This window comes from Dreissena polymorpha, chromosome 5, assembly GCF_020536995.1.
Source record: "Dreissena polymorpha isolate Duluth1 chromosome 5, UMN_Dpol_1.0, whole genome shotgun sequence".
NCBI classification, from domain to species: Eukaryota; Metazoa; Mollusca; class Bivalvia; order Myida; family Dreissenidae; genus Dreissena; species Dreissena polymorpha.
This window is the reverse complement of record NC_068359.1, coordinates 92,127,850-92,272,028: the sequence shown is the minus strand read 5'-3', so window position 1 is coordinate 92,272,028 and position 144,179 is coordinate 92,127,850. Positions and strand designations below refer to the sequence as shown.

The 144,179-nt window shown below is 36.6% G+C and overlaps 5 protein-coding genes across 16 annotated transcripts in view; 3 read left to right on the top strand and 2 right to left on the bottom strand.

Moving 5' to 3' along the window:
• Positions 1 to 4,318, top strand: part of LOC127881959 (ubiquitin carboxyl-terminal hydrolase 2-like) — a 14,875-nt gene extending 10,557 nt beyond the window's left edge. For all 3 annotated transcript variants that reach the window (XM_052430235.1, XM_052430236.1, XM_052430234.1), the window contains exons 11-13: positions 1,142 to 1,243; positions 2,751 to 2,874; positions 3,990 to 4,318. In XM_052430235.1, coding sequence (XP_052286195.1) covers positions 1,142 to 1,243; positions 2,751 to 2,874; positions 3,990 to 4,080 — 317 coding nt within the window. In that variant the 3' untranslated portion in view covers positions 4,081 to 4,318. The remainder of the gene's footprint in view (positions 1 to 1,141; positions 1,244 to 2,750; positions 2,875 to 3,989) is intronic.
• Positions 4,319 to 13,105: 8,787 nt separating this feature from the next.
• On the bottom strand, positions 13,106 to 43,830 carry LOC127881954 (uncharacterized). 3 transcript variants are annotated; one of them, XR_008050351.1, is made up of 10 exons: positions 43,688 to 43,830; positions 42,193 to 42,250; positions 38,471 to 38,597; positions 37,737 to 37,809; positions 34,176 to 34,256; positions 31,813 to 33,192; positions 30,524 to 30,660; positions 25,847 to 25,963; positions 15,041 to 24,099; positions 13,106 to 14,884 (listed from the first exon to the last, which is right to left on the bottom strand). XR_008050351.1 is itself a non-coding variant. In XM_052430219.1 (9 exons), the coding sequence occupies exons 1-9, from the start codon at positions 43,722 to 43,724 to the stop codon at positions 19,369 to 19,371; spliced, it is 6,741 nt and encodes a 2,246-aa protein (XP_052286179.1). In that variant the 5' UTR covers positions 43,725 to 43,830; the 3' UTR covers positions 13,106 to 19,368. The 3 variants fall into 3 exon arrangements, 1 of the variants encoding a protein (XP_052286179.1); XR_008050350.1 differs by having other exon boundaries at positions 13,106 to 18,944; positions 19,104 to 24,099; XM_052430219.1 differs by having other exon boundaries at positions 13,106 to 24,099.
• Positions 43,831 to 53,716: 9,886 nt separating this feature from the next.
• On the top strand, positions 53,717 to 83,336 carry LOC127881960 (POU domain protein 2-like). Of its 7 annotated transcripts, none has more exons than XM_052430241.1 (8): positions 53,717 to 53,849; positions 70,965 to 71,057; positions 71,812 to 71,952; positions 73,094 to 73,264; positions 76,323 to 76,517; positions 76,798 to 77,046; positions 78,150 to 78,219; positions 79,366 to 83,336. In XM_052430241.1, exons 2-8 carry the CDS (start codon positions 70,998 to 71,000, stop codon positions 80,121 to 80,123), a joined length of 1,644 nt encoding a protein of 547 aa, XP_052286201.1. In that variant the 5' UTR covers positions 53,717 to 53,849; positions 70,965 to 70,997; the 3' UTR covers positions 80,124 to 83,336. The 7 variants fall into 7 exon arrangements, with proteins under 7 accessions (XP_052286201.1, XP_052286204.1, XP_052286203.1 ...); XM_052430244.1 differs by having other exon boundaries at positions 73,091 to 73,264; positions 76,344 to 76,517; XM_052430243.1 differs by having other exon boundaries at positions 73,091 to 73,264; positions 76,323 to 76,511.
• A 1,879-nt stretch (positions 83,337 to 85,215) lies between these two features.
• On the bottom strand, positions 85,216 to 125,079 carry LOC127881958 (mitochondrial import receptor subunit TOM70-like). 2 transcript variants are annotated; one of them, XM_052430233.1, is made up of 13 exons: positions 124,763 to 125,079; positions 114,546 to 114,722; positions 112,333 to 112,459; positions 109,089 to 109,198; positions 108,531 to 108,663; positions 97,901 to 98,039; positions 96,998 to 97,208; positions 96,012 to 96,146; positions 95,355 to 95,460; positions 94,399 to 94,517; positions 90,734 to 90,831; positions 89,619 to 89,744; positions 85,216 to 88,597 (listed from the first exon to the last, which is right to left on the bottom strand). In XM_052430233.1, the coding sequence occupies exons 1-13, from the start codon at positions 125,030 to 125,032 to the stop codon at positions 88,432 to 88,434; spliced, it is 1,917 nt and encodes a 638-aa protein (XP_052286193.1). In that variant the 5' UTR covers positions 125,033 to 125,079; the 3' UTR covers positions 85,216 to 88,431. The 2 variants fall into 2 exon arrangements, with proteins under 2 accessions (XP_052286193.1, XP_052286191.1); XM_052430231.1 differs by having other exon boundaries at positions 96,998 to 97,211; positions 124,763 to 125,078.
• A 15,771-nt stretch (positions 125,080 to 140,850) lies between these two features.
• Positions 140,851 to 143,037, top strand: LOC127881965 (short-chain collagen C4-like). Its single transcript, XM_052430248.1, has 2 exons — positions 140,851 to 141,041; positions 141,510 to 143,037. Exons 1-2 carry the CDS (start codon positions 140,858 to 140,860, stop codon positions 142,079 to 142,081), a joined length of 756 nt encoding a protein of 251 aa, XP_052286208.1. The 5' UTR covers positions 140,851 to 140,857; the 3' UTR covers positions 142,082 to 143,037.
• Positions 143,038 to 144,179: the final 1,142 nt, after the last annotated feature.

The following is a 144,179-nucleotide window of genomic DNA, read 5'->3' as shown; positions in this document are numbered from 1 at the left end:
CTAATCTGGGACGACACTACGCACAAGCTTTAAACCCCTTTTTTACATAGCACGGCTCATATGAACCTCTTTCTGGGAAAACTGGGTTAATTATGTGGAAAGTGTCATACCATATCTGTGCAGTCCACACAGGCTTATCAGGGACAACATCTGTGCAGTCCACACAGGCTTATCAGGGACAACATCTGTGCAGTCCACACAGGCTTATCAGGGACAACATCTGTGCAGTCCACACAGGCTTATCAGGGACAACATCTGTGCAGTCCACACAGGCTTATCAGGGACAATATCTGTGCAGTCCACACAGGCTTATCAGGGACAACATCTGTGCAGTCCACACAGGCTTATCAGGGACTACATCTGTGCAGTCCACACAGGCTTATCAGGGACAACATCTGTGCAGTCCACACAGGCTTATCAGGGACAACATCTGTGCAGTCCACACAGGCTTATCAGGGACAACATCTGTGCAGTCCACACAGGCTTATCAGGGACAACATCTGTGCAGTCCACACAGGCTTATCAGGGACAACATCTGTGCAGTCCACACAGGCTTATCAGGGACAACATCTGTGCAGTCCACACAGGCTTATCAGGGACAACACTTTCAGCCTACACTGGATTTTAAGTCAGAAGAGATCTCCTTTAAACGAAAAATTTAATAAAAGCGGTCAGTGTCTTCCCTGATTAGCATGTGCGGACTGCACAGGATAATCTGGGATAACACTTCATTCACATGCATTGAGCCCAGTTTCCCCAGAGCAAGATCATATAGGAATGGATTACTTGACTTATACTATAGATACTTTAAAAGAAAATTTGTAATTCCTTAAAAAAAAAAGGAGAATATTGAAAGTGTATCGCCAAAAGGATGATGCGCTTGGTGGAACTGCATTAGATCAGGTTTGTAACAAAAGAAGGCTTCAAAATAAAAACAAGTCTATACCCAGTTGTCAATGGTATAGCCAAGTAAATAGCATATGTATCATGTATATTGTATACAAATTATAAGATGGTGATCATTAGATTATGCACCACCTTAGTAATGCCGAGTTGCAATCAAGTCTTAATATACATGTACAACATAATGTATAATTTATGGAAATGTTATTATGTAATTTGTCTTGACTGCCATGTGTAGATTTGAAAAGGTTCAGTCAGGAGCGGTACAGCAGGAAAATAACCACGCTGGTCAACTTTCCTATTAAGAATCTCGACCTCACAGAGTTTGCTGCAGAGAAAGGTACATGTGGATTGTAACAAATTCAATTAGTATTATGCCAGTCACATTAAAGTTGGAATATCAATAAGGTCAATAAACTTACTGTCAAAAAGTAGCATCCTTCTTATGTCAATGTGCCAAATTGTTCCTTCATATTGCAAGTAACTGCACTGCTGCAAACATATATAATTATGTACTTAAACATCTAGGTAAGCTCCTCAGTAAATTGATTTTATGTAATCTGTGTGAAGTGCTTGTGAAGAAAAATGGATTTTGGCATGTGCTATCTATAGATTTTTTTCAAAGTTGAAATGGGGGTAAGACAGAGTACATTAGAATAGTTAATTTCAAAATCTCAGTTCAATCTTTTTGTCACTTTATTAGAGTTAGGTCATTGATATTCCAAAGATAAATTATTTAATCTTGTAATAAAAAAATGTAGTTTGGAGGAAATTATTCAACAAATCCACTTTTGAGTATGTCATTGTTTGCTACTTTTTCCTTGAGACAATATTGCTTGGTAGGTACAATTACAGATGAGCACTTACATTATTTATGACAATTTTATATCAGATATCAGAATTAAATGTAAATTATTTTTATTTCATCTTATATTTGATTAAAATATAACTTGATATTACTTGACTCAAACATGACTTCTCGCTATCCTGTAGAATTGTCTTTGTTGTTTTATATGTTATCGTTATAACATTGTTAAATAGATTCTAAATGCTGTAATCCAATTGTCCTAGACCTTTTCATGTATTGATACTTTGCTTAACAATTTATGAAATTAAATACTGATCACATTTTTGTGCTTTCATATATGTTACTCTGTTTTGAACATGTACACTCATGGACTGTATGTCTATTGTATATTGAATGAACCAAACCATCATTGATATAAATGAAGTGACTCACCACTATTGTATGTTTGTCACCAGCAAAATGTTTAATTGAGCCGTGTTCTGAGAAAATTGGGCTTAATGCATGTGCGTAAAGTGTCAACGCAGATTAGCATGTGCAGGCCACACAGGCTAATCAGGGATGACACTTTCTGCTTTTATGGTATTTTTAGTTTCAAGGAACTCACTCCTTAATGAAAATCCCGCTTAGGCGGAAAGTGTTGTCCCTAATAAGCCTGTGCAGACTGCACAGGCTAATCTGGGATGACACTTTACGCACATATATTAGGATCAGTTTTCTCAGAACAAGGCTCAATTTGTGCCTTGCTCTAAAAAAATGGGGTTTAATGCATATGCTTAAAGTGCAGCCCCATATTAGCCTGTGCAGTCTCAAAGGCTGATAAGGGCAGACTCTTTCTGCCTTAACTGTTTTGTTTTGCTAAGAGATACTGTCTTGTAACAAAAAATGTGATAACAGGGGAAAGTGTTGTTTTTTATCAGCCTGTGTCAACTGCACAGGCTAATCTGGGAAAACACTTCACACATGCATTAAGCCCCATTTTCCCAGAGCCCTGCTCATTTCTTCTGTACTATATCAACTGAAGGTTGTGGTATTTCTACAGGCCAGCAGCCAGTGTACAATCTGTATGCTGTCAGTGAGCACTCTGGGACTACCTACGGTGGACATTATACTGCGAAATGCAAACATCCCTACTCAGGAGAGTGGAATAGCTTTAATGATACTCAGTAAGTGAAAATACAATAATTGGTGCTGTTGTTGCCATTGACTAAGCAACTTTGTTGGTTTATATACCATGCATTCAATTTTAGAATTAGATATCAAGAATAGGATTGGCCTCTATGTCTCTATATATTGATATTTAATTGAACGTTGCTTGCCAATTAGTAGGTAAGAATAATAAATCTTTGTTTGTAGAAGGAGTATTGTAAAAATATCTTTATTTTATACAGCGATTATTTACGAAATTCTTATACAGATGAACAAAAAAAAATTGTCAATCAAAAGTGTTTATGTTACATTTACTAATTGTTTATACTTTAATATAATGGTTTCTTGAAATTGTGAAGTTTTCTAAAATTGTGTATGTGAATATATGCCCATTTGAAGAGATGAGCATGAAACTGACATATGATATCACTTTTGTTAAGTTATGTGGATACATAATCAACCCTTTATTTATGTCTTGCCCAATAATTTGCTTATGGTTAGTGCTGAAGTGAAAATTATGTATGCTTAGCAATCAGGCAGTCCTAGTTAAAATTGCCGAGATCATTACCAATAATATGTTTTCCCCCAATAGTTCTGGTTCTGCGAGGGGAACATGCTCATAAAAATGTTTCAATAAGCCATCAGCTTAGTATTCAATCAAGTACACTTAAATAGATTACAACCTGGGTTGGTGATAAGAAAACTTAATTTGCAGCCTAAATACATTTCAATAAGAAATGGCAACCTCAGATAGTTTGAAAATCTGTTTTATTGGATTGCAAATTATGTAACTTAAGTGGCAAATAAGACATTTTAGTAGCCAATTAGAGATTTTAGTACCCATTGGCTGTTTTTAATATTGGTTGCGCTAATGTGTTTAACCTTAATAACTCATATACGCACTTTGAAGAGTTTGTAGTCCCTTAAGAAAGTAAAATTAAATTAAAAATATGTTTTCTACATTTAAGTTTTAAAGCCTTCACATCTAATGAGCAGCAAACAGCATAAAACCTGAACAGTCTGTGAGTTACTTCCAGGCTGTTCAGGTTTAATGCTGGTTGCATATAGCCATTTTCACTAAGCTTCTGAGTTTGAAAGGGTTAAGCTACATTATGGTGTTGCTGTGTTTCAGTGTGAGCTCCTGTGGAGCCAATCAGGCTATTTCCTCCGAGGCATACGTATTGTTCTACGAGTTGGTTAGCAGTGCATCCTCCCGGCTGTAGATCCCATGAGGACGAGTCTAGCTAGTCACTTTGCCATGTGTCACCTCTGTGATTACTTTGCACAGCTGTTTTAGTGGTACTTTCTTAAGGAGATTTTGATCCAATTCTGAACTGATTCCCCAGTTGATATATCAAAATTGATATACACAAAATTGTGTTGGTGATACATGTTCTTTTGTGAACACCAGTAATTGATGTACATGTATACATAATTGGACAATAAAAATGCAAAATTTTATTGGACCCTATCTCTTACTTCTAAAAAACAACTGAAACTACGAGATTGTTTACTAATAACATGAAGAGGAACAACATTTATTTCATTTGTTAGTTAGACATTTGGCCAGTTATAAATAGAATGTTATACTTTAAGTCAGTTTTTATAGTCAAACAGCATTCTGTATTTATTATTTTACTTGTTGTATGCATTGATATTAGTTTTGCATGTTGAAAAAACATAAGTTAAAAATATAATTAAAATAAGGATTATGGTTGTGTTTTCTTATTCAAGTTTTGTTATGACTTTATGACAGTAAAATTATAATGAAAATTGGATTGTTACATTTTGCATACATTTGTGTTTATGTATTTTATTCAGTTAAATTTTGCAATAGTATTATTTTGGTAATTAACATTTTGTCAAATAATGATTGATATATAATAAACAAATCAAATTGTGTTTCCTTGTATCACCTTACATGATTTTAAATTATCTGATTTATGTTGGCAACAACACATGAATTGTTTGTATACTTTCAAAATGTTTTTACACTTCTCATTTTTGACAGAATTTATTATTAATTTGTGATGTATGACCATTTAATTATAAACTATATCTATTAAATATGTTTTTAATGTTTTAATATTTAGAAGTTTCCATACTGTAATTAGTTTATGAGTGAAGATGGTAATCTATCTAGATGATAAAACAGTGAGCATCTGAAAACTTGAAATAAACTTTCATTAACTCATTTTCACTTGAATTTAGTAGCAGTAGCACATGTAGGTAGTGCTGGCGTTTAATCACAACACAAAATTAGCCAGAGTTTAAATTAGTTGTTGATTGGCAAATAATCACAATCATTTTGATTCGTACATAAGCTGAGTTATATATGAGTCGCGTTCTGAGAAAACTGGGCATAATGCATGTGCGTAAAGTGTCGTCACAGATTTGCCTGTGCAGTTCGTACAGGCTAATCAGGGACGACACTTTCCGTCTAAATTGGATTTTTGCTAAAAAAAGACTTCATTTAAACAAAAAATGTCATAAAGCAGACAGTGTCGTCCCTGATTATCCTGTGTGGATTGCACAGGCTAATATCAGACAACAATTTACGCCCATGCATTATGCCCAGTTTTCTCAGAACAAGACTCATATATTTGCAAAGATTCCGCGAAACATCAGAAGCGCCTGTCAGACATTAATGGAATTAGAATATTGTCAGACATCTGCGTTATCTGTCAAACATGCTGGCTGGGTACATTGGGCACTTTTGGAATTTCTTGTCAGACATGGAATCTGACAGCGCCCAAATGTCAGACATTGTGTTTTTAGCTCAGCTGTTTTCGGAGAAAACCTGAGTTATTGTCATAGCCAGCTTGTTGTCCGCCATCAGCCGTCTACCTTAGGCGCCATGCTAAAACCTTAACATTGCTCTAAAATCAAAGTGCTTCCACCTTCAACTTTGAAACTTCATATGTAGATGCACCTTGATGAGTTCTACACGCCCCACCCAGTTTTGGGTCACTAGGTCAAAATTCAAGGTCACTGTGACCTCTAAAAAAAAAAGAAAAAAATCTGACAAGCTTTCGCAGTCGAGCGTTTGCACCTGTTATGCGGTGCTCTTGTTTTAAATTGTCTTACTGACTTATTTCATGCAGTTTGAACATAATTTTGCTGTTCTATGCATGGATAAGGACCTCATTTACATTGTTTGAGCTGTGCTCTGGGAAAACTGGGCTTAATGCATGTGCAGTCTGCAAAGGCTAATCAGGGACAACACTATTTGCTTTCATGGAGTTTTTCATTCAAAAGATGGCTTTTCTAAGGCTGTTTTTTCCTGAGACCAGCACATTTGTAGTTGTTTTGTACGGTAATCCTTTGAATGGTCAAGTGTATATTTTTCGATGAATTATGTACTTAATTTTTTGTATGCTATTTAATTCATAATTGAAAGCCACAGGGTGATAAGGCTGTCTGTGAAAATTAAGTATTAAACCCATTATATGCCACACTATTTTGACAACGAATATGTGTTTTTTGTTGGCTGGTCATTTTATTTAATAAGATCATGATCTTTTCGATATTACTATTTCCAAATATTGATATGCATAGCTTTAAACAAAAGTCTTGTCATGTGCTTTTCTGGGCTCAATATTTTGCATGTTCTTGTAAATTAAGCTTGACATAGAACAGTGGGTTGCATGCCGAATGCTGGATGTGAGTTCACTGTCCAGCCTGACCACGTAACTTTGGTGGGGTTCGGTGTAGAAAAATTTACACAGCCATTCTCCATCAATAACTCTGGTTCATGCAGGTCAGTTGTGTATCACAGCTATGAATATGCACTTTTATATACTCTTAGATAAGTGCACATTTCCTTGGAAATTTCCTTGGAAAAGGAAAAACTTACCACAGTGATATAGCGGAAATGCTATTCAAAATGGAAAACATTAGAAAATGAGAATGCTTAGTTACTGCATCATCATTACACTGAAAGCTGCTATTTTTATTCTGCTTTTAACACTAAACAACTGTCTGTTTAGCACAGTTGTTGGTACATGCAATTCTCACTTTTACATTTTGGAGGCATGTGAGCTTGTATGATGGTCACCATACCGTACAGTTGGGGTTCTTGCGGGTACTTCGAGTACACACAATACAAGCCCTTGCCAGAAATTGAATATCTTTCAATAAAAACTAAATACAAACATGTAGCTGGAAATTGCAGCTATAATTTGAAATTGGTCCCAACTTTTGAGAGTCTAGTATGTTAATAAGGTAGGATGGCTTGGGCACACTCGGGATCTTCTCAACATGCAGCCTCGGATGCGGATGGACCTAATAAACTTCAAAATACACACACTTATACACACACTAGCACAAAAACACTCTGAAAATATGAACATATAGATTTATTTTCTTTGTAAAAGCAAAGTTGTCTCTAAGTTTAAGTTATAAGTTTATGTCACCCTCATGTTGAACATATTCATACATTATTTATTGTTGATTTGTTAAACATCATTTTTATGGTTGAACTTGTTGCTTGTACATATGAGTGTTGTTTGATGTGTATATTCGGTACTTACGCCATGCTTTTTGCACGGAGAGTTAATTGTTATGTTTGAGCTAAAAAAGAGCTAGTTGTGATATTGAAATTCATATTTGCATGTGTTATTTAAATTAACATTTGTATTTATGAGCATTTTATTATATATACACATTTTCAATGTTAATGCTATTGTTTACACTTGTACTCCTGCTGGTACACATGTTAAGTCTAGAAAATAGAAGTTAACACACATTGTTATGTAAAATATATATTTATAGAACTTTTAATTTAATTTTTACCTTCCCCCCCCCCCTTCAAATAAGAGGGTTTTTTTTTTTTTGCTGGATGTCGGTCAGTCAGTCTGTTGGTAGACTAGTTCGTTTCCGATCAATAAACTGTGACGGAATGACCAATTGACTTGATACTTCCCATGTGCATTGGCCTTTGCCAGTAGATGACCCCTATTAAAATTGGGGTCACTATGTCAAAGGTCAAGGTCACTGTCACACTAAGACTGAAAATAGCTTGATACTTCCCATGTGCATTGGGCAGAAGATGGCCCCTATTGAAATTGAGGTCACTAGGTATAAGTCACTGTCACTCTAAATGTTAAATTGTTTCATGCATAGACCTTGAACAGTAGATAATCCCTATTGAAGTTTAGGTCAATGATGAAAGTCACTGTGACATTGAATGTGAAAATCTTGTCCGATTGATAACTCGTGAGCGGAGCGACCGATTAGTCACACTTATATGATAAGATTAACTTTTATGGTCAGTTTTGTTGCAACAAATCTTGTGTCAAGGCCCTGTTTTGTGGGGTATCTGTCTCTTGTACACACTGTGTCTTTTTGTATCAAAATAGAAGTGAATGCACATAAGTGGATAATTTCATTTTGGAATTTCATCAACGTTATATTTTGACTATATTATTCTCTGATGGTTCCTATATTTCGGTTCGATAGAGGGGATCGGAAACTATGACCTTGAATTTATTCAATAACGAAATTGGTATAAAAAATGACTGATCACAATGTATGATGCGCACCTTTGAAGAGGCCATCGCTTAAAAGTTAAAAAGACTTGTTTCACATCTTTGCTAGTGTAATGCCCCCCTTCAAAGAATGATGGGTATTGCATGATTTGTATGTTTGTGTGCCCATCAGATTTTTGTATGTCCAAAAGAAAATTACCTACCCAGCCATAACATATTTTGATGGATTTTTAAATAAATTGGCACACAGATTAACTATCATATTATGACGTTAAGAGTATTACACCCATGTCCTCAAAGGTCAAGGTAACACTTCCAGGTCAAAGATCAAAACTTGCCATAAAACAGCTGAAAGTTCCTGGCTCAGCCAAAACTTAGCAATAAATTGTTGGATTAATTAAGAAATAACTTGGCACAAATGTACTTGATTAAAAGAAGGCATGTTGCATCTAACGCCCATTTCCCTACATCAAAGGTCAAGATCACACTTAGAGGTCAAAGGTCAATTTTTGCCATACAAAAGCGTAAATAAAGCGTGTGAACTGCTCTCTGCCATAAATTTGCTGTATATTGATAGTTTCAAGTAACTTTACACAAATGTAAACCATCATTAGACATGTTTTGCTTTGTTACATCTGTCTCTCAACCTCAAAGGTCAAGGTTACACTAAGCGGTCAAAGGTCCAAATTGACCATAAGTTTCTAAGCAATAACTAACCTGTCATATTTTTGTTGGATTTTAAAATAATATTGCATAATTGACAACCATAAGACAATGGGTCATGTGAAACAGGTATCTCCCTACCTCAAAGGTCAAGGTCATACTTTATAAGGTCAGAAGTCAAATTTGAAAAAAGGGAATATTGAGGCATCTGTGTCCTATAATGACATCTCTTGTTTTGAATAACAGCATTTAATATCTTTGACAGATTTAAATATCTGAACTAAAGAGCTAAATATTGTGTTGTATAAAAGGTCCCCTAAACAAATTGTTAAGAAAGAAAAAAAGGGTTTGAGTCAGGGTGGCCCCTCTATGTTTGAAGACAAACACCTTAGACACCTAGCCATTAAGTTGGTATTGGAATTCCAGCATTTGTTACTAAATCTAAATGTCAGACATGTTGTCATCTGCTAAAGCACTCCCCCCCCCCCCCCCAAATTATCCCATAGTTAACCATTGTGAACACTTCATGTTTTGTTCAATGTCAACTTACACTTTATATCCACATCCTTTATGTCTGGAATCTGTGAAAAAATTGAAAATTGTAAAAAAGTTAATAATACCTGTAAATAATTCTTTACCAAAACTATGACATGTTGAGTGTAAGGGGCTACTGATCCCAATGCCTCAGGGTGTCATAAAATGCTATATTTAATATTTTCAAAGCATGTAGACTGTAACCCCTCTTTCTTTAACTCTTTTGTAATTCCAAGGGTCAATCACCTGACTTATCTGAATATGCATGTTTTTGATCTCTTAATTAAGGTTTTCCATAAAGTATCTGCACAATTATATTAAGTATAACATTGATATAACGAATTTATGCAGAAAACTTCAAAGTTTTTTAATATGTAGTTGCTTTTCTTGGAATTTGAACATTTGATCTGATTTTCAATCCTCTTCAATCTGACATGGATATTTTTATTAATCTTTATGCAAGCAATAATTCTATTTACACTGTTTTTTTTAGTGTAGCTTTGCTTGTATGCATGTTTAAGTGCATGTTTAGTATAGCTTGAATTACAAGTACTGGTATTCAATAAACTACTAGGTATTGGTTTTGTTTATAAGTCAACAAAAAGTGCAAACATTTCTTGGTTAACTTATTGAATCTTCTGGTTGTATATTTATTGTTGGTATGTGTCATTCCTGGTGTTTACTATTTGAACAGAATTGTACTTAATTCTACATCTTGTACATATATAATTGATTTGATTACTTCAATAAGAACAGAAATGACTGTATTCTATCTGATTTGCTATTGTACCTAGTTTAGGCCACCATGCTAGCTGTTATTATTTACATTCATGATCAACTGATTACTCAATGAACATGTATGACCTGTTATGTTACCCATTGTCTTCGCTGGAAACTCATATTCCTATGATTTTTTGTAACATTTTGATTTCTACTTGAGCGCTGTTAAAAAAGGTTTCAACTATGAAATTCTCTTATTTAAAAAACAACAGCAATAATATAAAATACATTTACTGACAAAAAATATTAAGCAGTTTTTTTCTTAAAGCTAATAAGCAAGGGCCTGTTGTTTATTGATCATACATATGCACAATACTGTATTATAAAAAGGTAATATATAATTGCTCACGTAATCACACCTACAGTAGATAATGGTCTTCATATGAACAAATGTGACTGATGTTTTTTTTAAGTAATTTACAACATAGTATATGTGGAAATCCTGCATCAACTGTTAGTGTGTATTTTTAATGTACTGTTACCTTTAAAAATATAATCATGAATAAAAAAAGATAGCATGATTTATAAATTGTTTTCTTTGTTTACATTAATAATGTTTATTGTGTTTTGAGGAGATCATCAAATGAATTAACTAGTTCAACAAGACATATTACCCTCCTGCCCCTGCCATGCCATGCATTACTTCATGACGTCTCTCCTCAATAGTTAAATATCAGCTAGCAATTACAATAAATATATTGTTTAACAGATAATGTATAACTCCCCTCACCCTTTCTACGAGGATGAAATGAGTAGTGTTCTGAGAAAACTGGGCTTAATGCATGAGCTTAAAGTGTCGTCCCAGATTAGCCTGTGCAGTCCGCACAGGCTAATCAGGGACAACACTTTCCGCTTTTATTGTATTTTTAGTTTCAAGGAAGTCCCTCCTTATCAAAAATCAAGTTTAGGATGAAAGTGTCGTCCCTGATTAGCCTGTGCAGACTGCCACTACGGGGATGACACTTAACGCACATTCATTAAGCCCAGTTTTCTCAGAACGTGACTCATATTTTTATTGGTGAATAAAGCATTTTATGAAGGCAGTATCAATATGTATATAAGGGATTGCCATTATGAGTATTATTGGAACGGGTACCCACATCGACTTGAATGAAAAATTTCATGTAAATTGTCCTGTGACCTTTACCTTTGACCTCATAATAGATTGGGAATTCCTCTCCTCTCACGAAACCATCATAATATTTTGCATTGTTGTAGGTCAAAGTGTTCTTTATATTTCGTGTGGAAAAAACAGCTCTTTTTACTAACCTACTAACTGACAAACATGTGCAAAGCTATGTAGCTCAGCTTCTTCAAATGGAACAAAGTAAATTCATATTTTCAAAATTCTCAGAAGTCAGCAACCAACAAGCTGTTTTAGGCCGCTTTTGACCTGTGACCTCTATGTGTGACCTTGACCTGTGAGGTAGTGAGATGGGTCATAAATGCAACACTCCATCTTCTTATGGTGGTAATTTGTGGTTATTTATTTTAACATTGCTTGATGAATTACAAAGTTTCATTCTGGAGAGGCTGTTTATGCCAAATTGTACCTTTGTGCTCTATGACCTTAAACTGTGAGGGAGACAGTTGTTACTTGACATCTTACAATGGTTTGCATTTGTGCCAGCTTATTTTAAAACACTGCGATCCAAGGTTAACAAATGAGGAGTGATAACTTTAAATACATGTATGTAAACTTTGAGGTAAGATGACTAAACCATAGACCCTTAAATATTCTAGGCATATTTACTTATAGAATGAAAATATTTCATGAATGTATTTGTTAAAAGTGTGAACAGAAATTACATAATACAGTAAAAATCTGAAATATCTGACCCTATATAAATGCATTATTTAGACCATCTGGTCAAAATGTGTTTAAGGTGAACATTCAGGATTGCGGTCTGTCTGTTGTGGGTCACCCATAGTGTGTCAATAAATATTGTGTGAACAATAGAACCTAAATTTGGTCCAAGCTTCATGTAACTTAGTCAAAACATTTGTATATATTTGTCAAGCCTAAATGATATATTTGCCCAGACTTAAACTTGATCATGTAGTGTAAAAAACTACACAAAGTGTATCAAATTAAGAAAGGGAATCTTTTTTTGCCAAATCTAAATGAAACTTGCTCTGAACATTTGTTCTAATGATACCACGGGCACAATTGGTTTTGTCTCTTTAAAAAGACTTCTTGTAGTGGAAAATGTCCTTGCTCTCCTATTGTGAAGCAGTATCTGCTCAGAACAGTTTAGTTCCTTCAGGTCACAGGTGAGTGAATTATGACCATTGGAGCCGCGTGCTGAGAAAACTGGGCTTAATGCATGTGCGTAAAGTATCGTCCCAGATTAGCCTGTGCAGTTGCACAGGCTAATCAGGGATGACACTTTCCGCTTTAAGGGTATTTTTAATTTCAAGGAAGTCCTTACCGAAAATAATGCTTAGGCGGAATGTGTCGCCCCTGATTAGCCTGTGCGGACTGCACAGGCTAATCTGGGATGACACTTTACGCACATGCATTAAGCCCAGTTTTCTCAGAACAAGGCCCATTGTATTTTGTTCAGTTCTTGTGACCATGCATACATGACTATGTCCCTCCTATACACATAACCAACCAGTGTCGCCTAACGCATTTGTTTTGACACTATATTATTTTAAACAATCCCGAAACAACTGTTCAAACGAATATCCTAGCATTATTGGGATCAATTTATACAATTTAAACGTCCCGCTTACAGACTGCAGATGCACATAACGTTATACAACAAGACATCAAGAGTATATTCTGATCTATATTTACTGGAAGCATTATGCTTATGGGACAAAACACAGCTGAGCAGAAATTACTAACAAATAATGGATACTACATGTAACAGTCACATGGAAAAATATATCAAATGTACTACAGCCATATGCAAGTGCTGTAAAGAGTAAATATCTCCTATAAAAAGCTATGTACAGATTACACATAAAACATCTTCGATGATATTGCCAGCATAAATCAAAACACACATTGAATGCATATACAAAACAGTTAGAATAACATACACATGTGTAGCAAATAACTACAAGTAAGAAATAATACGGGTAAAATATATTACCTTAAATACATTTATATTTTAGTTCTAAAAATACATAGAAACAATTGTTCCAGAAGACTTTGCCAGTGAATGAAAAACAAAAACAATAGTGGCATTGTTAGAAGAATTGGTATCATCAGTACAGTATTTATTTTACATTTTACCAAGAGTAAAGACATATTTTTAAATGTTTAATACAATAAATACCCATCAAAAGTGCAATAACTGTATTAAAATAGTCAATACGAAAAAAAAACATGACAATAACCACAATTATTTATGTCTTACAAAATACATGAACATTTCAACCCAAAAAGAAATAACTGTGAAAATAAAGACTTTGTATCAGCCAAAAGCAACAAAAGACAATCTATACATGATATGGTTAATATAAATTATCCGAATACAAATAAGCTAAGAAACAAATGAATACCTTGTGTTGGATAAACACAGATAAGCCTAGTTGGTGCTTGACAGTCCAGTGTAATCATTTCCAATTAAAGAAAGGACAATGACAGGGTGGATGATTTAGGTGGATGAGAAGTGATAAAGCAGAGTTTTCAGGTGTTGCAGTAAGCAGTACTGATGCAAAATTTGAATTCACTGCAAGTCCAAATTAGTGAAGAACAACACGAATTTGAATAGAAATGGTTTTAAGTGAATACACTTACCACATTTATGGTATTTTTCATTTGAAGGAAGTCTTTTCTGTGAGAAAATCCACTTAAGGCTTAAGACAGAATGTGGGGTCTCATCAGGATCCAAACTAACGTGGCGTCTCATCTGGATCCAAACTGTTTGCTATTCTGATAGTATTCTTTGAAAAAAATCGAAGAAAATGCTTATTTTAGAAATTCTGCAGATGACTTTTTAGCAGACGACAAATTTCCCAGCATTCAAAGGGTTAACAACCAATGTTTACCAGCAACAAGGCAAACTACATTATCACTATTTGTAAACAAACAAACACAAATCACCATGGTGATTATCGCAGATCACTCTTCTACTGGCCTTAGAATTAACTTACATTGCCAACTCATAAACAATATTGATAGATAGCTTCAGCGCATTATGAAATGAGAAAATAAGACAAATACAAAGCCCATCTTTTTTGGTACTTCCACTACAGTGAAAAATATACACTGAACTTTGTCTGTCCAAAATCAAACTCTTTTTTCACTTAAATAAAGCGAACAAGAGCGCCGCATGACGGAGCAATATACGCCCGATTCGTGTGCCATTGGAGATGATACACTGATGATTGATGTATTTGTTTTGGAAATAAGCAAAAATAAGATTTATACAATTTGAAGAGTCCGGACAAAGTAAAATGCACTAATTGACCCTTTGACCTAGTTTATCTAGATATCAACTAGATGCAACTGCTGACCAAGTTTGGTGAAGATCGGATGAATACAATTTGAATTAGAGTCCGGACAAAGTGGCGCCGTTGAAAATGCACTAATTGACCCTATGACCTAGTTTTTGACCCGGCATGACCCATATTCGAACTTGGCCTATATATCAACTAGATGCAACTGCTGACCAAGTTTGGTGAAGATCGGATGAATACAATTTGAAATAGAGTCCGGACAAAGTGGCCCCTTTGAAAATGCACTTATTGACCCTATGACCTAGTTTTTGACCCGGCATGACCAATATTCGAACTTGGCCTAGATATCAACTAGATGCAACTGCTGACCAAGTTTGGTGAAGATCGGATGAATACAATTTGAATTAGAGTCCGGACAAAGTGATGCCTTCCGCCTGCCGCCCGCCCGCCGCCCGCCCGCCTGCCAAGGGGTTTCACATAATACGTCCCGTATTTTATACGGGCGTATAAAAAGTAATAGTTTAATATGGAATTATTTAAAAGAATTACAAGATAAATATAAAAAAGTAATTATGGAACAGTACCTTTTGAAATGTAAACTCAATATGACCGATCAATCTTTAACAATGCAACAAAGAACAAAATAGAGGTAGACATGAGAAAAACAAAGAAAAACTATAGGGCAATACATGGAAAGTTGAATTGCTTTAGATATGTTTAGAAAAGAAACCTTCACAGTAAAATAGACACAAACAGTAACAGTAAAAACTAAATCACAGAAAATGTTTAACTAATTTAAGTCAGTAAAAACTAGCTAATTAAAAAAAAAAAAATCACAAAAATAATTGCAATGGTCTTACTATACTTGAATATCACAATTTCCAAATACACTAACATTTCAATATTTGCAGTGGCATGATCAAATTTTAGATGTACTTTGCCTGATATTATCATATACACATTGCCGGTTTTACACAGATTAAAATAAAATAATTAAGCCAATTAATTCTTCTAAAAAAATATCCCTTTAGCCAATGCATTTTATTTTTAGCTCAATGATAAATTATTCCTCCATCATATCCCTACCTATTTTAAGTATTAAGCCAAATCAGATATCATTCTTAATACAGCGTTTTCTTGTAAGCCAAATAATTATATCTTAAGCAATCTCATTCTTTGTGTAGATGAACTCCTACTAAGAAAATCATTGCTAGAAAGTGCTTCACCTAAATTGTACATATAACAGAAAGTTCTTTTGGACTAAAATGAAATGTGTCATGCAAAGGTGGGTCTAATGCCATATGTAACCAGGGGAGCTCTAGACCAGCCTGTGCAGTCTTGTCACGAGCTAGCCTGTCTGCTAATGACTTCATGAAACCTTGCATGATTCTACAGCGGACGAGTTAGCTCCTGACCAAACTATAATATATATATCATGTGAAATATAAGCACTTGGTAAGTGAAAATAAAAAACAAGAGATGTGTTTGTCAGAAACACAATGCCCCCTAATGCGCCGCGTTGAAGCCATATCTTTGACCTTGAAGGATGACCTTAACCTTTTCCCACACAAAATGTGCAGCTCCATGAGATACACATGCATGCCAAATATCAAGTTGCTATCTTCATTATTACAAAAGTTATGACCAAGGTTAAAGTTTTGTGACACATACAATAATAGACAGACAGGTAAAAAACAATATACCCCCGATCATTCGATACGGGGGCATACAAACTGAAAACATTCAACCTTTCATCCACAGCTACAAGTAATTGTGCAGCACTGAATGCAGGAACTGAGGTAAGTGTAGCAAAAAAATCAATGTCATGGAAATTACACTATTTGTATATATTGAAGAATACTCAGGCTAACATCTTCAATCAAGTACCCCCCACCTTGTAATATGTGTGTTGTTTCATGTGAAATGATCTTATTTTATGTAAACTGTTTTAACAGTGATAATGAACTACATTAAGATTTCACAGAGAAACTCAAGTATCTCACATCATTGAAAATAAATTAATTAATTCTTGATTATTTTTACATATAATCAATATGAACTTCTGTTTATCAATCAAAAATAAAAGTCTTGTTTGTCATTGTTCAAAAAAAAATTTCACAAGAAATAAAATTATAAAATTTTATGTTTTTGTTTGAATGATCTATTTACAAACCCTAAATCTTACAATTACTATTTACAGCATTCTACTCACAAAACACATATAATTACATTAGCACCATCAAAAGTTTTTAATATAACACAATTAAGTACAGCTTGAATATTGCTACACAACAAATATCTGTGCAAATATACAATCTTCAATTGAACGTTTGGCTACTCTATGGGAACTGCAAATGCAAAACACAAGTGTTTTGCATTGTCATATACAAACATACAAACTGAATTTTTGCAAAGCTGTACAATAAGATATAGTACTTATTTTAAAGTACTTACTCATACAATTAATGGCAAAATTACCAGGAATGTATAAAAGCATGGCACACTGAGCTGGAGACTCAACAAACATGTGAGCTTAACTTTACAGAAAATGTGAGCTTAACTTTACAGAAATGGCTGGGGCACACGTCTCTCATTTCAGGTACATGTTTGGCAATAAGTGAAAAGCTATTTGAAAATAAACATACATATTACAATAAATTTGTGTCAAATATGTAATGTTTATAAAAAAGCCAGAATTATGTTTCCTTTCCGTTCCATATGCACATTAGTAAGTGTTCAACTGAGAATCCAGATAAAAACACTTTTTTCTTGTGTACACTCATCAATATTACATCATCAGTGTTTTGAATACATACAGTCAATACACATACTGGGTAACAAACAACAACATCTTATTTGTTCAATAAAAATATGTACAGTCTATACAAAGAAAAGGCACTAGAAAAATCATAAACAGTAAAAAATTATAGCACGAGACAACATGTGAATGTACAAATTCATGGTAAGTTTATATTGTCCACAACATCCTACTTTATTGTAAGTTAAAATAAAACCCACATTATCAGTAACCTTACAAAAAATATATACTATTTGATGCCATAATATAAACAAGGGACAAAATTGTCACAAAACCAGGTTTTCATTGTGAAAAAAAAAATCTGATAAAGGGATAAAACTCAAAATGAACTTTTGAAATGAACAAACAAAATTAACCCCCTTTGTAAGTTTGTTTAAAAAAAAAAAATCTATTTTTAGTCGTGGCGACCTTGACATTGGAGATATTGACGTGATTCTTTCGTGCGACACACCGTACCATGATGGTGAACAAATGTGCCAAATGATTTTAAAATCTCACAATGAATGACATAGTTATGGCCAGGACAAGCTCATTTATGGCCATTTTTGACCTTTGAACTCAAAGTGTGACCTTGACCTTGGAGATATCGACGTAATTATTTCGCGCGACACACCGTCCAATGATGGTGAACAAATGTGCCAAATGATTTTAAAAGATGACAATGAACGACATAGTTATGGCCCGGACAAGCTTGTTCCGCCAGCCCGCCAGCCAGCCCGCCCGCCCGCATTCGCCAATCTAATAACCAGTTTTTTCCTTCGGAAAACCTGGTTAAAAATCTCACTCTTATAAAAACTTAAACTTTAACAAGAGCTGTCACCATAGGATGACTTATGCCCCCTAAAACGCTTGATAGAAGTTATGAGTTTTTTCGAAACCTAAACACAGATTTCGAAACCTAAACGCGGACCCCAAGTTCAAGGTCAAGGTCACAGGGATCAAAATTTGTGTGCATATGGAAAGGCCTTGTCCGTATACACATGCATACCAAATATGAAGGTTATATCTCAAGGGACATAGAAGTTATGAGCATTTTTCAAAACCGAATCGCAGATTTCGAAACCTTAACGCGGACCCTAACTTCAAGGTCAAGGTCACAGGGGTAATTTTTTTTATGCATATGGAAAGGCCTTGTCCATATACACATGCATACCAAATATGAAGGTTATATCTCAAGGGACATAGAAGTTATGAGCATTTTTCGAAACCTAAACGCAGATTTCGAAACCTAAACGCGGACCCTAAGTTCAAGGTCACAGGGGTAAAAATGTTTGTGCGTATGGAAAGGCCTTGTCCATATACACATGCATACCAAATATGAAGGTTATATCTCAAGGGACATAGAAGTTATGAGCATTTTTCGAAACCTAAACGCAGATTTCGAAACCTAAACGTGGACCCCAAGTTCAAGGTCACAGGGGTAAAAATGTTTGCGCGTATGGAAAGGCCTTGTCCATATACACATGCATACCAAATATGAAGGTTATATCTCAAGGGACATAGAAGTTATGAGCATTTTTCGAAACCTGAACACAGATTTCGAAACCTTAACGCGGACCCTAAGTTCAAGGTCAAGGTCACAGGGGTAATTTTTTGTGTGCGTGTGGAAAGGCCTTGCCCATATACACATGCATACCAAATATGAAGGTTATATCTCAAGGGACATAGAAGTTATGAGCATTTTTCGAAACCTAAACGCAAAGTGTGACAGAAAGACAGAATAGGGGGCATAAAAAACACTTGCTGACTTTTGAAAAAGGTCAAAAGTTGTATAATTCTTGATGTTTTTTTTACAATTAGGTTAAATGAACTTAATGATCATGCATAGAAAAGTTCAGTGGAGGAATAAATGATGGGTGCCCATGGCTATGGAAAGGACCAGCCATTGAGGTGTTCATCCTGCCATCAAAGCCATGGTGATTGGCTCCCAGAATGCTATTTATAGACATCATGCCTGGATGACCTCTGTTGTACTGGTGATGATGTGACATAGAATTATGGTCCATACCCTGATGCTGCAGCATGGAATTTGTGTGACCAAACTTAATCGGGGAAATCGGCAGCGACGACTCATTCTGGGATGGGCCTTCAGACAAGAAGTTATTCAAATTAAAGTTTGCCATATGCGATGAGTGGGTTGTAAACTGCGGAGTATTGCCATGGTTACCATGCAGTGGATTCATGTTCATACCAAAGCCTGTCTGGAAATTGAGCCCTAGACCATTCTGTGCTCCCCTGGGTGGGAACAATGGGTTCGCAAACGGACCACCGATTTCGGAATTTTTTGGCATAGGAGTATTTGAGTTGGGAAAGCGTGAGCCAAGTCCGAAGAAATTGCCTGGTTGAAATGGCCCACTTTCGTGTTGCATAGCACGGGACTGAGGAGACAAGGTCTGCATAGACTGAAAGAAAGGAGTCATACTTCTGTTGGGTTCAAAAATAGAATTGGACAAGTTGCTATCCACCTCCATAAATGGCATCGTTTTTGACTTTTTCGATGAAGGGTGCTTAGCACTTCTTGAGGGCTGCTTAGATGGTCTTGACTGATTCACTTGTGAATGACTGGAAGCAGACTGTGAGGGGTTGTTGCTATGCGGAGTGGTGGCCCTGTGAGACTGGGGAGGGGTGGAGTGAAGTGGGGCCTGCGAGGGAGTCTGCTGAGGTCCTCCCATGGGGACCAGGGCTGGTGCAGACTGCTTCTGGGGAGGTTTGACTACGCTTGTCTGCACAGGCTGGTTGGTATTGGCCGACTTCCTACCGCTGGTATTGACAGGAGTATGGCTGAGAGGCTGCGTGCCCGAGTTATCACGACTGAAACTCGACAGGCCACTATCAAAACGATTTGGAAAGCCAGGGCCCATTGAGTTAAAGCCTTGGGATACAGGTGGAAGTGGGAATGGAGGCTCATAGGGTGACCTGGTGGTGAGGTTTCTACTGCGGTCCTCAGTTCCCATCATTCCCAGAGGGTGATGCAATGGAGGTGTAATCAGGGACTTGGAAGGCTGGTATGTGGAAGGATAGTAGGACTGGGGGTTGTTCATCATCTGAGGTGACCTGTCCATCGTACTGGCCCTCTTGTCCTGGGAGCCAGATCTGGAGGACTGTGATGAAATGTCGATTGATTTGTCCTGTGAGAGTTTACGCATTTGTTCATTGGGACTTTTGCCGACATTTGATTTCATCTGGTTATCTCGGAAGAAATTTGTGTCATGAGCTGAGCTGGAACTATTGAAAGGGAAGGATTCCTGAATAGTGGCAGGACCAGAGGCTTTGGGCAGCTTCTGCTTGCTACATGAAGGCTTGTCATTCTGACTGCTGGATGAGTTGTCTGATATACTAGAGGGTGCCTTGTCGACGTGTGGGTGGCTTTCCCTGCTCATGTGAGAGTTATCACTACCAGGCATGGCGTTCACAGGGGGATGCCTATTCCTCTGCAGGGCATCGGAGGCTCTGTTATCGAACATGTCCTGCATAGATGTTGAGATGCCAGTCTGCGATGATGGGGGATTGGAAGCTGTGGAAAGGACTGGGGGGAAAAATGGCGGAAATTGATGCTGACCAAGACCCCCTGAGCTGGAGGACACTGTGCTTGAGCTGCCAGAAAGTGAGAACGAAAACGAAGAAGGGTTGTTATTTGATGTGTTATCCATGTAATTTCCAGCTGTGCTGGTGATGGGTGGAAGATTTAGGCCTATGTTCGTAAAATGGAAGCCATCTGGAGAACTCTCATTCTGCAGTCTAGCAAGGTCAGTGGTAGGGTTAGGATAATCTGCTGCAGACATGAGCCCTGCATGTGCTGTCAGTGAATCAGGTCTCTCACGGCTAGACTGAACAAAACTGTCTACAGAGTAGGCATTGTTCCTCACTTTCGACATTGGGTTGTCTGGCTTCGGTTGGTTAAGCGTAGAGATATTGACGTTGGGTGGGGATTTTATTATCTTGTCAGGCTGCGAGTTAAACAGTGACTCAGCAGAGTAAGGAGCTGAGTAATTATTGAGTCCAACACCGGTGTCTTTTGACATGGAGCGATTCATGCCAGGCATTTGGCCATAATTGGTCTCACTCCCGAAGGAAGGACCATACCTACTACTCTGGGATGAGTTAACCGAGGAGTTAGGCCTGGTCTGATTCATGTTCATGTTTGGGTTGAACGTCTGGTCCATGTTAGTGGGTGTAGTTCTCATCGTCTGGTGAGAGTTGATTAAAGGCATGGCACTCGAAGTGTTCATGTTGTGAGTTACAGAGCTTGAGGAATTGCTCTGTTTAATATCAGCAAGATTTTTATCGTTCATACTACCATAATTAGATTGAAGAGAACTCTTGTTTATGTCACTACTTGTCGAGTTTTTGACAGATGTGATCACCCCCATAGAATGACTCTGAACAGATGCATTTGGCATCTGTCTATTAATATCATCATGTTTGCTTGATAAAGGCAAATGGTTGACAGAGTCCATAACAGGTGACATATTTACAGCACTAACTGAACTAACTTTAGCATAACTAGTTTTATCTGCAGGCGAACTTTTCTTCAATGGTGAAGTGTCCTTGAGCGTTTGTTTTGGAGAGGCTGTTATGCTCTCACCGTCGGACATTATCCCTTGACTTGGAGATACAATACTGAGTTTTGGGGAAACCAGTTCTGGTGAGAAAGGTCCAGAGGGATTTGGCGAAACAACACTATAAGCTGTTTTGGGTGAGACCAAATTCTGTTTTGGTGAGGCCATGGGAACACTGGTTTGCGGGCTTGGTTTAGGAGATACCTGGGCTGTCATCTTGTTTTGTCGACCTGCCATGTCAGCTTTCTGAATCTTCTTCGGGACAGGATACCCAAAGAGACTGGTTGTTGTATCGATGTCAGGCATGTTATGAAATGTCTCCGATATCTTGACACTAGGCGGAGAAGTCTTGACTGTTCCTTCAATCTTTGGATCTTTCTCCAGTTTCTTCTCAGAATCTTTATCTTGCATGTTCATTGGCTGAGAATTTGGCTCGTCTTTAGAACTTGAAACTTTACCACCCTTCAAAGCAGTAGAATTTTTCTGAGCACTGTTCTTACTTTTGGATGATGCATTTGTTTTGGTTTTTGCCTCCTGCTTTTGCAGGTCTGGTTTTGTTGGTGTGCCAGGACCACTGGACATAAAGTCCTTGTGGTTAAGAGGCAGCAGCGATGGTACAATGTCTACTGAGTCCTCAAAGTCATACACATTAGACAGATTGGTTGGCATACTCAGCAATTCCCTTTGTGGAGCTTGAAACGCAGGTTTAACCTCCTTGGCCACATCTTTCCCACTTTTCCTCTTCTTTGAATTTGGCTCAAATTCAGCCTCCGGAGGTTTGCTTCTTTTTGTTTTTGATTTCTTGGACAGTCTTGTACTTGGACTGTCAACACTGCTATTTCCATACTGCTCTACTTGATCTAACACATCTGATAGATCGTTTTCACTGAATGTCATATTTTCTGGGATATGTATTAAAGTACTTTCGATATCCATCTGTGAATCATTTCCTGATTTTTCAGCATCCATTAATGAGTTTTTTTCACCACTACTCTTCTTTGTTTTTGATTTTGAGTTTGAACTTTTGCATGATTTTGTATCACTTTCTCTCTTATTGTCATTGTTTTTTGAGCTTTTTGACTTCTTATTGTCATTTTTATCAATTGCATTAGCAGATGAATCATTTTGAGATTTACTTGTAATTGATTGACCAAAGTTATCACTAATATCATCAATGTTGAAACCAGCAATCTCTTCCAGTGTATTTGATAGAGAAGTCACATTGTCCGTGTGTGCCATACCTGTATTACTAACAACTTGTGACGTCACCACAACCTTTGAGCCATTTGATGATTTAACGTCACCTGATGCTGAAATAGCAACACTTTCAGTCACTGAATTTGAGCTACACACAACCTTTTTGAACTGTTTCGACCCAGTCCCTTCCTCCTCAAGTTCTGTCACACCAGTGTCAATGTGTAAAGGATTATCTTCATTAGCTGGATTGTAGAAACCACCCACAGACGCTACCTCTCCATTGGGAGAGGAGAAGATAGATTCTGCAGCCTTTGCCAAAATATCAGTCGATTCTGATGAGATTGCCGAAGAATTCTCTGGGTCAGTAGTGGATTCAGGTATCTGTATCTGTAATGTATCAGACAGAGAATCTGCTTGCGCCATTTCTTTTGTCTTTGAACCGCCCTTGGAAGGCTTCTTTTTCTTCGCTGGAGTGTTTGGCAATGGGTGCCCATCTGGGCCAAGGGGCTTGGGGCATATTGCTCTCTGATTTTGGTTGTTTTTACTGTTTTTCTTGACCCCGACAGCAGTCTGTAAATTCGGACCACCTGATACTGATGGCTGACTGGTTACTGCAGTGGTTACCATGGCAGCGTGACTGGTTGCCATTTGATGGTTTGTTTGCTGGGCATTAACGGTTCCCAGCACCTGCATGGTGATTGGGTCCAGCAGGACTGTGGTGGGCTGGCCGTTGATTGGCAGGCTGATCAGGATCGGCGCCTGCTTGCCACCTGGGTTAACGCCAATCTGAAATTTGAAAGCACAAGTAGTTCATATAAGCTGCGTTCTAGGAAAATGGGATTCAATGCATGTGCTTAAAGTTTCATTCCAGATTGACAAAGTCCACTTTTATGGTATTTTCCTTTTTTTGTTCCTACAGGCTAATCAAAGACAACACTTTACGCACTTTCATTCGCACCGGTTTTCTCAGAGATATAACAATTCAAAATTATATCAAGACTAGAGTAAATATTATTCATAGCTCAAGAGAGTTAAAAAAAAGGGAGGCATTTTTAATTAAGCTAAGTTTTTAACAAGAGGGCCTGAAAGGCCCAAAGTCACTCACCTGAGATAACAAGATATTATTGGGACAAATCTTCTGTTCAAGTTTCATGAAGATCGCAAAATAAATGTGGCCTCTACAGTGTTTTACTATGGCCATTAAGAGGAAAAATGCCCCGCCCCCCCTGGCAGCCATGTTTTTCAACAAACCGGCATCATTTTTGAACTCTTCCAAGATATTATCGGGATGGATCTTCTGACCAAGTTTCATGAAGATCGGACAGTAAATGTGGCCTCTAGTATTAACAAGATTTTACTATAGCCATATAAGGAAAAATGCACCGCCCCTTGGAAGCCATGTTTTTCAAGCAAACATAATTATTTTCGAACACATCCAAGATATCATTGAGACCAATCTTCTGACCAAATTTCATGAAGATTGGACAATAAATGTGGCCTCTAGAGTGTTAACAAGGTTTTACTAAAGCCATATTTAGCCATATAAGGAAAAATGCCCCGACCCTGGTGGCCATGTTTTTAAAGCAACTAAAACCATTTTCGTACTCATCCAAGAAAGCATTGGGACGAATCTTCTGACCAAGTTTCATGATGATCGGAAAATAAATGTGACCTCTAGAGTGTTAACAAAGTTTTACTATAGCCATATAAGGAAAAATGCCCCACCCCAAAGATGGCCATGTTTTTCAACCAATCGGCGTCATTTTTAAACTCGTCCAAGATATTATTGGGATGAATCTTCTGACAAAGTTTCATGAAGATCGGACTATAAATGTGGCCTTTGGAGTGTTAACAAGATTTTACTATAGCCATATATGGAAAAATGCCCCGGTCCTTGGCAGCCATGTTTTTCAAGCAAAGGTTACCATTTTCAAACTCATCAAAGATATCATTGGGACAAATCTTCTGACCAAGTTTCATGAAGATCAGAAAATAAATGTGGCCTCTAGAGTGTTAACAAGGTTTTACTATAACCATATAAGGACAAATGCCCTTCCCCTGGCAGCCATGTTTTTCAAACAACCAGCATCATTTTCGAACTCGTCCAAGATATTATTGGGATGAATTTTCTGACCAAGTTTCATGAAGATTGGACAATAAATGTGGCCTCTAGAGTGATAACAAGATTTTACTATAGCCATATATAGCCATATAAGAAAAAATGCCCCCCCCCCCCCCCCCCTCCTTGGCAGCCATGTTTTTCAAGCAAACGTAACCATTTTGGAACTCATCCAATATATCATTGAGACCAATCTTCTGACCAAATTTCATGAAGATTGGACAATAAATTTGACCTCTAGAGAGTTAACAAGGCAAAAGTTGATGGCGCACGACGGATGACGCACGACGGACAAAAAGCGATCACAAAAGCACACCATGAGCACGTTGTTCTCAGGTGAGCTAAAAATGTGTTTCAAACATATATCAACATGTACTTTAGCACCATCAGCTAACATGTGAAATAATAACTTACCAAATTTGCACCTAGTGCATGCATTCCAGCCACAAGTTTGGGCTGCCCAGCAATATTGGCCAGACTTGGCATGGAGCCCACATTGGAGGTTGTCTTCTGGGATGCAACACTAGAACCCTGTAAACAAGCGCCAGGAATATTGTTATGTCAAACTGATGACAAAGGACGGACCAGTAGTTTGTTTACAAATACTAATGATATCAGGGCCCTTGCTACACTTTAGGGGATTGGGGCCCTTAGAGGGGGGAATTTCACGTCGTTTTAGGCAAAAAGGGGAAGTTAAGAATATCTTTTCACCAACCATTCAACACTTAAAATTGCTATATTTTAATGTTATTAACATTTATATACATTTAATCAAAGGTTAATAGCACAATACCAGCTGGCAACATAGGTATAAAAGTAAAAAAAAACAAGAGGGCCTGAAAGGCCCAAAGTTGCTCACCTGAGATAACAAGATATTATTGGGACAAATTTTCTGACCAAGTTTCATGAAGATCGGAAAATAAATGTGGCCTCTAGAGTGTTAACAAGGTTTCACTATAGCCATATAAGGAAAAATGCCCCGCCCCCCCTGGCAGCCATGGTTTTCAACCAACCGGCATCATTTTTGAACTCATCCAAGATATTATTGAGATGAATCTTCTTACCAAGTTTCATGAAGATCCGACAGTAAATGTAGCCTCTAGAGTGTTAACACGTTTTTACTAAAGCCATATAAGGAAAAATGCCCCGCCCCTTGGAAGCCATGTTTATCAAGCAAACATAATTATTTTTGAATTCATCCAAGATACAGTACACTCCACTCGTTTTCCCCAATTTCCCTCGCTACTCCGCAGGGATTGACCTGGAGGGAGATTAAGAAAATCCCGCGATACGTGGCGTTTGCATGATTTTGGACGCGGCAGTTAATGATCGGCAAAACTGATAAGCCGACGCGGCGGCCCTCGGCGTTGGCAACGCGGGGGAAACTCCGCGTTTTACGAGATTACGATCAATTTAATTTTGTTTGACTTCCTGATTTTCAAATAAAATTACATTTATTACAAGTACATACATGTACATGTAGTATAATATTTACAATTTAAAAAAACCAACCAAGATAGATCGATCCCGACATGGTTGTAGAAGTAGTTGTTGTTGTATAGAAAACTCGTTGATTTACGACAAACAAAACGTCGTCTTGTAACTTATACTTACCAATTAATATAAACACAGTTTGCAACATTGTTTTTATTTTGATAATTTAATCCAAAGTTTTCATGTTAGCAGGTGATTTATTATACTGAACATGTAAACAAATGACCAAGGACCCTAAAAATCTCGCAAATCTGTGTGAATTGACAGTTTGACGTAATCAAAGAAAAGCCACTCTCTGTCTAAAGCATAACTTACTCAAGTAAACACGTTCAACGAATGCATAAGGAATGGTTTTAATTGTCGGAACAAAGTAAATTCTCTGCTTGCTAATGCATTTATTTTCTCTTTGTAGGTAGGTTATTCCATTGATTGCTAAAAGAAGGTGGTAACTATTGAGTTGAAAGTTGCATTTAATATTCACAGTTGTATTCTTGTTGCGTCGACATTCAAAACAATGTTTACCAGTAATTATGGATCAAATCGGCAGAGTGACATTCACACATGTTAATCCCTTTTGTCAAAACACCGCAGACAGCAGTCTACACAATAGGTCAGTAGACAAGCTTTGCCTGTTTTCATAACGTCGAACACTTAAAATCCAGTTCCGCCCAGATGTCTTCTTTAATCAGTTTACAGTACAATTACTGTTAAAATAATTACTCTACAAAAATACCATAACGATAAAGATTCGGCGTGTTCGATTTGAAATTATTTTGGAGGAAATATCAACTTATTCGCGATATAATTTTGTTAAAAAATACCAAAGAAACTTTTAACCGAAATCAACAAAATTCAATGTTCTCTGCGCTACAAAGTTTGTATAAAAAAATCAATACACGCATGCTTTGCAGGAGTATACCTTGACCTTGTACATTGCAGCATAATTTTTGCGCGCTTTTGTAGGGAAATATACATGATGACTGTATATTGGAAGCATTTGTAAACATTGTGTTAACATTAAAAATCGTAGTGTGTTTCGGATTACTAATTATTATTCTCATTTGGAAATTTTACGGAACATTTATTCTTGTGTTATATTTGTTATGATTTAAATATTAATTTGTCAAACGCTTATATTCATTCATATTGTAGACGTACCTGTGAATTAAAAAATGTAATTTTTATACGTATTAATTTTCTACACAATTATCTTTTGTATACATGTACTACAGTATTTAAACAATTTATTATAACAATGTTTTTATTTTTTGGCATGCCCAGTAGCACACTGCTAACGCGGCGTTGCGCGGCGGTCACTGATAAGAACGGAAATTGTCTGCATTTACAGACTAGACTAAAGTAATACACGCCGTGGGAATTAGCAAACGCGGCGTAACGCCGAGTGTTTTATCGAGTTCACCTCGCTCTTCCAACGCCGCGTGAACACTAGCTAGCAGAAAAAAACCCGCGGAGGGAGCGCGTTTTTTAGGGAAAACGGGTGGAGTGTACTGTATCATTAAGACCAATCTTCTGACCAAATTTCATGAAGATTGGACAATAAATGTGGCCTCTAGAGTGTTAACAAGGTTTTACTATAGCCATATATAGCCATATAAGGAAAAATGCCCTGCCCCTGGTGGCCATGTTTTTAAAGCAACCAAAACCATTTTTGAACTCATCCAAGATATCATTGGGACAAATCTTCTGACCAAGTTTCATGATGATCGGAAAATAAAAGTGACCTCTAGAGTGTTAACAAGGTTTTACTATAGCCATATAAAGAAAAATGCCCCGCCCCCGTGGTGGCCATGCTGTTCAACCAACCGGCATCATTTTTGAACTCGTCCAAGATATTATTGGAATAAATCTTCTGACCAAGTTGACGAACTTTAAGACTAAAAATTCTTGAAAAAATTAAATATTTAATAAATTCAAATTTAAAATTCAAGGTCGAAATGAAGTGGGTATGTTGAGACTGTTCATAGCTTATGTCCATTTACATTTAAGGAGGGATGCAAGAGGTTACAAAAAAATCAACTGATTAACCTTAACCGAAAAACATTTAGTAGTAAACATGTTTAAGTATACATTTACGTTAAACATGTCATATCGCTCGTTCATGAACTAAATAGAAACATAAGTCATTTTAGATAGCTTGCTTTGATAACGTATCAGTTTCTTAATAAAAATGTATTATAACGTTTTATTTTAATAATTTTGTAAATGAAAGCATTATTTTATATTTGTTATTATTTTTCCTGCTTAAAAGCATATAAGTTAAAAGTTATAAGAACTACACAAAGTTCATTTTCACATGTCCTTAATATATTATTAAAACTTATAATACGCTTATAATACGTTCGCGTGGTTTCGCTCACAATAATGTTGTGTTTTTTTGTTAATTCTGTTTAATTTTTTTAACTAAAATTAACTGGATATAAATTTTAAATTATTGTTAAATAGTGCAACACGATCCCACAGTTCAAACAAATCAGCAAACATACAAGCAGAACATGCATACAACAACTGTGTTCTATTGGTAGAAAATGACTTTGTCCATTAGCTTGTGGCTGATGCGGTAGCAAGGCTTGGTAACAAGACGACCTGCTTTCGAGAACGCGCTCCCATGGCTAGGCAAAAAGATTCTTTGGCCACATGCTTAGAAACATGTTGGGAAACGTTTATTTTAACACCACCATTTCAACATTGGTTTGGCAATTCACTCACATGTTTGTTAATGTACCGTACAGCGCAACTTAATTAAAAAAAACACTAAATTTAATTATTGTATTTTGTTAAATAACATTTTAATGCATAATAATTTAGGTAAATAAGTTTATTAAATCGCTTTCTTAAATAAAACTTGCCTCAGCAGTAGTGGTGACATGGTTTGTGACATAAATTAGTAATAATAATATTAATTTCTGATAAAACAAATACGAAGTTAACTCAAACAGTTTTTAACTACGAATGCAATTCTTGAAAAATATTACTTGTAAGTACTATAATTTTGCAAGCAATCGATGTTTGGTAGTGGTAAACAAAACACTAAAAGTAAGCTGTCCAATGTCTAAACTGATTTTTATCGCGAGTTAAATACATGTGTAAATAACATCGTCGCTAATAGCACCTACTCCCTGCAGTTTTCTAGTAAAATTTCTGCGATAAAAGAAAACAAAAGCGCCTATTATCAAAGCGTTCCCGATGTTTGTAACCACTAAGGTTCTGATTAATTGCTGGGTTACTTTGTTTGTTGAGACATTATTTATTATCACGTCAATATGCGGCATGTTGTTCTCACTGACAATATGTCAAATGTCAAACGTATTATCGAATGCATTGTTCCATGAAAAAAAGCATAATGAATACTTTTCCAGGTTAAACTTTCCGGAAAAATGTAACTGGATAATTGGTTGCTTCTGTAGGTAAACTGGTAAACCTTTTGCATCCCTACATAAAACGGCAATATTGCATGCAGTGTTTATGTTAGATTAAACACATTATATGCAGGAGGGATAACAATGAATTGGAAAATGCTGGCCCACAAATTGTCGTCATTTGATACACACAATCACTGGCAAGATAACCGTGTAGTACCTGTATCTGTGTAGTCATGACGCTCTGAAGGGCGGAAGTTGGCATCACGCTGGTACTAAGAGAGGCTGCAGTGCTCACAGTGGCCGGCATCAGGAGGCCCTGACTGCTGGGACCTGACATCAGCTGACCATCAGGACCTGAACAAGCAAATCAAGCAGTAGAGCCAAAGTGGCATTTAAAGTTGAATTACAAGCACTCAACAGTTTTTAAGTAGGGATTTAGCTGAAGCAGAGTGGTTGGTGAGGCCCCAATTCCATTTGAATGCCCTGCTCTTTAAAATATGTGGCACCTCTTCCAACTTTATGCCCCAACTGTTTAATATGTGGCACCTCTTCCATTGTTTTGCCCACCCATTTAAATATGCAGCACCTCTTCCATTTTTATGCCCCAACAATTAACATTTTTAATATGTGGCATCTGTTTCATGTTTATGCTACACCCTTTAAAATGTGGCAATATTCCATGTTTATGCCACACACTTTTAAATATGTGACACCTCTTCCATTTTTATGCCCAACCCTTTTAAATAATTGGCACCTCTTCCATTTTTATGCCCCACCCTTTAAAAATATGTCCCATCCTTTTTTATCCCTCTTTCATTTGTAAATGTTTCCTTAAATGCAGACACACACAATAGGTTTTTACTGGCTATTGACAGTTTTAAAGAGTAACATACACAATTACTTGGTATAATCATCAAATTATTTTTCACAAGGAAAACACATAATTAAATATATGCTGATAAGATTGAATGCTTGAATATAAGTACTTAAATGAAAACAGTCACTTTCAATCTTAAAGTTAACAATAAGATGCTTTTAATGAAAAGGAGCTCTTTTTAAGGCCCTCGCCACATTTTTTATGTATTTGTTTGTAGTTTGGTGTACCATTATATTTTTTTTATGTATAATTATAATTTTGTTGTACACAAAATTCATATGTGACAAAATAGCCCCTAATTGAGTAAGACCCCTTATCATTAAATCCAGGTATTTTAAGGTCAGGGTCACTAAAATAATCACATGACATACCACTGTTATCTGTACATTTGTCTTGTTAGTAAATGTATAATATTTTGTCTAGAACCGTGTATACGTAACCTTCTACGATAAACAAAGATCTAAACACATTTTAATCAGTTGAACTTGGGTGTTTTGCAAGTTGAGTTCAATTGCATCACAGTGATCACTACAACTAACTATGAATCTCCATGATAACGTGGGACATAGCAAGAATGCAAAATTTCGCTAAAATATATTTGACCAATAATACTGTGAACTGTGTCTAACCTGTCTGCACATGTGGTCCGGAAATCCTTGGCATCTGACCCTGCATTTCGCCATGGGATCCTGGATTGGTAACCACAGGAACAATCTGACCATTGGGCAGAATTAAGGCAGATGGCAGCTGGTTTGGTTGACCCATCATTGCATTCAAGGTCATGGGGCCTTGCTGCCCAGCTACCATTATACTCTGACCTTGACCGCTCATAGCAATAAACTGCCCTTGACCTGACATATGTGGTCCGATCTGTTGCAAAATTTGGCCGCTGGGCGTTTGAATGAAATTTCCTTGTATTAAGCCCTGCTGCATCATGCTTTGAAAGTTTGCACCGTTGTTTTGACTCAGCATCTGGCTTTGCAGAACTGCCTGCTGTTGCGCCATTGCAAGTGCATTCTGGTCAATACCTGATTGAGGATCTTTCTGACCGTGGAGAATACCCTGCTTTTGTGTCATGTTTGGATTGTTCGGATCAAAGCCTACAGGCACTTGGGCTATCATCGGAATGCCCTGCTCATTGATGAACATAATCTGCTGCATTTGCTGCGGGCCTGGTCCCTGGTTCCCCATTCCTTGCATACCAAGCATTGATTGGTTCCCAGTCTGAACCATGCTTTGCATCATGTTTCCACTTGCAGACAGGGAAATAGTCTGATTATTAGATGACATTTGTGCCATAGAACAAGACTGGTTGTTTTGTGAATCACCAGAAGACATGCCATCTGTCAGCATCTCATGATTGCTTGTAGCAACGTGTGCCAGCGTTTGCAACGGGTTATTCTGAGTCAAGCTGGAGGATTCAGCCTCCTGCGTGTCTGCGATAGAAGGAGTCAATGAAGCTGTGGAGTTCTGCTGGCTGCCATTGCCGGGGGTGATGCCTGCATCCTGCATGGCCAACTGGAGGAGACCTGCATCATTCTCCTCCATTGAACGATTCATGTTCCCGTCCTGAGATCCCATGCTGTTTGGGGTATGGGTTGTAATGCTGCCATTGCTGTTGGGCTGCTGCATCCCAGGGAGGCCTACGCAGGGCCCAATCATGCCCATGCCTGGCATCATCTGGTTCCCACCTCCCAGCATGCCTGGCATTATGAACTGGTTTCCTGCCTGCATCATCATGGGGTTGAACATGGGACCATTCATGAAACCAGGACCAGACACCATGTTCATCATGGCACCCATGTTTCCCAACCCGTCCTCTGATGCAGACACCGAGGATGAGATCATTTCCTGTTGCTGCTGCTTATCCCGTCTGTCCTGCAGCTGTTGAAGCTGAGAGCTGACAGAGTTTTTCTTCTTGGATTTCAACTTCACTGGTTTGGGGCTTTCCACCTTGACATCTGTAGTAGAACTGACCCCATTGGTTGGCAGAGACTCTGTAGATAGTCCTACAATAAGACGCTTTGTTCATTATTACAATAGAAAAATTCACATCTATTTATCTGAAGCATGTGAACTTTTGGAAAGAGTAAAAGCAATAAAGTTTGATTTGAAAAAATAATATTGGAAGAGGTGAATTGATGTATAACATTTGAGTCACGTTATGGGGAAATCAGGATTAATGACTGTGCCTTAAGTACATGTATAGTCCAAGAATTGCTTGTGCAGTCCTCACACACGAATCAGGAACAACACTTTCTGCCTTGACTGGATTTTCATTTAAAAGAGACTTACTTTAAACAAGAGCACCGCATAACGGCTGCAAAAGCTTGTCAGATGTTTTTTTTAATTTAGAGGTGACCTTGACTTTTGACCTAGTTACCCAAAATTGGTGTGGCGTGTAGAACTCATCAATGTGCATCTACATATGAAGTTTCAAAGTTGTAGGTGGAAGCACTTTGATTTTATAGGCAATGTTAAGGTTTTTGTTAAAGTTTTATATTAGAGGTCAGTGACCTTGACCTTTGACCTAGTGACCCAAAAATGGGTGTGGCATGTAGAACTCATCAAGGTGCTACTACATGTGAAGTTTCAAAGTTGTAGGTGGAAGCACTTTGATTTTAGAGCCTATGTTAAAGTTTGATATAAGAGGTCACAGTGACCTTGACCTTTGACCTAGTGACCCAAAAATGGGTGTGGCATGTAGAACTCATCAAGGTGCATCTACATATGAAGTTTCAAAGTTGTAGGTGGAAGCACTTTGATTTTAGAGCCAATGTTAAGGTTTTAGCACGACGCCTACGGCGAATGAGCTGGCTATGACAATAGCTCGGGTTTTCTCCGAAAACAGCCTCGCTAAAAATTAATTCCATACAAGAAGAAAGCGCCCCTAATTAGCCTGTATGGACAGCACAGGCTAATATGGGACTAAACTTAATGCACATGCATTAGGCCTGACTCATTTGTATTTTTTAAATAAAAACTAGGTTACCAGCTGCTTTAATGATATCCAGGTATTTATCTCTCTCAGACCTCAGCTGACCAAGCTCCTCTTGCAATGCTTCCTCTGTTGCTGAAAATGAAGAAAATGCTTAACTAGAGGCTTTTTATACTTTTTTTATAAAGGACACCATAAAATTTAGGGTTAGATTCTAGCTAGCCATCATTTTTGGTTGCTTATGCATGTTTTTTATCCAGACACAGAACGCCTATTTCACTTTTAAACACACTCTCAGTTTTTAACTCTGTTTTAAATATCGATAAAGTCTAGAAGCAGGAGGAGTCGGTTTTAAAATAGTTGACCATTTAGCCAATGAGAACACTTAAGCAAATTAGTGCCATACATTTAAAGTTTGTCAAGTCCTTATCTCTCTATGTCTATAATCAAACAGATTTTGAAAAACACTTTTCAGAAGACAACTGTTATTTAATGCGCATGTTTAACACCTGTGTTTAACTGTGTTAAAATAAATTGCCTCAGATTAAAAAAGGAAATATCATTTTACTATTAAATTGGGTACTCATTCTATAATTATTTAATACAAATTATCAATTAAACTTGCCAAAATGATACATTGAATTGATACGATCTCGTCACATAAAAATCAGTATTTGTTAATTAAAAACAGTGTTTACTTATAAAGGATAACAAAAGTAATGCACATACAGAGTATTGTAGAAATTCTGACTCAGCAACATTTCAATTATTGAAAGCAAATGTACTCAAAATTAACCTTATCAAAGTATAAACAAGAGGGCCAAAGGCTCTTAGTTGCTGAGACCCAAAGGAACTGAATTGTTTTGAGCAATTTGCGTGATGTTTGTGTAATAAATGTGACTTCTGACCTTGCATTTTACCCAGAACCATGTAGGTACTTTGCTAGGAAGTCATTAGAACAAATGTTCTTCTCAAGGTTTATGCTGATTGCCAATTATTGAGCAAATGGTGTGACTTTTACAGCGTTTACAAGTTTTCAGTAAAGACATGTAAGAACAAGAGCACCGCCTTGCGGGTGCAGACCGCTCATCTATTTTCTTTTTAAAGGTGAAGGGACTCTCATTTTCAATCACAAAGGAGGGAGGAGTGGAGTGAAGAGGGGTGTATAGTGTGGGGTTGTGGACATTTATTACATTATCTTCCAAAAAAGCGAAAAAAAAAAAAAAAAAAAAAAAAAATCGGGGGGGGGGGGTATAGTGTGAGGGTGTGGTGATAATTTGTGAGATGATCTTAAAAAAAAAAAAAAAAAAAAAAAAAAAAAATCAAAAAAAAAATTTGGGGGGGGGGGGGGTGGGGGGGGGGTGGGGTGGGGGTATAGTGTGAGGGTGTGGTGGTCATTTGTGAGATGATCTTATAAAAAAAAAAAAAAAAAAAAAAATTAGGGGGGGGGGGGGGAGGGGGGGGAGGGGGGGGGAGGGCACGGGGGATGGTTTGGGTGAAGTCTATTGTGGTATGTCAGGTAAGAGTAGTTTCATCAAAGTATCAATCAAATCTAATCATAAATAAAGAAGTTATGGCAATTTTAGCAAAATTTAATAATTTGACCTTGAGAGTCAAGGTCATTCTAAGGTCAAAGTAAAATTCAAGTTGCCAGGTACAGTAACCTCATGATAGCATGTAAGTATTTGAAGTTTGAAAGCAATAGCCTTGATACTTCGAGTGGATCGAAACACAAAATTTAACCATATATTAAAAGTTACTAAGTCAAAAAAGGGCCATAATTCCGTAACAATGACAACCAGAGTTATGCAACTTGTCCTTTTACTGTACCCTTATGATAGTTTGTGAGTGTTCCAAGTATGAAAGCAATATCTATGATACTTTAGGGGTAAAGTGACCAAAACATAAATCTTAACCAAATTTTCAATTTTCTAAGTATAAAGGGCCCATAATTCCGTCCAAATGCCAGTCAGAGTTACATAACTTTGCCTGCACCGTCCCCTTATGATAGTTCATAAATCTTGCAAGTATGAAAGCAATAGCTTTGATACTGTAGGAATAAAGTGGACCTAAACACAAAACTTAATCAAATTTTCAATTTTCTAAGTATAAAAAGGGCACATAATTCTGTCAAAATGCCAGTCAGAGTTACATTACTTTGCCTGCACAGTCCCCTTATGATAGTTAGTAAGTGTTGCAAGTATGAAAGCAATAGCTTTGATGCTTAAGGAATAAAATGGACCTAAACACAAAACTTAACCAAAATTGTCAATTTTCTAAGTATAAAAAGGGCACATAATTCTGTCAAAATGCATGCCAGAGTTATCTAACTTTGCCTGCCCAGTCCCCTCATGATAGTAAGTAAGTGTACCAAGTTTGAATGCAATAGCATTGATACTTACTGAGAAAAGTGGAACTAAACGCAAAACTTAACCAAAATTTGCAATTTTTTAAGTACAAAAAGGGCACATAATTCTGTCAAAATGCACGCCAGAGTTATCTAACTTTGCCTGCCTAGTCCCCTCATGATAGTAAGTAAGTGTACCAAGTTTGAATGCAATAGCATTGATACTTTCTGAGAAAAGTGGACCTAAACGCAAAACTTAACCGGACGCCGACGCCAACGCCAACGCCAACGCCAACGCCAACGCCAACGCCGACGCCAAGGTGATGACAATAGCTCATAATTTTTTTTCAAAAAATAGATGAGCTAAAAATTGCCCAACTCCCTGGTGGCCCAGTGTTTCAATCAACCAAAACCATTTTCAAACACGGCCCTGATCTAACTCAAAATAAATGTTTAGAGCAAAGTTTATGAAAATTTGACAAAAATTTGAACGCTAGAGTGTTCATGAGGTTTCACTTTTTTAGACATATATGGAAGACCTCCAAGCAACCCTCCTAGTCCCCATGGCTGCCATGTTTGTAAGTGGACATAGCATACATTTACAATTCATGTAAATACTGGCTTCCTACACTTTTTGTTAAACTGGTAAATGAGTCATCATTATAATTTCATCATCTGTCAATAAGTCAGTCTCAAGAACTACATTGTGATCCATTTGAATTTGAAAACCGCGGACTTAACACATCTTTTAAGGGAGATAAATTAGCATAGAAAAATCAGTTCAGTTTCGTTATATTGCAGTTTGCAGTTTCGACTGGCGATCAGGCGATGGGTTAATTTTGCAGACTGTGGTAGCATTATATTTTTACTCAACTGTACCATTTAACAAGAACCAGTTTTGTACACATCAGCCATTTTGACTACAGAAAGTTCCATATTTTTTCTTCAAAAACAACAGCACTATACTATAAGACAAGCACAGCAAAAAAAAATTCAACAAAGTAAGTTGCATCTGGTTAAAAGAACATTTCGATGGTAAAAATAAATGTTTTCAAGTACATGTATATCAACATAATAAACTTTAAGAAATAATTGAAATAACATAATTTTACAAAGAACTTGACCAGAATCTTTGCTTTGTAAGTAATCATGAATTCCTCACATTGCCATGTTAAAAAGGAGCCAATTGCATTACAATTAAATATAAATAATGAAAGATTTTTTTTTTCCAAAACAAAATGTTTTACAAATCAGAATCAAATAGTCACCTCCAAATTTTGTACGAGCTTCTTTTAGTTCTCTCATGTAAGCCAAAGATTTCTCCACTATTTCCAGAGTGCTCTGAAATAATCAAAACATTTCTCGTTAAATTTTGCATACAAAATGACCTGCAAGTGGAAAAATATGCATGAACAGATATAATTCTAGTATCAACAGTATATTTATTTATCTTTGGATAGTGCCATATACCCGGTAAATAAACAGACACAAAGGGTTTCGATGATGTACTATGAATGGATACATAGAATCTTATGAGTGAATGACAGTTATATTTAGTATACTTGTTTCTTTCTATGTATCTCAATAAAACACATTATCAACATGTTTAGTTTTTCTGCAATGTTGTAAAATTAAGAATAACAAATTCTACTTAAATACTTTTAAAGTTAAAGCAAAACTTTTAAAGTTTAACATTTTGACATATCTCAATAAAATTCAAGATTGTATTTCTCATTATCATATCACAATTTTTGAATTCTCTTTTTGACCCTATAAAAAATCAGCATTTCATAATTATTCTTGTTGACTTGTTATTGTAACTATTTAGGTTGACTTGTTATTGTAACTATTTAGGAGAAAAAAAAATCAACAATGAAGAAGAAAATACAACAATGTGACCTATTCTCAGAGACAATAGCATACATCTTACTTTTGACTTTTTTAGTCAAATGAAAGCTCTGTTTCTAGGTATAATGTTATTTATCCAGAAAGATATACGAACATGGCGCTCATTTGTAATATATGATGGTGGTAGCAGCTCCCCCATTTTGCAAATGCAGGCTTTGATTTGTTCTTTTCTCTTCTTTTCGCCTTCATTATGTTCCCTTCGACGTCTGCAAACTGGCACACTTCAACAAAGATTTATTAATAAAAACTTGTATCACATAAAATTATATCTTATTATTGTATATTTACTTGAAAGATTTAATAATTAATGTCCAATTATATTGGAGGGTTTTTGCAACCACAGATTCCTTTTTTTATTTACGACAAGTGCAATTAATACTTTTTTGAAATAACAAATTATCTCCCCATCCTTGCTCATAAAAAATAAAGTGAACATAAAAATTTTGCCACTTTTTTATGATGCAAGGGCCATAATTCATAAGTGCTTAGTGCAATCTGGCTCAGGGATTTCAATAGATTTTAAAAACCAGGAGTCAATGACCCCTGGACTGAAATTTTGAGGAGTCAAATTGAAAAATGCTGGGGTCAATTTTGAAGCGCGTTTATTGTGTTTTCGTCTGTATTATTCAATTTTTCAGATCAAAATATTCAGGGCCCTCAATCCATTTTAGGGGAAGCGGGTCGCTACCCATAGCAGGGGGAATTTTCACGGCGTTTCCCTTTTTTGGGGGATTTTTTTACTTACTCTCTAATTATAACATTTGTACATGTTTGCACTATATTCATTGCTTTTTTCATAATTTAGTATGTTTGACAATATTAAATAAAAATAGAATTGAGATATATTATTTTATGCTTTCCAGTGGTTTATAGAGAAATATCAGTGAATTAAAACTGATAATTTCACTGTTTCAAACAATGAAAATTATCAGTGAAAATTATCGATAATTTTCACTGTTTATGTTAAATGACGTCATTTTTTTGACGAAATGACGTCATTTTCCCAGCGAAATTCTTTAGTTAAACTCTTTAACAATGTATATAAACTGTGAAAAAAGCTTAAAATAAAAAGAAAATTTGTTGGGTTCGGTGTATTATCGATTTTAATTCACTCGTGATCATATAAAATATATATTTTCACTCGTGGCTCCGCCACTCGTGAAAATATTATTTTCTATGATCACTCGTGAATTAAAAGTGATAATCCACCGAATCCAACAAATATCCTCTATATAATCATGAGACACATCTATCTCAAAACAAAAAAAACAAAAAAAAATTATTTTTTTTTTTTTAGGGGAATTTTTCCCCCCAAAAGGGGAAAAAAGTATACTTTTCAGGGGGGGGGGGATGCGGCCGAATTTCGGCCGTGGATTTGACAGATTGAGGGCCCTGAATATGCTCTAAGAGTAACACAATATCTTAAAAATTTATACTGCTTTATTAAATAACAATACCATAATACATAACACAACATATTTTAATGAATTGGTACATTAAAATCTACTTCCTTATAACACATTTAAGTCTTTTTAACACATTTAAGTAATTTAAGATATGTACTGGTAGCACCTTTTCATCACATATTTATCATCATTATATTATCATCATCCCTATGATAGCTTTTCTAACAAAACACAATCTAAATGCATGGAACATCAAGAATATCTATTACTGTTTATCCGAATACTATACATGTCCGAAGTCCGAAATATGTACACCTAAGAATGCCTTACCAGTAGTAGTTTAACTTCAATAATCCAAATTTTTCTTGTTGTTATTTGGTTTAACAAACCTTATCAAATGTTTGTTAAATCCAGTTATTGCTTCCTCCATTTTTAAATCACCATTATCTAATTGCTACATGAAATTTGAATCGCGAGCTTAGAATTGAACGCGGGTTGAATGTTAATTTACCTTTTACAATATCGAAGGTCATGACGTAGCAAATTAATTATACTCGGATAGTTTATATCTAATCGAGAAAATGTGTTTTCTCAATGTTTATGTGTAGTACAAGCTTGATACATAAAAAGATCTTTGTGTATGTTTAATGTTTCAGTATGTATACGAAAAGTACATTAAAAAATCCTGACGATTTATTTACATGCTAACACAGTGTAATTGTTAACAGAGATTCACTTAAATTTTTGCCCGTTATCAGAAAGTCCACCGAAAGCAAGTTTTTACATGCTGCGTATGACGCATTTAAACATTACTTTGTACATGTATCGTAATGCATTCAATCTAAATTTAAATTCGCTCGTCCAATGAAAGCTGTGTCCCATAATGCACTGTCTTATTTTTCTGAAAAATGGCGTATGCATATGAATTTGTTTACGAAATTTGTAAACATATTTCTTGTAATAAATGTTTAACATTATTTTTTCGTAAGTGATGTTGTAATTATATTGGATTATCGGACAAATGTGCACATTAGAAAAGCGGTATATATACTGTTATCGTTCGATTCGATTTATATGCATGTATTTGCGGATGACAACACAGCATGACAATATAAATAAATAAGCTCAAAACTTATAACGCTGTCCGTTTATAACGCTGTTGCGCGGCTTGAACCCCGTCATCCGCGTTATATTGGAGTTACAGTGTATTATGACTTGTTAGTATAAAAAAATGAACTGTGATTCCAGTTTATATCAGATGGGTGTTACTCGTAATTATAGGTGGATAAACAAACTGACAAAACTTGCTGGACTTACTAGTGGATCTACGTAATTAATAGACCTTTGATCAATTTTGTTTTTTTCTTTAAATACTTTTGCCGACTTTCTTTAACTGTGCTGTCTGCAAAAAACCCTGCATTTATCGGATGGTCAATCAATTATCAAGTAATCACTGCTGCTAATTACCCAGTTAATGCGCACGCACTATTTAGACGGTGACATGTGTATTGGAAGAGATGAGATAAGATAAACAACGCCCGGGGTATTCCCTCGATTATAGACCGAATTTCAAATCCTGAAACATTAATTTCAATTAGGAGCACAGCTGGATTTATCACCATGGAACTCGAGATGTTAACTGACTGACTCACGGGTCAAATTTTCAATGCGTCAAAATGACGCACCGCAGAAAAAAGGGTTGCGTCAAAAACGAGTAATTTTTAATTAGCTTGCATCAAAACGCAGGATTCTGCGTCTATTGAAATCCCTGTGGCTGGTTAACAAAATATTACATATCCACAAAAATTATTACAACATTTTATGATGAACTGAGTTTCACAGTTTGAATTACAAGGCTTACAATATTAGTTTTGCCTTTTTTTATTCAAGGGCTTCAACTCATAAGTCCTTCAAGTGATCTGGCTGATTTTAAAACTTGGCTGAAATTTCGTGCATACGAACACAAACACTGATTTCTACCATTTTAGTTAGCAGAAATGGTTAACTTAATTTCGCCATTTTTTTCATTCAAGAGAGATAATTCACAAAAGCTTTCAGAAATATTGCTACTTATTAAACTTGGTCGATGTCTACAAACATCATCATACAGTTTCATTATGATCAAATGGAAAGTTATTGAGTTTACAGAAGACAGACGTTCTGACTGTTTTTCAAACCTTGCAAAGCAATTATCATTAAGCTAATAAAAATTATCAACATGTATCATAATGATCTAATAAAACTGTTATAGAGTTTTTGAGTGGCCATTTTCTCCTACCGCTGCACTCCGTGAGCGGCCATTTTTCTCCTACCACTGCACTCCGCCAGCTTCAGGTGTTCCCATATGCCTATTTACATTTTAAACAGGTGTATAAATAATAATTGAGACAAATCTTTTAAATAATCATACCCAGTTGTGCTGTCATGTTTTATTACTGTTGTGTCAACTGACAGGGATGTTTCAGATCCTATTAAAAAAGAAAAAAACAACATTCAACGATGAGCATAAAACATACATTTACTTAGTCTATTATAACACATGTACACATAATAAAGGGTGTATAAAAGGCTTCATGCACCAAGAAGTACTGTAACTTTACAGACGTACTCATAACACCAGCATGATGGTCTTTTACCCTTGCAGGTTTTTTTTAATTATTTTGGAAAAAGGAGTCTGACCAAATTGGGAATTTTTTATCGACAAAATTGTCCATTTTGGGAATTTTTGCTTCGATGAAACGGATCATTTTGGGAAAACATTGGGAATTTAACGTGCTTAAATAAGTCAGAAGTTTTACAAATAAATTTGTTTTTATTTGTTAGTTTGACCTTAAATGCATGTAAGCATCAGATGAGTAAGTTTGGTTTGTGTGAATGTGCTGGTAAATGGGAAGCACAGCAGGTTCATGGTGCTGAATCCTCGCTCTACCACATTAGTGCTTGTTGGTATGATACACATCAGCTTGACGAGTTGGAACATTAATAATCTTATAATCATAAGTCATAAGACACTTCTTTCTAAAAAAATTGGAAATCGGAAATGGCAATTGGGAATTTTTGTTATAATTTCGGTTTGGGATCAGGTCCGTTTGCATTGGGAATGCCTCCGTTTTCCGGAGGCGCAGACAGTGCTGAAAAACCCCTGCCTTGTGCTCGACATTAATTTATTACATTTGGTTACAATATTTTTTTACTGTAAAAAAGGGAGTATTTGAAAATGAAGCAATCAATATAGTTAAATGTCAGGCTTCAGCATTTTAACCATGTCAAAATAACATAGAAACCAATGTCTGCATGAAACAAAATTAGCGAAGGAGCAATTGTCATAGGACTCAATAAAATTATGCATTAATCTTTGTAAACATCATTTGGTGGAAAATGGAGTTTAGAAACTGACACTTATATATAGCATAAGAAAAACCTAAGTGCCTGTGGCATAGTGGATATCAGGTGTCCGCCTAGCGACCGGGAGGGCACGGGTTCAATCCCCACTGAGAGCATTCTTAAGATCTTCCCCAAAGACATCAAGTTTTGGTTCTACCCAGGGAATAGACTTGAAGCTGTCCACCGTCGAGTAAAAGCCATATCGATCCAGATCCAGATATTAACACACAGAGATAAGCAAAATAATCGGTAAAATAATTATTAAAATTATCTTAACTTTTAAATTATAAGAATGTTCATTGATTAATGTCATAATAACATTTGATTTTAAACTGTATTGATTATCTTTGATACAAATTACTCTATATCTTAAACTAGAACAAATGTCAACTAATTAATTAACTGTCACTCTCTTTAAAGCTTTCACTTTTTTAATGTTTTTGTTACAAAACATAAAAGGGTGAAAAGGGAATGGCACAAGTTCTAGTTTTGTTTGTTATTTCACTGCAAAAGTTAATTACCATTTTTATCCGAGGCAGTCGTCGATGAGTTGTCCATTGTTTATGTCCTTTTCAGTTAATAAAAACATATAAATATCAGTACAAATGACGGTTTTTCGATCAAAGCATTCATTTCTTTAGTGGCCGCCATTTTGTGACGTCACGTAAATATAATCTCATTGACCTTCTTTTCGATCAATAGCAAGATATCGAAAAGTGCCGTAAATAACAGAAAAGACACCACACTGCGCGTTTAAAATATCGAAAAGGTTTCATTGTTTGAATTAAATTGCGACATTTCGTCTACAGTTTTGAAATTAAACATATTTTACGTACCAATATCATTGAAATTTTATTTCTTGTGTATGACACAATAAATGTTATTATACCATGCTGAAAATTCTTCCTTTTACTTTGAATTTGAACTTGATTGAACTCTACCTGAGAAGCTTGGGAGTTATGTGTAACACAATATATGACACTGACGAATAATATTCTAAACAAGGCTATTGTCAAGCAATACGGTCCCCTACTGGCTCCACCATTGTCAGAAATTCCACCATTTTCAGATTATTATTTTTTTGGGTTGCCATAGCAACCACAATTTTTGACGTAGGAACAAAATGAAATGATGTCCATATTGCCATCTATCCATGTTGCAAGTTTCATGACAAAATATTAAGAACTTTTTAAGTTATCGCAGGATCCAGAAAAGTGTGACGGACAGACAAGACTGACAGACTGACAGACAGACAGACTGACAGACAGAGCGCAAACCATAAGTCCCCCCCCCCCCCCGGTGAAACCGGTAGGGGACAATAAATATTAAATGCCAGGAAATTATAATCGTTGTATTAAACCTTCGTTGTTTAGCTTAACAATTGACCAACGAAAATGAGACTTGTTCATGTCATGTCATCTGGTGTGGGGTGATTTTGAATCGTAATTCCTGCAACAGTTTTAACATTCCATGCACTTAGAAGTTATATCGGAAACAAAAATCATTGACCGTTGATCTTAAACTGTGATTGTCCGATTAACAAAACGGGTAGGATACTTGACACATCCTGTGGTTATATGGATTTATTATTTAATGCTGCGCCTATGTCATGATTTACTAATTTATTTTAATGTTATACTGTAAGGCAGAAATCTGAACGGTCATTCGTCGATAAAAACTATCGTTCAAAGAATGTTATTTGACACTTCAATAAGAATGCCGTTAATGCCAATTACATTTGAGTGATATTGCGATCTTTTACATTCAATCGCACGTTTAACGCAGCTCTGAAAGGTTTAATTATTTCTTTGATGCCCATCAACGCTGGTTTGTGTGTTTCAAAATTTGATTAGATGAATGATCATTAGATGGACACTATCGTTCTTACAAAAACGCCACAAATGATGAATCCATAAATGTTTACTGGCAGTGAAAATTGTCTACAGGTTAATCGAAATCGAACTAGCAATAAATATGTATCCGGACCTGGTTACTCGAGCAGTTGTATCACGCATGTCAACCCCAGTGCTCTGAATATAGTTTGACACATTTATCTCATCGAGAATCCATTAGATTTCATGATTGTCGGTGGAACGTTTATCCATCATCAGTTTTCGAATACGGGTCGTTCAAAATTCATAGTCTTCACAGTGTTGCAGGTTGTGTGTGTCACAGGGTGAGAAAATTGTGCGGCCAGAGAAAATTGTGCGGCCAGTCCGGGACTCAATCCCGGGACACCTCATTACCACGGCGAGTGCTCTCCCGACTGAGCTTACACACAATTTCTCCCCTAACGTGACTTAGTTCAGACTGCGACATACACCCCCACTCGAATAAGTATTCGTCCTCGAATAGAGGGATTCGAGGTGTTATATAATAAACCATTGACCTCCGTAAAGTCACGGCCCCACGATGGGCGCCAAATGCCACAGGGTGAAACAATTTTGTGGCCAGTCCGGGACTCGAACGCGGGGCACCTCGCTTACAAGACGAGTGCTTTCCCGAATGAGCTAATCGGGCCGCCACAAAACTTTCCCCTAACGTGACTTAGTTCAGGCCGCGCCATACTGGAATATGTATTCATCCTCGAATACAGATATTCGGGGTGATATCTACCCGGTATGTTGATTTTGAATTTCAATAAATGTCTTTTGGGACGTGCACGACGTGCCCTTGGCAGGACCTAAGTTTTCCGTGCCATTGGTAAGGGCCACTAATTACCTTTGGAGTCAGATACTTGAGCTTCTGTTGGTGGCTGCGATAACATTAGCATTTAAGTATCGTATTCCCTTGATTCGGAATCTTCGCACGCATTTTTACTAGCTTAATTCAGATCAATCGTAAAAACATTTATCCTTCGGGTAATAGCATTGGCGAAATTCTTGGCGAAGGAAGGTGTGGGCAGCGGAGGGCTACTGGACGAACCAATGCAGCAATCCACTCTGGGTCATCGACGGGCGGGTAGAGTTATTAGAATTTTCTGACACGTTAAAATAGGAGTACCCCACGGCAGCGTAGCCTTTCTCGGCTTGATTTTCGAGTAAAATTTACAAGATATACATGATTGTTTTATAAAGACACATTTGGGTCTTTTATTATAAAGAAATCTATGTTATATAAACATGGGCTCTGTTTGCAACACAGGGCTCGAAGCGATCAGTTCGGTTTTATGTTAACTTCTATACAATTAGTTACCGTAGTAATCGATCTTTGAACTTAAAACTGGTATTTTTAAGTCGAGATCCGCATGGACATGTGGCAACATAATCAGTAAACAAAATGAAACAGAACACTGGGAGTTACAAGGGACAAAAGGATAATTACAAAAAATTCACCTAAATATGAATTCTTCTAAAAACATGACATACAATAATCAAGCAGACAAAATAACCAGTATTACTTGAGAATGAGCAGATATTTGTTAAAACATTAAATATCTTCTTATAAATAGAGCTATATATAATTAAATTGTCATTTTATTCATGTTCATACGTTTTGAAAAGTGTACAACATAATTATCGGCATGAACAACTTGAAATGTACTTATTATCGTCTGCATTAAAAAGTACTTTGCAATGATTGTGAATATTACTTTGTCCTTATGATGATGCTGCTGTCTGGGGGCTGTATCCGTTCGCTTCGGATCAATCCTCTAAGTAGAATTCTCCTTGAGGATAGCTTGCATCAGTGTTATTCACAAGGCACATATGTACAATTCCAGAACACAACTTAGTATACAGTTTTCATGCACATCAATTAGTTTGCCATTTTATCATAATTTAGTGTCAGTTCATGTAATTTTTGGCTTACTTGGTCATGCAAAAAAAAGAAAAGTATAATGAGGACCATTTATGAGGGAGTTACATAATTTAGATACCCACTATATTGCTACAGAAAGTTGGCCTGTTCGAGATGAGATGATTCGCTCGCAGTAGATCTGTGACCATCTCTCGACATCATTCTTCTGCTTTTTCGATAGGTTGATGTGTTGCTCTAGTGATACATAAGTGCAGTCTAATATGGTCTGTATGAGTAGGTCCCCATTGCAATGAATGGCAGCAAACTCCTGTCTCCCAATAATATGTTGCAGCATGTTAATTCCCTCGCTTCGTACCTCTGTATGAGCCTTGCACTTCAGTAGAAGATTCTCCCTGGTTTCGTCACCCATGTTGCACAGCTTGCAGGTAGCAGATACCTCTTTCCGATTGAACCCGGCTGTATTACTTTGCAGGATATAGGTTCCTGTAAGAAGACGCGCTTTGAGTTTAGCTCTCCGGACCTCATGTTGTTTTGGATCGGTCGATGCCCAAAGATTGTGTGGATGTCCAATAGGTGCAGATTGTACCTGTATGTACTTTGCAGTAGATTGTGTTGATAGTTCCTCCTTACAGGTGATCTCCAAGTAGTCTGTTGTTGCATTTCTGAACGTGGCCTTCCATTGATATTTTGTCGGGGATTATGTATTAAGTCTTCCGGTGGAGGGGGATTGTATTTGTGCAGGATCTAACGTATGCTTGTTGAACATGAGAAACTATCTGGATTTGACATTGCCAGTTGGCGGTGCAAGACTTGATGTTCATGTGATCCTGGTAAACGTGCAATGTTCAAGAAAAGTGCCGTGCGATTTCTCTCAATGATCAGCTCAATGGGTTCGGCCCCTACCAGGATATAGACAGCTGCGTTCGAGGATCACTCTGGCAAACCCTGTAGATGTCGAAGTATCTTTCTTTGAAAGTCCTCTAGTTTCCTGAGATTTGTGGATGAAAGCACCTGTACTTCAATACCATATAGGAACTGCGGGATGACGTACATTTTCAAGACATGAAAAGATACATTTGGTGATTGTCCTCTTCTGGCATGTAGTCCTGGCCCTAATGCAGCATATACTGTTCGCTGTGCTATCTTAAGTCTTACATCCGGGTCAACTGTGTTCTTGGCAGCGCGGTCTATTCCGAGGTGTTTGACAGATGTAACTGTAGTTATAGGTGCACCATCTAGAGTTACTTCTATTGGTTGCTTGCATTCCATTGTGAGAAGCTCTGACTTATCCGGGTTTATCTTAACAAGTTCTCGCTTGGTGTTGTTCTCAACAATATCTAGCATGGTCTGGAGTTCTTCCTGTGTGTTTGCAAGGAGAGCCGTATCGTCAGCACATGTTGGTGTCGCTACGCGTATATCACCTATGAAGGCCCCCAAGCCACTGTCTCCAATAGTGGTCAGTAGATGATGGTACACCTTGTAGAGAGTTGTAGACAGTTGTGCCCCTTGTTTGGTACATCGTTTCAGAATGAAGGCATCTGACAAATCACCATCCCAACTGACTCTTACCGTTGATTCTCGGTATAGGTTACGTAAAAGTATCCACAGTGGACCGATTACCTCCAAGTGGTATAGCTTGTTGAAAAAAAAAATCTATGGTTCACACGATCGAAGGCCCTTTGTGCGTCTAGCGTCGCTAAGATAAGTGGTTTGTGTGTCTCATTGTTGTGTTCCATTGCCTCAAGAACTATAATTAAAGGCCGCATTCATCGAAGAACTTTTTGCCGTGAATCCCCGCTGCATTTGGTTTTGCTGAGGGCCAAAGATGTTGTCTACCCTTATGTTAAAAATGATTTGAAGGATTTTTGCATAAATGCCCGAGACTACGATCCCTCTATAGTTACCAGGCAGAAGTTTGTCCTTACCCTTTTTTGCGTATAGGGGTCAATGCTCCACATTTAAGAGAAGGCGGTACGTCTAGCTCCTTAAATATTGAATCAATAATGTCGGTTATAGTCGCAGAAATTTCTTCTTTTGCATACTTAAAGTGTTCGGCTGAGATTCCATTTACGTCGGCAGCTTTTCCTGTGTTTAGAAGGTTTATTGCTTTTTTGACAGCATTTGCAGTTACTGGGTCTATGTTTTCCACGCTTTCCTTGATGATCTCTTCAATGATGTTGTCCTGTTCTTCAGCTAAAGATACCTTGTCATTTTCCCCATAATTGTCTTCATCCGGAGTCGCCAGTTCCTCAAAGTGACATTTCCATGCATTCATGATGTATTCTGACCCTGGTATATCTTCGCCGTGCACCTAAAGAAGTTGTATTCGGTCGTTCAAGGATTGCCTTTGACTTTTAACCAGTTAATGAAAGTGTTTGGTGTTAGTCTCCCAGGTTTCCATAATGTCAGTAACATTTGTGTCTTCTTCTGACGAGCATGTGCATGGCGCTGTTGTTGTATTAGTAGTTTTCTTATACGTTTGAGTTCTTCCTCTGTTGTCGTGCAGGTCTTATTTGTGTCTTACCATTTCTTGAATAAATCCTTTGCTTCTTTCCATGTATGTGCGATTTGCTTATTCCAAATACTTTGTCCTGATCGTTTCAAACTTTTGAGCTTCCTTACTTGGTATGTTTTCCCCGCTGCAATATGGAGTGTATCAGTGAGAGATTTAAGTTTTGATGTCACAGAGTTGTTGTCTACTTCACTTCCTTTTTGCTGTGATTCACAAGCCATTGCTATCTCCGATTTATATGCGTCCTTATCACATTTGGACCAGTTTGCTCTGCATACGACCTTGTTCTGTTTGGCTTTCACCTTGTATTTCACTTCCGTAGTGTTCAGTGTTAACGACATTGGAACATGATCCGAACAGTAAGTTGGTTTCATTTCTTGTGTTTCTATTTTGTTAATGTCTGGGAGACGGTGTTCATCAAACAGGAAATAATCTATCTGTGATTTGCCGTTATGATGGAAGAAGGCGTTTCTTGAACTTTGTTTCTGTGTTGGAGTTAGACCTGCGTCCTGTATGAATTTTTGGAAAAGCAAGTCCCTGGTTGCGTTCTTCTTAAGGGAGCATTCATGTCTCCACATATAATCGTGTCGTGTGTGTGTCTGTATATTTCCAGAATTTCAGAAATTTCATTAGTCATGCACATATATTCTTCATTTGCCTTCTTTGAATCTTTATCCCTTTCACTGTGTGCTTTCTTCAGCTTCTTTGTATTTGTAGAGGTAGCAGGCTCTTTCGGCCCCAAGCTCTTTCGGCCCAGTCCGAAATTTCAGGCTTTTTCGGTCCCAAGCTCATTCGGCCCCAAATCGACCAGGCTCATTCAGCCCCATATTTTATTACACCTATTAACTAGGGTGTATGATTGAATAAAGGTGTTCAAAATGATGTATATTGTGTTGTCGGTTTGTTCCTTTGTATTGCTTTCGATTATTTATGATAAAATGAAATTAATCGAAAACCATTATTGTTTTACAAACTGTTACCAATGTATGTAATTGTTTTAATTGTTAAATTGTGCTGGCTTTTAATTGCATCGATTGTCGGTTTGTTTGTTAAATATTGCGTTTGATTAAAGGTGTAAATGATGAGTATTTGTTTGGTATGTTCCATTGTTGTTTTTTTGTCGGTTATTTAGCAATTCTTAACGAAATTATTGCAAAAACGTATAAAAGTGCTATTATTGTGTTAATTGGTATCATAAGTCATTTTACTGTCTTTGTTATACTTTGGTTACTAGTTCTATAATTGTGCTGTGAAATTTGGTATGATATTGGATGTTACTTGTGTTAATCGTAAATAAATTTGTAAGTGTTAGTGTTTGTGATTGTGAATTTGTGATGGAGGAGGACAAGTGTTTAGTGTATAAGAATGCCGTTCGCTCGCTGCAGCATGGCATCACATGTGACGTTTGCGACAAATGGCAGCATCGCACCTGCAATACAGCTTAGTGTTTATTCGAATACTAACAATAAAAGTTAAAATTCTCTCGCGAAACATTGTAAAAAAACTCTTTCAAATGAGAACTGAGACATTAATGCAAACGTGAATTAATCTAATTGCCTTATTACAATTTGTTAATCTGGTTAGACACATGTATTTTACAACCTGATAAAGGTCATAAAACCGGGCATAGGTGCGGGTGCTATTCAATGGCTTCACTCGATAATGAAAGACGGGGTCGCATTAATTAATGAATTATGATATGGATTTTATTATTAAAGTCTCATCCATATTTATATTTTTCATAATTTTGATTATATAAAACATTAAGATGATGATGCAATACAGGTAAGTGTCAATGCCAACTGACTAGCTAAGATTATCGACAAATAAATTATTTTCCTAAGTTAGACTGAACATGGGTCTAATTTGCAAAATTTTAAATTTATTTTATTGTCATGGTTATAATTTGCATTTTTTTTAAATTTATTATATTGTCAGTTCATTGTCAGTTCAAAGTTTACTGATTTATTAACTTAAATCTACATTGTTTGTTACCTGTCAACCCGAATACACACCACACATGTATTTAACAACCTGATAAAGATCATAAAACCGGGCATAGGTGCGAGTGTGCTAGACAATGGCTTCATTCGATAATGATTGACGGGGTGGGAGTAATTAAAGAAAACAACATCTGTTTAATGCATTAACGATGTGTGAACATCGTCAAGTTAGTTATTAATCAATTCGGTTATGTTGTAAATTTATGACGAATTTTGCAAACACTTTGTAGGCTTATCCGCGACAGAATATTTTAGTGCAAAGAGGGGGGATATTGTTCTTACCTGCATCTGCAATGTCTGCCGCAACCGCTCTACAACGCCTGACATCAGCCTAAACATCAGCCTAAACTTTAAAAATGTCGCGCAGTCGACTATGCTTGAGGTACTAGTTACTTCTCAGATATTATTGTTATAAATATGAAGTATTTTCAGGTTTTTACAGTTTCACAAGCATAAACAAGTTCAAAGATAGTTTTCATTAGTATTATTTATCATTTTGATATCATCTATTAAACGGACTAGCTCTTTATCATGCTGTGCTAAATGATTTTTCTTTGTGTTAATCGTCAATCGTAAGTAAAGTAATATAAAACAGTGACATTATTTTTGACATTAATACATTTAAGTTGTTTATTCGTTGTATGCTCAGGCATCCGAGGATCCTGCTTTGTTTTCACGGTTCTCGACATTTCGCACGATTTCGGATTGTCCGACGTGTCAACGTCAGAAGACATAGCGCTCACCCGAACGTCCGAGTTCGAGCCAAAGAAAGAGGCAAACCAAAGCTAGTATCCTCCGATGGATATTCATTCACGTTTAAGGTAATTACGTTTTTACATAAGCCGTAAACACCCATACGTATTATTAAATTTAAACAATGTTAAAAACTACATTATTTGTGTATCTGTGTATGCGTAAATAGTGACTTTAAATAAACTGCTTTAATATGCAAAACTACTATATCTATACATTTTAGTCGCGCTCTGTAAAAATGGGGTTTAATGCATGTGCGAAAAGTATTTATATTTTTTAAAAAACTATTTTACGTAATGAATTTAGTATTTGTATATCAGTTACCGTTATATTTTCCCGTTTACAGAAACAGACAAAGAAGCAAGCTGTGTGGCAATGCAGCGTGCGACGGAAAGCGTTCATGTGTACCGCGTCGGTCATGCAAGAGGGTGACATATTTCAAGCGAAAGGGACGCACACTCACGCTGCTGACCCTTCGATGCGGAAGAAAGTGGAATTGAAACGTAATGTAAGTTAGAATGGCGTGTTTATATATGTATGAAGTTTTGATAAAATAGAGAAAATGAAAAGTAATATAAATTATTGATATATTGATGTAAAAAGTTAGTTTATCATATCTTAATAAGTTGTATATATAAAATAAACGATGTTTTGAGAAAATAGAGAATATATTATTAGAGTGATTCTTTTGATGCTGAAGATTATTATGCTGCTGCAGACTATGGTGTATTTATGCTGATAATTATAATTATGATGATTTAAATGCTGATGTTTCTTATGCTGATGATAATTTTGATGATCATTATTATTATGCTGATGATTGTGACTCTTATGATGAATAATGATGATTAATATTTATATGATGATTATTATGATGATGTTATTGCATTATTAATAAAATAAACAACTTGTGTGCAGTAAATTATGTAGTATGTTATTAGGTTAAATTAATGTATTGTGTTGTTAAGACGTATGTATTCCTTATTGTTATAACTTTAAAATTATCCAAATAAATGTAATATAAATTATTTTATAGTTTGTTTTATTTTCAAAGCCGTCTCATATTCTTGTATCTATTCTTCTCATTTCGACGACGATATACCTGAAGCAAAAGACAAAGAGAATCTTTTCTTCCAATGCATTAATCCTCAATAAAGATAATATATTACTGTAATAAACAATATTCCATAGTTTTAAAGAGTTTCGACTAACATATTTGCAACGATTAATTCAAATAAAAAATGGGGCCGAAAAAGCCTGGTACCTGGGCCGAAAGAGCCTGAAATTGGGGCCGAAAGAGCCTGAAAAAACCGGGGCCGAAAGAGCCGACAACCTTTGTAGATGGCATATAAACATTCACGAGACATATTGGATTTCCTTTTGTTTCTATTTCAATTAAAATAGTTCTGTCGCTCCCTTTATTACATTCACGCACGAGTTGATCTCCTTTCTCCGGAAGACACTCCCCCCCCCCGTATCCTCCTATAAGGTTGTAATCCTTAGCCTGTCGACACTATGGTGTAGTCTTTTGCAAAATGAATAATGCATATTCGCAAATCTCCGGCTGTTTCCGTAAAAGGCTATTTGCATTCGTAAACTTCTGACAAAGTAAGAGCGATATTTTCTTTTACGTTATCTCAACTGTTTCCTACTTTGGTAAGCAGTGTCATTTGTTAAAAACTATTGAAAATATTTGTTGTTTGTATTATAGCTCTGTAATAATAAGAGTTTGTTATGTTTTGTACGTATATGTGATGATTTACGGAAGATAATTATCCGCAAAATTATTATTCAAAATGGCGTGCATTCTTTTCATTCCCGAATAAGATTCTTTGCCATTAATAAATCGTGCATATTCATGTCATGATATAAACAATAACAATGACACAAGTGCAGGTGGTTCTCTGTCAAATTATTATTTTGAATAAATAATAATATAAAGAGTATAACAGTTGTTGTACTTAAATTAATATGGAATGTTGATAAATTGAAGTGTTCCTGTATAATATAATTCTATCTAGGTTACAAAACACATGGAAAACACTGTTTAAAGTGTTGCACTTCAGACATAATAAATTTAAACTATTAAGTCATGTTGACAGTAGCCTCCAACACGCCGTTACACGGTATTCTCGCGGTACTAAAATGTAATCATACTGATCTGTATGATTGATACGTTGAAGAAACCAAACTAAGTTTCTATTCAACATGTGCAAACACCATGCATGGCATACATGATGTAAAGGCAACTCACGGAACTGTACTTAGCAAAATGTCATGACATTGGTCCATATTTTCATTTGCACATATGTCTGATATTGGGTATTATATATGTTTGAGATTTGTTGTACATCGTGACTCTGTGTAGATCTGAAACTGTCATGAGGTCACAAATCGAGCACATCACAGATGTTTCACTAAAATAAATAGTGGAGTGAATCAAAGATTGAAAATAATTGAAGTGTAGTGATTTAAGGTCACTTCCAACAGCCTTGCTGTTGAGCTAGCTTTTCAGCGACGTGGGTAGAGTGTCTGACTACCACTCTGGAGAACGTAGGTTCAATCCCTGGCTTGTGCTCAGTATTTTTACAATAATGGCGACGAGGCAAACACGGACTGTGATTCAGAACGTGGGTGTGAGCTGTCTAATGATTTCAAGGAGCCACTTGTGAAGCGGTCGACACTATAGGAAAGTGTCAATGTGACATGCTGTAACGGGCATGTCTGGCCTTGAAACATTAAGCGGGGGTGGAGTGTAGTGATTTAAGGTCACTTCTTACAGCCTTGCTGTTGAGCTAGCTTTTTAGCGACATGGTTAGAGTTTGTTACTACCACCCCGGAGGTCCTGGGTTCGATCCCCCATTTGAGCTCAGTATTTTTACAATAAAACGATGGCATACATCAGAGGGGGTTATATTCTTTATGCGGAGTCTAAATGCCTATGCACATAATTTTTTTATGTTATATATGAAATACTTCTGAGTATTATTCACCATGGTGTAATAGATATGATGTCCGCCTAGCGACCAGGAGGTCACTGGTTCAATCCCCGCTGTGGGAGCTTTTTTATGATCTCCAACAAATACACCAAGTACTGGTTCTAGGCCCAGGAAACAAACTCTTTAGAGTGTTTCAATAAGCCTTAGGCTTTCAATGCAATCAAGCTAAAATAAATAGTTTTAGACTAAATACTCTTTAGTGGTGACATCACATTGGCAGTAAATTTCAAAGCCACACGAATGTAAAAATATTTGTTGAAAATATTTATCATGGCAGGTTTTTTTTTTCATTAAAACTTGCACCAAGTAGGCCTAATTAATAAATACTGGAATAACAATATTTTTTAAAGAAATTGCATCTTAATTGCTTTAACGTTGGTTTAAAGATTGGTCTAATTTGTCTAAATGATATGAATCAGAATAATAATGAATTCAAATGTATTGCTGAATTTATTAATGTTTTTGTTGAAAAAAAAAAATCTATCATTCCCAGGTATTTTTCAATTTAAGTGTATACAATGACATGGGGATTTATTAGTAAACTTTTATATACACTGATTGTTGGCAGCAAAAATCTTGTGCCATATAACAACAAACGACGAACCATTGAAGGACAGGCTTGAATTGTGGATGCCCAACAATATGAAAGTAATGTCTAATCCCATATTTCCTACAAAAGTCATACACTTATAAACTTTTCTAACGCAACACTTTTCAAACTTGAAGGTAGGTGTTGTTTCATCTTTTTGCACGTGAAAATGGTGAAACACAATATGATTCTAATTTTATTTCAATGTCTTCATTTTAGGTGGGTTGATACACCTGGAAAACATCAAATTAATTAAAAAATCAATGTCTTGTATAAAATTTCAGGAGCGCAATAGCGCAATCGGCATGTTGCAGGCTACCTAACCCAATTGCTGAAGCATCCCATCATCACGGATGAATGATTTTATCGTTTTCTTGCACATACTGTAGTCCAGGGTTTTACGGGACGCGATATTCTACGTAAAATACGCATAAAATGCCAGTCAGGACCCGTCATATTTGTTAATTTGCGTCCCATGGGAAGCACCATCATTTTGACGTATTGGCTCTTGTAATATCAACAAGAAACTCTGAAAGACAACTGCAGTACGTAATTTTCTAGACGGATGTACGAGTTGTCTCGCTTGGTGATTTATCGACGAATCGTGTTATCGCGCACCTGTTGTTGCTAGGTGCAAAGTCCCGAATGTAGATTACATTGCGTTAATATGAGCTATTTATGTCGCTATGAAAGAAAAACTTATTGAGGTTACGATAGCTTATTATCTGGCAAGCAATATTAAACTAAAAAAATAAAAACAATCTTTAATTGTATAGGTGTGTGTTAAATCTCAACTATTTGTTTACGTAAATAATCAATTACTATACTTTTAACTAATTGACATTGACACAGCCAGCATATTTAGCATACATTCCCTGCTTGTATTTCAAATGGCATGCATTTAAATATTCCCTTTTTCGTCTGCAAAAATGTCAAAACAAGGTGACCTAAGAGCAGTCTTTAAAACGAGTTCAAAAGATGCAGAATCAGCCAAACAAGTGCAAGGTTCCCGTGGGACTGAAACAATCCCCCCTGCCACTAAAAAGGCTTGAAAGGTTTTGCCAGAATGGCACGTGTGAATGACAGGAGTGCTATACTACTAATATTAGTAATATAACACCAAGTATTATTGGGACCCCCATTTTTATTGACAGGACCCCTGAAAATTATTAACTAGAGTCCTAGGGACCCCTAAAATTTGACATGAATGTAAAACCCTGATGTAGTCAAATGATCACATGTACAATTTGAAATCAAAATATATACTCATAACTGACATATTTAAGTTTGAAAAAATGCTGCTTTCGGAAAGTTAACAAGTGTTGTACAACGCTATATAGATTGTAATACCAATTTAATTTCGATTTCATCATTTTCGGTGTGTTTTTACACCAGGAAAATATAACATAAAAAGCAATATGGCTTGTATGAATATCCATTAGCGCAATGTTGCAAGCCGGTGGGTCATTAAAACGTGTAAGTTTATGCGTTTTACTTTTCACATTATTATTTTACAATGTACAATTCTGAGAATTTTACCTTTTCTGTGATTTTTAGCTCGGCGTTTTCGAAGAAAATCCGAGTTATTGTCATTGCCAGCTCGTTGTGTCGTCTGCCATCCTCTGGTGTCGTGCTAAAACTTGCACATTTTGCTCTAAAATCAAAGTGCTTCCACCTACAACTTTGAAACTTCATAATGTAGATGCACCTTGATGAGTTCTACATGCCACACCCATTTTTTGGTCACTAGGTCAAAGGTCAAGGTCACTGTGACATCTAAAAAAATAAAATCAGGCAAGCTTTCATTTATTAAAAAACTGCACCCGCAGCCAAGCATTGGCACCCATTATGCGGTGCTCTTGTTTTAATTTGTTTTGCTTGGTATTTTAATGTTGATCAATTTCAATTAAATTTACATTAAGTATAAGATATGAGTTTAATTAGTCTGAGTCCATATTTCAACAAAATCTGTTCACAAATAAGGGAGCTATATTGATTTTAATACGTGTTGCATAGGAAAAGTCTCCAAGTGTATATTATCAGTTCTCCAGCTAGGCCTTATAAATGGAAGGTGTAGTATCATGCTGCCTGAATGTCACACTAAAGTAAAGATATAGTTTAGGCCTTGTCTGTTCACAACACTTAAGTGTCAGGAGCCAAATCTCGGAACTGCTTGGGCTGATTTAATTTAAACATGGAATGAGTGTATACATGGATGAAAGTATGATGCAAGTCAAATTGCGACTCTTAATATTTGTCAATAACTTAGTTATTGCCCTTTTTGACGTGCAAAGATCCTTTTTATGTAGGATTTTCCTAATTTGATCTTTATATGCAATAACATATGAGACATCTCCACGAAACTAATACCACAGCCGTTAACAATTATCTGGGGCTGAGTAATATGCAAGATCCTTAAACCCTAGAGGCAAGGTCAATGTCACACAAAATTACGTTGCCTTTTAATAGCAGAGTTATGACCATTTCTTTCTTAAAAATATCTTTTTATTTATGAGTTTTTTTGGTACCGGTAGATTGAATTAAAACTTGGTGGCAAGTATAAACACGGATAGCTGAATGAGACACAACGGTTGTCCTTACACACTGATTTTCCTGGCCACGAAACAAGTTTTATGAAAATCAAAATTATACTGAGCATAAATGAAAGTGAGCTATATTTTTATATAAAAACTAATAAATACTAAAAGATTTTTATCCCCACGCTTTTTAAAAAGCGTAGGGATATTGTGGTTATCTCCGCCGTCCGTCTGTCTGTCCTGGCCACTATCTCCTCCTACACTATTAGCACTACAACCTTGAAACTTACACACATGGTAGCTATGAGCATGTGTGCGACCCTGCACTATTTGGAATTTTGATCTGCCCCTGGGTCAAAAGTTATGGGGGTTGGGGTGGGGCCGGATCAGAGATTTTCACTCATTTTTTTAGGTTATTTTACATTAATTTCTTAATTTCTACAGGGATTCACTTAAAATTGATACTGAACCTCTCTTATGACAATACGGTCAATCTCAACTATGCGTGGCCCCATTACCAACCCTGGGGCGCCCCGCCCACATAGACCACACCCATCCAAAATTGCCTTTTACTATAATTTCTTCATTTCTACACCGATTCACTTCAGATTGATACTGAACTTCTCTTATGACAATACGGTCAATCTCAACTATGCATGGCCTCATTACCAACCCTGGGGTGCCCCGCCCACATAGGCCACACTCACCCAAAATTGCCTTTTACTATAACTTCTTCTTTTTTACACCGATTCACTTCTTATCGATACTGAACTTCTCTTATGACAATACGGTCAATCTCAACTATGCATGGCCACATTACCAACCCTGGGGCGCTCCTGGGTCAAACATGCGGCGTGGGGATACGCGTCGGCCTCTGTCGCGCCATTTCTAGTTTATTATAATAAGGCACTGGATTTTGATATGCCACTTAAATTTCATACAATAACACATGGTTACCATTATAAAGGATATGCTTTCTTTTTTTGACCATTTGTATTATTGATAACTTGGACATATCAACCTGACATTGATGTATTATGATGCATTTATTCACCTTGATAATAACCACTGAAAATTATTCAATGTGTATTGAATTAGGATCTTTATAGGTCTTATTAAAAAAAAATACACATGATTAAGAAAAACATAAAACATTATTAACAAGAGCTGTCTCCATCGGATGACATATGCCCCAAAAAAAGCTTTGATAGAAGTTATGAGCATTTTTCGAAACCTAAACTCAGATTTCGAAACCTAAATGCGGACCCTAAGTTCAAGGTCAAGATCGAAGGGGTCAAAATTTGTGTGCGTATGGAAAGGCCTTGTCCATATACACATGCATACCAAATTTGAAGGTTGCACCTGAAGCGACATAGAAGTTATGAGCATTTTTCAAAACCTAAACGCATATTTCGAAACCTAAATGTGGACCCTAAGTTCAAGGTGAAGGTCATAGGGGTCAAAATTTGTGTGCGTATGGAAAGGCCTTGTCCATATACACATGCATACCAAATACGAAGGTTACATCTGAAGCGACATAGAAGTTATGAGTATTTTTCGAAACCTAAACGCAAAGTATGACGGACAGACAGATGGACGGACGGACAGACAGACGGACAGTGCGATCACTATATGCCCTCCTTCAGGGGCATATAAATTGTTTTCGTTTATGGAATGGATCATTTTACAAGTCATCAAATTGCTACACATTTGTCCAATGTCAACTGTGTTTCGGGCTATAGCTTTTTATTAATAAAGCAGCATATTATAAGAAAAGTTTCTTAATTCTTCCATAAATTTATCTGAAGACATTTTTTAGCTATAGTATGACCTGCTCTTAACAATTTTAAAACTAAAATGTTTCTTTCCTCAAATTTGAGTGAGTCATTGAATTAAATGTTGATGGAAAGGTTACAAAAGCTAATTTTAATAAAGTATCAATGGAATAAATTAGTTCACAATATACTTCTCAATCCTGAATAAATTAGTGTGCAAATGTATTTTTAAAGTTTTCAGAACATTTTATGCATATTTTACGTGTCAGTCATTTGAAACATGAGGCCTGCTACTTCATTGTGAATAGTGCTTTCACTGCTTCATTAATATTAATGATTTTCTCTTCTTTAGCTCACCTGATCAGAATGTGCTAGTAGTAGTAAGCTTTTGTAAATTTCTGCCTCAAGAAGCAGCATTTATTGCCTAATCTTCATGAAACATAGTCAGAACATTTGTCAGTATGCTATATCAGCCAAGTATAATCAAAGTACTGACAGTACTAGTGTGACGATGCTTTTGAGGAGGATGGATACCGGGTATATAAAAGCATCAATTCAAGTTGATCTTCATCATAACAATTGTGTATGTGGGTACACAAAAAAATTTGGTACACAAATTTTGGAAACGAAAAAATTATGCCAAAAAAAAATTTGGTTACGAAAAAAAATGAGAGTACCACAAATAATTGGGTGCAAAAAAAAATAGGGAACGAAATTTTTTTGTGTATGAACAAAAATTTGGAATGAAAAAAAAATGGGTACAAAAAAAAATGGGTACGAAAAATTTTTGGTACGGAAAAAAAAATGGGCGTACGGGGACGTAGTACCCCTGGGGAACCTGACCAACAATCGCACATTCTTGGCCCTTTCCTTCAAACATCGGATAAGTACCTCGAAGGCAATAGTATGAATACACATTTATGGCTTACCATTTGGGTCGAAAGTCAACAAGACCTAGTAGGTAAAAAGAGAAATGTACTTTGACGTACAATATGTACGTTGAAGTACATTTTTTGTACTTCAATGTACAAAATTGTAATTCGATGTTCAGTCTTTACTGACCCTTGAGTGTTAGCCAATCAGAAGACGCCTTACATCTGTTGCTTTTTAAGATATTTGACATTGAACATTACTATTATTATTATTTATACCAAATTATGCGACTATCGACCGCTAACTCATAGATATTGTGCGTATTTATTGACCTGGCGTGGCGGAATTAACCTCTGACTTATGCAAATAATGGTAAACAGCTTTAATGCAAACAGCTTTCAAGCGACTGCAGGCTGATCTGGATCAAAACTGGCCACAATCGCCTTAATGTCTCTTTTACTGTGACACAGTTCATTTGACTTAAAAATGATATTTAATACAGTCGATTGGTGTATAACGGATAGCTAAGGACTTCGAGTCTCATTTCAACGTAAACACCATGCATTCAGTAATTAAACCTTTAAACCTCGAAAGACAAATGTCTTTCCTATTGAAACATGCCAGCGGTTTTAAAATTACGACATTTTTTTTTTGTTTACAGCGTAAATTTCAGAGTAAACAGATTCAGCAATTACAAGATCGCTTAAGTCTTTATCGGATTACATGTGTATCGTGTTTATTTCTTGAAATTTTACCCAGCATTTGTAAAACATATTGCAAGATATGTACATTTCCAGAAAAGGAACTTCATGTCTGCGTTTAATAAGACCGAGTTCATGAAAATCGCTGCACAATTGATGAAGTAATGGCTGTTCAAAGCGATGCACCCTATATTCGGGTCGTTTTGAGTTGAATACCTTGTTATATATATTTGATAGTGAAAACTATGTTTTCAGAGAAATGATGTTTTTACTAATACATATCATAGCCACGCGCTACCCACATGTGTATTTGACAACTTCAATTGAGTTTTCATTTAGTTTGAGACAATCCCCACATTCCCGAATATGTGTCGCCACATGTCCGTTATTCACTAAATCACGAGTTGCAGCTCTCATGCTTATTTTATGTGGTACGCATTAATTTGGTTTCTGAGAATTCTTACTTTTAGAAAGGACACATTATACTACAATATTACATCAATGAACTTAATGTTTACCAAACAAAATCTGCAAAATTCAGGAAACCATACGTCTTCACTATTCCTTTTGTCACAAAAACAGTGCGTACATAACGTGACCTTGTTTTGCTTTCAGAAAAGAAACAATTGTAAGTTAAACATTGACACAAGTCAACTAAAACATTAATCGACTGAACAATGATAGGCATTTTGTATTAATTCATAGAACACTATAAATCTTTACATAAATAAAAGTATTTTGCAAAAAACTTTAACCTATCCGTTACTCACTAAAATCCTCTATACACCAATCGACTGTACTAAAATAGAAAGAAGAAATAATACAAACCCGTAATATGAGTAAAGAATTTGTAATCAATGCTTTTAGGACAGCTTGGTGATCTGCAAATCCCATGTGATATGTTGATATCGGGTATCATAGTCATTCAATAAGTCGCAAAATGCTCGAACACAATTTACAAAGCAAAGTGTGACTTAAATTGATAACTAAAAATACCAGTTTTGCCGAATTGATAACTAAAAATACCAGTTTTGCCGTGTCAAGCTGTCAAGATCCAGAAAGTCTTGCATTCACATCAAATGTATCCTTCTAATTCAATCCATTGTTGACATTAGTGGAATTTTAGTTAATAAATAACTCATATATCCTAAATGACAGTTTTTAAATAGCCAAACAAGCCGATGTATGCTGTAAGAAAGTTTTGACACGAGTGTGAACATTATCTCATGGGCGCAGCCATTATTGTATGACCTTGAGCGGTCCGTCTAAAATGTGTATATGACTCATATCTGCCGATATGAACGAAAAGTGTGAATATGAACCAATATAGGCAATATTTATGCGTTTTTTTGCAGTTTTGTTATGAACAAATCACTGTTTAATTAAAAATTCACAATATGTGATAAATATGTTAAGACTGCCTCAAAACAGAGCAATTTCATAAAAGCGGTGGTCTGACTGGTCGTTCATATTCGCGGATATTAATTTGGAGTTACTGAAATTAAAATGCCAATGAAAAACGCTTTTAAATTCATTCGATCATAACATTACACATTAGCGACATGTATTTTTGTCACAGAACGATTTTCATATAACAAAAATAAAGGAAAATACATTTAAAAAGCCATTATCTGTTCATATGCGAAATTTTCAGTCATATCTGCTGATATGAGTCATGTACGCATTTTAGTCGTACCCTTTGTTGAGGCATGAACGACATCTCTGCTAGAGAATGTTACCAATGCTAATCAGCGAGATATGCCAATTAGAAAATCGACTTTATCTCAATCGGACGTGCTTGGTCTTTTACATAGCTACATTACATGTATTGCACATATCTTAATAAATCTTATACAGAACATTTGTCCTAATGACGACTCGACTGATTTTGAAACTGGGACATGGGGTGAAAAGCTAGGTCACTTGGTCATATTTAAAAAATAGCTTGTGGATAATCTAGATGTAGAAGTGAGGGCAATCTTAATGAATGATGCTCAGAATATTTTTTTTCCGCAGAGTGATACATGTACGTGGTTCCAATCTATTTAAAACTAAGGCTGTCATGAGGCAGGGCAGTATTCCGTATGTTACTGTAGTAAAGCCATTTGAACACTTTAAAAGTCACATTTTAGACCCAATCTTATAAACTTGCTCAGAACGAAAATGTGTTATACATTGTAATATCTTGGATGAGTTTTTAGTATGGTTTAAAAAACAACAAAAACCTTGATGCCTGCTGTTGGGGAAGTTTTCTTTATAAGTCTATTGTGAAACCTTGTGAAAACTACGTTTTGGGACCATTAGTTCCTGAGGATCTCAAGTGTGCAGCTTAGAGCCTTTGGTCCTCAAGCAGGAAAAAAACAACACATAATCATGTATGCTATAAATAAAATTGTTTAAATCACAAGACTGATTTGTGTCCCCTACCGGTTTCACCAGAGGGGACTTATGGTTTGCGCTCTGTGTGTCTGTCTGTCTGTGAGTCTGTCTGTCACACTTTTCTGGATCCTGCAATAACTTTAAAAGTTCTTAATATTTTTCGGCGTGCTGTATTAAGCCAGCTTTTCACCTGACCTGACCTTTGTAAGTGTCCAATAATATTCAAATAAAATTTCCCGCGGCTAGGTACGAATGAATACACTTCATTTATTCCATTGGCTGATTTGAGTATAACGCCAAAACATTGGAAACATATCCGCGTCTTTGTAACACTGTGATACTGCATGAAACAATTTTATCTCTAATGAAAAGGCTCAATAGATAGAACAGTTTTACAATCAATTCTCGACATAAATACAGTTTGTGCGTTCACCTTTTATTTTCAGAGAATTACCAGCGCAAAAGCGTTTATACTAAAGGCTATGTTCTCATATTTAGTACTTACTTCCATATTCATGTCAACATGTTAACATGTAAAAGTATAAAGAGCAGTGGAAGCGAGGCCTCACTTTAATGCATTGCATTTCAACCCGCGAGGTTTCGGGTAAATTCGCGGCCAGTGTGTGAAAGTCAGAGTTTATATACAGTTCATCACCGGAGTTCGCAGCCAGTAAAATAATCGTTATATAATAAAGACTCTATCAGTGAACTAGGTGACCTGGAGTTTTCTTCAGAATAGAAATATGTTAAATGAAGATATTCAGCAATATAATTAAGATATGTCAATAATAGATTATTAATGTGTTTTCTACAATACAATGATAAATATTATTTTAGATTAATTTAACAATAATTATTCCACCATATTGACTATTGTATAAAGCATGAGCGCGATGATTCTCGAAATTGTTAATAATCGAAACATATAGCAATGTCCGACAAACCACTAAAACAGGTTTGTTCGAAGAACGCGCCTATAAATACGGATACTTCTCGCGTGGCCGGTTGACTCATATGTTTTAATTTCACTTCCATTCTTCTTTTGGTTTTCTGTTTTGTATCTAAAGGTTTATGACCAGCAATATGTAATAATGTAAAATAAGCCGCGAAAACTCCGCGTAACATCCCTTACTGCGTGTGATGCAGCTAAGAACTGCACAGAAAAAGACATTCGCTATCATTGATCTCATTCATTGAACTATCAACGCCGTTTATCTTTTTTAAAGATATTTCTTGTTTCATGAAACTTGAAACATGGATAGATGGCAATATGGACATTATGCACGTCATTTAATTTTGTTCCTACGTCAAAAATTCTGGTTGCTATGGCAACAAATAGACTAGAAATACTGCTGAAAATGGTGGTTTTCTGGATCCTGCGATATCTTTAAAAGTTCTTAATATTTTTTCATGAAACTTGCAACATGAATAGATGGCAATATGGACATTATGCACGTCATTTCATTTTGTTGCTACGTCAAAAATTGTGGTTGCTATGGCAACCAAAAAAAATATTCTGAAAATGGTGGAATTTCTGACAATGGTGGAGCCGGTAGGGGACCATATTGCTTGACAATAGCCTTGTTTATTTTGATTTGCTTTAGTTTATTATTTATTAACTTCATTAATTATATGAAAAATATAATATATTATGAAAAATATTGCCAAAATGATGATATATTTTGTATTACATTTATGCTTCAGCAATTGAAACTAATCATGACTAAATGAAAAGGTTGTCCCATAAATGCAGCATTATAAGTGTTCCCATATTAGCATAAATGAGGTGTAACTGAATACATTGTACTTCAGGCATGGTGTGTGAAAAGGCTATTGTACTTGGTAGTTTATTTGCATAAAATGCTTACCAAGTTTATGAAAATTAAAATATGAAACCTAAAGCAATTTTAATTTTGAAAGATAACGTCTTCTCATTTAAGAATATATTATCTTTTATGTTAATGTATGAATATGTAATGATCCCCCGATTTATCTCTTTTGACTTTTTAAAAAGGCATGAAAAAAGTTGTTTGTTTCCACTAACCTTGAGAGTGATCTCAAGTGATGGCATCAATTTGTAAAGTTTTTTGTTTAGTTTTCCAGGTTGAGTTTTTTTATCATGTTTGATAAATTCTCTAAAACAACATTTTATGTTTTGAGTTATATTTGCTACATTTGATCTTATTTGCTAAATTTTACATTAATGAAAATTACCTCAAGAAAAAATTGAAATAGACATTTGAAAGATTTCTATATGTGGTTGCCTAATATTATTACATTGGGAATTGTTACATAAGTTAACAAAAAAAGTTCAGACTACCTACTTACCCTACTCTTTTTTTGGTAATGTTAGTGGAAACAAATGTTTATTTGGTCTAAGCCTTCATTTGCATAATATGCAAATGTAAATAAATAAAAATGTTGAATACATTTGAATATAATTAATGACACACTGTGTGCATGCATATGTATTGCATTTTAAAACTAGTTAATAGTTTGTGCATTTTTCTGTACATTATACTGGACTTACGTATAATTGGTTTGTTGTTTTGGTTTCAGCCTTTGTTTTATACAACTTAACCCTTTACCACTTAGATACATATTTTGACGCATTTGTAGTGCCTTAGAAAGTAAATTTAGTTAAAGACCCTTTTTACTAGATTAAACTTTTTAATGCTTCATTTTCAACCCTTAGATATGAGTGAGCAGCAAACAGCATAAAACCTGAACAGACTGCGAGTTACTCACAGGCTGTTCTGGTTTTATGCTGTTTGCACATAGCCATTTTCACTTTGCTTCTGAGTGGAAAAGAGTTAAGATCTTGATTTTTGTTTTTTTATTCAGAAAGTGTACCTGTTCTAAACTCCTATAAAATACAAATTAATCATAATAAAATGTATTAAAAATTGTTCTCGTTAATCATTATTGTTTGAGTATATACCGCTATATTTGGCTCAGCTCAGTTTACCTTGATTTTCCATAAAAGTATCATGTTTTTCTTAGGAAATATCAGTTTATTAAAGATAATAGTAAAACAAGCGAGATTAAATAAGTTAGAATATATGTCATACATCCATGATTTTGTATACATTTATGTGCAAACTGTAAAGGCAAAGTACTTTGAAAATCTTTTATATATATTAATCTTTCACACTTAAAAAACAAGTCATTGTTTTAAAATTTCACGGGTATGATTTGATTAGCTTTATTTTTGTACTCCCTTTCTGAAATATATTTGTTCCGATAGCGGCCTATTTGTAGCTTATAGAGAATCAAAGATACAGGACTAATAATTGTATAGTTCTTGTTTTGTGATTCCACAGTGTTTATAGAGTTGAAATATATATGCAAAATGCATGATAAGCATGATTTTTAACAAACCAGGGGCCTAATAATTTAAGATTAATTTTGAAAACTAGTGTTAGGACTTTTGTAAATTTAATTATCCCTTGCCATAGGCGGAGGGATATTGTTTTGGCGTTGTCCGTTCTTCCGTCCGTCCATCCTTCACGCCGTCTGTCCTGCACTTTTGTGTCCGGAGCGATATTTTGGAAGTGCTTAGGCGGATTTCATTGAAACTTGGTATGCGTATATATATGGATAAGAGGATGATGCACGCTCAATGGCATTGTACACCATCTGTTAATAACTGAGTTATGGCCATTTGTATCTTGAAAAATGCTTTTTTTTGTGGTCAAATATAACTATAACACTTTTGTGTCCAGAAGCATATTGGCGGGGGATATCAATTCAACTAATTTGCTTTTTGTTTTGTATTGCATATTATTTTATACTTCAACTATTGAAACAATGCAGATTATGGAAATAATTTAATAATAATTAAAGTTTTAAATAATTATTTTTATGGATGTACTGCTTTTTCATGCTATATTTATTACAATAAAAATTTAAAGTTGAGAAACTCAACATTTGCAACTGTAAATTTGTTATCTATCAGATTGTGTTTATTTAGCATTTACAATCTAACATGACTAAACTGACAGTACATAAATTTTTATATACTAAACTATACTAAAACTATGTTTTATAAGTACTACTTTTATACTTCTCAAATCACATACTTTGACTCAAATTCAAGGCAAAAACTCTAATATTCTTTGTAAAAGAATCTTTTATTCAGGGGTATACATGTACATGTAAGTTGATGTCAAGTCAATTACATATACAAATCTGGTTGCATGCCCTCTGTCCCAAGCTCAAAGGATAAGGTCACACATAGAGGTCAACTATCATATATGGGCATGGTGTATCTTGTCCAGAAAGTACTGTAACATCATCTTTCATCTGGAAATTTTAACATAACCTGGAAAAAATTTTCACTGTGTGAGGACATTGTTTCCTGCATGAGACCTGTGACTTTAGCACGAAGGTCAAGGTCACATTTTAAGGTCAGTTCTTAAATACGGTATCTGTTTTCTACAGTTTTGCTGAATGTAACATCAGCATTCATCAGGGCAACAGATCAGATTTCATGTCAATTAGTTTTCACTACAAGCTTTTGGTAACAATTAGTTTTTCCCTCAAAAGTATTTGTCAATTAGTTTTTGACAATTTGATAAAAACCTACATATTTTCTCCTCTGCACCCTTTTGTTTTGGTACTTTTATAGTGCTTGTGATCATTTTCTTTTGAATATTGCATGATTCAGCCTAGCCCATAATGTTTTAACATTACCTTTCATATCAATGTTGCACTTGTGGCGTTTTTCCAAATCATCTTCATCAATCACAAGCTAAGGGAAATGATTAGTCCACATTATTATTTGTTTTTCAGAAACGGAATTCAATTGCTGCAGTGTTTTGCGCCAATATTTAGAAATCTAAGACCACCTGCCTGATTAAAACTGAGAGTATACTCTTCACAATGTCGTTTTTCGGATGGTTTGGGTCGCATAATGAATTGTAAAATATTGGGCGCATGCTGATAATGGAAGTTATCTAGCCTGTCTGCGTTGAGCAGCCAACATTTTCTAGCATTTTTACTATGGAAGCAAATTATTTTTTTAAAGACACCGGCAAAAACCTGTGTCTCTATAAACTTACTATAAATATTATGGCCACACTAATGGTCACAATATACTAATTCAAATAAAATGTGATACAGAGTGAAACAGTACAACTTATACAACTTGGACTAAGAATAGATTGCAATTCATTTTCCCATTTTTATAATCGTTTTATGTATGATTGATTTTTTATTTCAATTCGTTTATGTCAAATACAAATCGTAAAACTGATAAAACAATACTTATCTATTGCCCAGATTCATCAGACAATTATTTTAAATTCTGCAACAGATGTTCACCATAAGGTCATACTCAAAGGTAAATGTTTCAAGTTCGTGCTTGATATAGCTTCTGCAGTCTGTAACTTCATCATTTAAACTGCACTTTGAAAACTAAAATCCTTATGTGTTTACTCTGTTTGAAGAACTTGTTGCAACCAATGCCTGTGCCCTGTGCTCAGTGTGCAATGTCATTCTGTCATTTGTAAATAAAGACAAGAAAGTCATTGATTCAATAGGGTGTTATTAAGCAGTTTCCACAAGTAAAACATGAGGCGTGATAGTATCAGCACATGAATTATTCATTCACAGTAATTAATCACTTTTGTATCTAGACTGAGCTTCCATTAATCATTTACAAGATAACAAACTTTTAATATTATTAATGTTAAGTTAATTACTATGATGTAAGTAAGAATGGTGATTGTTTTCTGCATTTAAGCATAACTTTTAATCAAGCCCAGGAAAGAAGCAATTAAAATTGAGCCGTTTGGCCTTTATTAAAAATGATGTATGCTGTTCTTTTTCTTCAAACAGCATTCATTCTTAACCACTGGGCTGAATTTGAAGACACTAAACAAGAATGTTCCTTGGGTGGTCCTCTATGGAAAGTTTTCAAATCTGTTTCTGTCTGTTTATTAATTAGGTCTTCTTATATGGTCAAAAGGCCTTAATTAACCTCAAGGCCCAGATGTTTACTATTTGGTATGTAGCACGGTATTGTGGTTCTCTACAAAGTTAGTTGAAATAATACCCCTCGGGTCAAAACTATTCTTGCAAAGGTATCATCTTGTCTGAATACTTCAAGCGCATTGCCCTATTTGGCATGTGGTATCCTCATTTTGTCATCTATTATGCTTATGGGGTCAAAACTGGCCTCACAATGAGTGTCATGCCCTTGGGGTCAACAGTGACCTTGACCCTGGGTCATCAGTTAACTGATATAAGAAAATCTTTTAAAATGCTTATGTGCATAACCTTAAAGCATATGGCTTTCATATGTGAAATGAAACATCACCTAGAGGTCCTCTGCAAAGTTTATTCATATCATGCCCTTGGGGTGAAAACTGACAATGTTCCATAGGTCACATTTTAACAACAAGGCACATAGCTTTAATATTTAGTATGTAACATCAGATAGAGATCTTTAAAAAGTTTGCCTCTGGTTCTAAATTTGCCAGGATGCAGTGTTACATGATTAATATAGACTTATTGAGCAAAATAAAATAAAATAAATCATCTTTCTTAAGATGAATTTAACTTCAACATATAGTCTTTGCATACATTTTTGTTTGGCATTTACCGTCAGGCTACCACTTTAGATAGTTTACTAGCCCAAATCAGTTTTAACAAGCACAACCCCAGTCTTGGTTTTTAAGATAATTATATGAGCCTTATTCTGGGACAACTGGCCTTGTGCATTTTCCTAAAGTGTCGTCCCAGAATAACCTGTGATGTCAGCAATTAAAGGAAGTCTCTCCTTACTGAAAATCCAGTTAAGGGGAAAGTGCCATTCCTAATTAGGCTTGGACACAGGTGAACTGGCACAAGACTTAACGCATATACAATATGGCCAGTGTTTTCAGAAAGAGGCTCATATTTCAATTGTTGCAGGAAGAGTGGTGCCACCTTCGTTACTCATGAACCATGAAGGATGGGGACGAGAATGACAGTGTGTCTAAGAACCATACCATTCAAATGCACCAGGTCAGTGCAGTTAAACACTTGGTATTTATTCTCCTTGATAACTCTGTGCTAAACTAAACAATACATGCATGACATACTATAGGAATACAATTTTAAAAACTGACCATTTATAAAAAAATCTATTTAATCCTTTAACCTAGTAATTAATTGAGCAAAACTGCATTATTGACTGTTTTCTTCTGATAATTTAAGTATCAAGCCTTCAGTAAATAATGCACACAAAAGTTAACAAATTCAAACCAACTGAAAAGTGTCTCCAATTCAGACAAACCTAAATACTTAAATGAAAATGTTAACATCATATTCCTCCCAATGATTCAGTGTAACTCTGCATTCACCATTGACTTAAAATAGGCAAATAAGGCTTAATAAATGTCTATTTAGCATTTACTGAATACATAAAATACATTACCACACAATATAAAAAATCATATAACTTATGACCTTATGAGGTAAATTTGGTGAATGAACATTTTGAGCAGTTGACTGCCATTGAACTAAGTGCTTTCATTGTCAATACTAAGAAGGGTGAGGTTTCCAGGGCTATACTTGGCTCAAAATTTTCTTTTGCCAAATGTGTCCTTTAAGTCAGATTCTTATTATTTTTGATATTTTATGTGTGATTTTGGAAAAAAACTTGTAGCAAAATGGAAATTTTGAAAGCCAAATTGTCATATTCTTAGCAATAATCAGGTAAATGGCAGAGTAAGCCCTGAGGTTTCAGGATGTTGTATGTTTGTTTTCTGCTCTACAGATTCCTGCTATGAGCCATGCAGGGGCGGCGGGGGGTCAGCAGGGCGGGCTGCAGACTCTGACCCTGGGGCAGTTACAGAGCCCGGGCTTGCAGCAGGGCCTGGTCTTCCAGAGCCTGTATGGGCAGACAGCACTGCCTGTTGTGAGTCAACTACACATCTATATGAGCCTTGCCATGGCAATATGGGGCTAAATGCTAAGGCATAAAGTGTCATACACAATTAGCCTGCACAGTGATTATCAGGGACGACACTTTCAGCTTCTAGGGATTTTTTTGTTTAAAGGATGTCTATTCTAATGAAAATCTATTTTAGGGAAAAAGTTTCTTTCCTGATTAGCCTGTGCGTATTTCACAGGCTAATCTGGGATGAAACTAAATGCACATGCATTTAACCCAGTTTTCCCAGAGCCAGACTCACATGCTAGTCATCAGCCCCCTGGTAGATTTTGATCAGGGCTTGCACATTTTTTTAGTTTAATAAAGCCTGGCTTGTAGCATTTTTTTGGTCTTTAGTAATAAAGGAATTCATTTTACATGTTTAAACTTATAATTTCAGTGACTTATAACAGCCAATCAAAGTCATTATTTAAAAAAAACAGCTGCTTGGCATGTGACCTATAATATTACAGTCAATGCTGGGGTCTCCCTTAATAATGGCTTATATATAAATATAGTAATAGTAATTGCTTGTAAGTTTGCTTTGGTTTCATCGTAGGGGAGTTAAGGTTTAGTCCGGTCCCCCTGCTTGTCTTTGTAAGGACCACTATCTTTTATTTTTCAGAAAAAAATTGTGGTTTCTATGGTTTCAGAAATATGTAAAAATGTCAGAAAAATATTAATCATGCAATTAACTAAAAAAGTATTGAATAATGGTTGATAGATAGAGATACGTTTTATACCCCCGCAAAGGAAGTTTGTTGGCATATTGGAAGTGTCCTGTCGGTCAGTTGATCTGTCATGATTCTCATGTTTACATAGTGGCGTGAACATGTCACTCAGTTTTATGAGTATCAATATAACACTTAAAGATATCTTGTTTATATTATTTCAAAACACATTTACATTTATTTTGTTTATGCTATTTAGAAGTACAAGACATAATTTGTGTCATATTAACTAATTACAATAATGGATTATTCAATTCAATTTAATTTATAAGATAAATAATCATGCATTCAAAGTTCCTGGCATTTTGTAGCCATTTTCTATTGTTCATGTTTTGATCATGCTGCATTGTGGGTATTGCTGTTGAACCCTACTGTGCTGTATCCCTTGACAGCAGATACCGGTGTCAAGTCCACTGGGTAACCTCCAGCTGTCAACAGCAGACTTACAGCAACTTCAGCAGCAAATTCAAATGCAACTCCAGCAGCAGCAGCTTCAGCAGTTACAGCAACAGCAGCAACAACTGCAACAACAATCACAAGCTACAACACTGGCTACTCTGCAACAGGTTTGTATCTATTTCAGCCAGCATTATTTGGTCATATTTATAATAATATTTGACATCATGAATTGTTATTTTTCCTTTGTAGGACCAATATTTTGTGATCACCTTTTGCCTGTCGTCCATAGTCTGTAGTGCGTTGTGCTTTGTTATTATTTGCCTTATTAACACTATAGAGGCCACATTTATTGTCCGATCTTTATGAAACTTGGTCAGAAGATTTGTTCCAATGATATCTTAGACGATTGGAAAATGGCTCCACTTGGTTAAAAAACATTACCTCCAGGGGGTGGGGCATTTTTCCTTATATGGCTTTAGTAAAACCTTGTTAACCCTCTTGATGCCACATTAATTGTCGGATCTTTATGAAACTTGGTCAGAAGATTTTTTTTGCAATTATTTTCTTACAGCAGTAATAAATTGATGTTAAGTTAGAGAACAATATATATACTCTCATTTTGTTATGCATAGTTTTAGCAGGATTCAAAATTCCATTCAGTTAAATAATTCCTATTTTGCCCATGAGCCATGCTAGCAAATACAAAATGCAAATGTGGTTGATATCAAGTTGAATGCTATTTAACATAGGCTATTTAACATAGGCTCATTTTTAGCTCACCTGAGCACAATGTGCTCATTGTGAGCTTTTGGGATCGCCTATTGTCAGCCGTCCGTTGTGCAGCGTCAACATTTGCCTTGTTAACACTCTAGAAGCCACATTTATTGTCCAATCTTCGTGAAATTTGGTCAGAATATTGTTCTAATTGATATCTTGGTTGAGTTCGAAAATGGTTACGTTTGCTTGAAAAACATGGCTGCCAAGGGGTGGGGCATTTTTCCTTATATGGCTATACATGTATATGGCTATAGTAAAACCTTGTTAACACTCTAGAGGCCACATTTATTGTTCAATCTTCATGAAACTTGGTAAGAAGATTCATCCCAATAATATGTTGAACAAGTTAAAAAATGATGCCAGTTGGTTGAAAAACATGGCCTCCAGCGTGTGGGGTATTTTTCCTTATATGGCTATAGTTAAACCTTGTTAACACTCTAGAGGCCACATTTATTTTCCGATCTACATGGAACTTGGTCAGAAAATTTGTCCCAATGATATCTTGGATGAGTTCGAAAATGGTTTAGTTGCTTTAAAAACATTGCCACCAGGGGGCGGGGCATTTTTCCTTATATGGCTATATATGGCTTTAGTAAAACCTTGTTAACTCTCTAGAGGCCACATTTATTGTCCAATCTTCATGAAATTTGGTCAGAAGATTGGTGTCGATGATATCTTGGATGAGTTTGAAAATGGTTATGTTTGCTTGAAAAACATGGCTGCCAAGGGGCGGGGCATTTTTCCTAACATGGCTATAGTAAAATCTTGTTAACACTCTAGAGGCCACATTTTTTTGTCTGATCTTCATGAAACTTTTTCAGGAGATTTATCCCAATAATATCTTGGACGAGTTCAAAAATGATGCCGGTTGGTTGAAAAACATGGCCGCCAGGGGGCGGGGCATTTTTCCTTATATGGCTATTGTAAAACCTTGTTAACACTCTAGAAGACACATTTATTTTCCAATCTTCATGAAACTTGATCAGAAGATTTGTCCCAATGATATCTTGGATGAGTTCGAAAATGGTTTTGATTGATTTAAAAAAGGGCCACCAGGGGGTGGGGCATTTTTCCTAATATGGCTATATATTGCTTTAGCAAAACCTTATTAACTTTCTAGAGGCCACATTAATTGTCTGATCATCATGAAACTTGGTCAGACAATTTGTCCCAATGATATCTTGGATGAGTTGGAAAATGGTTCCGGTTGGTGGAAAAACATGGCCGCCAAGGGGGCGTGGCATTTTGTCTTATATAGATATAGTAAAACCTTGTTAACACTATAGAAGCCATATTTATTGTCAGATCATCATGAAACTTGGTCAGAAGATTTGTCCCAATGATATCTTGGACAATTTTGAAAATGGTTCCAGTTGCTTGAAAAACATGGCCACCAGTGGGCAGGACATTTTTCCTTATATGGACTCATGAATCTTCATGAAACTTTGTCAGAATATTTGTTTAAATGATATTTTAGATGTGTATGAAAATGGTTCTGGTCTGTTGAAAAACGTTGCTGCCAGGGTGTTCACTAGTCATGAAAGTTGGTAAGAACATTTTGTTCTAATGACATCTTGGGCTGCACAGAACAGATCAGTTCCTTTGAATCTCAGGTGAGCGACTTTGGGCCTTTCAAGTCATCTTGTTAATCCAATTGGAGCATGAATCTTGCTATAAGACTAATGTACAACGAAACTGTGTCCGTTTCATGTGTATTTCCCCTATCGTTTTTAGTTATCGCTTTTTAATCTGATTGTTGTTTTTACTGAAATGAGTCATAATAGTCAATAAAACGTGAACAAAATAACTGTGGTCATCATATGTCACACAGATGCTTTCCATTGACAAAGTTTTCACGAACAATCTGTGTACAACAAGCAGGAACCGTCTTTCCCTTGACACATATGACAGCTTTAATACTGCTGTGCCTCAACAGCTCAGTGAACAACAAAACAGAAGATTTTTCTAATACATGAGAGATATTTTGACAACAGAAACAACAAGTTATTGATTGTGTTTGTTCTTCATTAGATTTTGTTCTTTATACCAACTTATGTAGAAAATGGTCATTTTGGCATGCGTGTAAATGATTATTTATTGGGTATGTGGAATTAAGTACCAAGTACTTAATAAGACACAAAATCACGAATTTCAATATGCACATTTCCAGATAGTAGGATTTCATGACTTTGATTTCCCAATTTAAGGATGTTACGTGCTTCTTTGTCCCAATCGGACCGTTATTGTCGCTATTAGTATATGTTATTATGCCCTTTTAGACTTCAAGGGACCCTTGTTATTAATGTGTATAAAAATAAAAGTTTCTCCATTTTAAACATGCTTTACAATTTTGATCGAGCTGTCCTTCTGGTAAGGAACCCTTGGTTTTCATGTTCTCTTTTCAAAAATTCTTTCTCCATGTAAACATGCTTTACGATGTTAACTAAGCTGGCCCCCTGGTCCCTGCAGGCCCTACAGAGCCAGATGCAGCCAGTGAGTACACTCCAGACAGGTCAGCTGACCTCTATGCCCGGCATGCAGCAGATTGTGCTCATCAGCCCTTCCCAGCTCACCAGCCTGGCCGGACTGCAAGGCCTGCAACCGCAGCTGATGATACAGGCACCGGGAACCAACCTGGTACTAGTTAAGTTTATTACAAGTCATAGGAAGTATCAATGTTCTTAATATGTTCAACTGAAAATGTATTTGTTTGTATTACATGTATTAATATTTGCCTAAACATTTGCAAATTTATTGAATAATTAATTGCTTTGATTTGAGATTTAAATGAATTTAAGTATATAAACTATTTAGCATTTGAGAGCTAAAACATATTCAGATGTCTGTCAAATAAAAAAATCATGCAAAATACATTTTTAATTTGTAAATGGCCATTTTTTCAAGCTCAAGGTCAATATTTCAGGGCGGGTTCCTAATCCCAGGTCTCACAGCGGCCATACCAGCGATATCAATCGCCCAGCCCCTCACCCCCATCAAGCCTGACACCATGACCACCCTATCCCTGAGCCAGGCCACACACCAGCAGTTGCCTACGACAACCGCCAGCCAGCAAAAACCATTGACCTTGACCCGGATGGATTCGGTTGGAAACTCTGATAGCATGTCGATCAACGCGGATATCAGCACTTCTGGACTCGCCTCTCTGTTACCAGTAAGGATTCTTTATAAACGTTTATTAGGTATGATTGTCTTATACCTTTCTCACCTAAAAGCAATATGAAAATGGCTATGTGCAAACAGCATAAAACAATAACAGCCAGTAAGTAACTCACAGTCTGTTCACGTTTTATGCTGTTTGCATCAGTATCTAAGGGTTGGAAATGAAGCCATTAAAAGTTTAATCTAGGAAGAAAGGCCTTTAATTAAATTTAACTTTCAAAGGGACTTTAAATGCATCAAAATACGTTTCTAAGTGGTAAAGGGTTACAAAATTCTTGCATTATTTGGCTAAGTGAAGGTTGAACAGCAAATGCTATAAGTTTTCTTCTATTTCAATTATAACATGGGAGTTTTGTTCTTTTTCACTTAACTTGTTTTTATTTTATTTGCAATGTGATTTTTATGCCCCCGGATCGAAAGATCGGGGGCATATTGTTTTTGGCCTGTCTGTCTGTATTTCATTCATTGTGTGTGTCCCAAAACTTTAACCTTGGTTAATGTTTGGTCATAACTTTTTGAATATTGAAGATAGCAACTTGATATTTGGCATGCATGTGTATCTCATGGAGCTGCACATTTTGAGTGGTGAAAGGTCAAGGTCATCCATCAGGGTCAAGAGTAAAAATATACAATCCAAGGGAAGTAATAAGCTTTAAAAGGGAGATAATTTCTTAACCTGCCAAATGATATATTGAAATTTTATTTCAAAGCGGCGCAAAAGGGGGCATTGTGTTTCTGACAAACACATTTCTTGTTTTCTTAACTTTTGCTCCATTTGGTAAAATATTGTACATACAACATAAATATTCAAAGAAATAATGCGAACAAAGGTTTATCTAAATTTTAAATTAATTTGATACATGACATGACAGTCAGAATTCTTCATCTTTAACAAAGCATACACAGAAAATAGGTTAAACCCATTGATTGTGTTATGTAAATTATTGTCAATAATTGCTTATCTGGGACAAAACTTGAGGCCATGCATTAAGCCCAGTTTGCCCAGACTGAGGTTCAAATGGAATATGGCTGCCAGTGTTTCACTGATCTATCACTAATAATCAGTGCCTAAAAAATGATCATTTTTTCCTGCAGGAAGAAAATATTGACCTTGAGGAGCTTGAGCAGTTTGCAAAGTCCTTCAAACGGAGGAGAATAGAGCTAGGTAATGACACATCTTATCTATAGATATGAATAACAGGAGAATAGAGCTAGGTAATGACACATCTTATCTATAGATATGAATAACAGGAGAATAGAGCTAGGTAATGACGCATCTTATCTATAGATATGAATAACACATTGATTTTAATCTAAAACTTTAATTTAATGTTGTTGGTATTTTATTGTACGCATGGTATTTGAAGTGGGTACATATAATTTAAATATCAATATTTCATTTCTTTATACTTTAACGACCCAAGTTTGAGGACAAATATGAAAAACGAAAGTTAAAAAGGAAATATTGACTATAAGGTTAGTGTTGAATACAGATCCAATGCTGAAATAAAGCTAAGTTTACTTATTTGGGATTTATTTAAAAAATCCACGTCAGATGATAGGAATAAATAATAGCTACCTTTATAACTATTCAAATGTATGATAAATTTATCCAAACAATATATATATAGTTGTACTTGTTGACAAAACAGTAGTGTCAAATCACTTGGTAAGGTTTTCTACTCATAAACTTAATTTTTTTTATTTGGTAAAACTCTTATATTGTGTGTGATATAGGTTCATCTGAACATTTATTCTAATTTGTTAATGATCAATGCTGTATCTACTTAAATTCTCTTTTATACCAAAAATTAAGAGAACGTGAATAAGCTTTTTAAATGGAGGCTTAGGGATATCTAAATATTAGAGACTAATCATTACTGGGGAACTAGACAGTTTTAGTGTATCTATTGTTGGGTGCAATACAGTTGTGAAAACAGCTTGTGTTTCGTGTATGTGCTATTGATCTATTAATCATTGACAGCTTTGACAAGTTTTACGATACATGTTTCAAGTTATTGTTATTTGTAGACAATATTAATTTAAATATTGTCTGCTAAAATGTAAATAAAATTGTATATCGTGTGTGTTTTGGCAGTTTAGGTTTTCATTTAAAAAGAACAGGAACATATTGAAATAGCCTTGTTTAAATCTTGCCCCCTCAGGTAAAAACAGTATCATAGGGTTTGAAATGCAGCCATTATAACTTGAATGTAGTAATGTAGCAAGAGAGGATTTAGATTCAACCTACCTGTTGAATTCTTGTTTGAGTGGTAAAGCATTAAGTTTATTTTTCCGCTCTGATTTCTAGGATTCACACAAGGAGATGTGGGCCTTGCCATGGGTAAACTGTATGGGAATGACTTCAGCCAGACGACAATCTCTCGCTTTGAGGCACTGAACCTGAGCTTTAAGAACATGTGCAAACTAAAACCGTTGTTGAGCAAGTGGCTGGATGACGCCATTCAGGTCACAGCAAATAATAATGCTGACGGTGACGGGGATGAGGGTTCTATGACGCCAGAGTCCATCTCTAGGCGACGGAAGAAGCGTACCAGCATTGAGACAACGCTACGTGTGACGCTGGAGAAGAGTTTTATGAGCAATCCTAAACCTACTGGAGAGGAAATTGCCAATTTGGCTGACAGTCTAAACATGGAAAAGGAGGTTATACGTGTGTGGTTCTGTAACCGACGGCAGAAAGAAAAACGTATTAATCCTTCCACCTCTTATTCCACGTTGCAGATGATGAATCAGACATTTAGCGTTGTTGCTAACCCATCCCATACTACATCTGCAAGCCATGGGGTCAACGCAAACTCAGATCATCAGACGTCCACTGCGACCAGTGTCGGTGATCTTATTACAAACGCTACTATGACAAACGCTCAGGGAAAAACGTTGCCAATTTCGCTTTATTGTAACAGCAATAATACAATCACTATAACCCCATCAAACCTTTCAAATGTTCTCACAGTTTTACCTGTGAATTCAGAAGACAAAATGAATCACCACACATCACATAGTGGACAGAATTTAATTGTGCATGCTGTTGTCAACAAGTCATAGTAATGAACAATTTATTTCTTATAACAGAAATGTGCTATTGTAAGATTTGTGATGGTTTTTTAATTAGGTCACACACAATTATAAAATGTTTTTTTTAGTATATACTTCAAGTCGGTAGAATTTTGTGAATGTTTTTTACTGCTTACATTAACAAAATTTACCTGTGCTTTTGCTGATGAGTTAATTATTAATATCACATGTTCCCACATTGTTATAATTTCTGTAGACTTAGCCCCTAAGTCACAATTTTCTTGTTTATAGCACGTTTTTCCAGCAATACTAATTAAAGTTTTATGCACATATTTAATCAATGTATGATCTCTGCCAGTTTTAAATCTTTCAAGTTTTCACCGCTATTCTTTACCAATAAATTTACATCAGGCATGTTTTACATGTTGTGCTCAATAAGTATGAACTAGGTGAATACTTAAAGCAAAGAGCAATGAATGCAAAAACGATACAATAATTGTATTGACAATTAACATCTGGAGTATGGATGACCTGCATGGCTGTATACCCTTATACAAAGTAATACTATAAGTTTTTGTCTGATTATGTCTTGTTATTTTATGTTAGTTATACGTTTGAGAAGTTATTTGTTTTATTGATGATGTATACATTCTGAAAAGAACAAAGCATTGCTCAGTTGTCTTTTAATTGAGTTATCATTAATATATATTATAAACCAATAACAAACACAAAGTTCACATTTTTACATTACACATGCAGTGCAAATACAGATGATTACCATGTGTTCAAGCCATTGACAACAATTTTGTGCATTATTTCGAGATTTTATTATTTAGTTTTATGCACATTTTGATCAATGTTAATGTGCATATTTCTTAAGTTTTTACTCCTATTAATTTACATCTATCAATTAATGAATCTTTTAATGGTATTTGTTTTGTTTGATTATGCACTAGGGTTCTTCAATATGGCTCTCATCTGTACGTATCTTGTTTGTCAGGTATGTGGGTAGCGTAGAATACGATGTGTAGTTGGTTAGATACCCAATCATGCTTACTCAAAGTTTCAGTGCCAACGCAACTCTCTTGTTACACATTTCAAAATCCATATTTCATTATTTCCATTGAGTAGCGTTCTGAGAAAACTGGGCTTAATGCATGTGTATAAAGTGTCGTCCCAGATTAGCCTGTGCAGTCCGCGCAGGCTAATCAGGGACAACTCTGCTTAAACTAGATTTTTGGTAAAAAGGGACTTCCTTTAAACGAAAAGTATCATTAAAGCGGAAATGTCGTCCCTGATTAGCCTGTGCGGACTGCACAGGCTAATCTTGTACGACACTTTACGCACATGCATTTTGCCCAATTTTCACAGAACAAGACACATTTCATTATTTTCATTTATTACCTATTTACATACATATTTTACACTCTCACTTTCATGATTAACCCCTTATTTCATAGTTCCATATTTTACAATACATTGTACATCCAATTGTAACCACTGCATCCTAAGTTTTATGTTTCACAATAAATCAATTTCTTTCATTATTTTTTATACCGTATTGATCACATTCACCTGGTTACATATTTCACAGTAATTTTCACCCTTATTTTATTCACATAAATATTGTTATGCATTAGAATACATTTGGGTATTACCACGATGGCAGCTAAATTGTACAGACAAAACGTAGTTTTATGAATTTTTGAATCTTTGGATTTATAATACCTGCTATGTAGTGTTGACTCGTATCCTTGCAAAGCCTGTATAAGTGTGTTTTTTAACCCATTCCCTCTTAGATACCTATTTTGACGCATTACTATTTCCTTAGAAAGTTATATTCAATTTTAGAACATTCTTACTAGATTAAAATTTCAAAGTGTCCAAACCTTAGATACTGATGAGCAGCAAACAGCATAAAACATTAACAGACTGCGAGTTACTTGCAGGCTGTTCTAGTTTTATGCTGTGTGCACATAGCCATTTTCGCTTTGCTTCTGAGTGGGAAAGGGTTAAATAAATACTTTAAGTATCTATTTGTGTCCAGATTTCTTTGGTATCACTGATGTTACCGTAATTAGTTGTGATGTTTAATTTTTATGGTAGCAAATGGGCAAGCTACTTAGTTTTCAGTTGTATATCCAGGGCGTGTTCAACCATACCATAGCTAATATGCATCTTAAAACAAGTGAAACTTTACTAACTACTTTCCAATTAGTTAATATAATGCTTTCAAAACATTCCTGTTGAATGCAAGTTTGAGCCGCACTTGGGAAAACCAGGTTTAATGCCAGTGTATTAAGTGTTGTTCTAGATTAGCCAGTGATATCGTCCCAGATTAGTCAGTGCTATCTGTGTTTATGGAATTTCGTGTTTAAACCACGTCCCTACTAAAGGATAATCCAGTGTGGTATGTGTCATCCCTGGCTGTTGAGATCACACAGGCTAATCTGGGACGACACTTTCAGCTTTTATGTCATTTTTCGTTTAAATGAAGTCTCTTCTTAGCAAAAATCCAATTTAGGCGGAAAGTGTCAGCCCTGATTAGCCTGTGCAGACTGCACAGGCTAATGTGAGACGACACTTAACGCACATGCAATATGCCCATTTTTCTCAGAACGCGACTCATATTGTAAGAGCTTTGTTGTTGCAGTTTTTCCATTCATACATGAAATACATGGTGTGTTGTATTGACTTCTTTTTTGTAGAGTTTGTAACACTTTTGAATTCTTTAGAAAAAATATTATATTTTCACTATTTGCCTGCTAGGTAATCTTGTTTAAGGTTTACTGAATGGTAAATGTATCGTTATTGTCTAAACATTAATATTAATGTGGCATTGAAACATTAAAGGAACTCAACACCCCATGTGTAACCAACCACTGACTTTAATTGTGCTACAACTTTTAAAGATGCATTTCAGCTGTGTTACCACAATTATTTTTCTCAGTATTTTGTGATGAACACATGAGGAGAAGTCAATATCTTAAGTTGGAATCTTGACATTCTTAACATGAAAGGAAATCAAACATTTTTGTATTCCTTGCAACCTAAATCAAGAAAATAAGGACTCTGTCCATTTTAAGTGTTACCAGGTAATGGTTTTATGGAGTATATGTACAAGTGTTGAAGTGCTGATGAGTGTTATGCATTTAGTTATTTGATCCAGTTAGTCATTCATAACCATCTCAGTGCCTCTTATATGGAAGGTTGTGAACAATAAAATAAACATGTTCATCAAAACTCTTGTGTTGTGATCTGTTGATTAAAACAAGAGGACCAGAAAGGCCCAAAGTCACTCACCTGAGATAACAAGATATTATTGGGACAAATCTTCTGACCAAGTTTCACGAAGATCGGAAAATAAATGTGGGCTCTAGAGTGTTAACAAGGTTTAACTATAGCCAAATAAGGAAAAATGCACCACCCCCTGGCAGCCATGTTTTTTAACCAACTGGCATCATTTTTGAACTCATCCAAGATATTATCGGGATGAATCTTCTGACCAAGTTTCATGAAGATCGGACAGTAAATGTGGCCTCTAGAGTGTTATCAAGATTTTACTATAGCCATATAAGGAAAAATACCCCGCCCCTTGGAAGCCATTTTTTTTAGCTAACATAATTATTTTCGAACTCATCCAAGATATCATTGAGACCCATCTTCTGACCAAATTTCATGAAGATTGGACATTAAATGTGGCCTCTAGAGTGTTAACAAGGTTTTACTATAGCCATATATAGCCATATAAGGAAAAATGCCCCGCCCCTGGTGGCCATGGTTTTAAAGCAACCAAAACCATTTTCAAACTCATCCAAGATATCATTGGGACAAATCTTCTGACCAAGTTTCATGATGATCCGAAAATAAATGTGACCTCTAGAGTGTTAACAAGGTTTTACTATAGCCATATAAGGAAAATAGCCCCGCCCCTGTGGTGGCCATGTTTTTCAACCAATCGGCATCATTTTTGAACCCGTCCAAGATATTATTGGGATGAATCTTCTGACCGAGTTTTATGAAGATCAGACTATAAATGTGGCCTCAAGAGTGTTAACAAGATTCTACTATAGCCTTATATAGCAATATAAGGAAAAATGCCCCGCCCCTTGGCGGCCATGTTATACAAGCAAACGTAACCATTTTCGAACTCATCCAAGATATCATTAAGACAAATCTTCTGACCAAATTTCATTAAGATTGGACAATAAATGTGGCCTGTAGAGTGTTAACAAGGTTTTACTATAGCCATATAAGGAAAAATGCCCTGTCCCCTGGCGACCATGTTTTTCAACCAATCGCATCATTTTCGAACTTGTCCAAGATATTATTGGGATTATTCTTCTGACCAAGATTCATTAAGATTGGACAATAAATGTGGCCTCTAGAGTGTTAACAAGATTTTTACGATAGCCATAAATAGCCATATAAGGAAAAATGCCCTGCCCCTTGGCAGCCATGTTTCACAAGCAAAGATTACCATTTTCTAACTCATCCAAGATATCAATAAGACAATTCTTCTGACCATATTTCATGAACATTGAACAATAAATGTGGCCTCTAGAGTGTTAACAAGGTTTTACTATAGTCATATAAGGAAAAATGCCCCGCCCCCTGGCGGCCATGTTTTTCAACCATCCAGCATCATTTTCGAACTCGTCCAAGATATTATTGGGATGAATCTTCTGACCAAGTTTCATGAAGATCAGAAATAAATGTGGCCTCTAGAGTGTCAACAAGATTTTACTATAGCCATATTTAGCCATATAAGGAAAAATGCCCCGCCCCTTGGCAGCCATGTTTTTCAAGCAAACGTAACCATTTTCAAACTCATCCAAGATATCATTGAAACCAATCTTCTGACCAAATTTCATGAAGATTGGACAATAAATATGGCCTCTAGAGAGTGAACAAGGCAAATGTTGATGTCGCACGATGGACAACGCACGACGGACAACGCACGACGGACAAAAGGCGATCAGAAAAGATCACCATGAGCACGTTGTGCTCAGGTGAGCTAAAAAAAGTGAAAATTAAATGCAGAATACGGCAGACATTATCTTGTTATCTTTTTAATTCAGGTTTCCATTATTAATTCATTACAGTGACAGTAAACAAGGCATTTATTTTTTCATTTTTAATCAGCAACTTAAAATGATTTGGAGTTCTGATTCAAAGGAATTAACCTTGCAGAACTTTGCCTGTGTGGTTAATTAAATAGCATTGCCACCAGAATGACAGTGTTGTTTCTTATTTGTTGAAAAACAATGGTTATAGGATAATCATGATGATTATAAAATATGACCAATAATTTTGCATTTGAAACTATATTTTATTTCATGTCCTGTGATTGCAAACTCTTTTCTATGCTATTTGTCTCAATACTTAGCAACATAATTGTGTTCCCATCTACAATAAAATAAGCAAGAACTTCATAATGAACCATGTTCATTCAAAGTCAACGTTTAAAAGTAGTTCTCTGGTCCCTATTTTTTTAATATTTCCATCATTATAATAAACCTGTTTATGTGACCTTCTTAATGTTACTAAAATAAAACTGTCAAATGTGAACTTTTTAAATAAGAGTTACGAAAATAAAACTTTTTATGTGAACTTCTTAAATGAGAATGACTAAAATAAACCTGTTAAATTTGAACAAAAATTAGAATTACTACAATTCACAAATGTATATATGTTCAGTGTGATCTTAAATTAGATTGACTAAAATACACTTGTTTAATGTTCACCTAAATTAGAATGACTAAAATATATCGGTTGAATGTGACCTTAAATTTGAATTATCAGTATTAAGAAGGTTAAAGCCAATGTTAAAGCCTTATATGTCTATTGTGAATTAAAAGGAGCAGTATTCTTTGGCACACAATTTTTTTCATACATAAGTAGCAATGACTTGTGTGGTTTTTAACAGTGGACATTATAAACATTATCAAGAGCTTGGAGGAAATACCAGGATTATTTATTTACAGGAGCATATCTAAGCAACTGACAAAACTGTCAATTTCTATCGATAAAGAAATGTCTTCCGGCTTGTTCTGACCACATAAAAAAAAATGCTTTTTGAATGTATCAGGGTATACATATGTATTAATATATTCACTATATGAGTCATGCTCTGAGAAGTGGGCTGTTAATGTACATGTGTAAAGTGTTATCCCAGATAAGCCCGTGCAGTTTGCACAGGCTAATCAGGGATGACACTTTCACTTTTATGATTTTTTTAATATAAAGAAAGTCACTTCCTAGCAAAAATCCAGTTTATGTGGAAAGTGTCATTCCTGATAAGCCTGTGCAAACTTCACAGGCTTATCTGGGACGACACTTTACGCACATGCATTAAACCCGCTATACAGTGCACTGCTGATATATTTCGTGCTAATTTTCCCATAAAATGATATCTTTTGACCGGAATGCTTTACAACAACCAGACATATGCCTGTCAATATATTTAAATTTACCATTCTATATGATCTCAACAGAGATTGACACAAAATTCCTGTTATATCAAGTTTAGGCAGATTTTGCAGTTGACCATTCAACCTCTAGAAATTGATCACATCAATTTTTAAGAACATTTATTTATATCATGTAAATCATATCATGTAAATCACATATGCACTTAATAAATCAATCTGTTTTTGTCTTTTATTCCCTCAAAAAACAACCACTATAAAAGTACACATTCAACTCATTATATTGATTTAAACAAGTTGTATAAATGTAGTACAAATACACATTAATCTTATACAGATACACTAGCTAAGAAAATATTGCAACACAATTAATGATGCAATTATGAGCAAACTAAACTGATATAAGAATAACAGTAAGAGACTTTGACAAAAACTATCATCCAATTAAAAAAACTTGGCTGAATATCATATCACTTTAAAGGATGCTTAAATTAAGCACTTAACATGAACAGAACACACATTTACAAGCTATAAACTCATTACCAAGATGAAATGTTGGTGACATACATGTATCCAAGAGAATTTGACACTTCCACTACAATACAGTCTGGAATATCCACAATACGTGAGCAGACATCATACATGTGTTTTCACACACATACACAAAGCAAAATTCAGCAACACAAATTGTATGTAACAATCAATTGCAAAATGTAAATGTTCATTTACCCGATTTTTTAGAATTAAAACAAAGGTTAAAAACTTATCATCACACAAAATGTTCTTTAGGTCAAACCAAAAATATGACATGTCTTATAATCCTTACAGGACTTAAGCCATTTTTTTAACCCTTAGATACGCATTTTGACGTAGTCCCTTAGAAAGTTACATTTAATTAAATACATTTCTTACTAATACGTACAAATACATATCTATGTGGTAAAGTTTTTTAAGGATCATGGGAATAGATGAGGTTGATTGTGTTACTAGGATAATTAAACCCCCACAAACGAAGTTTATTCGTGTGTTGGAGTAATATTGGTCACATACACATATACAGTTAGTTGTCTTATTAGAACAAATCAAACATTGATCCAAACAGATGATTACATTACATACCATATATAACATCATACCCAAACAAACAATTCATACATGTTAGTAGGCATTGATCCAGGCTGGAAAGCTGTTAATTGGACCCACATTCCTGTATATAAGTATTTTTCTCCCCAAAAAGACATTTATTAATTTTTTTTTACATGTATACCAATGAGTCTTTCTTAATATATTTTTTTTAATTAACATAGGTGAATATCCGCTGAAATTAAACTTCAGTCCCTTGTAAAATAAACGCATGTTATAGAATATTCTTCATTCTCATACCCCCAAGTCCAAAGAATTGATTTGTGAGTCTTTCATGCTCTTTTTTTCTTTAAAATAATGGGTAATCTATGGTTTGATGTTAAAAATACTTCAAATGAAGATCATTCAGCCATGGCAATTTGTTCACTATAGAATATTATAAATATAAACAAGATATACAACATATCATGTCCTTTAGTGTCATGCCAGCTTAACCAGCGCAGGCCACACAAGCTAATCAGGGAAGACACTTTCCAAATTTATGTTTTTTTCGTTTATATGAAGTCTTCTTTAAAAGAAAATCCAGTTAAGCTGGAAAGTGTTGTCTGTGATTATCCTGTCAGGCAAATCAGGGGCTACACTCTATGTACATGCATTACGCCCAGTTATCCCAGAACACGGCTCATCTGATTTGTTGACCCGCCCAGTATGTCAACAGTGAATAGGCCACACTGCTGCACCACACTACAAGTATTCCACTCTAGATATTTCGTTATATACCATAGTACACACAATCACAATAATTGAATATGGGTCTGTTTGGACTACATGGGTGAGAAGTCTTTGGGCAGAGGTATGCCGAGCATTTCTGCTGCTTTCAACTGAGCCTTGGCAGCATGGAGCAATGAGAAGAGATGGGATAGCTCGGCCTCTGTACGACACAGCTCTATGGCCACCTCAAAATGCCGCATCGCACCTACCATGTCTCCCCTGTAAACACATATATGCTTACATTGAAATATTTGCTAAACACTGCAGTGTCCTGAGCAAGCTGCATTGTCAAGTTCCTGATGAACTGTTGTTGTGCCTAGTTGAACTGTCTATAGTTCAGTCTAACTGCCCAATGACCAGTAAGTAGATTAGGACTTATAACATGACCTACCCTCCAGGAGTAATCAAAGGTAATGCTCAATTTTGTTTATTACACGGGTGTTATTACACTAGTTATATAACTGATATTACGTCATTTTTGTGACGAAATGACGTCATTATTCAAGCAAGTTTCTTGAGTTAAACTCTTTTATAATGTGAATAAACGGTGAAAAAAACATAAAATAAAAAGAAAATTTGTTGGTCATGTTATTAATAGAATCTTAGATTCGTGGTCATTTTGTATTGAATTTATTAAACACGTCATCTAAATAAAGATAAAAACTCGGCAAGCCTCGTTTTTATCTTAATTTAGATGACTCGTTTAATAAATTCAATATACAACAACCACTCATGCAAGATCCTATATTTATTTTTAAAGACCTCTGTCTAGTCAATAAAAATCTCTTATATATTAATATATTTTATATATTATTACATTTTTTTTCATAATGGGGTTAACTGTTAAAAGACCTCAACCTGAGGCAGCCACATAGTAAAGGAATAAAATGAAGATTTTATGTAAGAGCTTTGAAAATGGACCACACGCACTTTAAACAGCTATTCTTGAATCACCAAGAGTGTGTTATATTACAATGAATGGGCAGTGCTCTGTGAAAAGGGGGTTTAATGCATATGCTTAAAGTGTTGTCCCAGATTAGACAGTGCAGTCCGCTTGTATGGTATTTTTCATTTGCAGAAAGTCTCTTTTTAGTAAAAATCAAGTTTAGGCAGAAAGTGTTGTCCCTGATTAGCCTGTGCGGACTGCACAGGCTTATCTGGTATGACACTTAACGCACATGCATTAAACCCCCTTTTCACAGAGCACGGTCCATTAATGATTAAAGTAAGAGCCACCTACTTTTGCACCTCAATGGTGCCCAGTATTTCATAAGCATATTCACACTTGCTGTCCAGCTTGATGGCTTCCTTGATGAGGGACACAGGCTCCTTGATGTCAGTCTGCTTCCACTGCAGGGTCAGTAACCTGACAACGCAAACACACAGGTGTATTATGGGTACATAGCAGGTAAATTAGGCGCACAACACAGGTATATTAGGTGTACAATTAAGGTCCCTCATGTTTATAACCACAGGTAAATCAGGTGAATAACCACTTCGGGTAAATTATGTGCACAAAACTAGTGAATCATGTGTACATCACAAGTAAATCATGTTTATAACCTAGGTTTATGTGTAGGTCACAGACATATCATGTGTTCATAAAAGATAAATCATGTGTAAAAGAAAAGTATATCATGTTTATAACATAGGTACATTTGCATTTGCAGGTCACAGGTAAATCATGTGTACACACAGGTAAATCATGTGCACATTATATGCTAGAAACAGGTATATTATTTGTAAACATTACAAAAACATTTATGTATTATTGGGTACAAATTTAACTAATTGCATACTTGTCATGTTCTTATCCAAAATAAAGATATGTTGGTAGTAAAACTTTTTAACATCAGTATATTAATCAGTGATTTTGACTCTTATTTGGGAAAATGCTTAACTTGCAAATCGTACCTAAATGTAACGATGATCAACAAGACTATTGCCAAGCAATATGGTCCCCTTTGGCTCCACCATTGTCAGAAATTCCACCATTGTCAGATTATTATTTTTTATTTGTTACCATAGCAACCAGAATTTTTGGCGTAAGAACAAAATTAAATGACGAGCATAATGCCCATATTGTCATCTATCCATGTTTTAAGTTTCATGAAAAAATATTGAGAACTTTTAAAGTTATCGCAGGATCCAGAAAACCACCATTTTCAGCAGTATTTCTAGTCTATTTGTTGCCATAGCAACCAGGATTTTTGACGTAGGAACAAAATGAATGACGTGCATAATGTCCATATTGCCATCTATCCATGTTTCAAGTTGTCCCCTCCGGTGAAACCGGTAGGGGACAAAAATATGGTGGCATCAATAACCCTAAAAATGGACAGAAAAACAACTCACGCTTTCTGGACCAATGAGTTGGCATTGTCTGGGTCCAGTCTGATAGCGGTCTCAAATTCACTGTGAGCTTCTTCAAATCTGCCCAGATCACATAGTGCCTAGAATATGTACAGGGGTGAGATGAGCAACATAGGGTTACTGTTATAGTGTCTAAATAATGTAACAAGGTGGCATACATGTGAACTTTCTTCCACGTGTCATCAACTTTAACTTTCTTTAAATGTCCTTTTGATTTTGATTTGATTCACAAATTAGCAAATTAACCATGTCTTTTTGTGTTCTATTCAAAGCTTACAAAACCTATTAAACTTTAAATAATTGTATAGCATCTGAAATACAGAAATATGGAAAAAAAAACTGTATAGCATCTGAAATACAGAAATATGGAAAAAAAACTTTTAACAAATACTATAGTCTAAATTAATCACTTACATTGTAAATTGAATGTTAAGTTTCAATGATAGAAATACTCATTTCAAGACAGTATGTTTTAGAGTACAGAGAGCTCTTATACCATATATCACAAGGATGGCAAATACAACATAGGTAAATGTGATTTTTTTAGTCAGTTTTAATAGAGTGCAAACATGTGAAAGTAAGTTTCTTTAGATCAGTTACTTGCAAAAGATTGGAATTGTGGAATACATTTTCGTACATTTGAATAATTGACGGTTTTACTTTTCAATCAAGGATTGAGTAAACCAGTTCTGAGTTTATATTTCAGAGGTAAATAATATACCACTCAAAATTTGTTAAGGATCACTTTTTATAGTATGTGTAATTTTAAGTTCACCCTTAGCTAGATTCAGCCAGCGTCACGCATCAATAAAAAATCAATACATAAAAATAAAATCAAAAACATACATTCTAATATCAAAACCTGCAAAATAACAATTTCAATTAAACAAGAGATTGCCAAGCAATATGGTCCCCTACTTGTGAAACTCAACCATTGTCAGATTATTTTTTTTTATTTGTTGCCATAGCAACCATAATTATTGACGTAGGAAAAAAATGAAATAAGTGCATAATCTCCATATCGCCATCTATCCATGTTTTAAGTTTCATGAAAAAATATGAAGAATTTTAAAGTTATCGCAGGATCCAGAAAAGTGTGACGGACAGACTGACAGACAGACAGACTGACAAAGCGCAAACCATAAGTCCCCTCCGTTTTCACCAGTAGGGGACAATTAAATTGAAAATAATGTGAAAACAAGAGCACCGCCTTGCGGGTGCAGACCGCTCATCTATTTTCTTTTTAAAGGTGAAGGGACTCTCATTTTCAATCACAAAGGAGGGATGGGTGGAGTGAAGAGCGGTGCATTGTGTGGGGGTGTGGACATTTATTACATTTTCTTCCAAAAATGCGAAAAAAAAGGAAAAAAAAAATCGGGGAGGGGGGGGGGGGGGGATTCTTGGGTGCGATGGTTGGCAGTATTTCAAACATAAAATAATAAAAATAAATATTTGTGTTTTTTAACTGTTTCATAAAAAAAATTGGGGGGGGGGGGGGGTGAGGTGGGGGGGTATAGTGTGAGGGTGTGGTGGTAATTTGTGAGATGATCTTAAAAAAAAAAAAAAAATAGGGGGGGGGGGGGGGGATTCGGGTGGGGGGAGGGGGGGGGGGGGGGATTCTTGGGTGCGATGGTTGGACGGTATTTCAAACATAAAATAATCAAAAATAGTTTTGTTTTTTAACCGTTTAAAAAAAAAATTGGGGGGTGGGGTGGGGTGGGGGGGGGGGGTATAGTATGAGGGTGTGGTGGTCATTTGTGAGATGATCTTAAAAAAAAATAAATAAAAAAATAAAAAAAATAGGGGGGGGGTGGGCACGGGCGATGGTTTGGGTGGAGTCTATTGTGGTATGTCAGGTAAGAGTAGTTTTGTCAAAGTATCAATCAAATCTAATCATAAATAAAGAAGTTATGGCAATTTCAGAGAAATTTAATAATTTGACCTTGAGAGTCAAGGTCATTCAAAGGTCAAGGTAAAATTCAACTTGCCAGGTACAGTAACCTCATGATAGCATGAAAGTATTTGAAGTTTGAAAGCAATAGCCTTGATACTTAAGAAGTAAAGTGGATCGAAACACAAAATTTAACCATATATTCAAAGTTACTAAGTCAAAAAAGGGCCATAATTCCGTAAAAATGACATCCAGAGTTATGCAACTTGTCCTTTTACTGTACCCTTATGATAGTTTGCGAGTGTTCCAAGTATGAAAGCAATATCTATGATACTTTAGGGGTAAAGTGGACCAAAACACAAAACTTAACCGAACTTTCAATTTTCTAAGTATAAAGGGCCCATAATTCCGTCCAAATGCCAGTCAGAGTTACATAACTTTGCCTGCACAGTCCCCTTACGGTAGTTAGTAAGTGTTGCAAGTATGAAAGCAATAGCTTTGATACTTAAGGAATAAAATGGACCTTAACACAAAACTTAACCAAAATTTTCAATTTTCTAAGTATAAAAAGGGCACATAATTCTGTCAAAATGCACGCCAGATTTATCTAACTTTGCCTGCCCAGTCCCCTCATGATAGTAAGTAAGTGTACCAAGTTTGAATGCAATAGCATTGATACTTTCTGAAAAAAGTGGACCTAAACGCAAAACTTAACCAAAATTTTCAATTTTCTAAGTATAAAAAGGGCACATAATTCAGTCAAAATGCACGCCAGAGTTATCTAACTTTGCCTGCCCAGTCCCCTCATGATAGTAAGTAAGTGTACCAAGTTTGAATGCAATAGCATTGATACTTTCTGAGAAAAGTGGACCTAAACGCAAAACTTAACCGGACGCCGACGCCGACGCAGACGCCGACGCCAAGGTGATGACAATAGCTCATAATTTTTTTTCAAAAAATAGATGAGCTAATAAAAAGTGATCCTTAGCAAATTTTGAGTAGTATATATACATGTAACAGGCAGTTGAGGGAAAAAATCTCTGCCATTGGAAAGTGATGTGAACTGAAGCTAAAGTCAGAGAACCATAGAGAAGAGAAAGTGACTATAATCTAGCTAGCCTTACCTGAACAAGAAAATTACTTGTGTCTAGCTAGCTTTACCTGAACAAGGAAGTTACAAGTGTCTAGCTAGCCTTACCTGAACAATGAAGTAACTAATGTCTAGATAGTTTTACCTGAACAAGAAAGTTACTAGTGTCCAGCTTGCCTAACCTTAACAAGGAAGCCACTAGTGTCTAGCTAGCCTTACCTGAACAATGAAGTTACTAGTAAGTGTCTAGCTAGCTTACCTGAACAAGGAAGTTACTAGTGTCTCGCCAGCCTCACCTGAACAAGGAAGTAACTAGTGTTTAGCAAGCCTGACCAGAACAAAAAAGTTGCTAGTGTCTAGCTAGCCTTTCCTAAACAAGGAAGTTACTAGTGTCCAGCTTGCCTCACCTAAACAAGGAAGTTACTAGTGTCTAGCTAGCCTTACCTGAACAAGGAAGTTACTAGTGTCTAGCTAGCCTTACCTGAACAAGGAAGTTACTAGTGTCTAGCTAGCCTTACCTGAACAAGGAAGTTACTAGTGTCGAGCTAGCCTTACCTGTACAAGGTAGTAACTAATGTCTAGCTAGCCTTACCTGAACAAGGAGGTTTATAGTATCTAGCTAGCCTTAGCTGAACAAGGAAGTTACTAGTGTCTAGCTAGCCTTACCTGAGCATAAAGTGCATGCCCGTCAGCGTTGTTTGGGAACTTTTTCAGTAGTTTTTCATAGGATTTGATTGCCTGCTCTAGCTTTGTGGTGCTCTGCTCTGCCGCAGCCCTACGATGTTCTGTGAATGAAGTGTGTATAATAGGCCCTAAGGGTACTGTACATACATTTAAACAATTTATTTTTTGTTAATGTGGTACATGAAAGCACATGTTTGGCAATTTAGTCCTAAGGACATTTGCCAATCTAGTATTGTATAGCGCAATATGTCTGAGGTGAGGGAAATGAACTTTATAGTTAATTGTACTTTGTAGTTGAGCTCAGTGCCTTTCAAATCAAATAATACATTAACTGTTTACACAATTGGTGGTGCAATTCTTTTTTCAAACATATTACAATTGTGATTCTGATGTTTGTAACCTATATATTACATTACTCTTACCATGATGCTAAACAGTTTAACTGTATTTAATTTTTTAATTGGCAATTTGAAACTTGATGCAAGCATGATACATGTTAACCAACAGGTTTTTTATTACATGCATCAAAGTAAATTACATTTTGTCACAGTGCTGTGTGTGAACAAAACCTTTGCAAAGCCAAACAAGTCTGTCAGAGAGTGTTTGTTCTCCAGCAGGACATGTTCCAGTGGTTTTCAACTTGTCCTAGTGAAAATTGTACTTTTCCTGGGTCAAAGTAGTATATGTATAATTAATTTGTTATTGTTTTATTTAAGATTAAATAAATAATAAATATGACAGTTCTTAATTGTAACTTTATAGAATAAAATAATTTAAACAAGTTGAACCATTATCTTTGATATTTTCACTTCAATGGTCATATATGTCATTAGAAAGCACACTCTTTCCAAAATATTCAGTCCCTTCTGGACAAAAAACAAACACACTCATAAGTCATTTACAAATAAAAATATGGTATCAAAATAATTAAATTTTACCGGCATAGGACTTCTGAACATATGCATTTGGGAAGTCCGGATTCTTTGAAATACTATGATCAAAGTCTTTTATTGCATCTTCTAATCGGTCAATCTGTATATTTTGCTGAAAAGGAAAACACATCACGTTTAACCACATATATAATCCAGCTATTTAATTTACAATTTAATTAAACCAGATTCATGAACATTTATGGTCATTGGAGTCATAAATATTTGCATCTTTAACAGTTAAGGGTGTTAGCATTACATTAGTGTGATCAAAATCAGATCTCCGTTCCAGCATAAATTAATTCTGTATATAAGTTCTTTATTACATGTACATCTTAAATTAACAAAGCTTTAATCCTTTAAATTTGCACTTCCAGTTGTAATGAATCGACCTTTGAAGTTCACAAGTAATGTGCAAGGTTTTTATTTCCTTATGAAATAACAGATATTGAAAAAGGGTAACAGTCCCAACTAAATATCTTTAAAACATTAAATTTTGCCTTAAAGTTTACTTGACAACTGAAACTTTACTTCGCCTGTACAACATTTGTTATGATGTTATCTCCCAAGTTTACTCGCAGGCTTTTCTAGTTTGATGCTGGTTGCATAAAGCCATTTTTCTGAGTGGGTAAAGGTTAAGACAACAAGCTCTGAGTGTCAACTTACATGTCCCCTGTGGTGATATACATCGCTGTTGCTAGGATCCACTCTGGTGGCATGAGCAAAGTCGTTCATGCCTTCGACTCGCTGGTCTAGACTTATGTACAAGCTGCCACGTTTTATCAGTACGTTCACTTTTATCTAAAATGTTGTAACGTAAATGACATTGAAAGATGAATTGATAGATTTACGTCTATCAAATTATTGTGTTTATTTAATAATTAAGAACATGCTATTTGAAAATATTGTTATTTTTATGCTCATAGTCCTGCAGCACCAAAGGCCCAATTATGTGAGGATATTGCTTTAATCTATATGAGCCTTGCTCTGTGAAACGGGGGTTTAATGCATGTGCGTAAAATGTCATCCCAGATTAGCCTATGTTGTCCGCACAGGCTAATCAGGGACGACACTTTCCGCTTTTAGGGTATTTTCTGTTTAAGAAAGTATCTTCTTAGCAAAATCCAGTTAAGGTGGAAAGTGTTGTCCATAATAAGCCAGTGTGGACTGCACAGGCTAATCTGGCATGAAACTTTTCCCTCATGCATTAGACCCCATTTTTCACAGAGTACGGCCCATATCTTTTTAATTACAATTTTGAACATTAAAAAAACATTAATACATAAAAATTGGGTCTTCTGTTAAGTCAGTTTGGTTATTTATGTATGGGGACATTCTGACTAGTGGCTGCTGTGGAGACAGGTGCATATTTACAATAAAAGGTTTGTACAAATTGTAACTTTTGATCTTAAATAATTGAAATAAAACATATTTGTTCAATTTTTATTGGCGTTTTGTCATGGCTTTTGTTTGGCTAATTCATTAGTTTGCTATTATTCATTGAAATTGTTATTAAAAAACAATAATTTTGTTGGCATGTTAAAAAAATCACAAGCAAAAAATTGAAAGTGGAACCTTTTTTAATTCAAGAACTGCTAAAAACCCAGTAATCATTGGCTATTTTAATGTATGTCCCCAAGAACGTCGTATACCTTTTTATCAAGGTTTTCTACAGCAAGCAGCTGCTCAAAGTCTGCAAACGCCGCTGTGGGCTGGGCGGTGAGCTGGAACATTGTTCCCCTTAGCAACAGGGCCAGCTGCTGGAAGTGGGTGGGTGGGGTAATGCAGATCTCATCAGTGCAAAGTGGAATAATGTGCTCGTAGTCGCCTTCTTTAAGGCACTGTACAGCCTTTCTGAATACACTGCTGACAGATGAAATCAAGACATATTATATATAATCATCTATAGTTAGACAAGAAGTGTGTCTGAAGAACATGAATGCCCCCATATTAAGCTTTGTCTGAAAACTCCACTAATGTTGCAAAAAACTGAACCAAAATATATTGGTATGCAAAATCACAAGTATTAAGTTTCTGTCCTTAATCAGCAATACTTTTTTTAGTTACACCTGACCAAAATTAAAAAAGTTATTTTTTGCTAAATTCAAATGAAGCAAAATTATACTTGTAATTTGTTTGAATAAAGCAATACATCCCGAAAAAGCAATACAATATCCCTATATAGGGGTGCCCAAGAATTAAGTTGCTAATTAGATTATGTGATTTGTCAGCAGTCAAGGGTGGAACAGCTGATGTTTGTACAGCTGCTTAAGTAAAACTGTTAATGCTTGATTAAGATAATTTTTGTTGCAATACATAAGCTTATACCATAAAGGCATCAATATCAGACTCAAACCTGAAGAAGGTATTTAAGTCCGAAATCAAGGAATCTACTTCTTTATAAAAAGAACCTCACACACATAGAAATAATGTCAGACATACCAAGATTAAGTATTCGCCCAATAACTCAAGTTATGGTACAAATATCCGAACCAAAAAGTGACAGAATTCTGAACTTTAACATATGGAGAGTAGTGTTATGATAATGAGCTCACCTTTTACATGTGACCAGGTTTGCTACTGGAGTTGACTGATCGTCATGGTTATTGGGCTGGTTATCACCTGTCTCAGATACCTCTCCAGAAACATGACCATTTTCTTCTGGAATGGAACCAGTCTGCTGTCCAGAATCATCTAAACAAAAAAAATTCATAAAATAAAATGATTCAGCCTTTTTTAGTATTTTCAACATTTTATACCTTTTTGCAGAAACGGTTGCAGTTCACAAACACATTTTTTCTCATTACATGTACTGATAAGCAACCTTTTTTAATTGTCAACGAGTAGGTGCAACAGCTAGTGTTACCCTCGGCGCTGGGGCTTTATTGTTGAAAGCTTACAGTAATAATTTGTGATTACATTTTACAGAAAAATAAACAAACTGCAATTATCATGTCCTAGCATTTTTAAATTTAAAACAAAGAACAATAACTATTTTAAACAAGAGCACCGCATAGCTGGTGCCAAAGCTCAGCTGCAGGTGCAGTTTTGAATAAATGAAAGCTTGTCAGATTATATTTTTTTAGGTCACAGTGACCTTGACCTTTGACCTAGTGACCCCAAAATGGGTGTGGCACGTAGAACTCATCAAGGTGCAGCTACATATGAAGTTTCAAAGTTGTAGGTGGAAGCACTTTGATTTTAGAGCCAATGTTCAAAACCTTAACAAAATGTTAAGGTTTTAGTACGACGACGGCGGACGATGAGCTGGCTATGACAATACCTCGGGTTTTCTCCAAAAACAGCCGAGCTAAAAATAGCGCAATCATGCAATTACAAGCAACCATTTTGCTCTTTTTCTATTTCTTTTAACAGCAGGGTTGTCATTATGATTGTAAACAAAAAATTATTTTGGAATAGTAACCGATTCGGCCGGGGGTCAAAAACGAATTCTAGACATTTTAGGGACAAATTTCTGCTATTCTCAGAGCATAAAAAGTTAAAATGAGGTCTAAAAAGAATAGAAAATTTTAAGATTTTCACATTTTTAGTATACTGTACAATGTAAAATCATATTATATTGATAGATCTTTGCATGTACCAATTCTATCCATTACTCAGTATAATTAAGATTTTTTTTTTTCAAAACCAAATTACGGCCAATATTGACGATGAATGTCGTCCGCCATTTAACGCAAGTGCATATACAAGATGAATTGTGGGATTGGGGAATTCCCATTGAACATGCGTGAATCACGTGACGCGATTTGAGAGCATTGAGAACCGTTTATATTTAGTAATTACGACAAATCAACGACTCAATCTAAACTGTTACATGTACCTCCTTTCAGAAAAGTTTGCGAAAGTGGAAGGGAATTTCTGGGAATAAATACGCGTCTTTCTTTAAATTTTACTGAGTACTTTTCATTCTGGATCGTGATATAACTTGTCAGGTCATTCATGCATGTAGACCTATATGTATGAATAGTTTGGCAATCTCAAAACACGTTATTTACCTACTTATTACATTATGTGTTATGACCATTTGTATAACAAAATGCATTATTTAATTGAAGTATTTTCAAATGCGTATAATTAAATGTGTTATCCGAAATCATTTTCAGTTTTCATTATTCACGGAAAATTAAGAAAAATCTAGCAACAGAAACACATTTCTCGTGTTTTTCATGTACAGATGAAAATCATGCCAAAATTAGACTTCATGTATAACATCACGTCATTCTTCCCCCGGGAAAGCGTGGACTTTAATATTTAGATGCTGAATAACAACTTCGTAGCGCAGAGGTCAATAATATCTTATATTTTGGTAGAAAATCGAAGAGCATTTTTTAATATGTGGAAACCTTTTCTCTAACTAAAAAAACTAGTTAATTACGCTCTACAGTACTACATACGTTGAGATATGGTCAGTAATTATCTGTGAAATGTACAGCTATTTGATACAGTTTCCCCTACCTGAGCGCTGATTGGTTGACGTGCTTACCAAGAAGAATATGATTGACAGCTGGAAAAATCAATATTGGCCACTCGCTGAGAAATTCATTGAAAACAGTAGCTCTTAGGCAGAGTTAATGGACTGACTGAATGACCAGGCGTCGCTCTACTATACTACGGTTATTCCTCGTCAATTATTGTCGGTTTGCGTGATCAAAACTTCCGATCGCAATTTTAAAGATTCAGGAAAAACAACCGATTTTCTGGTGATTTTAACCGATGAATTCGATCAGCAATCGGTTAATAATGACAACCCTGAACAGTGACCTTGACATTGACCCACCTGGCCCCGAGAGCAATCCCAAATTAGGTCTTCATGTTAGCTACCTACACGCATTATTCAGTAAAATCTCCATACAAACTCCATATGTCCATACAATCAAAGTTTCATATGAAGCATTTTTCATTATTTAAGTTATAGATAACGTGTCATTTTAGGTTAACCTCTACGAACGGGAAATGTAACAAACATACTAAGTGACAGGCCAACATGCCTCCTGGGTTCCAAGGGCACTTAAAACTAATTTTTAAAGTAAAATTCATTTTAATTATTAAATACTTACCTGTTATCTCTAGCTAATCCCTTTCCAGGGAGTTAATTATCCGGAAAACTTTAAGCGCTGGGAATCATCCACCTCTAATAAAGAAAACCAAGTCAGGTTAAACATAGTACAATGTAACCTAACCGGAAAACAAGAACAACAACTCATCTTTCCTTTACAAAAACATAAAATGTCGATGAGCAGGGTTGGAGGTGGGACTTACCGATAACAGGTAAGTATTTAATAATTAAAATGAATTTTACTTTAAAAATTTGTTTTAATATCATAAATAATTACCTGTTATCTCTAGCTGATTTTGCAGATTATCTTCGTTAGTACCATATTGTACGTACTTAATTCTCGGATGGCCTAGAGTACTAACGCCATAGAAGAAATTACAGTTTGAGCCACAACAAGAGGACCCAACATATACAAATTGTCTTGTTGGCACTCAAGAGAACGAAGATAAAAAGAGGAGGAGGTGGTAGGATTCCTCCAGAAAGCAGCTTGAAGCACTTCAGACAGTGGGGTATAATTAATATAAGCCCACGAAGCCGAAAGAGCTCTTAATGCGGTCTTATCTTAAACAGGGATAAATCACTGGATGAAAGAGAAGAATAAGCTTTCTTAATTGTCGAGGCTATCCAACGGGAAATAGAAGCCGCAGACACATCGCCCCCCCCCTTTTAATGGAATGAAGTCTTTTATGAGAACCTCGAATAAACTTTACTCTCTTAAGGTAGAACTTCAAAGCCCATCAGGCAAAGGAGTCTATCATCATCTTCATGTCCACAAGTTCTAGAAAGACTTGGAACTTTGAAGGGTTTGGAAGCCATAGAGGGAAGTTGATTTTTAGCAAGAAATCCTGGCTGACATAATAATGTAACAGATCCATCGACAGCATCAAAACGAAGATGGTTATCTTCTATAGAAAGAGAATGAATTTCACTTCTCCGTTTGGATGAAGCCATTGTAAGAAGAACAAGAGCACCGCCTTGCGGGTGCAGACCGCTCATCTATTTTCTTTTTAAAGGTGAAGGGACTCTCATTTTCAATCACAAAGGAGGGAGGAGTGGAGTGAAGAGGGGTGTATAGTGTGGGGTTGTGGACATTTATTACATTATCTTCCAAAAAAGCGTAAAAAAAAAAAAAAAAAAAAAAATCGGGGGGGGGGGGGGGGAGGGGGTTTGGGTGCGATGGTTGGACGGTATTTCAAACATAACCGTTTTTAAAAAAAAAATGGGGGGGGGGGGGTATAGTGTGAGGGTGTGGTGATAATTTGTGACATGATCTTAAAAAAAAAAAAAAAAAAAAAAAATCAAAAAAAAAAATTGGGGGGGGGGGGGGGGGGGGGTGGGGTGGGGGTATAGTGTGAGGGTGTGGTGGTCATTTGTGAGATGATCTTAAAAAAAAAAAAAAAAAAAAAAAAAAAAAAAATAGGGGAGGGGGGGGGGGAGGGGGGGAGGGGGGGGAGGGCACGGGGGATGGTTTGGGTGAAGTCTATTGTGGTATGTCAGGTAAGAGTAGTTTCATCAAAGTATCAATCAAATCTAATCATAAATAAAGAAGTTATGGCAATTTTAGCAAAATTTAATAATTTGACCTTGAGAGTCAAGGTCATTCAAAGGTCAAAGTAAAATTCAAGTTGCCAGGTACAGTAACCTCATGATAGCATGTAAGTATTTGAAGTTTGAAAGCAATAGCCTTGATACTTCGAGTGGATCGAAACACAAAATTTAACCATATATTAAAAGTTACTAAGTCAAAAAAGGGCCATAATTCCGTAACAATGACAACCAGAGTTATGCAACTTGTCCTTTTACTGTACCCTTATGATAGTTTGTGAGTGTTCCAAGTATGAAAGCAATATCTATGATACTTTAGGGGTTAAGTGGACCAAAACATAAATCTTAACCAAATTTTCAATTTTCTAAGTATAAAGGGCCCATAATTCCGTCCAAATGCCAGTCAGAGTTACATAACTTTGCCTGCACCGTCCCCTTATGATAGTTCATAAATCTTGCAAGTATGAAAGCAATAGCTTTGATACTGTAGGAATAAAGTGGACCTAAACACAAAACTTAATCAAATTTTCAATTTTCTAAGTATAAAAAGGGCACATAATTCTGTCAAAATGCCAGTCAGAGTTACATTACTTTGCCTGCACAGTCCCCTTATGATAGTTAGTAAGTGTTGCAAGTATGAAAGCAATAGCTTTGATGCTTAAGGAATAAAATGGACCTAAACACAAAACTTAACCAAAATTGTCAATTTTCTAAGTATAAAAAGGGCACATAATTCTGTCAAAATGCATGCCAGAGTTATCTTACCTTGCCTGCCCAGTCCCCTCATGATAGTAAGTAAGTGTACCAAGTTTGAATGCAATAGCATTGATACTTACTGAGAAAAGTGGAACTAAACGCAAAACTTAACCAAAATTTTCAATTTTTTAAGTATAAAAAGGGCACATAATTCTGTCAAAATGCACGCCAGAGTTATCTAACTTTGCCTGCCCAGTCCCCTCATGATAGTAAGTGTACCAAGTTTGAATGCAATAGCATTGATACTTTCTGAGAAAAGTGGACCTAAACGCAAAACTTAACCGGACGCCGACGCCAACGCCAACGCCAACGCCAACGCCAACGCCGACGCCGACGCCAAGGTGATGACAATAGCTCATAATTTTTTTTCAAAAAATAGATGAGCTAAAAACGGTCTTCCAGGTTAGGAACTGTAAAGAAGACTGATCAAGAGGTTCATAGGGAGCCTTAGTAAGCGAACCAAGTACACAAGCTAAATACCATTTAGGAGCCAGTGTTCGAGATACAGGATGTTTAAGTTCCATAGCTCTAATCAGTTCCGAAATCACTGCATCAGCACAGATTTGTGATGACTTAGTAAAAGCCAATGTATGCGAAATCATAGATCTGTTTCCTTTGATAGAGCTAAGAGAGAGTTTCTTATCATCAAAAAGATAGATAAGAAAATCCGCTATGCGTCTAGCAGAGGGATTGAGGGGATCAATTTTCCCTCGAATACACCAATTAGAGAAGAGTTTCCAGCGAGCATCATAGACTGCTCTGGTGGTTTGTCTCCTTGCAGAAGCAACGAGGGTTGAAGCCCTGACAGAAAAACATTTCTTCTGCAGAGATTGCCTGATAACGGCCAGACGTGTAAGTGGAACATTACTGGATCCGCATGTAGTCTGCCGCTTTGAGATAGAAGATCTGACCTGTGAGGAAGTTTCCTGGGATAATCGTACAGGAGACTGAGAAGATCGTTGAACCAAGATCTCCTGGGCCACCAAGGGCCAATCAGGAGTATACGGCATGAGCTCACCCTGATTTTCGCCAATATTTGGGGAATTAGAATGGGTGGGGGATAGGCGTAAGCTTCCAGTTGGTCCCAAGCGAACGAAAGCGTGTCTATTGCCCACGCTGCTGGATCGTAAACTGGACTCACATACAGAGGTAGTCTGTAGTTGTGTCTGGTCGCAAATAGATCGACCAGGGGATAACTGAACTTGAAAAACAACTCGTTGGTCACTTCTTGATGAAGTGTCCATTCCGATGGAAGTATCTGGTGTTTGCGAGACTACCCATCCGCCAGGGAGTTGAGGCGACCTGGTATGTATTTGGTCAGAATAAAAATGTTGAGTGTTTTGCAAAAAACAAGTAATTTCTTGGCTTCCAGATACAGGGATTGAGAATGTGTTCCCCCCTGTGCCTGGATGTAAGCCACCACCGATGTGTTGTCTGTTGACACCATCACACGAGAGTCTCGAAGATGTGACTGGAAATGAGATACAACTAGAAATACTGCTCGCATTTCTAGATTGTTGATACGAAGGTGAGATTCCTGATGAGACCACAACCCTGAAACTATTAGACTGAGAGGTTCCAGGTGAGCACCCCATCCTTCCTTGCTCGCATCCGTGATTAGATGTAATGACGGTTGCTGAGAAAGAAGTGGTACTCCTGCTAAGAGAGTCTCCTCGTCTAGCCACTACTGAAGATGAGACACTAGGGAAGGATAGATTGGAATCTGTTTTAACAGATTGCCCGGAGACCATTTCCAACAAGCTGAGAGATAATGCTGAAGAGGACGTAGGAATAGACGTCCCAACTGCACAAAGTCTGCTACTGAGCTCAGGATACCGTTGAGAGATAGGAATTCTTGAACTGTTATATGAGATTGGGACAAAACCCAGTTGACCTTTACCAGAAGGTCTGATATACGTTGACATGACACTCTGACCCGATTGATGTGTGTCAAGAAATTCATGGCCACAAAAGTGAAGTCCTGAGAAGGAATGAGGTCTGATTTGTCTGCATTGAGAAGGAGTCCTAAAGAGAGGAGTTCCTTCCAAGAGAATTCTAGGTTGGTCAGAAGTAAATGACGATCGAGCTGGTGTAAGAGTCAGTCGTCAAAATACTGAAGAAGAACAATCCTGTGAACTCGGAGGTGAGCTCCGACTGCAGCCATTAGTTTGGTAAAAACTCGTGGGGCGGTTGCCAACCCAAATGGCATGGCCCGGAACTGGTAGACTTGGCCATGAAAGGCGAATCGAAGGTACTTCCGGAAGTTGGGATGTATAGGAACATGGAAGTACGCATCTTCTAGATCCAAAGACACCCCCCAGTGCAGGGGTTTGATGGAGTTCCGTATGAAGGAAGGAGTCTCCATTTTGAAAGTTGGTTTGAGAAGATACATGTTTAACACTTTTAAATCTATTACTGGTCTCCAGGAACCATTTTTCTTTTGAACAAGAAAAGACGACTGTAGAATCCTGGAGAATAAGGATCTTGAACCCTTTCTACCGCCTGTTTTTCCAAGAGCCCGAGAATGGACTGTGGAATATGGATCGGATCGCGAGAAAGTGAAGGCCTTTTTTTTAATTGAAAAGTCAGGCTTTTTGTAACCAGAGAATGAACCCATGCGTCCGAAGTAATTTAAAGCCATCAGTTTGAAAAGTGGAAAAGTCTGGCCCCGACTGGTATTTCAGGCATCGGAGGTTGTGGAGGTAGAAAGGGTAGGGGCCTAGGGCTGATAAGGAGGCGGAACGCCCTTGCCAGCAGAAGGTTTGAAATTCCTCTGATCCGGCTTGGGTTTGTTCTTTTTCCCAGAATCTCTACCAGAAAAATTCTTAGAAAAAGAAGGTCTGTTATAGGAAGAAGGCCTGTTAGGACCCGACTGTGGATTAACAGCAGGTCTTTTAGAGAAAAGATTGTTTCTCTTAGCCTTCTTGGGTGCTGGAACTGCTGGTGGCCTAGAAGAAGGCTGCTTAAAGGCTCCTTGGCGTTGTCCAGAATTGTTTCTAGCTAAAGAAGCATGAAGTTGGTCATCCTTGTCAGCTGTGATTGCTTCTTGTATCCTTCCACCAAAAAGGAAACCTGATGTGAGAGTTGCCGTTCTGAGCGAGTTCATACCTGGTTCTAAGAGAAAATCTTTAGGTAAAGATGAAAGGATAAGATCTCTACGAATCCTTAACATCTCAGACATTGAAGAAGCAGCATTATGTGAAAGGGATAATGCTGTTCGTGATAGGTGGATCAATAAAGTTCTTCCGGAACAGAATCAGACCAATCACAAACCAAGTGTAACAAGGTTGCTAGCATTAAGTCTACCTGGTTGGATAGACCTAACGATCTTCGCTCTCTACTTTCCCAATGTTCTTTCATGGAAGAAGGGACAGACACTGAAGTAGATGAACTAGGCATCGTAAGCAACAGCTTATTGATGTCTGGATCCTGCGATGGTAATTTAGAACAATCTAAACCGGAAGTCAGATCTGGTACTGGTGGTTTGTAGTTACATTCCTGAAGTTTAGACTCCGCAAAATCCTTCGGTACTTTCCACATATCTCCTCGTTTAGGAATCGTTTTATTCACTGATTCCAACGATTGAAAAACAGATAAGACAGTAGTACCAATCGGAAGGCGTGTATGCAAGCGGGAACACGCCTTAGTAACCATGGTGGGATCAAACGTACGAACGAGTTGTTCAGTGATCGAGATGGTCGAATTAGAAGAAGTCTCCACAGGTTGTGGACACAACTCTTCACCCAGAGTCTGGAATATCAGCTCGTAAATTTGATTACTGGAAGCCAAAAATTTATCCGTATCAATGTCCGCCTCCGATTCAGCTTCACTCTCTACAGGAACAGAGGTGTGTAGAGAAACAGCAGGAACAGGAATGAAACTATCTTGTGCCAGATTGTCTGGTAAAGATGAATGATCATCCACGACGTCAGCAATTTGATAATGCTTATCAGCATTGAACCGGTACAAAATGACCAGATGCATTCTGTACCCATAGAACATCAGGATTCGAATGGGTAGCATTAGGGGGTACACGACTACATACGGTTGAAGACACCCGTGGTGCTGATAATGTAGCAGTAGTTGTTAGCTGTGCTCCTGAAGTTCCAACATGTGTGGCTGTTAACATGGGAGCCGACACATGTGGTGAGGAAACATGTGATTCCATTAAGGGATAAGACGGTGATTGACTATCCGAATGGTAGGTACGATGTCTACGTGAGGTTTGTCGACGTGCTTGTTTTCAGCGATGTCGCGATCTGGATCGGCTGGGATGTCGAGATGTAGATCGGCTGCAATGAGACCGGGAAAGCGTCTCTGTGAACGACGACATGATCGCTTACGCGCGTAGTGGCGATGAGAATCACTCGACGAAGATGAGCGTGTCCGATGTCTACTCCTTGATGATGAAGATTCATTCGTCGATGACGAGTTGGAAGAAGAGTAATCCGATGATGAAGATCGATGCCTTCTTCTGACTGTTGACCGGACCGGACCAGAATGGTGAAGGTGACCGGACCGGTCACCGATGACCGGACCGGTGACCGGTCCAGTGACCGGACCGGCCGGTCATATCATGACCGGACTGGTGACCGGCCGGTCATATCATGACCGGACCGAACCGGTGACTGGCTGGTCATATCATGACCGGACCGGTGACCGGCCAGTCATTACATCACCAGCCAAAGACCGTAGAATGGCGGCTGCCATTTGGTCAGACATTGATCGATCCGTAGGTCCACGATCAATGTCGCCGGTATGTATGGTGGGAGTCATACGGTCAGATGATGACCGACAGACAACACCACCATCGTGCCCGGTATCCGGTGACTGAAATGTCAGCTGGTCATCCGTGACCAGTGAAGTCACCGGATCATCAACGTCCGTTAGAGGTTCGTGGCGTTTGCGGCTGATCGATGTCCGACGGCGACCAGCTTGTGTCCATATGTTGTAAGACCATAATTCGCACACCCCACATTTTTTAAGTAGAGTACAACCCGTACATGCCAGGCAAGTGTCGTGAGAATCCCACCTTGCCTTGATGTGACCACACGAACCTCTCTTTTGTAAGTTCATTTCTGAAAACAAAAGAAACAGAAAGAGCCTACAACAGACAAAGACAATTGTTAAATTTAAACCACAATGTGAATAAACAAACGCTGTACAAATGCCCTCAATTATTTATTGAGGAAAAAGGCACGAAGTCTTAGTGGATTACCTATAGAAGGAAATGGAACGAAAACCTCGTGGTGCACGTGCTCATGTACATGAGCACTATAAACAAAGATACCCAGCAAAAGCAGAATTATAACAAAAACTGCAATAAAAAGTATAAAAAAATAAACCGAATAATATACAGAAAAGATAAATAAAATTTATCCCTCAAACTCTGACAATTTACACGATTAAAAGACGAAAAAGTCCTGAGCCAAAATAGGCGTGCACTCGTGGTTATCGGGAAAGGAAAGATGAGTTGTTGTTCTTGTTTTCCGGTTAGGTTACATTGTACTATGTTTAACCTGACTTGGTTTTCTTTATTAGAGGTGGATGATTCCCAGCGCTTAAAGTTTTCCAGATAATTAACTCCCTGGAAAGGGATTAGCCAGAGATAACAGGTAATTATTTATGATTTTAAAATTACTCTTTAGGAACTTGTTTATAAGGTCTAAACAAGTGAATGAACAACAATCAATAAGTTATATGCTTTTTATCTACTTATGCACCCAAATTGTGTGTAATTTTGCACCAAAGTTTTTTTGTAATTACAAATCTATTTATTTTATAAGACTTTAACTTGCCACACTAACCAGGCGTAGGAATGTTCAAGATTTTCTCTTCCTCCACTGTGTTCTCTTTGCCAATGCTTTGCACTGGATCTTGGGTAAATGAAGCAAAATAAGACTTGATGAAGTGTTTTGATGGCATACATTTCTTCTTTTTCTGAAAAATAGGTAAACCATACAATTTATATCACACTCTCAGGTATAGAAAAAGGGTTTAATTACCAGTACCTACCAATTAGTGCTTGTGCTCTAAGACTATTATTAATGAGCAAACATGTCGCTCCTCTTCTCCCAGATTTGCTGACAAATAATTTTTAGTAAAATCTTTTTAAGAAGCTTGGAGAAACAGTATTTTAAGATAAAAGGTGGGTAGACCATTGTGAATTGTATGATACCTTAACCTTATTAAAACACAGAATCTTTGTCAAATTGGGTCTATCTGAACAAAAACTCTAATTACAATGCCAGCATTAACATTTCTGGGCTTGTGAAATTTAAATGCAGCAATATGATAATTCTGACTTTCTTGCCATGTTGACACAACTGCTTGTTTCAATGCCACTATCACCTTGGAGTTCTTACTTTCAATTCTGCCTTTGCCTTTTCCTTGCCGAGAGCCTTGAGCACCCTGTCAGCCATGGTGAGAGTGTGAGGATTCTGGAAGCCCTCCAGCATGCACACGGCAGTCGCATCTGCATCAAAGAGATATATATAAGCCTCCATCTGTGAATACAGGGCTTAATGCATATGCATAAAGTGTTGTCCCAGATTAGCAAGTGAAGTCCGCACAGACTAATCAGTACCAACACTTTTTGCTTTTATGAAAGTTTTCATTTTAAGGAAGTCGCGAAAATCCACTAGTGTAGGCGGAAAGTGTCGTCTCTGATTACCTTTGTGGACCGCACAGGCTAATGATTACCTTTGTGGACTGTACAGACTAATCTGGTACAATATGTTACGCACATGCATGATTTCCTTGTAAAAGGGTCATATACAAATTTTAGATTGAATGCAGCTTTTTTGTGTTACCAGAAGCCAAAGAAGCCCTTTGCTACTCATTTTTCTCATAGGCATGTAAAACATTGAAATTAATTTTTAAATGTCTAAAATAATTTTAACAATTTGAAATGAAATTGTGAATTAAATATTCTTTCAACATACAATTTATCTAAATTACAGGTTTCCTTTCAATAAAAAACAAAAACAAAACACTATAAAATCAAATTTCTTAGTGCCAACTGCAGCTAATAGAAACAAGAGCACCGCCTTGCGGGTGCAGACCGCTCATCTATTTTCTTTTTAAAGGTGAAGGGACTCTCATTTTCAATCACAAAGGAGGGATGAGTGGAGTGAAGAGGGGTGTATAGTGTGGGGTTGTGGACATTTATTACATTATCTTCCAAAAAAGCGAAAAAAAAAAAAATCTGGGGGGGGGGGGGCGATGGAGGGGGGGGGGGGGGGGGGGCGGGGGTTGGGTGCGATGGTTGGACGGTATTTCAAACATAACAGTTCTAAAAAATGGGAGGGGGGGGGGGGGTATAGTGTGAGGGTGTGAGGGTAATTTGTGAGATGATCTTAAAAAAAAAAAAAAAAAAAAAAAATTGGGGGGTGGGGGTGGGGTGGGGGGAGGGGGGGGGGTGGGGGGGGGGTGGGGGGGGGTATAGTGTGAGGGTGTGGTGGTCATTTGTGAGATGATCTTAAAAAAAAAAAAAAAAAAAAAAAAAAAATGGGGGGGGGGGGAGGGGGAAGGGGGGGAGGGGGGGGGAGGGCACGGGGGATGGTTTGGGTGGAGTCTATTGTGGTATGTCAGGTAAGAGTAGTTTCATCAAAGTATCAATCAAATCTAATCATAAATAAAGAAGTTATGGCAATTTTAGCAAAATTTAATAATTTGACCTTGAGAGTCAAGGTCATTCAAAGGTCAAAGTAAAATTCAAGTTGCCAGGTACAGTAACCTCATGATAGCATGTAAGTATTTGAAGTTTGAAAGCAATAGCCTTGATACTTAAGAAGTAAAGTGGATCGAAACACAAAATTTAACCATATATTAAAAGTTACTAAGTCAAAGAAGGGCCATAATTCCGTAACGATGACAACCAGAGTTATGCAACTTGTCCTTTTACTGTACCCTTATGATAGTTTGTGAGTGTTCCAAGTATGAAAGCAATATCTATGATACTTTAGGGGTAAAGTGGACCAAAACATAAATCTTAACCAAATTTTCAATTTTCTAAGTATAAAGGGCCCATAATTCCGTCCAAATGCCAGTCAGAGTTACATAACTTTGCCTGCACGGTCCCCTTATGATAGTTCATAAATCTTGCAAGTATGAAAGCAATAGCTTTGATACTGTAGGAATAAAGTGGACCTAAACACAAAACTTAATCAAATTTTCAATTTTCTAAGTATAAAAAGGGCACATAATTCTGTCAAAATGCCAGTCAGAGTTACATTACTTTGATTGCACAGTCCCCTTATGATTGTTAGTAAGTGTTGCAAGTATGAAAGCAATAGCTTTGATGCTTAAGGAATAAAATGGACCTAAACACAAAACTTAACCAAAATTGTCAATTTTCTAAGTATAAAAAGGGCAAATAATTCTGTCAAAATGCATGCCAGAGTTATCTAACTTTGCCTGCCCAGTCCCCTCATGATAGTAAGTAAGTGTACCAAGTTTGAATGCAATAGCATTGATACTTACTGAGAAAAGTGGAACTAAACGCAAAACTTAACCAAAATTTTCAATTTTTTAAGTATAAAAAGGGCACATAATTCTGTCAAAATGCACGCCAGAGTTATCTAACTTTGCCTGCCCAGTCCCCTCATGAACGTAAGTAAGTGTACCAAGTTTGAATGCAATAGCATTGATACTTTCTGAGAAAAGTGGACCTAAACGCAAAACTTAACCGGACGCCGACGCCAACGCCAACGCCTACGCCGACGCCAAGGTGATGACAATAGCTCATATTTTTTTTTCAAAAAATAGATGAGCTAATAAAATGGTAAAATAGAGTCCATTTCCAGGGACAAAAATAGTTTATTGCATGTCTTTGGAAAGATCTGGAGAACAAATCAGAGTAGGAATCTTGTCTGGGACCACCAGGTTGCTTTGCATGTTAGGTACAAGTATGAATATGTATATTCATAAAAGCACAACAATACTGATAACAAGCACATTTTCTGCTTTTTTTTTCTTAATTAAAAAGATATTCCAGAACAGTGGTGTTACAAGTTGTTATTATGCTAATCGATTAATTTTTTCTGGTTGGTTGCCCCAACAAGCAATGATCTTAAGATTTTTGGTTGAAGCAAATTACTACTTATCAAGCAATTTCATTTGCCTAATACCAAGGATTTATCATTACTATTGCTTTCTAATTTCCACTATAAAGTTTTAAGTATTCATAAATAAATTGAGGAAACTTTGATCCAGCTTGTATAAAAGCCAGTTAACCAAGCCGAACAACCAATTTTTGAAATTACCAAGCCAAGGCTGAAATTACCCATCCCAAGAAAACAGGAAACTTATAATCTTTATTCCCGTTATTTGTTTCTATATTTGGCAAAAAAGGATAAATTAACCCTTTACCACTTCGATACGTATTTTGATGCATTTGTAGTCCCTTAGAAAGTTAAATTTAATTAAATACCTGTCTAACTAAATTCAAGTTTTAAAGGCTTCATTTCCAACCCTAAGATACTGATGAGCAGCAAACAGCATAAAACCTGAACAAGTTACTTGCAGGCTGTTCTGGTTTTACGCTGTTTGCACATAGCCATTTTCACTTTGCTTCTGAGTGGGAATGCATTAACACACGTCTTTTACCTTCCAGAGACATCTGTAGTTCTCCAATTTCTTCAGCAGCTTGCGCACGCCTGTTGATGGCCTTTAGGTAGCGACCATTCAGTTTTATGGCTTCTGTGCAGTTATCAATAACCTGTCTAGGGCTTTTCTGAAACAAGAGATGTGTTTGTCAGAAACACAATGCCCCCTAATGCGCCGCTTTGAAGATTTTTGTTTGACCTTTGACCTTGAAGGATGACCTGGACCTTTCACCGCTCAAAATGTGCAGCTCTATGAGATACACATGCATGCCAAATATCAAGTTGCCATGTTCAATATTTCAAAAGTTATCGCAAAACTTTAACCAAGGTCAAAGTTTTGAGACAGAATGACAGACAGGCAGGCCAAAAACAATATGCCCCCGATCATTTGATCCGGGGGCATAAAAATAAGTCTTACCTCAATGGGGTAAAGTGTGACACAGCAAATTTGATATCACTTCAAGCTAAAACTTTCTACCAAACAATTTAGGGCAGAATAAACATTAATGAATGCATTTCTGAAATTTACACTGAACAAAATTGGCAAAATGAAGTTTATACAAGAGTTCCGCGGTCGGAGATGACCGCATTGAAGCCGGATTTTTGATTTAAATGACAGGAAAGTACCTTTCGTGTTTTTGTCAATGCAATACTTAAATTACTGAAATATTGTTCAAAGGTCAAAATGAAATGTAAGTACTTTTCAAGGCATGAGCAAACCTTGTGTTATGTTTTGACATTTTTACCTACCAAAGTTATAAGAACTTTAACATTTTTACATTCAAGGTCACAGTGACCTTGACCTTAGAATGAATGACCTTGAAATGACCAGTGGTCATCTAAGTGTGCTTGCAAACCTTCATGTCAAGTTTGAAGACTCTATGTCCAAGCATACCAAAGTTATAACAATTTTAACATTTTAACATTTAAGGTCACAGTGACCTTGACCTTCAAATGAATGACATTGAAATGACCAGTGGTCATCTTCTAGTACTGGCCAATCTTTATTTCAAGTTTGAAGACTCTAGGTACAAGCATACCAAAGTTATAACATGAAATAAGAACTTTAACATTTTTACATTCAAGGTCACAGTGACCTTGACCTTCAAATGAATGACCTTGAAATGTCCAGTGGTTACTTACTAGTTCTGGCCAACCTTCATGTCAAGTTTCAAGACTCTAGGTCCAAGCATACCAAAGTTATAACAACTTTAACATTTTTACATTCAAGGTCACAGTGACCTTGACCTTCAAATGAATGACCTTGAAATGTCCAGTGGTTACTTACTAGTTCTGGCCAACCTTCATGTCAAGTTTCAAGACTCTAGGTCCAAGCATACCAAAGTTATAACAACTTTAACATTTTTATATTGAAGGTCACAGTGACCTTCACCTTCAAATGAATGACATTGAAATGACCAGTGGTCATCTGTTAATCCTGGCCAACCTTCATGTCAAGTTTGAAGACTCTAGGTCCAAGCATACCAAAGTTATACCATGAAATAAGAACTTTAACATTTTTACATTCAAGGTCACAGTGACCTTGACCTTCAAATGAATGACCTTGAAATGACCAGTGGTTACTAACTAGTTATGGCCAACCTTCATGTCAAGTTTCAAGACTCTAGGTCCAAGCATACCAAAGTTATAACAAGTTTAACATTTTTTATATTGAAGGTCACAGTGACCTTGACCTTCAAATGAATGACCTTGAAATGACCAGTGGTCATCTGTTAATCCTGGCCAACCTTCATGTCAAGTTTGAAGACTCTAGGTCCAAGCATACCAAAGTTATACCATGAAATAAGAACTTTAACATTTTCGAGCACGCCGCCACCCCGCCCGCCCGCCCGACAACATCAATCTATAAGCCGAGATTTTTTCGAAAAAAATCCGGCTAAAAATGAACACTAAACCGTACTGCAGTACAAGTTTGCTTTAGAAATTTTCCCATTTAAAAATGTATTTTTACGCATTTGTAGACCCTTCAAAAATTAAATTTAATTTAAAGACCTTTTTTACAAGATTCAAGTTTAAAAAGGCTTCATTTCCAACCCTTCATGAGCAGCAAACAGCATACAACCTGAACAGACTGCAAGTTACTTGCAGGCTGTTCTGGTTTTATGCTGTTTGCACATAGCCATTTTCACTTTGCCTCTGAATGGGAAAGGGTTTAAACAATTGTATTATGCTTTGACAGTACCTTTTACTTACCAATTTTTCATAGGCTGCTGCCCGGTTTGCATAGAAGGTTGACAGATCATTCTCTCTTTCTGGTGGACACTGCTCAATGGCCTGTGTATAAAACTTTATAGCTTCGTCATATTTGCCATTCTTAAAAGCTTTGTTACCAAGTTCTTTCATTTCAACTGCCTTGGCTAATGGGTCACTCTGAAAAATAAAACACAATAGACTCATTCATGGCATTTTCTACAAGAAGGTCATTATGGCCCTAAAGCCTTTTGCTCTCATCCGAGTTCATGGACACCAGTGGATTTAGACTTGCCCTTGTGATATGTATTTTAACATTACTAGACCAAGATTTAATATTGACTTCTTGTTGTCAAAATACTTATTTTGACAAATTTTCATCAAGACTCATAAATGTGGTCATGACAGTAGTTTTATGTTTAATTTTTTAAAGATTTTACCAGGTGATCTAGTTTTTTGATGCACCTTTACCCACATTCAAACTAAGCATTAATTACCAAAATAAACACCCTTACAAATTTTCATCAAGACTGAGTGAACAAGAAACCGTCGGAGACAGGTGATGCTCCCCAAAGTGTTTTTTTGTCACAATATTGCACTTTATATTCAGATAAAGGAAACGTCTTGAGGGCACAGTAGTTGGGGGACAAGATTTTTTTATAGAAAATTTCAAAGGGCCATCACTCTGTGAAAAATCATCCGACCAGAACCCGTTGATAATATGCACATCTCCTCTTGGTAGTGAAGCTTCCCATAAAGTTTTATTGAATTCCGGTCATTAGTTGCTGAGAAAAAGCCCGGACAAGAATTGCACTATATGTACTGTTAATGGAAAATTTCAAAGGGCCATAACTCTGTGAAAAATCATCCGATCAGAACCCGCTGATAATATGCACATCTCCTCTTGGTAGTGAAGCTTCCCATAAAGTTTCATTGAATTCCGGTCATTTGTTGCTGAGAAATAGCCTGGACAAAAATTGCACTATATGTACAGTTAATGGAAAATTTCAAAGGGCCATAACTCTGTGAACAAGAGAGGTGTTTGTCAGAAACACAATGCCCCCTATTGCGCCGCTTTGAAGCCATAAATTTGACCTTTGACCTTGAAGGATGACCTTGACTTTTCACCACTCAAAATGTGCAGCTCCATGAGATACACATGCATGCCAAATATCAAGTTGCTATCTTCAATGTTGCAAAAGTTATGAAGAAGGTTAAAGTTTTGGTTAAAGTTTTTGAATTTGTTCTTTTGACCTTTGACTTTGAAGGATGACCTTGACCTTTCACCACTCAAAATGTGCAGCTCCTTGAGATACACATGCATGCCAAATATCAAGTTGTTATCTTGAATATTGCAAAAGTTATGACCAAGGTTAAAGTTTTGGTTAAAGTTTGGGACACACACATACAATGACAGACAGGCCAAAAACAATATACCCCCAATCTTTCGATCCGGGGGCATAAAAATCATCCGACCAGAACTGCGCATCTCCTCTTGGTAGTGAAGCTTCCCATAAAGTTTCATTGAATTCCAGTCATTAGATGCTGAGAAATAGCCCGGACAAGAATTGCACTATATGTACAGTTAATGGAAAAATTCAAAGGGCCATAACTCTGTGAAAAATCATCCGATCAGAACCCGCTGATATTAAGCTTCCCATAAAGTTTCATTGAATTCCGGTCATTAGTTGCCAAGAAATAGCCCGGACAAAAATTGTGCACGGACAGACACACGGAGGCACGGGCAAACGGACGGACAGACGAAGCCGCTACTATATGCTCCATATAAATTGATTATAGCAGTAAAAAGTTTTTTCTTAGATTTGACCAAAACACCTAGTCTTCAGGCACACCTGACCCTGATTTGACCTTTGCATAAAAAGTATCAAGATAAATATTCTTACAAAAACATTAAGACTGGGTCCTAAATGTGGTTTTAGAGTGGTCACAAAGTTTTGCTAAGATTTGACCAGGTTACCTATTTTATGGACAGGAATAGACCCATATTTGAACTTACCCTTAACCACAGATATTTTTAAGATAAATTTTCTGACCAAGTTTGTTCAATATCGAGTAATAAACGTGGCCTCTACAGTTGTAACAAGTTTTTTTTTTAATTTAACAGAGATTTTCTTAGGTGACCAATTTAGTTAAAAAAAAGAGTTTTTCTAAGATTTTCTAATGTGACCAATTGAGTTAAAATACCTTAGTTGACGACGCACAATTAACCTGTTTGTGTCATTGAATGGATATTATTCTCCTGGTCGCCAACTAATCAAATACATGTACCTGCCAAGTGCCCGCTTACCCTCCCAAGTCCAAGGCCCATATCTTCGCTAAAAATCAATGAATGGGATGAAACTCACACTTCATCTATAAGTCATGTAAGTAGACTGCTTGATATACCAAAAATCAGCTAAATATCTGAAAGCCTTGCATAAAAAACCTCTGGAAAATGGTAAATATAGTCAAAAGCAGATAATTTTGCCAAAAATCAATGAACCGGAATGAAACCATCTATTTTTTTTGCCCAATTTTGTTTTTGGAAAAATTATCAGAAAACCCTGTGAAATTGGGAAAATATGTGTTGTGAAGTCTTCAGATTGCGATATTTGTGTATTTGATTTGTTGCTAACAAATACTTTAAAATTGATAACTTAGTGTTGTCAAGCTGTCAATATTATATTTACTTAGGTTTAAGCCATAGAGCTGCAAAGGGAAATTAACTTAACTGTTGCATTTCATTTGTACATTTATTTTTTTGTGTGGGGGGGGGGGGAGGGAGGAAACCTTCGATTGGAAATTTTTTGGACAGCAATTGAGAAATTTTAGTTTTTTTCCTATTGGCAAATTGACGTTTTCCGGTACTTTCTTTCTCAGCCATATATGAAATTTCACATTTCTGTATGACACAATTTTACATTTGCTAATGTGGAAATTTAACAACCAGTCCTTACTCCATTGGCATAGTTGATCAATATCTGTTTGAAGTCGGTGTGGTTCACTGACCAAACAAATTACAACCAACTACATCCTGCAAATCATTGATATAGATAATGATGTTTTCTGTCCATCAATAACTAATCTTTGCTGTTGGTTATACATAAAACAAGAGGGCCATGATGGCCCTGTATCGCTCCACTGCTGAAAAAAGGCTGAAACAAATATTCTCTGCATGCGCAAATACTTAAATATAGGCCCTATTTAAGCACATGTACACTTTTGTGACCCCCTACGCTTGTTCAAATTAAACCCCAGGGGAATAATTTGAGCAAACTTTGTAGAGGACTACTATATCTCACTACATGTACATACAAAATATGGTAGCCCTAGGTCCTAGATTTAAGGACAAGAATATTTTTAAAGTTTTCACAAAATAAGCAAGATATAAGCGTATATAATCTTCAATTTTGTGACTTGCGGGTCAGGCTCAAATTTGACCCAAAGGGCATAATTTGAAAAAAACTTGGTAGAGGACTATAAGATGTTACTGCATACCAAATTTGGTAGCCATAGTCTGAATGGTTTTCGACAAGAAGATTTTAAAGATTTCACAAAATAGGTGCTTTATAAGCGTTTATTCAATTTTGTGACCACCCCAGGGCAGGGTCAAAGTTGACCCCAGAGGCATTATTTGAACAAATTTGGTAGAGGTTCATAAGATGTCACTACATACCAAATTTGGTAGCCCTAGGCCCAATGGTAATGGACACAAAGAATTTCAAAGTTTTCACAAAATAGGCCCCATATAAGCGTATGTTCAATTTTGTGACCCCTGGGGCAGGGTCAAATTTGACACCAGGGGCATAATTTGAAGAAATTAGGTAGAGGACTATTAGATGTCTCTACATACCAAATTTGATAGACCTAGACACAATGGATATGGACGAGAAGATTTTGAAAGTTTTCACAAAATAGGCCTTAAATAAGCATATGTTCAATTTTGTGACCCCTGGGGCAGGGTCAAATTTGACCCCAGGGGCATAATTTGAAAAAATTTGAAAGAGGACTATTAGATGTCTCTACATACCAAATTTGATAGCTCTAGGCCCAATGGTTATGGACAAGAATATTTTAAAAGTTTTCACAAAATAGGTCGTATACAAGCATTTGTTCAATTTTATGACCCCCGGGGCAGGGTCAAATTTGACCCCAGGGGCATAATTTGAAGAGATTTGGTAGAGGACTATTAGTTGTCTCTACATACCAAATTTGATAGCCCTAGGACCAATGGTTATGGACGAGAAGATTTTGAAAGTTTTCACAAAATAGGCCGAATATAAGCATATGTTCAATTTTGTGACCCCCGGGGCAGGGTCAAATTTGACCCCAGGGGCATAATTTGAAGAAATTGGGTAGAGGATTGTTAGATGTCTCTACATACCAAATTTGATAGCCTTAGGCCCAATGGTTATGGACAAGAAGATTTTGAAAGTTTTTACAAAATAGGCCTTATATAAGCATATGTTCAATTTTGTGACCCCCGGGGCAGAGTCAAATTTGACCCCAGGGTCATAATATGAAGAAATTTGGTAGAGGACTATTAGATGTCTCTTCATACCAAATTTGATAGCCCTAGGCCAAATGATTATGGATGAGAAGATTTTGAAAGTTTTCACAAAATAGGCCTTATATAAGCAAATTTACAATTTTGTGACCCCCGGGCGGGGTCAAATTTGACCCCAGGGGCATAATTTGAACAAATTTGAAAGAGGTTCACCCAAGGAACATTCCTGAGAAATTTCATCAGAATTGGACCAGTACTTTAGGAGAAGATGTTTAAAGAAAAAGTTAGTGCATGCACGGACGCACGCACGACAGACACAGGACCATAACAGAAGCTCCGCTGGCCTCTGGCCAGTGGAGCTTAAAATCCATTAGCCAACTCATTAAAGAAGGTCAAAGTTGACACCCCCATGGCGTAAAACTGTTTATCTGTGATATTGAGCAAGTGGGATTATTGTTTATCGCACTACAGAAGCGAGAAGGTGATGTACCATGACGGCTAAAATATTGGCCAAACTGGATTTAGATATGAATGAAGGATTATAAAGGAAGAAAACCAAAAGGTGTTACTGTAAACATTAACCTCCAAAATATATTTATATTTGGTTGCTTTATTTTCAAAATTTTATTTTATGATTCTTTTGTTGAAAATCAGGCGATTGATAGACTGAAAATCAGGCGATTGATAGGCTATTTTTCTATCGCAAGAATTGAGATTTCATTACATTGGGGATCAGGCAAATGGTGAATTTTGCAGACTGCCAGGCTTGGCGAAATTGCCGGTTCGCTGGTCCTGACCAGCAGATTTCCATTTGGTCCAGCAGGTTTAACTAGAATGTCGGTCCTGGCGACCGGCAAAATGTGAAATGAATGCAAACAAATCACATTTTTTTCAAAGTTGAAAGTTCCAAGAGCAAACCCCTCACTACATCATGTAAATGAAATCACTCATTGTTTTGATGTTTGCAAAGTTTGTACATTGTACAATTAGCAAATCAACTGGCTACACAAAACCTACTTCAAACTCAGTCGCAAAATCTGCAACTGCATTCTAACAAAAAGATCTTGATAAGCTTTGACATGTTTTTATGCCCCCCTTCGAAGAAGAGGGAGTATATTGTTTTGCACATGTTGGTCCGTTTGTCGGTCGGTCCGTCAGTCCTTCCACCAAATGGTTTCCGGATGATAACTTGAGAACGCTTAGGCCTAGGATCATGAAACTTTATAGGTACATCAATCATGACTGGCAGATGACTCCTATTGATTTTGAGGTCACTAGGTCAAAGGTCAAGGTCACGGTCAAGGCCACGTTTTGGAAGGCATATGTCTCCGACCGCAGAACACTTGTTCGAGTAGATAAGGACATCAAAATATGAATTTCTTTATGAAGCATGGCTTTAAAAAGTTTTTTTATTAAATATAAACAATGTTAGTGATATCTTTATAACATGCACTCGTCTTAAGTCTCCAAAAATGTTATCATTTTAAATTGTACTAGTAAGTGTCCGGAAACCGCAATTTTATTTTCGATACTTCTACTTAATTAAAGTGATATTATGGGCATCTAACAGTTCAGGGGTCTAGCTAGGCTCAAAATTTAGGGAGAAGTCACTTCTCCCTGAAACCAAAATAGGGAGAATTGGTAACATCTTTGGGAGAAATGGTACAATTGCATCTTAGTTTAATGTATATTTTGAGGCAACTTAAAGGATAAGTGGTTTCTGTTCAGTGTACAATCAACTCTTCACTTGTTTTATACAATAAGACATGTTATTGTATAAAACCTACATTTTTCTTATTTCTCATTGATAGTTGATAATGATGGTACTTTTAATTATTTTTTTTCCTGAACAGGTGTATCAAATAAACTTCAATGTAAACCAGTAATGTTCAGAATCTTTTTACTTCCTTGTTAATTTTAAGCAATTCAACATGAAATCAAATTCATATTTTGTTACAAGTATTTGTTTTAAATTAAAATTCATTTAAAATCTCATTTTACAGCAGAGATTCCAAATCTGACCTGTAAATGAGCCCCATATTTATTGCCAGTGCTAGGTTACCTCTTCCCATTTGATCATTCTTGAGTATTGTTTTTATAATGGGCCATTTAACTTTGCTTAAGCATAGTTATTTGTAACCAGCACAAGGCAATTAATCATGGCATCATCTATGAACAATTTCAAGAAGTCTAAAAGCTCCAGACTGTTCTTTTGAATGTTCAACTTTGCATGACCTGTAAATGGGGTTAAGTTATGGCTGAGAATCGTCTGTGTCCAATTCTGCTTATAAAATTGATTTTAATCAGTCAATGTCTGGCACAAAGTAAATCATTTAAATGGGGAGATGTTACTTCGCCTGCATGAAATTAATGTGCGAAATTAATATTCCCCAAGCGAACAAATGGCTCACTTCGCCCACTCGCGAGACCCCTGCAGTTTATAGGTGTCTATCGCAACAGTTGTTTATTTTTGGTGTCTTCACTTCATATACACTTATATTTGTTAATGCATCAACATACTAAAACAATATCCGGAAAGAGAAAAATAATGCATTTGAATATCAACCATACTTTCGTTTGATAACTGATCATGCATGTACGATGTGAACCTAAATTTAGTTTTAGTGCAGATTCTTTCATATGACACAAAGACACAAATTTGTTTTACGGATCATTTCGGCTTAGAGGATTGGGTGAGTCATGTAAGAATATTGAATATAAAATATATTTTTATAAACAACTGGTAGCAAGATGAGTTGCAGATAATTGGTCAGTAACCACATTTTAACTAACTCTTTTGACCTGTTAATTCTTTTCAGCTCAATTCAACAGTGCAAAATGCCCATAATATCCCTTTAAGTTTACTTTATTATTATGCCTAAATGGATATCATTGGTCAGTTAAATATAGTTTGACCAATTAGATGCCCTGTTACATATTTCGTTGGATGATCATCATCCAATATGTGCTTTTTACGTTTCTAAGATGTAAATAGTTGTGTTGTTGTTTGTTTTTGGTTTGTTTTTCCGCTAAATTTTCTCCGGACAGGCACATTTTCTGAAATGCCTGTCGAGATGACCGGCAGATTTTTTCCAATTTTGCCAAGCCTGGACTGCCAATGCGTTAACAATTATTATTGTAAAGAAACACTCAAGCTTCAAGTGACTATATATTCTTTAAAGGATGGAAAAAAAAGACTCAATTTAATAAAGGCTATATATCCGCCAAACCTTGTCGAAACCCATATTTCCTTTCTTTAAGATAATCTTAAAATTTAGATCATTAAACTTTGAAATTTTTATCACGATCCACCTGGTAACTACAGAGGAGTTTAAAACACAATCTTTGGGTTGTAGTACGTACATACAAGTGCATTTCATCAGGGCTCAGCCTAGGTTCAAACTTGAGGGAGAAGTGACTTCTCCCTGAGCTGAAATTAGGGAGAAGTGAGGCCACTAGAAGGAGAAGTGATTTCTGTTCGGCGTTTAATAAAATTTTCGCTTGTTTTATACCCCTCATTACACCAAGCCTAAGTATCATCATAAATGACAAACAAATACTATTTTCAAATTCAATAAATCCTTACATATTAAGTCACATAAATCAATTCATACAAATAAAACTTGTGATTTCCATGTGCATCATAAAAATAAACAGTACTTTAATAATGCAATGACAATCCAAACCCTATTTACATCATAATGTACATGATAATTAGTAAGTGATTTTTTTCACCCAATTGGGAACAGGTCCGGTACCAATGCCATTGGAAATTCTTCGCGTCATGAAATCACCAAATTGTGGTAAAAACGAGTCAACAAAACACAATCTTAATGCATGGGACATATAGTATATCTGTTACTGTTTATCCGAATGTATACATATCCGAAATATGTACACTTGAGAATGCCTTACCTGTTTCATTTAATAATCCAAATTTTCCTTGTTGTTATCTGGTTTAACAAACCTTATTACACGTACATGTTTGTTAAATCCAGTTAATGCTTTCTCCATTATTAAATCACCATTACTTGTAATTTGAATCGCCAGCTTTGAATTGAACGCGGGTTAAATGTTACAATACATCTGCCATTTGCAATGTCGAAGGTCATGAGTCATGACGTAGCAATTTTATTCTACTCGGATAATTTATATCTAATCGAGGAAATGTGTTTTCTCAATGTCTATTGTGTAGTATTAGGACTTGTTCAATTGAGTAATTAAATAGTAATTAAATTGAATGCGTTTTAATTCCCTTTTATTATTGTTTAATTTGAGTTACGATGCTATGACGTTAAATTTTATTTACACTTAAATGTATTATGAATATTGCTGGGCCAAGTGTGAGGTTGAGCGCTCTATAACCAGGTTTAAACCCCCAATGCTTTGCATTGACCGTTCCAAGGCGGTGACCCCAGCTTTATTCATATTTTGTGTTTATGTTGGTTTGTATTGTGCTGTATTGTGCTATTTGTACTGTTTGGGCAATCGGTCACTTGCCTTAAATAAAGGACCAACTAATTGTTTTTAATGAAAATTCAATACTGCTCCAGCAGCTGGAGTTTCACTTCTTTATATTGTTAGTATAAAAATGAACTGTGATTCCAGTTTATATAAGATGGGTGTTACTCGTAATTATCGGTGGATTAACAAACTGACAAAACTCGCTGGACTTTTACAGTAGTGGATCTACGTAATTAATAGACCTTTGATCAATTTTGTTTTTCTTTAATAAGTTTTCCGACTTTCTTTAACCGTCTGCCAAAAACCTGTAATTATCGAATGGTCAATCAATTATCACGTAATCATTAGACAACTTACAGCACGCGCAAAGAGGTTGCGGTATATAAAATTAAGTCGTTAACATATGGATACGGTAGATAAAATTATGGAAATTAGCACTACAGTTTGCATGGGTGGGTTGTTAGTTTTCGTTTATATGGTTATGAATTAATGTCTGACAAAATGAATTGCACATCGACTGGATAATTAGTGTTTATGAGTTTTGAAACACGAAACAAGTAAACAGTAGAACATACTAGAATAAATCGTATTCATATTTGCTGTTGGGAATGTGTTGCGCGTGTAAACGTTTTTGAGCGTAAATACATGTCTATAACGACGTCATTTCATCGCTCAGGTAAACTACTGCATATGTATATACAATGCGCGCGTTCTCATTGGTAACTATCGATGTTAATGTACCGCTTAACAAGGCGTGTACTAATTCGGCTTGCAGAACAGAGAACTATCCAAACTGTCGGCTAAATGACACTCGCTATGATCTTTTGATCTAAACCGTTATTGTTTGGAGTGAATGCCCATGTATGCTAGTTGCCTGGATAAGCTTTCACAGCAGTCGATCTTTTGCTGTGATAATAAACTGATAACATAACAAGCGTCATCGGTGACTTTATGACATGTGAAAATAGAGAATTTTTAGATGAAAAAGTAGAGAGAAAAAAACGTCGATGTTGTAAAAAAGAAGGCGAAGTGAACTTCTCCTTCATGTAATTTAAGGGCGACATTATTATGTCCCAGGCGAAGATGTCGCCCACGTCGCCCTCACGGCCGAGCCCTGTTCATTATTATTCCCTGAATGCAAACTTTTATTTAAAAAAATTAAGCACACAGCTGAGCATAATCGTACATGTACATGGGTTAATAACCAGTATTTTTTTTTAATCACAAGTGACTATATCTAGAGAATCACCTTAGATTTATCTAGTGTGGACTTTTCTGCTGCTCTCGGGACGCCAGGAGCAGGGAAAGGGGCTGTCTCAGTTGTATTGACCTTCGTGGGCCTTATTTCGTCAACTTTCGGTTTCGAATTTGCATTGTCATTGCCTCCAGGCTGTTTGGATCTCGAATAAAACCAAAGTCCCGCTAAACCCAATCCTATAGGCGCACCGACAGCTAAAGCTATTTGCCATTTCTCCCACCCTTCAAAAATTGACGAGACACTGTCGGTGGTCGGGGCCATTTTAGATCACATGTGTCACAGTACGGCGTAGGCCGATCCGTTTGGGGTTAAATCAACTAAATGGGTGCTGGACGTTTCGTGCCACTACCAGTTCGTGCCACTGATATTTGTGTAGGAGTGCATTGGACGTTTCGTCCCACTGATAATATATAGGCGGATAGGTGTGAATAATACCGTATGGGTGTGAAATCATAACAGGAAACTTTCGCACCTTTGATTGTAACATCTGTTCAATGGGAAAACAACAATGTTTTTTTCAAGATTGTTTAAGAGTCAATTTAAATGCTTCATATAATACATTAACAATACATTACATAAATATATTAAAACATCAGAAGTGAATGCAAACATACATTTAAAAAAAAATTGCATCCTACCCAATCTGGTAGGATTATCTTGTGTTGGCAGAGATTACATAAATATATACAAACATTTGCAATAAATTGACATTAACAACATCAAAAGTGAATGCATGCATACATTTTAAAAATATCTAGATTGATAACATAAATATATTCAAACATTGTTTTAATACACATATACAAAAGTGCACAAATATAGAAACACAAATACAACAGCATACTATCCTATCATACACATACACAAAGACCTATAGAATACACAGATTGGAAACTTCGCGCCTTATCGGGCTATCTCGCGGCGGGGGTCATGTGGTCGAGAAACTGATAAGACCACTTTGGATTAGCAGACGATTTATTCCATAAATCAATCGGAGGAGTCCGAAGATAGCCGATGTATCACGATTGCGATAAGATAGCGACGTGTCCAGTAGCAACGGCTACGATTATCGAGCAAAGTTATGCGAAAATGTTACGGCGCTATAGAAAGGCGGCTGTAACTTGGTCAATAATTATCCGATTTTTATAAAATAAAGTTTCATAGAAACATGAGTAATTATGCTTTTACAATTTCTCGATTCTATTAACCTAAAATAAGAATTTATAATGCCGCGATCGTTGAAGTAATAGCGCTATAAGAATTTCCAAATCGCGGCGAGAATGCCGTTGAATAATTTATTTAAAAGGCTTTTGCTGATAAAATTTTCTTGTATACATTTTTAATTCAAACATTTAAAACCTTATAAAATAATATTATTTCAAAACGGATAGATATATGTGGACACATAGATCTAGGTCTCTGATAAAAACAACATTCCAGTATAATAAATGCTATGATCGTTCGATCCAAAAACGGTTTCAGTTAGTCTTATTTCAATATTGATTCTGTGGATTTTTTCAGTTTTTTTTAATTCTCTATTTTTTATTAAGATCTTATTCATGAGTTATAGGTTATTAAAGTTTTGTTTGTAACCAAGTTTTTTTCTATTGGTAATTAATAAAAGCTCTAAGTGTCATGGACTAGGATTTCGCGAAAAGAAAACAAAACAAACATTTCACGCGCGTGTTAATTGTCGGATCAATTAGCGAACTGAAGGAGATGTTATGTTTGTATGAAAAATGACAAAGGTTTTCACAATGAACCAAAGCACGTTTGACGACAGGTGTGCAGAATAGGGTATAAGAGCTAAAAATTGTACCAACTTTGTACAAGGCCAAAATCCTTTACAATGAACATTTTCCTCCAGTTTGTTTAAATCAAACCTAGATAAACATATCACCAAGCATAACAATCTGACTTTATCTATTTGGGATGAAAAATGAAAAAGTTTATCAAAAAGAACAAAAACACGTTTGACAGCAATCGTTTACAACAGAGGAAAAGAGCTTAAAAATGTACCAACATTGTATAAGGCCAAATCCTTTAAATTGAACATTTTCTTCTACGTTTTTGTAATTTATACTTAGATTAACATCTCTCCTAGCATAAAAATCATACTTCAAAGATTTGGAATGAGAAATAGAAAAGTTTTTAAGAAAGAAACAAACCACTTTGGCGACAGGTGTGAAAATGATTGAATGAAATAACAGTATAAAATTGTACAAAGGCAAAATCCTTTAAAATGCCTTATTTTCGACTACTTTTTATAAATCATACCTAGATTAACATCTCACCTAGCATAACCATCTTACTTAATCAATCTGTGATGAGAAATGAAGAAGTTTTTGACAAAAATCGTTTGGGCCTTTCAATTTTTCAAAAATTATCGAAAATGAACAAATCCATTGTTCTCTTTCAAATTCCGATAAATTAATAATACATAAGAATAATAACTTCCAAAACCTGAAGCATTATCAACAAAGAAAATAAAAACTTATTTTTATTTACAGAAAAAAATATTCAATATGTCTGTTTGCGGCGACCGACTTTGCGCATAATTGATTGCTTTAAAACAAAATGGCCGACAGTAGCTGGAACAGGGAAGAATCTACAGGTACACCGGCATCTCCAAAATCGATGTCACGTGACCCGCGTCCGCCGTTAGATATTATCGCATATCGCTATCGCGAAGACGAGAGTTTCCAATCTGTGTTATCTATAGGTCTTTGACATACACAAATCATATATACAATGTATTGCATTTCAAAAGTCCTCATCGTGGATGTCATCCTGGGTTGTGCTAGGTCCCAGCCCGATGATATGGCTGCACGCTCTCAGCAGTTGAGTAGTTGTCATGTCATCGTCTTCGTACTTCTCCAAGATCTCGAATAGCCGCCCGCGCACTTCTTTGAAAATTTTCCGGTGTACCCGAGTCAGGGCGTGCTCCGACACAAGGCGGATTGTCAGATTCACTGTTTCTGCCTCATGGCGCAACAGGGGGACGAGCACGTAAAACCCTAGGTCGGGACGCCCTGCTCGACCGTTGATTCTGCGATGCCATCCTGGAAAAAAGAAATATGTTGTGAACTATGATGTATATTAGTTTGTATTTAATAATAATTATATTATAACTATCCAATGAAAATATGATATATTAGTTTTTATAAGATAATATTTAAATTATAACTATCAATTGAAAATAATATATTGCTTTATTATTCTATATATGTAAAAAAATACCTTTAACGTCGTTGTTCGTTCGTACCGTCTAGCGGTATTATATACTGTGTGTTCAACTGACTTTATTTACTCCTTCAATAAATTACACAGTTTGTATCATAATTAAAGCGGTGAGTTGTTTACTTATTGGTTACTAATTGGCCATCAAAGGCCCGTGTCGGTAAATTAAAGGCCCGAGTCGGTAATTAATTGATTGCTAATTACGCAAATACACATACGGCTATTTGAAAGTTTGTGAGTCAATAGTGGTTTATGGTATATTTATTCGCATAATCAGCATTACATGCTTTTGGCAAAATAAATCATATGATAAATACATATACACAGTGAGATGAAGATTGGCTAAATCATAGCATACAAATAATCTCTATAGATAATATTAAAAACACACACACACACGCACGCACGCACGCACGCACGCACGCACACACACACACAACACACACACACACACATTATTTGCTAAAACCTTCTGAATAATACTATGTAGATTAAAAATCCAGTCAGACGTGAAAAATCTACTATGTAGATTAAAAATACAGTCAGACGTACTACGATTATTTCTAAAACCAAATTGACATTCATTTAGAATTGATTCGTTCTCGAACCAATTATTTAGAAGGTTGCGCAGCGTTAAAGAAAATATTTTAGCCAGAATATTTACTAAAGTTATCCCTCTATAATTTGCCGGATTAGATTTATCACCCTTTGTGAACAATGGGACAATTGAGCCTTTAGTCCAGGACTCCGGATATACACAGTTATCAAATAAGTAATTGAATATTTTAGCTAGGAATGGGGCGATACATTCTTTACAATCAATGAAAATAGTAAAGCATAAGCTTTTCTTAAAAGAAAAAGACCTACTTTATTTTAAATTGTATTATTGTTCATTAATGTTATATATTATTATTTATGTATATAATACATACAATTGAAGCATAGAAAATAACAGCATTTCATGTTTTATATTTATTAAACATAATGAACTATGCACACATGTTTTTATACTAACAATAAATCATTTTATTTTATTACTACAAGCGCATACACATGATTCATAAAAAATAACAACACTTTATGCTTTATGTTTATCGCATATAATACACTATTTACAAATATTAGTATACTTACGATAAATCATTTTATTTGTTTGTTATTTATAATCATAATTGTCAACATTGTTGTAATTTTCTACATTTATATACACCCCAATATCATTCACACCTATACGGCATTATTCACACCTATCCGCCTATATATTATCAGTGGGACGAAACGTCTACCCCTTTTTAACACAAATATCAGTGGCACGAACTGGTAGTGGCACGAAACGTCCATAAACCAACTAAATTCTGGGACCTCAACTGTAACGACGGACACGGTTTAATTAAATGTCACAATCCAGATCTTGTCATTTATTTACGACTAATCAAAATTCACTAGAAATAAGAACTATAAAAATGAAAAAAATGTGCTTTGTAGATCTAGTGTAGATCTATCACGGTGTGTTAAGATTTCTAGATATACAAAATATACAGAAGAAAACTCCAGCTGCTAGAGCAGTACTGCATTCTCATTATATACAATTAGTTGGTCCTTTATTTTAGGCAAGTGGCCAATTGCCAAAACAGTACCAAACAGAACAAAACAAAACAACATAAACATATATATATGGCGTACCATTTGGGTCGAAAGTCAACAAGACCTACTAGGTAAAAAGAGAAATGCACGTCGACGTACAATATGTACGTCGACGTACAAAAAATGTACTTCAGACGTACACATATGAAATACACTTCGACGTATATATAGGCTCTGGCACAAGTTGTCATATCATGCCAAAGGCTCGCTTACTAACAAAATTCCTGAACTCGTTTAATTCAATATGGTATGATATATGACAACGAGTGTCAGATCTTTTTTATCACATGCTTTTAAATGAGCAAAATAAATAAATATTTATGCAAACATAATGATAACCGAATGTTGTTTACATTTCGTGACGTCATTTGACGTTGCAACGTCATTTCAGCAAAATAACAAAATGCGATTGGTCAATAAACGAAAACTAAGCCAATGAACACGCTTATAAAATGTTGTATTACACATGTGTAAAAAAATATGTAATGGTTGTATTACATTTTGGAAACAGGGTACAGCATGTGATAAATATTTGTACGTCAAAGTACAAATTGTACTGCGACGTACATTTTTGTACGTCGACGTACAAATTTTCTGAACAGCCAATAAAAACCCTCGTCTCTTGAGCCGCTTTTCATTCAGATTTATTCATAATAAATGTTTCAAATGTCTTTTTTTAAATGAGGACAAAATGAATAAAAATATCAAATTGAAAAAAACAACAAAAAAACAACAACAAAGAATTAAAAATATGTATCTACTAGACGGTATTTATTCTAAAATCGGTTTAAGTAATAAATATTATACACTTTATAAGACAGCAGGCCGATGTCTGATCTATATGTCACTTGACGCTCAAATGGATAAAATAGGGATCACCACAGCAGGTTGCTAATACACATTGTAGACTTCCGCTGTTTTATTGTGGTAACACGATTGTTTAGAACGCATAGGCCAAATAATATGGAAACAAATTTTAAAATAAAAATCGTATAACGAGTCTGAAAATAGCGCAGTGAATGTTTATCATGGGGATCAAAGCAACAGATGTAAGGTGTCATCTGATTGGCTAACACTCAAGGGTCGGTAAAAAATGTACGCCGAAGTACAATTTTGTACGTCGAAGTACAAAATAATGTACGTCGACGAACATATTATACGTCGACGTAATTTCTCTTTTTACCTAGGAGGTATTGTTGACTTTTGACACAAATGGTACATCATAGATATAAGAATAAAGCTGGGGTCACCGCCTTGGAACGGTCAAGGCAAAGCATTGGGTTTTAAACCGGTTTTAAAGCGCTCAACCTCACACTTGGCCCAGCAATATTCATGATACATATAAGTGTAAATAAAATTTATCCTCATAGCATTGCAACTCAAATTAAACAATAATAAAAGGGAATCAAAACGCATTCAATTTAATTACCATTTAATTACTCCATGGTAGGAAAGTGACCAGAGCAACAGAGTGACAACTTTTTGAGGAACAATGAAATGAAATTACGAACAAGTGTCAACTATATCCCTTCTTTTTAGAAAAAGATTTAAGAATATAGTTTCAAAAAGTTAATATTTCAGATCACCATCGCGCAAATACAGGAATAAACATCATAAACTGAACTTCTTCTTCTTCTTCTTCTTCTTCTACAGCACCCCTTTTTAATAGAATATATTGTTCCGGCGCCTTTTGTTTAAGGGTTGAAAACTGTACAAACGTTCTCAGTTGGGTGTAAATTTTAAATTAATTTCGTTGTAAGTGTCTACATGTGGATAAGGTGGACAATTACCGCCACAGGAGCAAGGGTTTTTAAAACGTCTACTGTGGCTGCCTCGTGTATATGGGGAGGTAGTGAATTCGATTGGATTTGTATGTACCTAAAGCAATTGTTTCTACTGAGTCTGGATCCGCGGTCGACAAGAACAATATGGTTATCATGAGGAGTGATGGCAACTACATGGTTGATAATTTTATACAGCACAAAGAGACGAAATTTTGTCTTCATATTTCATTTGTGGGCCGATTGAGGGCGTTTATCATATTAATTACTGAGCTTGTGTTGTGGTAACTTTTTTTTTACGAATCTTTCTGCACGCCTTTCTACTTTTCCCATTTAATTTATTTGAGCTTTTGTATTTGGGTCCCAGACAGTGGAGGAGTATTATAATTAAGGCCTGACTTTTGCTTTGTAAGTATGATCTTGATGAGTGAATTTTGAGGTTGCGGCGAAGAAATCCGAGTGCCTGGTTTGCATTTTTTGTGATTGGGTTAATATGTTTATCCCATTGAAGGTTACTTTGGAGTGCAACACATAGATATTTGGCAGATATCCGTTTTCAAGGATTTGATCATGTAGTTTGTATGAGAAGATGATATGATTTCCTTGTTCATGGTAGAATTGAATTACACTGTCATGCTCCCATCGACCAGCAGCTTCAAAACATAGCTGCAGCTTATAGGCGTCGGAGAGATTGTTGATGTTTTCGTAGATGATGCTGTTATCTACACCAAGTCCTTGGGTGGTATGCTTGATATAATCATCAATGTGACTTATGTAGGTCAGAAACAAGATGGGCCCAAAGCCAGTGCCCCGTGGGACTCCGGAGGTAATATGTACATTGTCTGACATGGTTCTCTCCAGGACTACAGTCTTGGTTCTATTTGTTAGGAAGTCAGAAAACCAGAAGAAAGCATTTTAATTAATTCCATAGTATTTTCGTTGTGTAAGAGGTGTTAGTGGGGGACTTAATCGAATACTATAGACAAATCCATAATTATGGTGTAAGTTTGTATACCTTGATTATGTCATCGAGTTAGGTTTAGGAGAAAATTATATCAATTGTGTTTCACACAAACGAGAAGGTCTAAACCGGTGTTGTAAGTCACATTTATTTATCAAGGTGAGACATGATTTAACTAGCTATGTCATGTACAAGTATTGTACAGCAAATGCATGTAAGTGATATTGGTCTCTTATTTATAGCAGTATGTTTGTCTCCTTTTTATAGACAGGGCATACATTTGCATGTTTCCAATCAGTTGGGATTTTTCCTAGGGACAGGGATTTTATTTAAAGATTCAAGTCAGGATTGGGGATATTTCTGTACTGCATTCCTTTAATACTCTGCAGGGTATTTGAATTTAAATTGACCTTAGGCTTTGTGAATTTTACAAGTCCCTTGTAGTCTCCATCCTACTCTACGGCTGCGAGACACAGAACGCAGATACAGGCATTTGAACATAAATTTCTCCTAAGGCTGCTCCGCATCTCATACACGGAGCACAAGACCAACGAGTTAGTCAGGAAGATGACTGCATTTGTTGGACCACAAGAGCCCATACTGGCGACGGTGAAACAACGAAATCTGGTTTGGTTTGGGCACGTCACCAGGCCAATCTCCACGCAGAGTTGTCGTTCCTTGCTCTCACAAACAACTCTGCGAAAGGCTCAGCACGCCATTTTGTCTATAAAATAGCTAAAACCGAACAAACGCATTCAATGTATATTTGATTGGATATTTAAGATCGCATGCATTAAATTAAGAAATATGACTTTTAAATGTACGATAAATCGTGCAAAAACTTGCGAGTTTTAATGCAACTCTTTGGAACTATTTTATTGCCCATTCACGCAGATGGAATCATTCCACGCACTTTACAAATGTAAATAATTGAACATAATGTTTATTGAGTGACGTTAGGAATTGCTTCGACGTGTGTATGTATGTTGGTTTCTTAACATCAAAAAACCATATCAATTTTATAATAGTGAATTAAGACTGATATAAGATATCATGGTATGAGATGGTTTTCTTTAATGCAGTGAATGCAATGTAACCGTCGTGCAAGAGATTGTTAGTATACTGTAGCCTCAATGATGAACGCTTGGTATGATCATGACATGAATGAGACGCTTTCACAACAATAGTCCGTTCTGAGCCCAACACAGAGGTGAATGTAATGTAACAGTCGTGCAAGAGATTGGTCACCGGGCATGCCTCTCTGTGCAAGAGTGCTCTTCAGGGCTAGCTATAAGGTTGTCGAAATCAAGGCCGTCATAATAAAAGCTTGATGAACAATTTAAAAGCGTTGACATACCTTTCCATGGATGAATTACGCTCAGCAGCACACAACAGACCTGACTGAAGGAGGATGTCCGTATCGTCGTCCCTCATTTTCCCCCCAACGACCAAACCGGTCAAGGGAATGACGATGTTGACGAATTGTTTAGATATTCCATTTTCTGTGATGTTGATGTCTGACATAGATGGATGTTGGCTGGAGCCTTTATCAGGAATAGTACTGTATTAGATGTGATTGGTGTGAAGGCATCTTGACACTGTCTGTTGAGGATATACGCTTTGTTTTGTGGTTCCGATTAAAGAGACTCTAATGATATCACAACGTGTTGGTTTATGAACGATTTGTGTTAGAAAATGGTCATCTATGATAGTTATAGTTCTTGTTTCATGTTTGTTTACTTTGGTCATATTTGGCTTTTTAATATTTAATATACTCTGTGTTGGACGTACGCAAGTGCAGAGTGTGCTTAAGCATAAGCGAGAAATTATGTAGAAGTATGAATCGAATGCAAATGTGAGTTTGAAGCGTTGTATTTTGTATGAGGTTGTTGAATTAAAATGCTTTTGTGTGATGTTTGCGTACGAATAAATTTTAACAAACTTTTTGCGTCTTTTTCTTATTAGAACGGTACAATATCTTCGTACTATCGGTTTATGAAAGCGAATCCGCTTTTTAAACTTGTACGGACGTGACGTCAACGGCACGTGACAAGTTTTATTTCTTGAATGATCGAGATGCATGAGTAAACAATTATACTAGCGTAGATAAAGTCATTGCTTTAGTTTAATAACAATATGAAATTAAATCAATCTATAAGATATAATTCTGTATTTTTCAATGTACGTAAATTATGTTATTATGCTTAGTTAACGGCAATTAGCATTTGTTTAACACCGTATGCAAACGAATGGGTGGGGTAACGACGTAGCAATACTACCAACTGACAAACCATCTAAAAATTGTGATCCGAATTCAACGGTCACCTGTGGACAGCGGTCACTTTGGTCATTTCCCTTGACTGACCGCTGAATTCAGGTTTGACTGTATACTTAACGTATGTATTTTCTAATAGTTCCGAATACTTTTTTGTTCGAGTCATCCTAGTGTTTACATGGACATATTAAAACAAAAAGTCTCTGTCTTCAGTAGGGGTTGTTTGTTTCATGCTAGTGTAAGTTGACAAGGATAGTGTAAAAAGGATATGTGCTTTTAGAAACCTCTTATACACGAAATAGTCTGCTAGATCTACTGACATTTGCTTTGAATTCGCGATATACTTAAAAACGCAAAAACGAATTAACATATACATGTGCATATAATATTTGTTGCATTTTGGTGAATGATCGAATTTTATTTCATTACAAAAATCCAACGGTGGCGTACCTCCGAGCGAACATATTATTTTATGAACACGATTCTACATTAGATCAGGGACCTACACACGAATATGTCCCTGATTAGATCACGATTTATCGCGTTTGCTGTTGTTGAATAAGCCTAATGACCCGACTGAAGACGCACGAGGAGCGCCGTGCTAATTTAGAAGAAACACACAAACATTTATCATACCGAAGAGACAAAATGCACCTTGTTCGAATGCACCTAGTTACCGTCATATTGTTAACTTCACGATTTGAAACTTTAAAAACTAAACGCGCTGATATCTAAGTAAAAATGCCATACTTTGCGACACCAAAGCAATCGACGTAATGCAGTATATTGTCAATTGTATCGAGCGGCAACCTAGAATGTGCAATTCCGCAAAAATGCATCCGTCTCTCATCGGGCATTCTTTCCTTGTTTCGACAACAGTCATGAATTTTTTCCGGAACCTATCACACCATCAGAATAAAGAACCACGGAGATAACTTCTAAGTGATCGTCGATAAACGACCTAATGCAACCATAGTGTTACCTCAGCGTCTTTTTACATTACCGCCACGACCCCAATGCGTGCGTCTGGGCACCTACAGGAGACTCAGAGACAGTCCATGACGGTGACAGACAGTCTCTCAGACCGTCGGGATACATGTAGGAGATTCCAGACAGTCTGCGACGGTGCCAAGACCGTCAGGGCACCTACAGCAGACTCACAGACAGTCGCCCACAGTGCCAGACAGTCTCCCAGACCGTCGGGGCACCTGCGGGAGACTCCCAGACAGTTTGCGACGACAGTGCAAAGAAAGTATGGGCACATGCATGAGACTCCCCGTAAGTCCTCGAAGGTGCCCGACAGTCTCCCAGACCCTTCGGGCACCTGCAAGAGACTCACAAAAAGTCTACGACGGTGCCAAGACCCTCTTTGCGCCAGCAGGAGACTCTCAGATAGTCTACGACGTGGCCAGACGCAGAAGACTCCAAGACAATCTGCGACGGACGGTGCCTAGACCATCTGGACACATGCCAGAGAATACCAGACGTTGTACGACGCTGCCTTTCAGTCTTGAAGTCCGTCGGGTCACCTGCAGGAGACTCCCAGACAGTCTGAAACGGTGCTCGGTCCGTCTTTGCACCTGCAAGAGACTCCCCGAAAGTTAACGACCGTGCCAGACAGTCTTCCTGACTGTCTGGGCATCTGCAGGAGACCACAAGACAGTCTGCGACGTTGTCAAGACCATGTGGGCATCTGCAGGAGGCTCCCAGAAGTTTACGACGGTGCCAAACAGTCTGTCAGACCGTCGGGGTACCTATAGCCGACTACCAGACAGTCTGCTACGGTACCAATACCGTCTGGACACACCTGCAGGAGACTACTAGACAGTCTATGACGGTGAAGACAGATAGTCTCACTGACCGTCGGGGCACTTGCAGGAGACTCCAAGACAGTCAACGACGGTGTCAATAGCGTCTGGGCACCTGCATGAGACTCTCAGAAATTTTACAACGGTGTCTGTCAGTCTTTCAGACCGTCGGGGCACCTGTAGGAGACTCCTAGACAGTTAACGTCTGTGCCAGACAGTTTCCTAGACTGTCGGGTCACCTGCAGGAGACTCCAAGACAGTGTGTGACGGTGCCAAGACCGTCATGGCACCAACAGGACACTCTGACAGTGCCAAGACCGTCATGGCACCAGCAGGAAACTCTCAGACTGTCTGAGACGGTGCCAGACAGTCTCACAGACCGTCGGGGCACCTGCAGGAGACTCCCGGACAGTCTGCGACGTTGCCAGGACCGTGTGGGCAGCTGTCGGAGACTCCCTGACAGTATACGACGGTGCCAGACAGCCTGCTAGACCGTCGAGGCATTTGAAGCAGTCTATCAGACAGTCTGCAACGGTACAAAGACGAACTGGGCACCTGTATGAGACTCCCAGACAGTCAACGACGGTGCCAGACAGTCTTCTAGACCGTCGGAGGAAACTTCAGGAGACTCCCAGACAGTCTAAGGCTATGCAAAGATCGCCTGGGCACATGCAGGAGACTCCCAGACGACGAGGCAATACAATCTCCCAGACAGTGTGCGGCTGTGCCAGACAGTCTCCCACACCGTTGAGGCACCTGAAGCAGACTACCAGACAGTCTGCAACGGTACAACGACCGTCATGTTAGCTGCATGAGACTCCAAAACAGTCAATGGCGGTGCCAGACAGTCTTCCATACCGTCGGGGCACCTGCAGAAGACTTTCAGACAGTCTGTGACGATGCCAATACCGTCTGGTTACCTGCAAGAGACTCCAAGACAGTCAACGACGGTGCCAGACAGTCTTCCAGACCGTCGGGGCACCTGCAAAAGACTTCTAGAAAGTTTGTGACGGTGCCAATACCTTCGGGGCATCTGCAGGAGACTCCCAGACAGTCTGCGACGTTGGCAAGACCGTATGGCACCAGCAGGAGACTTCAGACAGTCTACGACTGTGCCAGTCAGTCTCCTAGTCCGTCGGGGCACATGCAGCAGACTACCAGACAGTCTGAAACGGTACCAAGACCGTCTGGGCATATGCAGGAGACTCGCAGACTCCTCGACAGTCTTTGACGTTGGCAAGACCGTATGGCACCAGCAGAAGACTTCCCCACAGTCTACGACGGTGCTATACAGTCTCCCAGTCCGTCTGGGCACCTGCATGAGACTCCCAATTAGATTACGACCGTGCCAGACAGGCTTTCATACCGTAGGGGCATCTGCAAGAGACTCTGCGACGGTGCCAATACAGTCATTGCACCAGCAGGAGAATCCCTGACAGTCTGCGCCGGTGCCAGACAGTCTACCAGACCGTCGAGGCACATAAAGGAGTCTCTCATACAGTCAGCGACGTTGCCCAGACCGTGTTTGCACCTGCAGGAGACTCCCAGACAGTCTCTGGCGGTGCCAGACAGTCTTCCAGACCGGGGCACCTGCAGCAGACTACCAGACAGTGTGCAACGGTACAAAAACCGTCGGGCATCTGCATGAGATTCCCAGATTGTCAACTACGGTGCCAGACAGTATTTCAGACCGTCGTGGAGCCTGCAGGAAACTCCCAGACAGTCAACGACGGTGCGAAGACCGTCTGGGAACCTGCATGAGACTCAAAGACAGTCTACGAAGGTGCAAGACAGTCTCCAAGACCGTCGGGGCACATGCACAAGACTCCCAGACAGTCTGCGACGATGCAAAGACCGTCTGGACACCTGTAGGAGTTACCCAGTCAGTTTACGACAGACAGTCTCCTAGACCGTCGGGGTATCTTAAGGAGACGCCCAGGCGGTCTACAACGATGCCAAGACCGTCTGAGCACCTGCAGAAGACTCACAGACAGTGTTCGACGGCTCAAGAAGTCTTCCAGACCGTCGGGGAACCTCAAAGATACTCCAAGAAAGTCAGCGACGGTTCCAAGACCGTCTCGGCACATGCAGAAGACTCTCAGACAGTCTACGACGATTTCTGACAGTCGCCCAGATCGTCGTAGTACCTGCATAAGACTCCCAGACAGTCTGCGACGGTGCCAAAACCGTCTATGTACCGTCAAGTGACTCTCAGACAGTATTCGACTGTGCCAGACAGTCTCCATGACCGTATGGGCACCTGCAGGAGACTCCCAGACAGTCAACGACGGTGCCTTTACCGTCTTGGCCTCTGCAGGAAACTCCCGGACAGTCTGCAAAAGTGCCAATAACGTCGGGGCACCTGCTGTAGACTCCCGGACTGTGTGCGACGTTGCCAAGACGTGTGGGCACCTGCGGAAGACTCCCAGACAGTTTACGACGTATCCAGACAGTCTTTCAGTCCGTCGGGGCACCTGCAGCAGACTACCAGACAGTCTGCAACGGTACCAAGACCGTCTGGGCACCTGCAGGAGACATCCAGAAAGTATCCCAGGCCCTCGGGGCACATGCAAGAGACACCAAGACATTCTGCGAACGTGTCAAGACCGTCTGGGCACCTGTAGGAGACTCACAGACAGTCTATGACATGCCTGTCATTCTTTTTAGACGCTCCTATTTGCATTCGGTTTTAAAACATCCTGCATTGTTAACTTCAACTTCATGTCCATTACGATTCTCAAATGAGGTTTCCAGTAAATAGTGTAAATTACAGTATATAGTGTCGTATTGACATGCAAATTTGACCCACAACAAAAAAACTATACTTTCGATAATAATTTAATTGCTTAGTTGTTCGATTGACAGATGGGCAGCAGAACTGCCCCTTTTTACATTTCCGTTACATGATATTTACAATTTAGCGTTTGTATCTTTTATATCGTCGGGTCACTCGAACTTCAAGATGAACTTTAGAATATTAACATAAAATATGGTCGATATACATATTAAATTTGTTCATTGACGCCATTTTACATGTACTTGTATAATTGTCCTTATTAAAATGACACTGACAAAACATTTGCACTACACAGGCAAATAGTTGACAAATAAAACGAAAAAGTATTTTGTAATGTAATATAAAAACGAGGGATCTAAGTGTTTGTTTAAGAACTAGCGCCTAAATATTAAGCCGCACTTGAATTTTTTTACATGTGTCATTTTAATAGTTTTATTATTGATTTACTTCCGTATTACATTTATTTTGTATCTTATCAATGCTATTTGAAACATGTCGACGCAAGGGTAAAACATATTTACAACATCTTAAGTGCAGTAACATTTTATTTTTCGCTGATTATAAAGCTGATCAACGCCATTCTGTCTTGATTGTTATGCTACTCAATCTTACTGGTGATTATTTTTTACACGATTTATTATCATAGTTAAACGCCTTTTTGGGTACACATACTCAAGTGTTTTTCCTGTGCTTCAATGTCCAAAACTAAACAGACGGTATGTTTTTTTAAAACCCTAAGGTCGATTATAACAATTATTATTTCTCTCGTTTCGAACCGTGTATTATCTAATTAATAAAAATTGTTTTGGTTGTTACCGTTTAACTATCGATTTTGTCATCTAGATTAGAAGAAGATGAAATATAAAGTTTGCAGAAGTAATATGCTCTTCGTTCGTTTTTTTCGTCCTGATTCCTTATAACGATAATTTCCCCAAAGTTTTGGGGCCATTCTTTTTGGTGTAAGGCCGACATACATCTTGAAATGGTTTCATACACCTATGTTATAACGCTGCGTTGCGTTGGTCCAAAATACAAACACATAGTCATACATTGGCTATTGTACTTACAAATGAACTCCTTATAATCCTAATGTACATACATTTTTTCGATGTAAAAAAACTATTCAACAGCAATGGTGACTTGAAATAAGTTCATTTATAACGCAATCATCCTCTCAGTTGTTATCCTTGAAATAAGTGGGTTTCAAATCCATAGTTGATCAATTCGTAGGATATATTAGCTAATTTGAAAGGGCAAGATTTCCTGTTTCGGTAAGGATGATTTTTTCGTCAAAAAATTTCCTTGATACATACTGCAAATATTTCAAAAATATTTTACAACAGGGTTGGTTACTTTCCAACTGAATTTGATTTAACGTCTCACACTTTCAAGTATTTGAATAACCATCTGACACTAATTCAAACAAAATATCAAGCATACTCAAAATTGTTGTTACAGTTTTGTTTTATGGATTCACGTCTTTCTGCCGCCATGCCAAAACAACCAAGTGACCCGGCGAATAGAATATAAGTGAATTCAGACGAGTGCAGTTTTCATACCGACTCGTATTCTCGCTAAGTATGATTCTCGGACTGGTTGGAGCGTGTATGTTGCTGGGCGCCCAAGCGCTGGAACCCAAATGCGTCAATTACAACACAAACAGGTTCGAATATGAGCACAACGTGATTGAGAAGCTAATCTACTTGGAACAATTCAAATCAGAAAACGCTAAGAAAATGCAAGTTCTGGAGCAACAAGTACAAGGTGAGTTGTTGTATTCAAATTCAATTATTTCAAATAATAATACCTTTATAATAATCTCTTAAATGTGTTCATTCACAGATCAATTTCAACGTAGGCTTATAATCTTCAAAGTATGTACCAATTTTATGACATGAAAGAATAGTATGTATCTTTGGAGGAAAACTCATACTAAAACACCATAGCAAATATGTCATATTTTAATTGAACGCTTACTTAAAAGGGCATAATGTATTCGACATATGAATGCATTTATATTTTTAACATTTGTCTGATATTGCAATGATTCATGATACATTAATTGTAGCGCCTGATTGTGTAGATCTGCGACCTAATGAGAATAATTCCAACACGATTAACTGATTGGTTGTTAATATTAAATCAAAATCATTCAGATAGATTGCTTTTACTTTAATTAAAGACAAGATACTGCAATAATTTGTTTTCTGATATGGGATTTCACATCTCCAGGCTGTATTACCAACTCACATCAGACGTCAGCGACGTACGTTCACTGGGGTAAGAAAACATGTCCCAATGTCACAGGCACTACACAGGTGTATACAGGGCAGGCAGCCGGGGGACACAGTTCTCACGCTGGCTCTGGTGAATACATTTGCTTGCCAAGCGACCCAGAGTATGACCAATACAATAGTGTGGCCGATACGTCCAGGTCTTTGATGTATGGCGCTGAGTACGAAATACACTCAAATCCTCCAGCGTTCAACAATCTCAATCAGAACGACGTAGCGTGCTCCGTGTGCCTTGCTGGCGGAAAATCAACTTTGATGATACCTGGCCGCACATCTTGCTACAGCGGATGGACCAAGGAGTATCAGGGATACCTGATGGGAGAGCATTATACACATCAAGGCAAAGGGTATGTATGCATGGACAAAAATGCCGAGCCATTGCACTCAAGCTTTGCGGACCTAAATGGAGCCTTGTTTTACCTGGTTGAAGGTCGATGCGGCACTCTTAAATGCCCTCCGTACGTAGAAGGAAGAGAAATTGCGTGCGTCGTCTGTTCGATCCGCACATAAACATGTTACAACACACAAGCTTAATGGATTTTTGAAGTCTGTAAAATAAGTTTAATTAAAATAAGTTCAAATTATTTGTCAGATTGCTACTTTAATATTACATATATAGTCGCATATAACGTGTTATTATTAGTCAATTTATTAAACGCTCGAGGCCGTTGCATATGTATTAAAGATATGTATTGCTATTTTAACACGCTGCTATGGTATAACCAGTGCGGCAGGCTCACATTAAGGTACACGAAATACATGTTTGCTCGATGTTAAATAAATCTTAAAAAGTATAATACACATATCCTAATTAGAACGTGGTGTTGATTTCTTCCATATTGAATAAGTTGTTCCGTTGATTTCATTTTCAGTTATAAACTTAAATATTTTCTTGTCGTTACATTCTTAAAACGCCACTTATACGAGAACATGTTTTTCTAAGAAAAGTTATAAGCCAAGTTACCTTTTAATGTTTTCTTTTGATTTGGCCAACTTTGCAATTACACGGAGAGACTCTTGTTAGCCTATTCCAATCAAATTGGTATCGATATCTGTATATTCGTGCCCCTTTTCATATTGTGAGATAAATTGTACCAAGCAATCACTTTCGATAACAATGGTTTTGTAAAAAATATAATAAGCTAATGATTTGCAGATTATAACGTGACATGGATGCTCTATATATCTATGTACCTTTTTATTTAGTCAGACATATTGCAATAGTCGCAAGATTTATTTATAATGTGTATCCTCAAATTATGTCTATTAAAAATCCCTTGATTAATACATTAAATATAATGTTCTATCTTTATATGATGCTTAAGTCGATATAATACAATGATATCAATCAGGCGATTTCGTTTTATCATTATTTTGAATAATATTATTAGTCAAATAGTTCCTGCTTAATATACTGAACGCTTTGTTTACGCGGAAACCGAATAAATGATTACATAAAAAACTTACTGGATTACTTATATTGTGTTGGGGATAATTTATCTGCTCAATATCATGTTTAAATACTATTTTATAATTATGTATTAAGCATTCAGCGAGGCATACAGTGCGGCTCGGTTCGTGTTTAAACGTCGTCTAAGGACGTATAACAGAACAGAACAGAACAGACATTTTATTTAGACTTATACATAAGTACATCGTCTTAATACAAACAGTATAAAATAAATATGTCACGTTTTCATTACATTTAAGTTGAAAACAAATATATATATAAAACAAAAAAACAAAAAAACAAATACAAATGAAGAAAAAGCATATAGTAAATTTTCTAAACATATAATGACAGAAAGATTTGTAGGTGATACCGGTTATATGGTATTATTGATAAATGAATTGCGAATTACAAATGCTTCTTTTATATATTTACACAACTTGACAAGTTCGTTTTTATCGGATGAAGTCAGTAATTGGTGATACTTAAATACAGATGGATTAACATATAAATACCTTTTAAGGTATTTTTGTCGTAAAACACTAAAACATGGACAAATACAAACAAAGTGAAACTCATCTTCAATATCTCTACTATTGCAACAAACACAGAATCTTTCGTTGCGAGGAATATTATTACGCCCATACCTCCCAGTTTAGATTCTCAGTGAGTGAACAGAAATTCTTAACTTAACAAATTGGGTACGCAAACTCCTTGGTAACAAATCCAAGTAAGATTCGTATACAATTGTAGGTTTAAAAACTCTGTACATGTCTAATACAGGACTGTTACTTAATGTACCAAACCATTCCTGTTTTAATGTATCTATAAGTCTATTTATAAACTGGCATATAAAAGAATTAACACACACAGAGCTAGGGTTATTAAAAACATATCCATAACCATAATCGTTTAACAACTGTTTAATATGTGAGACCCAATTGATGTTTCCTTTATGGCACTCTTCAACATTCATATTATACACAGTATGGAGAATAATATTATCACTCAATCTAATTTTAAACCAATATTTTAACATTCTTATAAAACGATTTATGTAAGTGGGTATCTACCCAACTCTCCGTAAACACATGCGTTACAACTGTTGAGTCTTACTTGTAGCATTCATTTACAGAACTTTAAATGGATACGTTCTAT

Excerpts from the sequence above, each read along its gene's own strand:
- LOC127881954 (XM_052430219.1), bottom strand. The coding sequence starts at position 43,724 with ATGGACAACTCATCGACGACTGCCTCGGATAAAAATG. Across the intron at positions 38,598-42,192 it reads AAACATGACAGCACAACTGG|TGTGCCAGTTTGCAGACGTC; the intron begins GTATGATTATTT and ends TCTTTGTTGAAG. Across the intron at positions 30,661-31,812 it reads CGGACCACATGTGCAGACAG|GTCCTGATGGTCAGCTGATG; the intron begins GTTAGACACAGT and ends TTGCTTGTTCAG.
- LOC127881960 (XM_052430237.1), top strand. The coding sequence starts at position 70,998 with ATGAAGGATGGGGACGAGAATGACAGTGTGTCTAAGAACCATACCATT. Across the intron at positions 71,058-71,811 it reads ATACCATTCAAATGCACCAG|ATTCCTGCTATGAGCCATGC; the intron begins GTCAGTGCAGTT and ends TCTGCTCTACAG. Across the intron at positions 77,047-78,149 it reads GACTCGCCTCTCTGTTACCA|GAAGAAAATATTGACCTTGA; the intron begins GTAAGGATTCTT and ends TTTTTCCTGCAG.
- LOC127881958 (XM_052430231.1), bottom strand. The coding sequence starts at position 125,032 with ATGGCCCCGACCACCGACAGTGTCTCGTCAATTTTTGAAGGGTGGGAG. Across the intron at positions 112,460-114,545 it reads CAGCAGCCTATGAAAAATTG|AAAAGCCCTAGACAGGTTAT; the intron begins GTAAGTAAAAGG and ends CTCTTGTTTCAG. Across the intron at positions 88,598-89,618 it reads GGCACCATTGAGGTGCAAAA|GGGAGACATGGTAGGTGCGA; the intron begins GTAGGTGGCTCT and ends ATGTGTTTACAG.
- LOC127881965 (XM_052430248.1), top strand. The coding sequence starts at position 140,858 with ATGATTCTCGGACTGGTTGGAGCGTGTATGTTGCTGGGCGCCCAAGCG. Across the intron at positions 141,042-141,509 it reads TCTGGAGCAACAAGTACAAG|GCTGTATTACCAACTCACAT; the intron begins GTGAGTTGTTGT and ends TCACATCTCCAG.